This window comes from Triticum dicoccoides, chromosome 4A, assembly GCF_002162155.2.
Source record: "Triticum dicoccoides isolate Atlit2015 ecotype Zavitan chromosome 4A, WEW_v2.0, whole genome shotgun sequence".
Taxonomy (NCBI): domain Eukaryota; kingdom Viridiplantae; phylum Streptophyta; class Magnoliopsida; order Poales; family Poaceae; genus Triticum; species Triticum dicoccoides.
The window spans coordinates 28,499,222-28,643,400 of record NC_041386.1 but is presented as its reverse complement, the minus strand read 5'-3'; positions in this window follow the sequence as shown (position 1 = coordinate 28,643,400).

Sequence of the window (144,179 nt, the reverse complement as noted above, 5' to 3'; positions counted from 1 at the left end):
ACCGAAAGGTCGAACATGAGTCATATAGTAGATATGATCAACATGAAGATGTTCATCATTGATGACTACCCCATCTCACGCGATGATCGGACATGGGTTAGTCGATTTGGATCATGTATCACTTAGACAACTTGAGGGATGTGGATTTAAGTGTGATTTCATTAGTATTTGATTAATTGAACTTAATTTATCATGAACATAATCTTGATAGTATTTGCATATCTATGTTGTAGATCAATGGCCCGTGTTACCGTTCCCTTGTATTTTTAATGTGTTCCTAGAGGAAACTAAGTTGAAAGATGATGGTAGCAATAATGCGGACTGGGTCCGTGATCTGAGGATTATCCTTATTGTTGCACAAAAGAATTATGTTCTTGATGAACCGCTAGGTGACAGACCTATTGCAGGAGCTGATGCAGATGTTATGAACGATTGGCAAGCTCGATATGATGACTACTTGATAGTTTAGTGCGCCATGTTTTACAGCTTAGAAATGGGACTTCAAAGACGTTTTTGAATGCCATGGAACATATGAGATGTTCCAAGAGCTAAAATTGGTATCTCAGACTTATGCCCGTGTTGAGAGGCATGAGACCTCTGACAAGTACTTTGCCTACAAGATGGAGGAGAATAGCTCAGCCAGTGAGCATATGCTCAGAATGTCTGGGTACTACAATCGCTTGAATCAAGTGCGAGTTAATATTCCAGATAAGATAGTGATTGACAGAGTTCTCTAGTCACTATCACCAAGCTACTAGGGCTTCGTGATGAACTATAATATGCAAGGAATGACTAAAATGATTTTTGAGCTCTTTGCGATGCTGAAATCGGCGGAGGAAGAAATCAAGAAAGAGCATCCAGTGTTGATGGTTAATAAGACCACTAGTTTTAAGAGAAAGGGCAAGGGGAAGACATGTAACTTCAATAAGAATGGCAAGCAAGTTGCCGCTCCTGTGAACAAACCCAAAGATAGACCCAAGCCTCAAACTGAGTGCTCCAACTGCAAAGAAAATGGTCACTGGAACCGAAACTACCCCAAATACTTGGTGGATAAGAAGGATGGCAAAGTGAACAAAGGTATATTTGATATACATGTTATTGATGTGTACCTTACTATTGTTCGTAGTAGCCCCTGGGTATTTGATACCAATTCAGTCGCTAAGATTAGTAACTCGAAACAGGAGTTGCAGAATAAACATAGACTAGTTAAGGGTGAGGTGACGATGTGTGTTGGAAGTGTTTCCAAGATTGATATGATCACCATCGCACACTCCCTCTACCTTCAGGATTAGTGTTGAGCCTGAATAAATGTTATTTGGTGTTTGTATTGAGCATGAACAAGATTAGATCGTGTGTATTGCAATACGATTATTCATTTAAGTCAGAGAATAATTGTTGTCCTGTTTACATGAATAAAACCTTCTATGGTCATACACCCAATGTGAATGGTTTATTGAATCTTGATCGTGGTGATACATATATTCATAATATTGATGCCAAAATATGCAAAGTTGATAATGATATTGCAACATACTTGTGGCACTACCATTTAGGTCATATTGGTGTAAAGCGCATGAAGAAACTCCATGTAGATGGACTCTTGGAATCACTTTATTATGAATAATTTGATACTTGCGAAACATGCCTCATGGGAAAGATGACTAAAACCCCATTCTTTGGAACAATGGAGCAAGCTAATGACTTATTAGAAATAATACATACCGATGTATGCGGTCCGATGAGTGTTGATGCATGTGGCGGGTATTGTTATTTTCTAACCTTTACACATGATTTGAGTAGGTATGGGTATATCTACTTAATGAAATACAAATATGAAACATTTGAAAAGTTCAAAGAATTTCAGAGTGAAGTAGAGAATCATCATAACAAGAAAATAAAGTTTCTACGATCTAATCGTGGAGGTGAATATTTTTGTTACGAGTTTGGCCTTCATTTAAAACAATGTGAAATTGTTTCACAACTCATGCCACATGGAACACCAAAGCGTAATGGTGTGCCCGAACGTCGTAACCGTGCTTTTTAAATATGGTGCGTTTTGTGATGTCTCTTACTGATTTACCACTATCGTTTTGGGGTTATGCATTAGAGACAGCCGCATTCACGTTAAATAGGGCACCATCTAAATCCGTTGAGATGACACCATATGAACTATGGTTTGGCAAGAAACCTAAGCTGTCGTTTCTTAAAGTTTGGGGATGCGACACTTATGTCAAAAGGCTTCAACCTAATAAGCTCGAACCCAAATCGGAGAAGTGCGTCTTCATAGGATACCCTTAGGGAACTATTGGGTACACCTTCTACCACATATCCGAAGACAAGATCTTTGTTGCCAAGAATGGTTCCTTTCTAGAGGAGTTTCTCTCGAAAGAAGTGAGTGGGAGAAAAGTAGAACTTGATGAGGTAATTGTACCTTCTCTCGAATCGGAAAGTAGCACATCAGAGAAAACCATTCCCCTGATGCCTACACCAACTGGAGAGGAAGCTAATAATGATGATCATGAAACTTCGGATCAAGTTACAACTGGACCTTATAGGTCGACCAGAGCACGTTCCACACCAGAGTGGTATGGTAATCCTATCCCGGAAGTTATGTTATTAGACCATGGTGAACCTACGCACTATGAAGAAGCTATGATGAGCCCAGAATCCGGTAAATGGCTTGAGGCCATGAAATCTGAGATAGGAACCATGTATGAGAACAAAGTATTGACTTTGGTGAACTTGCCTGATGATCGGCAAGCAATTGAGAATAAATGGATCTTCAAGAAGAAGACATACGCTGATGGTAATGTCACTATCTACAAAGCTCGACTTATCACAAAAGGTTTTCAACAAGTTCAAGGAGTTGACTACGATGAGACTTTCTCACCCGTAGTGATGCTTAAGTCTATCTGAATGATTTTAGCAATTGCCACATTTTATAATTATGAAATCTAGCAAATGGATGTCAAAACTGCATTCCTTAATGGATTTCTTAAAGAAGGGTTGTATATGATGCAACCAGAAGGTTTTGTCGATCCTAAAGGTGCTAACAAAGTGTGCAAGCTCCAGCGATCCATCTATGGACTGGTGCAAGCATCTTGAAGTTGGAATATACGCTTTTATGAGGTGATCAAAGCATATGGTTTTATACAGACTTACAGTAAAGCTTGTATTTACAAGAAAGTGAGTGGGAGCTCTGTAGCATTTCTAATATTATATGTAAATGACATATTGTTGATTAGAAATGATTTAGAATTTCTAGATAGCATAAAAGGATACTTGAATAAGATTTTTTCAATGAAAACCCTCGGTGATGCTACTTACATATTGGGCATCAAGATCTATAGGGATAGATCGAGACGCTTAATAGGACTTTCACAAAGCACATACCTTGGAAAAAGTTTTGAAGAAGTTAAAAATGGATCAATCAAAGACATGGTTCTTGCTGTTGGGCCTCCAAGCGCAGAGTTTTGTAGGACAGTAGCAATTATCCCTCAAGTGGATGACCTTGTTGGGGAACGTAGTATTTCAAAAAAAATCATGCGATCACGCAAGATCTATCTAGGAGATGCATAGCAACGAGACAGGAGAGTGTGTCCACATACCCTCATAGACTGAAAGTGGAAGCGTTTAGTAACGCGGTTGATGTAGTCAAATGTCTTCACGATCCAACTGATCCAAGTACCGAACATACGGCACCTCCGTGTTCAGCACACATTCAGCATGATGACGTCCCTCGAGCTCTTGACCCATTTGAGTATGAGGGTGAGTTCCGTCAGCACGACGGCGTGGCGATGGTGATGATGAAGTTATCGGCACAGGGCTTCGCCTAAGCACTACGACAATATGACTGAGGTGTTAAACTGTGGAGAGGGGCACCACACACGGCTAAGAGATTGTCTACTGTGCTTTGGGGTGCCCCCTACCCATGTATATAAAGGAGGGGGGGCGGAGGAGGCCGGCCAAGGGGGGGCGCGCGCCATAGGGGAGTCCAACTAGGATTCCCAGTCCTAGTTGGAGTCCCCTTCCTTTTCCAGGAGGGGGGAGGAGGGAAGGAGGAAGAGAGGGATAAGGAAAGAGGGGGGCGCCGCCCCCCTCCCTAGTCCATTTTGGACTTGCCATGGGGGGGGGCGCACGGCCACCCCTTGTGGCCCTTCTCTCCTTTCCACTAAAGCCCATTAAGGCCCAATACTTCCCCGGGGGGTTCCGGTAACCTCCCGGTACTCCAAAAAATACCCGAATCACTTAGGAACCATTCCAGTGTCTGAATATAACCTTCTAATATATCGATCTTTACCTCTCGACCATTTCGAGACTCCTCGTCATGTCCGTGATCTCATCCGGGACTCCGAACAAACTTCGGTCATCAAATCACATAACTCATAATACAAATCGTCATCGAACGTTAAGCGTGCGGACCCTACGGGTTCGAGAACTACGTAGACATGACCGAGACACATCTCCGGTCAATAACCAATAGCGGAACCTGGATGCTCATATTGGCTCCTACATATTCTACGAAGATCTTTTATCGGTCAAACTGCATAACAACATACATCATTCCCTTTGTCATCGGTATGTTACTTGCCCGAGATTCGATCGTCGGTATCATCATACCTAGTTCAATCTCGTTACCAACAAGTCTCTTTACTCGTTCCGTAATGCATCATCACGTAACTAACTCATTAGTCACATTGCTTCCAAGGCTTATAGTGATGTGCATTACAGAGAGGGCCCAGAGATACCTCTTCGATACACGGAGTGACAAATCCTAATCTCGATCTATGCCAACTCAACAAACACCATCGGAGACACCTGTAGATCATCTTTATAATCACCCAGTTACGTTGTGATGTTTGATAGCACACAAGGTGTTCCTCCGGTATTCAGGAGTTGCATAATCTCATAGTCAGAGGAACATGTATAAGTCATGAAGATAGCAATAGCAATAAAACTAAACGATCATTATGCTAAGCTAACGGATGGCTCTTGTCCATCACATTATTCTCTAATGATGTGACCCCATTTATCAAATGACAACACATGTCTATGGTCAGGAAACTTAACCATCTTTGATTAACGAGCTAGTCTAGTAGAGGCATACTAGGGACACTCTGTTTGTCTATGTATTCACACATGTACCATGTTTCCGGTTAATACAATTCTAGCATAAATAATAAAAATTTATCATGATATAAGAAAATATAAATAACATCTTTATTATTACCTCTAGGGCATATTTCCTTCAATCTCCCACTTACACTAGAGTCAATAATCTAGATTACATAGTAATGATTCTAACACCCATGGAGTCTTGGTGATGACCATGTTTTGCTCATGAGAGAGGCCTAGTCAACGGGTCTGCAACATTCAAATCTGTATGTATCTTGCAAATCTCTATGTCTCCCTCCTTGATTTGATCGCGGATGGAATTGAAGCGTCTCTTGATGTGTTTGGTTCTCTTGTGAAATTTGGATTCCTTCGCCAAGGCAATTGCTCCGGTATTGTCACAAAAGATTTTCATTGGACCCGATGCACTAGGTATTACACCTAGATCGAATATGAACTCCTTCATCCAGATTTCTTCATTTGCTGCTTCCGAAGCAACTATGTACTCCGCTTCACACGTAGATCCCGCCATGACGCTCTGTTTGGAACTGCACCAACTGACAGCTCCACCATTCAATATAAATACATATCCGGTTTGTGACTTAGAGTCATCCGGATCAGTGTCAAAGCTTGCATCGACTTAACCATTTATGACGAGCTCTTTGTAATCTCCATAAATGAGAAACATATCCTTAGTCCTTTTCAGGTATTTCAGGATGTTCTTGACCGCTGTCCGGTGATCCACTCATGGATTACTTTGGTACCTCCCTGCTAAACTAATAGCAAGGCACACATCAGGTCTGGTACACAACATTGCATACATGATAGAACCTATAGCTGAGGCATAGGGAATGACTTTCATTTTCTCTCTATCTTCTGCAGTGGTTGGGCATTGAGCCTGACTCAATTTCACACCCTGTAACATAGGCAAGAACCCTTTCTTTGACTGATCCATTTTGAACTTCTTCAAAACTGTATCAAGGTCTGTGCTTTGTGAAAGTCCAATTAAGCGTCCTGATCTATCTCTATAGATCTTGATGCCCAATATATAAGCAACTTCACCGAGGTCTTTCATTGAAAAAATTCTTATTCAAGTATCCTTTTATGCTATCCAGAAATTCTGTATTATTTCCAATCAACAATATGTCATCCATATATAATATTAGAAATGCTACAGAGCTCCCACTCACTTTCTTGTAAATACAAACTTCTCCAAAAGTCTATATGAAACCATAGGCTTTGATCACACTATCAAAGCGTATATTCCAACTATGAGAGGCTTGCTCCAGTCCATAAATGGATCGTTGGAGCTTGCACAATTTTTTAGCACCTTTAGGATCGACAAAACCTTTAGGAACGGGGTCTAGATTGGTTTTCGGTGGCTACAGAGCCTTGTGGCGGCGGAACTTCTGATCTAGGGATACCCCGAGGGTTTTTGGAATATTTGGTGATTTATAGGGCAAAGAGGGGGTGTGGGAGGCCACCAAGGTGGGCACAACCCACCTGGGCGCGCCTGGGCCCCAGGCACGCCCTGGTGGGTTGTGCCCCCCTCGGGGCACCCCCCAGGTGCTACTCTGGTCCACGGGATGTCTTCTGGTCCATTAAAAATCCACAAAAAGTTTCACGGTGTTTGGACTCTGTTTGATATTGATTTCCTGCAATGTAAAAAACAAGCAATGGCATTGGGCACTGGGTCAATAGGTTAGTCCCAAAAAATGATATAAAGTTGTTATAAAATGATTGTAAAACATTCAAGAATGATAATAAAACAACATGAGTACTTCATAAATTATAGATATGTTGGAAACGTATCAGCATCCCCAAGCTTAATTCCTACTTGTCCTCGAGTAGGTAAATGATAAAAGAAATAATTTATGAAGTGTGAATGCTAGCAAAGTGCACAAGTTTGATCAATGACAATTTCAATCACTTTTTCTAGCATCATAACAACAATTCTTTCTTACTCATGTTAAAGTAGCAACCAATTCACATGTTAGGGCTCAAACAACAAATTATCTTGAAACTCAACAACCTATGTTCTCAGTCACCAAGCAATTGCAATTCAACTTATTCAACAGAGTCTAAGTAAGAGCTCCACATACTCAACCATCATATAGTCTTCTATGATTGCTAACACTCACCACATACACATGAGCAAAATGTTTCAACCGGACACATAGAAAGATAGGGGCTTATAATTTCGCCTCCCAACGTATTCACCTCAAGGGTGATGTCAACAATAATAACTCATGCTACCCATATCTAACTGGATATATGTGCCTAGATCTTTCCTCACCACATGATGCTTGCCAAAAGAGAAAATTAAAAAGGAATAGAGAGAAAAACTTTGACTCTTGCATGAAAGTAAATACATAAAAGTAAAAGATAGGCGCTTCGCAGAGGGAAGTAGAGGTTGCCATGCGCTTATTTGTTTGTATGCTCAACCCCTTAGTGCAAAAGAACGTCACGTTATATTGCCCCTTATGATAGCAACCTTTATTACGCAGTCTGTCACTTTTATTCTTTGCCATCACAAGTTCATACAACGCTCAATTTTCTCTTACACTAAATGATCTAACACTTTTAGAAGCAATTTTTATTGCCTTATTGCACCGATAACAACTTAATTGAAGGATCTTGCTCAACCCTTAGGTAGGTATGGTGGACTCTTGAAAAATAAGATTTGGGTTTAAGAGTTTTTGGATGCACAAGTAGTATCTCTACTTGGTGCGGAATTTTTGGCTAACAAGGATGGGGGGCAAGCACCACATGTTGAAGGGTCTATGACAATATAACTTCTATATGAATATGAACAAACATAAACCATTACGCTATCTTCCTTGTCCAACGTCAAATTTTTTGGCATATAATATTTTGATGGGGGCTTACAATCACTAAATATTTCCAAGATAGTGTATTTGCATGTGAAAGTTCTCTTATACTAATTATTCATGAATTGCTTGTATGACCAATATTGTGATTATCAAGCTTCAAAAGATTTCACTTCCTAAACCCAATGTGAAGCTACCACTAGGCATGATATAATTTCAACTTCATGATATTCAATTCATTCGACAATTTACTCATAGGATATAAGTGAAGAATAAGAGTAAATGACAAGCTACTCCAAAAAGATGTAAGTGTAGATCAAGCGAGTAGTTATGTAGATGTGTAGCTATTTGAGGACTCTCTCTTATTAAAAAACTTTCGGATCTCATTATTTTATTAAAAAAGCAAGCAAAAACAAAATAAAATGACATTCTAAGAATAGAACACATCATGTGAAGAAGCAAAAACTTAGGCTCAACCGATACTAACCGATAATTGTTGAATAAGAAAGGTGGGATGCCTACCGGGGCATCCCCAAACTTATATGCTTGAGACTTCTTGAAATATTATCTTGGGGTGCCTTGGGCATTCCCAAGATCAAGATTTTGTGTCTCCTTAATTATCACGGTTTCCCTAAATCTTAAAAACTTCATCCACACATAACTCAACAAGAACTCGTGAGATAAGTTAGTATAAACCAATGCAAAAACCTTATCATTCTCTACTGTAGCAAATCACTAAAATTATTAAACATTTCATACTAAATTCCTTTGCATATTTAATACTCATATCCTCAAATAGAATCATTAAACAAGAAAACATATGCAAACAATGCAAACATAATAGCAATCTGCCAAAACAGTACAGTCTGCAAAGAATGCAAGAGTATCAATACTTATTTAACTCCAGAAATATGAAAATTTCACACACTATAGAAAATTTACCAGAGCTTAATATGAAAAAAGTTTCAGCATTTTATCACATTCTTACTTTCCTAGGGAATTTTTGCAACAGCGATAAACTTTCTATTTTGAAACAGCAACATATAGACTTGCAAAATAATCATGGCAAAGGCTATCCTTAGCACTTTTATTAAAATAAAAGATGCAAAACATTATTATAAATAATATAAATCAAATCCTAAGAAAATAAAATCACGCTCCAAGCAAAACTCATATCATGTGACGAATAAAAATGTAGCTCCAAGTGAGGTTACCGATAATGTTGGAGACAAAAGAGGGGATGCCTTCCAGGGCATCCCCAAGCTTAGTTGCATGTATCCTCCTTGGATATTAACTTGGGGTTCCATGGGCATCCCCAATATTAGGGTCTTGTCACTCCTTATTCTCCTTATATCGACATCTCACCCAAAACTTGAAAACTTCAATCTCACAAAACTTAACGGAACTTCATGAGATAGGTTAGTATGATAAAGAGCAAACCATTTCACTTTGGTAATGTCAAAGAACAGATTCATAATTGTTTCCACACAATTCCTACCAGAGCAATATAAGCCGTGGAAACAATAAAACAAGCAAACTATGCATTGAAAACAGGATCTGTCAAAAACAGAACAGTCTGTAGTAATATGTACTCCGACCATACTTCTACTACTCCAAAAATTCTTTAATATTAGGACCAGCTGGGAAATTTGTCTTTTAATCTTCTTCAAAAAGAATCGGCATTTTATCGCTCTTATGTTAAAAATGAGAATTATTTTCCTAAGTGCAAAAGTTTCTGTTTTTCCGCAAGATCAAATCAACTATCACCGTAGACCATCCCAAAGGTGTTACTTGGCACTTTATTGAACCAAAAGCAATAAAACATGATTACTACAATATCCTAATTATGTTAACACACAAAAATAGTAGGTAAAAGTGTTGGGTTGTCTCCCAACAAGCGCTTTTCTTTAATTCCTTTTAAGCTAGGCATGATGAGTTCAATGATGCTCGCATAAAAGATAAGGATTGAAACATAAAAAAGCATCATGAATAGATTCATAAATATAACCATCACACAAACCATTATTTTCATGATCGAAAAGCATAGAAAATTTATTACTCTCCATATAAGCAATTTTATTTTCATTCACAATGGTGGGAGTATCATATGAAACTCGAATGCTATAAATTGTTTCCACATTAAAAGAGTAATGTTCAGAAAAAGGTTAATCATAACTATGACAAGTTTTATAAATATAATCATCACTACTTTTTATAACATAACTATCATCACAATAATAATCATAAGTAGCAACATTGTTCTCATCATAGATAGGTGGCATGCAATCATCATAGCAAATTTGATCATTCAAAGTAGGGGGACTAAAAATATCATCTTTATTAAGCATATCATCCCCAAGCTTGGGACAAACATTAATTGCAGCAAATAAATTATCAAACATGTCATTCTCATCAAACATAGCATCCCCAAGCTTGTAGCTTGGCATATCATAAGCATAATCATTCTCATCATTAATAGTATAAATAGCACCAACAGTATAACAATTTCTATCATCATAATTGTTGGTTCCAAAAAGATTTCCAAGATTATAAGAAGTATCATTATCTTCCCAATCGTAATCATCACAACAAGCAATAGGCATAACAAAATCATCATCAATAGTGCTTTCGGACATTGTGCCATAAGACACAGAAGTAGTATCATCATCAAGTGCATCATCTTCCACAATTATTTTTGATTCATTTTCATGAGGCACAACAATAATAGGAGCAACATTATTTGGGAGCGATACATTTTTACCTCTATTCTTTCTTCTTTTCCTTTTCTTCTTCACCACCTCACATATGGGTTTAATCAATTTTTTTGAGCTTCTTGTTGAAGAGATTGATTGGATAGGAAGCTCCTCCTCGTTACCTGATTCATCATAATAAACACTAGGAGGGTATCGGGAAATATTTTCCCTTTCATTAATACTCTCTTCATATTCTATTTGTTTTCTTGTCTTTAGATAGGTGGCAATATAAGGATTCTCAATGCAATTTACTGCACAAAACATATAAATTTCCTCTAGATCAAAATCAAGAAATATCTCGAGATTAAATTTTGGAATACCCTCAGTTATACGTTTCATTTCTTCATGCCCCAAAAGAAGACTAAGCTCTTTATGAAGCTCAAGGGTAATCAAGTTGTCACAATTTTTGGACACGATTTGATCATGAAACAATTTGCATTGGAGATTTAAATGACCACATTCATTGAAAAATTCACAAGGATGGCAAAAAAATTAAATCTTTCAGCACAATCATCTAGCCTCTCTTGCAACTTGTTTGTTTCTAAATATTTATGCTTCTTACAAAATCTATCTTCCCTTTTTGGTGTGCAATAGCATTCCCAATTCACTCCGCAAAAATGACATTCTTATAGGAGACATCATTAACATCATGGATATTCAAAGAATTCAAACTAGCAATGTTGCAATCATGCCCATCATTCAACATTTCTATGCCATAAATTTTGTTGAATTATTTTTCTAGCAATTGAGCACAACTATCGGAATCCTTATTCTCAAGATAGACATTATAAAGATAAAGAACAACCCGAGGTAAACCAATCTCCCTTTTTTGTCATTTTCTTTTATAAAACCAAATTAGTGATAAAAAAGAAACTAAAAGATTCAATTGAAAGATCTAAAGATATACCTTCAAGCACTCACCTCCCCGGCAACGGCGCCAGAAAAGAGCTTGATGTCTACTACGCAACTTTATTCTTGTAGACACGTGTTGGGCCTCCAAGAGCAGAGTTTTGTAGGACAGTAGCAATTTTACCTCAAGTGGATGACCTAAGGTTTATCAATCCGTGGGAGGTGTAGTATGCAGATAGTCTCTCTCAAACAACCATGCAACCAAATAATAAAAATTCACTTGTGTCCCCAACACACCAAATACAATGGTAATTTGTATAGGTGCACAAGTTCAGTGAAGAGATGGTGATACAAGTGTAATATGGATAGTAGATATTGATTTTTGTAATAGGAACAATAAAAAAAATCAAGGTAGCAATTGATAAAATGGAGCACGAACGGTATTGAAATGCTTGAAAATGAGGCCTAGGGTCCGTACTTCCGCTAGTGCAATCTCTCAACAATGCTAATATCATTGGTTCATATAACCATCCCTCAACATGCGATGAAGAATCACTCCAAAGCTCCTATCTAGTGGAGAACATAAGAATAAATTGTTTGTAGCTATTCTTTTCGATCGATCTATCCAAGAGTTCATACTAAAATAACACCAAGTTATTCTTTCCGATCGATCTATCAAGAGTTCATACTAAAATAACACCAAGTTATTCTTTCCAATCGATCTATCAAGAGTTTGTACTAAAATAACACCAAAGCAATTTCATATTCATAATACTCAATCCAACACAAAGAACCTCAAAGAGTTCCCCAAGATTTCTACCAGAGAAACAAGAACGAAAACATGCATCAACCCCTATGCACAGATTACCCCAATGTCACCTCGGGAATCCATGAGTTGAGTGCCAAAACATATATCAAGTGAATCAATATAATACCCCATTGTCACCACGAGTATTCATATGCAAGACATATATCAAGTGCTCTCAAATCCATAAAAGTATTCAATCTGATAACAACGAAATCTCAAAGGGAAAAACTCAATTCATCACAACAAGATAGAGAGGGGAAAACACCATATGATCCGACTATATTAACAAAGCCCGCAATACATCAAAATCGTGACATCTCAAGAACACGAGAGAGAGAGAGACATTAAACACATAGCTAATGGTACAAATCCTCAGCCCTGAGGGTAGACTACTCCCTCCTCATCGTGGTGGCCGTCGGGATGATGAAGATGGCCACCGGTGATGATTTCCCCCTCCGGCAGAGTGCCGGAACTGGGTCTAGATTGGTTTTCGGTGGCTACAGAGCCTTGCAGCAGCGGAACTTCTGATCTAGGGTTACCCCGAGGTTTTTTTGGAATATTTAGTGATTTATAGGGCAAAGAGGGGGTGCGGGAGGCCACCGAGGTGGGCACAACCCACCTGGGCGTGCCTGGGCCCCAGGCGCACCCTGGTGGGTTGTGCCCCCCTCGGGGCACCCCCGGGTGCTGCTCTAGCCCATTGGATGTCTTCTGGTCCATAAAAAATCCACAAAAAGTTTCGCGGTGTTTTGACTCCGTTTGATATTGATTTCCTGGGATGTAAAAAACAAGCAAAAAACAGCAACTGGCACTGGGCACTGGGTCAATAGGTTAGTCCCAAAAAATGATATAAAGTTATGATAAAATGATTGTAAAACATCCAAGAATGATAATAAAATAGCATGAGTACTTCATAAATTATAGATACGTTGGAGACGTATCACTTGCCTATGTTGCAACATGTGAAGTTGAGTAAGACTCAAAGCCTGACCACTCCAGAAGATAGAGAGAGAATGAAAGTCATTCCCTATGCCTCAGCCATAGGTTCTGTAAAGTATGCCATGTTGTGTACTAGACTTGTTGTGTGCCTTGGCATGAGTTTGGCAAGGGGGCACAATAGTGATCCAGGAGTGGACCACTAGACAACGGGCAAAATTATCCTTAGGTACCTAACGAGGACTAAGGAAATGTTTCTCGATTATGGAGGTGATAAAGAGTTCATCGTAAAGGTTTACGTCGATGCAAGCTCTAACACAACTCCGGATGACTCTGAGTCTCAATCTGGATACGTATTGAACGTGGGAGCAATTAGCTAGAGTAGCTCCATGCAGAGTATTGTAGACATAGATATTTGCAAAATACACACTGATCTGAATGTGGAAGACCCATTGCTAAAACCTCTCTCACATGCAAAACATGATCACACTCTAGTAAACTCTTTGGGTGTTAATCACATGGCGATGTGAACTAGATTATTGACTCTAGTAAACTCTTTGGATGTTAGTCACACGGCGATGTGAACTATGGGTGTTAATCACCTGACGATGTGAACTAGATTATTGACTCTAGTGCAAGTGGGAGACTAATGAAATTATGCCCTAGAGGCAATAATAAAATGGTTATTATTATATTTCCTTAATCATTCTAAAGGTTTGTTATTCATGCTAGAATTGTCTTTACTGGAAACTTAAATACATGTGTGGATACATAAACAAATACCGTGTCCCTAGTTAGCCTCTACTAGACTAGCTCGTTGATCAAAGATGGTTAAGGTTTCCTAACCATAGACATGAGTTGTCAATTGATAACGGGATCACATGATTAGGAGAGTGATGTGATGGACAAGACTCATCCGTTAGCTTAGCATATGATCGTTCAGTTTATTCTATTGCTTCCTTAATGTCAAATACATATTCCTTTGACTATGAGATCATGCAACTCCCGGATACCAGAGGAGTACCTTGTGTGCTATCAAATGTGACAACATAACTCGGTGATCATAAAGATTCTCTACATGTATCTCCAAAGGTGTCTGTTGAGTTGGCCTGGATCGAGATTAGGATTTGTCAATCCGTGTATCGAAGAGGTATCTCTGGGCCCTCTCAGTAATACACATCACAAGAAGCTTGCAAGTAGAGTGACTAAGGAGTTAATTATGAGATGATGTATTACAGAACGAGTAAAGAGACTTGCCGGTGACGAGATTCAACTAGGTATGGAGATACCGACGATCGAATCTCGGGCAAGTAACATACCGATAGACAAAGGGAATTACGTATGTTGTCATAAGGTTCGACCGATAAAGATCTTCGTAGAATATGTAGGAACCAATATCGGCATCCAGGTTCCGCTATTGGTTATTGACCGGAGAGGTGTCTCGGTCATGTCTACATAGTTCTCGAACCCATAGGGTCCGCACGCTTAACATTCATTGACAATATAGTGTTATATGAGTTATATGATTTGGTGACCGGATGTTGTTTGGAGTCCCGGATGAGATCACGGACATGACGAGGAGCTCCGGAGTGGCCCGGAGGTAAAGATTGATATATATGACGATGCTATTTGGACACCGGAAGAGTTTCGGGAGGTACCAGGTAGTCATCGGATCACCGGAAGGGGTTTCGGGAAGCCCCTGGAGGATATATGGGCTTAATGGGCCAATGGGAGGAACACACTAGCCCACAAGGGGCTGGTGCGCCCCTCTCCCTTGCTGCCGACCCTAGGGGGGGGGAAGGGGGAGGGTTGGCCCCTCTTGCCTTTCCCCTCTCATGAGAGAAAGGAAAGGGGGGCGCCACCTCCCCCTGCCTCGCCCCGCAGGCAAATAAGGAAGGGAGCGGCTTGGGGCAGGAGCCCAAGTGGGATTCGGCCCCAATTGGGGCGCCTCCTGGCTGCCTCCCCTCTCCCCCCATCTATATATATGTGAGAGGGGGCACCACACATAACTGACGACAATCTCTTAGCCGTGTGCGGCACCCCTTGATAACCCACAAGTATAGGGGATCACAACAGTTTTTGAGGGTAGAGTATTCAACCCAAATTTATTGATTCGACACAAGGGGAGCCAAATAATATTCTCGAATATTAGCAGCCGAGTTGTCAATTCAACCACACCAGAAAGACTTAATATCTGTAGCAAAATATTTAGTAGCAAAGTAGTATGGAAATAGCGGTAATGATGGCAAAAGTAACAGTAGCAGTTTTGTAGTAATCATAACAATGGCAAGGGAAAAGTAACTTAGCAAAGATCAATATGTAACAAGCTCATAGGCAATGGAACAATGATGGATAATTATGCCGGATGGCATTCATCATGCAACATTTACAACATAGGGTGACACAAAACTAGCTCCAATTCATCAATATAATGTAGGCATGTATTCCGAATATAGTCATACGTGCTTATGGAAAAGAACTTGCATGGCATATTTTGTCCTACCCTCCCGTGGCAGAGGGGTCCTATTGGAAACTAAGGGATATTGAGGCCTCCTTTTAATAGAGTACCGGACCAAAGCATTAGCACTCAGTGAATACATGAACTCCACAAACTACGGTCATCACCGGGAAGTGTCCCGACTATTGTCACTTCGGGGTTGCCGGATCATAACACGTAGTAGGTGACTATAACTTTCAAGATAGGATCAAGAACACAAATATATTCATAAAACATAATAGGTTCAGATCTGAAATCATGGCACTCGGGCCCTAGTGACAAGCATTAGGCATAGCAAAGTCATAGAAACATCAATCTTAGAACATAGTGGATACTAGGGATCAAACCCTAACAAAACTAACTCGGTTACATGGTAAATCTCATCCAACACATCACCGTCCAGCAAGCCTACGATGGGATTACTCACGCACGGCGGTGAGCATCATGAAATTGGTGATGGAGGATGGTTGATGATGACGATGGCGATGATTTCCCCTCTTCGGAGCCCAAAACGGACTCGAGATCTGGCCTCCCGAGGAAGAACAAGAGGTGGCGGCGGCTCTGTATCATAAAACGCGATGAATCCTTCTCTCTGATTTTTTATCCCTGAACATGAATATATGGAGTTGGAGTTGAGGTCGGTGGAGGTCTATGGGACCCACAAGGACAGAGGGCGCGCCCTCCATCCTTGTGGAGAGGGTGTGGGTCCCCTTCGTTTGATTCTTTTGCCAATATTTTTCATTTATTCCAAAAATGATCTCCGTGAAGTTTCAGGTCATTTCGAGAACTTTTATTTCTGCACAAAAATAACACCATGTCAATTCTATTGAAAACAACGTCAGTCCGGGTTAGTTCCATTCAAATCATGCAAATTAGAGTCCAAAACAAGGGCAAAAGAGTTTGGAAAAGTAGATACGATGGAGACGTACCAACTCCCCCAAGCTTAACCCATTGCTTGTCCTCAAGCAATTCAGTTGACAAACTGAAAGTGATAAAGAAAAGCTTTTACAAACTTTGTTTGAACTTGTTGTTGCAAATATGTAAAGCCAGCATTGAAGTTTGCAGCAAAGATTATGAGCTAACCATGTTCACAATAACATTTAGGTCTCACATTTACTCATATCAATGGCATAATCAACTAGCGAGCAATGATAATAAATCTCGGATGACAACACTTTTCCAAAACAATCATGATATCATATAAGAAGATGGTATCTCGCTAGCCCTTTCTGAGACCATAAAACATAAATGCAGAGCACCCCTGAAGATCAAGGACTGACTAGACATTGTAATTCATGGGAAAAGAGATCCAGTCACAGTCATACTCAATATAAATTAATAGCAATGCATACAAATGACAATGGTGCTCTCTAACCGGTGCTTTTTATAAGAGGATGATGACTCAACAATAAAAGTAAATAGATAGGCCCATCACAGAGGGAAGCAGGGATTTGCAGAGGTGCCAGAGCTCGAGTTTTTGAAATAGAGAGGAATAATATTTTGAGCGGCATGCTTTCATTGTCAACATAACAACCAAGAGATCTCGGTATCTTCCATACTAGATACATTATAGGCGGTTCCCAAGTAGAATGGTGAACTTTATACCCCCACCACCAACAAGCACACTCCATGACTGGCCCAAAACAACGGGTAGTGTCCAACTAACAACAGTCCCGGGGGAGTTTTGTTTGCAATTATATTTTGATTTGATTTGAGCATGGGATTAGGCATCCCGGTTACTGATGTCTACTACGCAACTTTATTCTTGTAGACATGTGTTGGGCCTCCAAGCGCAGAGTTTTGTAGGACAGTAGCAATTTCCCCTCAAGTGGATTACCTAAGGTTTATCAATCCATGGGAGGCGTAGGATGAAGATGGTCTCTCTCAAACAACCCTACAATCAAATACAACAAATCTCTTGTGTCCCCAACACACCCAATACAATGGCAAATTGTATAGGTGCACTAGTTCGGCGAAGAGATGGTGATAAAAGTGTAACATTGATGGTAGAAATATATTTTTATAATCTGAATAAATAAAAACAGCAAGGTAGAAAATAGTAAACGGGCACAAAAACGGTATTGCAATGCTTGAAAATGAGGCCTAGGGTCCGTACTTTCACTAGTGCAATCTCTCAACTGTGCTAATATAATTGGATCATACAACCACCCCTCAAAGTGCGATGAAGAATCACTCCAAAGTTCCTATCTAGAGGAGAACATAAGAAGAAATTATTTGTAGGGTAGGAAACCACCTCGAAGCTATTCTTTCCGATCGATCTATCCAAGAGTTCGTACTAAAACAACACCAAATAATTCCAGATTCATAATACTCAATCCGACACAAAGAACTTGAAAGAGTGCCCCAAGATTTCTATTGGAGAAACAAAGACAAGAACATGCATCAACCCTTATGCGTAGATTACCCTAATGTCACCACGAGAATCCGCAAGTTGAGTGCCAAAACACATATCAAGTAAATCAATATGATACCCCATTGTCACCACGAGTATTCATATGCAAGACATATATCAAGTGCTCTCAAATCCATAAAAGTATTCAATCCGATAACAACGAAATCTCAAAGGGAAAAACTCAATTCATCACAACATGATAGAGAGGGCAAAACACCATATGATCCGACTATATTAACAAAGCCCATGATACATCAAGATCATGCCATCTCAAGAACACAAGAGAGAGAGAGATTAAACACATAGCTACTGGTACAAACCCTCAGCCCCGAGGGCGGAATACTCCCTCCTCATCGTGGTGGCCGTCAGGATGATGAAGATGGCCACTGGAGATGATTCCCCCCTGCGACAGGGTGCCAGAACGGGGTCTAGATTTGGTTTTCGGTGGCTACAGAGCCTTGCGGCAGCGGAACTTCTGATCTAGGGTTATTTCTGATGGTTTCTCTATTTATAGGATTTTTTGGCGTCGGTTCACACGAAGATGGGCCTCGTGGTGAGCACAACCCACCGGGGTGAGCGTGGCCCACCAGGCGCGCCCTGGTGGTTTGTGCCCTCCTCATGGCTCTTCTGGCCCTTCACGAAGCTTCGGGGGTCTCTTTGTTCCAAAAAAACCGTCAAAATGTTTTAGCTCATTTGGCGAACTTTCATTTCTGCACAAAAAACAACACCACGGTAGTTCTGTTGAAAATAGCGTCAGTCCGGGTTAGTTGCGTGCAAATCATACCAAAACCATATAAAATTGTTGTAAACATGGTATGAATACTTCATAAATTATAGATACGTTGGAGACATATCAGCATCCCCAAGCTTAATTCCTACTCGTCCTCGAGTAGGTAAATGATAAAAGAAATAATTTATGAAGTGTGAATGCTAGCAAAGTGCATAAGTTTGATCAATGATAATTTCAATCACTTTTCCTAGCATCATAACAACAACTCTTTCTTATATAACTTCTCATGTTAAAGTAGCAACCAATTCACATGTTAAGGTTCAAACGATGAATTCTCTTGAAACTCAACAACCTATGTTCTCAGTCACCAAGCAATTGTAATTAAACTTTTCAACAGAGTTTAAGTAAGAGCTCCACATACTCAACCATCATATAGTCTTCTATGATTGCTAACACTCACCGCATACACATGAGCAAAACGTTTCAATCGGACACATAGAAAGATAGGGGCTTATAATTTCGCCTCCCAACGTATTCACCTCAAGGGTGATGTCAACAATAATAACTCATGGTACCCATATCCAACTGGATATATGTGCCTAGATCTTTCCTCACCACACGATGCTTGCCAAAAGAGAAAAATAAAAAGGAATAGAGAGAAGAACTTTGACTCTTTGCATAAAAGTAAATACATAAAAGTAAAAGATAGGCCCTTCGCAGAGGGAAGCAGAGGTTTCCATGCATTTATTTTTTTGTATTCTCAACCCCTAAGTGCAAAAGAACGTCATGTTGTATTGCCCCTTGTGATGGCAACCTTTATTATGTAGTTTGTCGCTTTTATTCTTCACCATCACAAGCTCGTACATCGCTTAATTTTCTCTTACACTAAATGATCTCGCACTTTTAGAAGCAATTTTTATTACCTTATTGCACCGATGACAATTTATTTGAAGGATCTTGCTCAATCCTTAGGTAGGTATGGTGGACTCTTGAAGATAATATTTGGGTTTAAGGGTTTTTGGATGACCAAGTAGTATCTCTACTTGGTGCGGAATTTTTGGCTAGCAAAGATGGGGGGCAAGCACCACATGTTGAAGGATCTATGACAATATAACTTCTATGTGAATATGAACAAACATAAACCATTACATTGTATTCCTTGTCTAACGTCAACAATTTTGGCATATAATATTTTGATGGGGTCTCACAATCACGACAGATTTCCATGATAGTGTATTTGCATGTGAAAGTTCTCTTCCTTATACTAATTATTCGTGAATTGCTTGTATGACCAATGCAATATTGTGATTGTCAAGCCTCAAAAGATTAACTTTCTAAACCCAATGTGAAGCTACCACTAGGCATGATATAATTTCAACTTCATGATATTCAATTCATTCAACGATTTACTCATAGGATATAAGTGAAGCACAAGAGTAAATGACGAGCTACTCCAAAAAAGATATAAGTGAAGATCAAGCGAGTAGTTAAGTAAATAGGCAGCTATTTGAGGACTCTCTCTTATTCAAAAACTTTCAGATCTAAGCATTTTATTAAAACAACAAGCAAAACAAAATAAAATGATATTCCAAGAATAGCACACATCATGTGAAGAGGCAAAAACTTAGGCTCAACCGATACTAACCGATAATTGTTGAAGAAGAAAGGTGGGATGCCTACCGGGGCATCCCCAAGCTTAGATGCTTGAGATTTCTTGAAATATTATCTTGGTATGCCTTATGCATCCCTAAGCTTGAGCTTTTGTGTCTCCTTAATTCTTCTCATATCACACGTTTCCTAAATCTCAAAAGCTTCATCCACACAAAACTCAACAAGGACTCGTGAGATAAGTTAGTATAAACCAATGCAAAACCCTTATCATTCTCTATTGTAGCAAATAACTAAAATTATTATTCAACTTTGCACACTAAATGCCGCTGCATATTTAATACTCCTATCCTCAAATAGAATCATTAAACAAGCAAACATAAGCAAACAGTGCAAACATAACAGCAATCTGCCAAAACAGTACAGTTTGTAAAGAATGCAATAGTATCAATAATTCTTAAATTCCAAAGATTATGAATATTTACCACACAGTAGAAAATTTATCAGATGTTATTTTGCAAAAAGTTTCAACATTTTATCATATTCTGACTTTTATAGGGAATTTTTGCAACAGTGATAAACTTTGTGTTTTAAAACAACAACATGTAGACTTGAAAAATAAGCATGGCAAAGGCTGTACTTGAGATTTTTATTGAAATAAAAGATGCAAAACATTATTCTAAATAACATCAAGCAAATACTAACAAAAAAATGACGCTCCAAGTAAAATTCATATCATGAATGAAAACATAGCTCCAAGTGAGGTTACTGATAATGTTGGAGATGAAAGAGGGGATGCCTTCCGGGGGATCCCCAAGCTTAGTTGGTTGGATCCTCCTTAGATATTAACTTGGGGTGCCTTGGGCATCCCCGAGCTTAGGGTCTTGTCACGCCTTATTATCCTCATATCGATATCTCACTCAAAACTTGAAAACTTCAAACACACAAAACTTAACGGAACTTCGCGAGATAGGTTAGTATAATAAAGACAAATCATTTACTTTGGTACTGTCAAAGACAAGATTCATAATTGTTCCCACACAATTACTACTGTACATTATCATTTCCACAATTTATATTGAGCAATATAAGCCATAGAAACTAGAAATCAAGCAAACTATGCATTGAAAACAGAATCTGTCAAAAACAGAACAGTCTGTAATGATTTGAACAACAACCATACTTCTGATACTCCAAAAATTCTGGAACATTAGTAAAACCTAGTAAATTTGTCTATTAATCTTATGCAAAAGGAATCAGCATTTTATCACGCTTCTGTTAAAACTGAGAATTGTTTTCCTGAGCGCAAATGTTTCTATTTTTCAGCAAGATCAAATCAACTGTCACCATAGACCATCCCAAAGGTCTTACTTGGCACTTTATTGAAACAAAAGCAAGAAAACATGATTAATACAATAGCTTAATCATGTGAACACACAAAAACAGTAGGGGTAAATGTTGGGTTGTCTCCCAACAAGCGCTTTTCTTTAATACCTGTTAGCTAGGCATGATGATGTCAATGATGCTCACATAAAAGATAAGAATTGAAACATAAAGAGAGCATCATGAATCACATGGCAATCACATTTAAGTCTAACCCACTTCCTATGCATAGGTATTTTGTGAGCAAAAAATTTATGGGAGCAAGAATCAACTAGCATAGGAAGGCAAAACAAGTGCAACTTCAAAACCTTCAACATAAAGAGAGGAAACTTGATATTATTGAGATGTGTAGAAGCATAAGTTCCTCCCTCATAGCAATTTTCAATAGCATCATGAATGAATTTAAGAATATAACTATCACATAAAGCATTCTTTTCATGATCTACAAGCATAGAAAATTTATTACTTTCCATATAAGAAAAATTATTCTCATGAATAGTAGTGGGAGCAAACTCAACAAAATAACTATCATGGGATTGAAAATAAGAATTATGATGACAAGTTTCATGCTTATAATTATTCTCTATAACATATATGTCATCACCATCATCATCATAGATAGCAACTTTGTTTTCACAATCAATTGAAACGTCTTCCAAAATAATGGATTCAACACTAAATAAAGCCATGACCGCTCCAAATCCACTTTCATCAATATAATATCATAAATAGGATGCATGTTATCATTATAACAAATTTGCACACCAAATCTTGGGGGACTAAAAATATCATCTTCATCAAACATAGCATCCCAAGCTTATGGCTTTGCGTATCATTAGCATCATGGATATTCAAAGAATTCATACTAACAACATTGCAATCATGCTCATCATTTATACCAAACATTCTATTGAATTCTTCTTCTCTCAACTGAGCACAATTTTCCTTTCCATCACTTTCAGGAAAAGATATTATAGAGATGAATAATATGAGACAACCTCAATTCCATTTTTTGTAGTTTTCTTTTTATAAACCAAACTAGTGATAAAACAAGAAACCAAAAGATTTAATTGCAAGATCTAAAGATATACCTTCAAGCACTCACCTCCCCGACATCGGCACCATAAAAGAGCTTGATGTCTACTACCCAACTTTATTCTTGTAGACACGTGTTGGGCCTCCAAGTGTAGAGTTTTGTAGGACATTAGTGTTAAGGCATGTCTCTCTCTAAGTAGTTTTGGTGATTGATGACAACGCTTTTGCGGACTAATCATGTGTGTTGAGTATTTGAGAGGTTCATCCTTTGGCATGAGATGATTCCTTCCCCTCGGAGTTTTAAGCAAAGACGGTGTAGCTCTTTCGTTTCAGTTTTGGTGGACCTGTCTCGTATGAGTCACCGTACTATCAAGAGGGGGTCTGCATTGGAAAGGCTAGGGTGGAATCAACACGTACACATCCCCTTCGCACCCACTGAGCCTTCCCGCTTCGATGGAGGATCCTTCGTTGCTTCCTGTGTGAGATATGGTCCCAGCGGTCGTACCGCAGACCCCAGCGGTAGTACCGCTCAAGAGCCGCAGGTGGTAGTACCGTTCCATAGCGATAGTACCGCCTGGGGCTCTCAGCCATAGTACCGCTGCTGTTATGATCTTCTACTTTCTCGACTCGAGGGTGTCACCTCTCGTGTCGGGTTTTGCGGCACTGGCAGCGGCAGTAGAGGCGGTAGTACCACTCGCAAGTGGTAGTACCGCCCCAACCACCGCTGCTAGTACCGCCCTGGGTCCAGATCTTGCTCCGCCTCTGGTCTCCCTCTGCCTACACGGTAGTACCGCTAACCCCAGCAGTAGTACCGCTTTGTGCGGGGCTGAATGGGGGGTAACGGTTGGTTTTGCCCCCCCCCTTTAAAAGGAGGTCTTCTTCTCCAAGTTGACTTACCTCTTTTCCCCCAAGCTCCATTGTTGCCCCAAAGCTCTTTTCCGCCCGATCTCTCTCTCTCTCTAGCCAATCAAACTCATTGATTCTTTAGGGATTGGTTGAGAAGGCCCGGATCTACACTTCCACCAAGAGAAATTTGATTCCCCCCACTAATGCTTGCGGATCTTTTACTCTTGGGTGTTTGAGCACCCTAGACGGTTGAGGTCACCTCGGAGACATATTCCATTATGGTGAAGCTCCGTGGTTTCGTTGGGATCCTCCAATTCGGTTGTGGAGAGAGCCCCAACCTTGTTTTTAAAGTTTCGGTCGCCGCCTTCAAGGGCACCAATAGTGGAATCACGACATCTCGCATTGTGTGAGGGCGTGAGGAGAATATGGTGGCCCTAGTGGCTTCTTGGGGAGCATTGTACCTCCACACCACTCCAACGGAGACGTACTTCCTCTAAAAGGGAAGGAACTTCGGTAACACATCCTCGTCTTCATCTGCTCCACTCTTGGTTATCCCTTACCTTCACTTGTGCAAGCTTATATTGTGTTGTATCCCTTGCTTGCTCGTGTGCTTGTTGTTGTTGTTGTTGCATCATATAGGTTGCTCACCTAGTTGCATATCTAGACAACCTACTTTGATGCAAAGTTTTATTTGTAAAGAAAAGCTAAAAATAGTTAGTTGCCTATTCACACCCCCTCTAGTCAACTATATCGATCCTTTCAATTGATATCAGAGCCTCGTATCTTGATTAAGGACTTTGCCATCCGAAGAGTATGGTTGACACCGTAGATGGTGAGGAGGAGCACCCGGTGTGATTCCGTCCTTGTCTATGGCCGATGGGGGAACCTCGGTCTCCCGTGAGGAGTTCAATGTGGCCTTGGAAACATTGAAAACCTCCATGACGGCCGAGGTCAAAGGCATGCTTAAGAACTTTCTTGATGGTCTTAAATTATCCACCGCACTGTTGGAAGTGGTCGATCCCACTAACAAGGTGACATATGCTAACTCTGACAAGGGGGAAGCTACTAGTGATGAAGCTCCTTTGTCTAGTGGTAAAAGTGGTAACATCATCTTTTCCCATGTTGAACCACCCCTTACTTATGGAGGACCAGTTCCCTCCACTCATTTGAATCATGTTGGTCCTCCTCCTAAGATTGTGAAAAATTAGGATTTTGACTCTTGGGTTTATCACTTCAAACGTAATTTAAATCATGTTAATACTAATCTTTGGAGAATCATTGAGCAAGGTTTCTATCCGCATGACCCAAGCAACTTCGCCCCTAGATAAGCCGCATATCATCAATTCAACGAGAATGCTCTCTTCGTCATCCAAGATGCAATTCCATCCGAAGATATTGCTCATATCTGACCGTTCACCGTGGCCAAGGAAGCATGGCACCATGTTGTTTCCCTTTACAAGGGAAGCGCAAGCATACAATGCTCCAACTATGAAGTGGTGTAAGATGAAGCCGATGAGTTTGCAATGAATGAAGATGAAGAACCTCGTGAGCTTTACCGGAGATTAACCACTCTCGCGGTCTCACTCCGAGATCATGGGAGCAAGGATACGGATGACAATTGGATCACTCGCAAGTTCCTCAAGGCCATGATGCCTTACCACAAGGCCATGTCCTCCGTCATCCATCAAAGGCCGGACTTCCACACTTTGTCCTCAAGTGAAGTGTTGGATGAGTTTGTGGCAATGAGGATCTTGGACAAGACCGCCGACAATGCGGTGTTGCGTTCTCAAAGAGCAAATAAGCCCAACCTTGCCTTGAAGGCCAAGGCTAGTGTGGAAGAAGAGGACAAATAGGAAGAAGAGGAGAGCAACCCCAAAGATACAAAATATGCTTATCATGAGCACATGGCTCTTGCTTCAAGGCAATTTTGGAGCAAGAAGAACACAAGGCCCAACTTCAAAAATAGCAACCCAAGTGGCGGGAAGGGCAAGCAACATGTGAGGACTTGCTATAATTGTGGCAATGTGAGCCACTTTGTTACTGAATGACCATATGAGAAGAGGGAAGACAATGGTGGCAAGCTCATCCTAAAAGACAAGGCCAAGTCCTTCCCCAACAAGAGCAACTTCACCAAGAAGACTCCTCCCAAGGGGTTGGTGGCACAAGAAGAGTACAATGAGGATGATGATGATGATGATGATGATGATGATGATGGTGAGTCGGTTGCCATGGCCTTTGTTGCCATTGCGACAACTCCACGTGTGTCCCTCTTCGACTCACACAATGAGAACATCACCACCAACTGCCTCATGGCTAAAGCCACCAACAAGGTAACCCCCAACATCAAAACTACCATCATTACTAATCCTTCTTCAACGGATTGCATTGATGAAAGTGAGGGGTCTAATGAGGAGGAAAATGAATTTGAGTCTTTTATGAGTAAGCTCAAGGGTAAATCCAAGAAGCACTTTGTTGCTCTCTTGGAACAACTTGGTGAAGCCAATGACATGATCAAGGCTCACGAAGAAACCATCTCTAAGATGGAGGGGCATTGTTGTGACTATGCCGATGAGATATTGGATCTCTCTAATGCGCTTGAGGAAGAGTGCGGTCATTGTTTGGCTCTTGAGGAGTCACACAATGATGGCCATTCTAAATTAAAGAAAGATCTTGATCATGCTCTTGTTGTATCTCATGTGCTAAATTCCGAGAAGGCCAAACTTGGGGTTGATCTTGCTATACTCAAGGAGGAGTTTGATATACTTGACAAGGCTCATAAGGCCTTCAAGAGTATTCATGCTAGCCTTAAAGAATCTCATGATCAACTCCAAGTGAAGCTAACCAAGGCGAAAGCCACTTTTCCTCATATGGTTTTAATTGATAATGAAAATGCTACTAACCCTTGTTGTGAGCATGTGCATCTTGTGGAGGAGAATGCAAAGTTGAGAAGAACCTCAACGACCTTTTGAGCAATCAAAAGGAAGTTGTGGCCAAGGAGGGAATTGGGTTTGCACCCAAGTCCAAGAACAAGAAGAATAATGACAAAGCCAAACGACCTCCTCCTCTCAAGCAAACTTTTGTGAAGGAGGGAGAGGGTGCTTCTAAGGAGAAGAAGAACAATGTGAAGGGTGGTGGTGTCAAGAAGGGCAATGCCACCCCTTCCAACAAAGTCAGCGACTTGTGTGTTATGCCGTGCTAGTGATGGGCATGTTTATGCTAAATTTGTTGGATCTCCTTATGAGTACATTGAATGGTCTATTTGGGTTCCTAAGACCCTTGTTACTAACATCAAAGGACCCATTACAAAATGGGTACCTAAAACCAAGCATTGATCTCTTGTAGGTGTTTGCTTCCGGTGGGGGGTCATGGTTGCTCGATAGTGGAGCCACAAATCATATGACCAGAAGCAAGGACTTGGTGGTGGACGTGCACAAGATTCCATCTATGCCCACCAATGTCGAGTGGGGTGATGCTTCGTCTTCTAAGGTATTGGGACTTGGCAAGGTTGTCATTTCTCATGATCTCATGATCAAGAAGGTCATGCTTGTTGAGTCCCTTGCATACAATCTACTTTCCGTTCGTCAACTTGCACTCATGGGCTTTGCCACTTTCTTTGATATTGATACCGTGGCCCTCTTGTGGAGCAAGACTCTTAAAGTAGTGTTTGTTGGGCATGTCGAGAATGGTCTCTATGTGATTAACTTTTCGGAGCGACCCACTAAGACCGCGACATGCCTAATGGCTAAAGTTGACGTGGGATGGCTTTGGCATCGCTGTTTAGCCCATGCCAATATGAGATATTTGCAAAGTCTTCTCCAGGGGGACCATGTCCGTGGACTAAAAAATGTTAGTTTTGCCAAAGATCGTGCTTGTAGTGCTTGTATCGAAGGAAAGCTACATGAGAAGGCTCACCCTCCTACGACTATCATTTACTCGAAGAGGCCTTTGGAGCTCCTTCACTTGGATCTCTTTCGGCCTCCATCCTTTGATAGTCTTGGGGGTAGAAAGTATTGCTTGGTGATTGTGGATGATTATTCAAGGTACACTTGGGTATACTTCTTCAAGAGGAAGAGTGAGACCCAACAAACCGTCATTGACTTTGCGAATGAAGCTCAACGCCAACACAATACAAAGATCTTGACAATAAGAAGTGACAACAACACCGAGTTCAAGAACTACACCTTGGATGAGTTTCTTAGTGATGAGGGGATCAAGCATCAATATTCCGCACTCTACACCCCTCAACAAAATGGTGTAGCGGAGAGGAAGAACCAACCGCTGATGGATGCGGCAAGGACCATGATGGTGGAGTTCAAGTCTCCATATAACTTTTGGGCCGAAGCCATCAACACCGCATGTCATGCATCCAATCGGCTCTTTCTCCGCAAAGGCTTGAACAAGACTCCATATGAGATACTCATCGGTAACAAGCCCAACCTCAAGTACTTCCGAGTGTTCGGGTGTAAGTGTTTCATTCTCAAGAAAGGTGGTCGTTTATCTAAATTCAAGGCTAAAGCTTATAAGGGCATATTTGTTGGTTATGCTACAAATTCTCATGATTATCGTGTCCTCAATAAGTCCACGGAACTTATTGAGGATACGTGTAACGTAGAGTTTGATGAGAATAACGGCTCCCAAGTGGAGAAAAGTGGTACTTGTGATGTAGGTGATGAAATTCCTCCCCAAGCCATAAGAAGAATGTGTATTGGTCATATCCTACCCATTGAGGAATCCCTTGTGGCCGAAGGAGAAGGACAATGTTCCACTCAAGTGGAACCATCACCAACCCAAGACCCACACGCTTCCGAAGAACAAAGTGAAGGCCCTCAACCAAACGAACAAGATCAAGGGTGAGATCAAACACAAGATGGTGGTGAACCACCAAGTGATTCCCAAGGTCAAGTCCTCACCACCGAGCAAGTTCAAGATCAAGAGCAAGCTCAAGATCAAGAACAAGCTCAAGACGACACTCAAGATGATCAAGTTACCGCTCCTCAACTGACTCATAAGGAGGAATTGGAGCATTGTGCCGCCAAGATTGCATCCAAGCTCACTACCAAGGGTCATCTCATGACTAATGTGCTTGGAAGCTTAAGAAAGGGGGTAAGCACTCGTAGACAATTAGCAAACTATTGTGAACATGACGCGTTTATTTCTTGTGTTGAACCCCAAAAGGTCTATGAGGCACTCGAGGATCCGGATTGGCTTAATGCCATGCATGAAGAACTCAACAACTTCGAGCACAGCAAGGTGTGGAGATTGGTGCCAAGGCCAACGGGGAACCACAATGTCATTGGAACCAAGTGGATATTCAAGAACAAGCAAGATGCTCATGGAATTATTGTTCGTAACAAGGCTCGGTTGGTAGCACAAGGCTACTCCCAAGTCGAGGGTATCGACTACGGTGAAACCTTTGCTCTCGTTGCTTGCCTTGAATCTATTAGTTTGTTGATTGCTTATGCCACTCATCATAACTTCAAGTCGCAACAAATGGATGTGAAGAGTGATTTTCTTAATGGTCCTATTAATGAGTTGGTGTATGTGAAACAACCCCTGGGGTTTGAGGATCCCTATTTCCCCGATCATGTGTACCAACTCAATAAGGCACTATATGGCCTTAAAGAAGCCCCACGAGCATGGTATGAGCACCTTACCAAGCTGTTGCAAGATCGTGGATTTGAAATTGGGAAAATCAACCCCACTCTTTTTACTAAGAAGGTCAAAGGGGAGTTGTTTGTATGCCAACTATATGTTGATGATATTATCTTTGGTTCCCCTAACCAAGCTTTGAATGAGGAATTTGCCGCTCTCATGACCTCGAAGTTCAAGATGTCCATGATGAGAGAGTTGAAGTTCTTCCTCGGGTTTGAAATCAAGCAAAGAAGAGAAGGAACCTTCATCAACCAAGCCAAATATACTCAAGACATGCTCAAAATATTCAAGCTAAGTGATGTCAAGCCGGCTTCCACTCCAATGCCCGTCAAATGCCAACTTGACATTGATCCCAATGGTAAAGCGGTGGATCAAAAGGTATATCGCTCCATGATTGGCTCTTTGCTTTACCTTTGTGCATCTAGACCGGATATCATCTTGAGTGTGGGAATTTGTGCACGGTGTCAAGCCGCACCTAAGGAAAGCCACTTTGTGGCGGTCAAGCGAATCTTTCAATATTTGGATCATACCCCAAACTTTGGTTTGTGGTACCCAAGAGGAGCTAACTACAATCTTGTGGGATTTTTGGACTCGGATTGGGCGGGAGAAAAAGTGGATAGGAAGTCCACTTCGAGAGGGTGCCAATTCCTTGGTTGCTCTTTGGTGAGTTGGTCTTCCAAGAAGCAAAGTTGTGTGTCTCTCTCGTCCACCGAAGCGGAGTATGTGGTGGCCGGTAGTTGTTGTGCTCAACTTCTATGGATGAGGCAAACTTTAAAGGATTACGGTGTCATTTGTGACAAAGTGCCTCTTTGGTGCGACAATGAAAGTGCCATCAAGATTTCTCTCAATCCGGTGCAACACTTCAAGACGAAGCATATTGAGATTCGGTATCATTTCATCCGGGATCACATTAGGCAAGGAGAGATCGAGCTCAACTATGTCAACACACATGATAACCTTGCAGATATCTTCACAAAGCCCTTGGATGAAGCAATATTTCGCAAGTTAAGGCATGAGCTAAATATCATTAATTCGAGCAATGTGGCTTGAACCTTTGCACATCCCACCATACTCATCGTGATGTCTTGTTTAGGTGTAGGCATGGACATAGGGGGAGTGTTGTTCTCTCAATGAACTCTCCCTCCCCCCCATTATGCATAAGTTGATCAAGTCTTTCGCATTAGCCATTTTTGATGGTACTTGTGCTTCAAAGATGAGTGTTGGTCATGGGCCCAAGGTTAAAATCTTCGTGTTGCCATACCTCTTAACTCAAACATAGGTGGCCTCGGCCACCGCCGTCTCTTGGAGAGGTGTGTGTTTCTTGTCCTCTCGCTGGTGTTTTTGTTGCCTTTGTGTTTTATCTCTCGTCCTTTTTCCTTTTTGAGCTAAGTTTTTTTAGTGTTTAGTCTCCGAGTCGTGGCTGAGTGGTACTACCGCTGGTTGAGCGCGGTACTACCACTGATGGACAGTAAGCGGTACTACCGCCCTCCCCAGCGGTACTACCACTGCGGGGCGGGACTAGGGGGTTATGTCGGTGCAGGGGGAGTTTTCTTCTTCCCCACACCGATTCGCACAACCCACTCGTCCTCCTCGTTTCTCCAGCGCCGACTCACCGCGGGAGAGCTTCGGTAGGCCACCGTCTTCGGGCCGTCCCTCTCCATTCCCTTCGGTGGAATCGATCCCCACCTCGTCCTCCTGCCATGGATGCCAATATTGACCCCGTTCCCGTTCTCTTTGTGCCTAGGTTTCAGATCTAGTCTTTAGGGGCAATAGGTGTAGGTGATGCATCTCTCGATTTTTGGCTAAATCAAGGCTTGAGTAGGTTGGAGAAGGCGTCTAGACTGTTTGGATTGATATTTGGTAGGGTAATTTTTGAATTTGGCATCCTGGTAGTGCCGAATTTGGCCACGACAGTAGGGAACCGCCATTCCCCCGCATGGAGCAGTACTACCGCTCCCCTGGAGCGGTACTACCGCTAGGGCGGTACTGCTGCTTACTGATCGCGGTACTACCGCCGGTGCCCACTTCCATCATACTCTTACCAAATTTCGATCCATGTTGTTTTGTTTGGTGGCTTATGCTCGTTCTTTCGTGTTATTTCTTATGTCTGTGTGTTCGGTTTCAGGTGATGGCCCTTCTGAGCATCATGTCCGTCGTGTCAACCCCGGGCGTTCAACTTCCAAGCGTTATCGCACCTCTGAGACAATGACTGCCTCCTCAAGTGTTCCTCCTCCTCCTCCTCAGCCAAAGAAGACTGTCGCAAACAAGCCCAAGCCTAGGGCCAAGTCTGTGACAGAGATGTCTGCTAAGGAGTTTTGGGAGAGGCGCCGACGGAACCCATATACGGAAGATCAAGAACCCTCTTTGGTCAACCGTCCCTTTTGGAACCGCTTTCAGTGGGCCATCTACTTTGATGTGATTAAAGCGAAGAAGAATCTCTATGTTGATGTTCACACCATCGACACGGACTATATGGAGAAGGATCCTGCCTACTTTGGCGAAGCCCTAGAGATGTGTTCTCGGCTGAACATTCTCAGGATCATGCAGTTCAACAAGGACTTTGATGTAGATTTGGTGCCTCAGTTTTATGCCACGGTCCATCTTGGTACAGATGAGGAAAGAACCCTAACTTGGATGACAAATGGCAAGCTGCTTTCTATCAAGTGGAAGGCTTTCATGGAGTTACATGGAGTTGAAGATCACGGACTTGAGAACCCAGTTGGCTTTCGCCCTCACTGCAATACTACTTCCACTCACAAGCAATCTCTCTGGCCATACTGTACTTTGAAGATTCACCCCGAGACTCAAAAGGAGACCTATGAGCTGCCTGCCTATCTGGATATACTTCATCACATCTTCAGAGAGACCCTCTTTCCTCGCATTGGGAACTTGGATATGGTTCACTCCTTTCTCGTGGACATGCTTCTTTTCTGCCAGCATGAGAAGGAAGAAAACACTGGAGAATCCTTGGATATCTCTCATGTCATGTGGTTTGAACTGGTCTCCGCTATCTCTGAGCGCAAGTGCCCAACTTATGGTCCGTTTATCATGTTGCTTATTGAGAAGGCCTGGGCACACATTTTTCCTAATGTGGTGCTGGAGACTGGCGAGTCAATCACTCATGAGATCAAGCGTCTGAGGAAGAAGGAGAACTGGGGCACCTCGGCTACGAGGTCTGGGATTCCATCTGGAGGTGCTGACATGGAGATAGAGACGGATGCTAATGATGATGATTACTATGAGCCCTCAGCAGTGGAGCCCTCATGGGCAAAGAAGATCAAGCGCAAGATGAAGAAACTCTTCTGCATGGAGTCTCATGGACAGTACATGGCTCATGTGTCTGAGAAGAAGGCCAGGAGCCGTCACAAGGAGCTCATGCGTCAGTTGGGTGCAACCGTTGCCAGCGGATCTGAGGGAAAGATCACCGATGAGGAGGAGTGGGTTTAGCAGCATTGCCCCGTGGACCGATTCAGACATCGAGCAGTTTCCTACTGATGACAGCGATGCAGATGATCCCACTGGGATGTGATGATGGAGCTCACTAGTTTGCTATCACCTGGAGCCGTAGCAGCGCTCTTTGCCATTTTGGTGTCTTGATGCCAAAGGGGGGAGAGTTTAGAGATATGTCGCTGTCGAGTTGTGAGCGTGTGTTTGTGTGGCTTGTCTGCCTTGATTTTCTTTCTCGCAAACTCCTTTCTCATCATTTGCTTTGGTTTGGTTTGTGTGTATGAGACCTGGTACCCTATCATATGGTGTGAGACATATGCTACCCTATCCTTTATTTTCTATGTTTGTCGAGTACTTTGGTAGTATGTGAGTTGCATGCTTATCCTGTTATATACCTTGCTCACACCTACTCTACTGCTTTCGAGCTATATTTGTACCATTACTTGTTGCTTATGCTGTCAGACTATAAAATATAGGGGGAGTGTTGATCCTAATGTGTGTGCCTTGCATTCCAAAGGCACCTCCAATTAGGTGCACACATTCAGGGGGAGCCCCATCTATATTTTGTAGTTCTGGGATTCGTTTACTTTCATATCTTACCTTTGTGCAAATCCCGGGTTGTCATCGATCCACCAAAAAGGGGCACATTGTCAAGGCATGCCTCTCTCTAAGTAGTTTTGGTGATTGATGACAACGCTCTTTGATGACGGTGTAGCTCTTTCGTTTCAGGTTTGGTGGACTTGTCTCGTAGGAGTCACGGTACTATCAAGAGGGGGTCCGCATTGAAAAGGCTAGGGTAGAATCAACACGTACACATCCCCTTTGCACCCATTGAGCCTTCCTTCTTCGATGGAGGATCCTTCATTTCTTCCAGCGTGAGATATGGTCCCAGTGGTAGTACCGCTCAAGAGCCACAGGCGGCAGTACCGCTCCACAGCGGTAGTACCGCCTTGGGCTCTCAGTCATAGTGCCACTGCTATTTTGATCTTCTACCGCCTCGACTCGAGGGTGTCGCCTCTCGTGTCGAGTTTTGCGGCACTGGCAGCGGCAGTAGAGGCGGTAGTATCGCTCGCAAGCGGTAGTACCGCCCTACCACTGCTGCTAGTACCGCCTTGGGTCCAAATCTTGCTCCGCCTCTGGTCTCCCTCTGCCCACACAGTAGTACCGCGTAGGGGAGCAGTAGTACCGCGGCCCACAGCGGTAGTACCGCTCTGTGCGGGGCAGAATGGGGGGTAACGGTTGGTTTTGCCCCCCCCCCTTTTAAAAGGAGGTCTTCTTCTCCAAGTTGACTTACCTCTTTTCCCCCAATCTCCATTGTTGCTCCAAAGCTCATTTTCGCTCGATCTCTCTCCCTAGACAATCAAACTTGTTGATTCTTTAGGGATTGGTTGAGAAGTCCCGGATCTACACTTCCACCAAGAGAAATTTGATTCCCCCCACTAATCCCTTGCGGATCTTGTTATTCTTGTGTGTTTGAGCACCCTAGACGGTTGAGGTCACCTCGGAGCCATATCCCATTGTGGTGATGCTCCGTGGTTTCGTTGGGAGCCTCCAATTTGGTTGTGGAGAGAGCCCCAACCTTGTTTGTAAAGGTTCGGTCGCCGCCTTCAAGGGCACCAATAGTGGAATCACGACATCTCGCATTGTGTGAGGGCGTGAGGAGAATACGGTGGCCTTAGTGGCTTCTTGGGGAGCATTGTGCCTCCACACCCCTCCAACGGAGACGTACTTCCTCTCAAAGGGAAGGAACTTCGGTAACACATCCTCGTCTTCACCGGCTCCACTTTTGGTTATCCCTTACCTTTACTTGTGCAAGCTTATATTGTGTTGTATCCCTTGCTTGCTCGTGTGCTTATTGTTGTTGCATCATATAGGTTGCTCACCTAGTTGCATATCTAGACAACCTACTTTGATGCAAAGTTTTAATTGGTAAAGAAATGCTAAAACTAGCAATTTTCCCTCAAGTGGATGACCTAAGGTTTATCAATCCGTGAGAGGCGTAGGATGAAGATGGTCTCTCTAAAAAACCATGCAATCGGATACACGAAATCTCTTGTGTCCCCAACACACCGAATACAATGGCAAATTGTATAGGTGCATTAGTTCGGCGAAGAGATGGTGATAAAAGTGTAATATTGATGGTAGAAATATATTTTTATAATCTGAATAAATAAAAACAACAAGGTAGCAAATAGTAAACGGGCACAAAAACGGTATTGCAATGCTTGAAAATGAGGCCTAGGGTCCGTACTTTCACTAGTGCAATCTCTCAACAACACTAATATAATTGGATCATATAACTAATGCGGCTTGAAGCTACGTCGGTATTTCCACAAAGAGGAAGGGATGATGCTATCGGGGATAAACCCCGCGGCATGACTCGGCCGGAAGTATGACCCGGCCGGACTTGGCGCTTCATCGTAACCCGCCGGAGGATTGGCGACTCACAGGTCTGGCGGTTCACTGGTATGACGACTCATGAGCCTGGTGACGATGGCGAGTCAGACGGATGACAAGGGCCCAAGGCCCAGTAGGCTGGCTCATGTTATTGTGGGCCGACTTAAGACGGAAGGCATGAGGAATATTTCCTTTATGAAGAAGCAAGACCCGGACTTGTAATCAACTAGTAAGAGAATAAACTAGTCCTAGTCCTACTAGGATTCCATATGTAACCCGCCCCTCTAACTTATATAAGGAGGGGCAGGGCTCCCCAAGAGGAGGGAGAAGAAACAATCTTTAGGGATAGACACAAAGAGCCGGCTTACCGGCGACTCCCTCATGATCATAATGAGACCTAGCCACAAACAACATGTAGGGTTATTACCGGATGATGTTTCCCGGGGCCCGAAGCTGTCTAAACCCTTGTCTTGTGTTGCGTCTCTCGGTTCCGCTCAACCCCTCTCAAGCTACCACATAGATGCATTGGCCTCGCGACTAAGTCCTCACACTAAGGACATCTGCCGTGACAATTCCACGACAGTTGCGCCCACCGTGGGGCTCGTGCACGGTGGTGTTGGGTTCTTGAAGGGATATCTCTTAGGGGTCGAGAAGCTCGCAGTTGATCAACTATGAGTTCATCAAGGGAGATTGAAAAAGTATTCAGTGGCGATGGATATTGAGTTCAAGGGAATTTAGGGCTTTTGCATTCTTCTGTGTATCGCGGAGGCAACACGACCCGTCTAAACCGAATTGAAGATCAAGATTTTTGGCTGCAATAGCGTGTCGCCGAGACTAACAAGAGTTGTGCTACAGCCACCGTACGCACGGATCATGCAAACCACCCTATATATCAAGCAAATCCTGAGGCAGGCGCCACTGGAACTATTGATGTCACACATCAAATCGGAGTTGTACGACAAACTGCAACACAACTTATCCAGTCTGGTTGCTTTTTGGGATGATTCACTAGCACTCCATAATGCTATTTGAAGACTACTCCACATGAAATCCCAGAGTGCCACTAATATTTGCACAAGGATCGGAAGTCTGATTGATCAGAAGTTCAACTGGCATTACCACATACACACACACGTGAAGCTAGCAAATCAGTGGGCAGGAGGCCCAACCGATCAGCAAACCAAGTCGCCGCCAACACAGCTGCTACTGCTATCTTTATGGCCTCAAGCCGCCACTTTCTGTCTCACCGGCCGTGCCACAGGCCGTCGCCGCGGCCTCCGTCTCGTGCACACGCGCGCGGTTTTTCTTTGCCGCGCAACGCACCACGTCGCTGCACCTCCATGAGTCATAACCCACAAGTATAGGGGATCGCAACAGTTTTCGAGGGTAGAGTATTCAACCCAAATTTGTTGATTCGACACAAGGGGAGCCAAAGAATATTCTCAAGTATTAGCAGCTGAGTTGTCAATTCAACCACACCTGGAAACTTAATATCTGCAGCAAAGTGTTTAGTAGCAAAGTAATATGATAGTAGTGATAATGGTAGCAAAAGGTAATAGTAGTAAAAGTAATGTTTTTGGTATTTTGTAGTGATGATAGCAATAGCAACGAAAAAGTAAATAAGTGAAGAACAATATATGGAAAGCTCGTAGGCAATGGATCGGTGATAGAGAATTATGCCGGATGCGGTTCATCATGTAACAGTCATAACCTAGGGTGACACAGAACTAGCTCCAGTTCGTCAATGTAATGTAGGCATGTATTCCGAATATAGTCATACGTGCTTATGGAAAAGAACTTGCATGGCATATTTTGTCCTACCCTCCCGTGGCAGCGGGGTCCTTACGGAAACTAAGGGATATTAAGGCCTCTTTTTAATAGAGAACCGAAACAAAGCATTAACACATAGTGAATACATGAACTCCTCAAACTACGGTCATCACTGGTAAGTATCCCGATTATTGTCACTTCGGGGTTAACGGATCATAACATATAATAGGTGACTATAGACTTGCCAGATAGGATCAAGAACACTCATATATTGATGAAAACATAATAGGTTCAGATCTGAAATCATGGCACTCGGGCCCTAGTGACAAGCATTAAGCATAACAAAGTCATAGCAACATCAATCTCAGAACATAGTGGACACTAGGGATCAAACCCTAACAAAACTAACTCGATTACATGATAGATCCCATCCAACCCATCACCGTCCAGCAAGCCTACGATGGAATTACTCACGCACAGCGGTGAGCATCATGAAATTGGTGATGGAGGATGGTTGATGATGACGATGGCGACGGATTCGCCTCTCCGGAGCCCCGAACGGACTCCAGATCAGCCCTCCAGAGATGTTTTAGGGCTTGGCGGCGGCTCTGTATCGTAAAACGCGATGATTTCTTCTCTCTGATTTTTTATCCCCGGAACTCAATATATGGTGGTGGAGTTGGAGTCGGAGAGGCAACCGGGGGCCCACGAGGTAGGGGGCGCGCCCCCACCCTCGTGGCAAGGTGGCGGGCCCCCTGGCCTTCATATTTGGCAGTTATTTTTCTTATTTTCTGAAAAGTGGCTCCGTGAAGTTTCAGGTCATTCCGAGAATGTTTGCTCCTGCACATAAATAACACCATGGTAATTCTGCTGAAAACAGCGTCAGTCCGGGTTAGTTCCATTCAAATCATGCAAGTTAGAGTCCAAAACAAGGGCAAAAGTGTTTGGAAAAGTAGATACTTTGGAGATGTATCAACTCCCCCAAGCTTAAACCTTCGCTTGTCCTCAAGCAATTCAGTTGACAAACTGAAAGTGATAAAGAAAAACTTTTACAAACTCTGTTTGCTCTTGTTGTTGTAAATATGTAAAGCCAGCATTCAAGTTTTCAGCAAAGATTATAACTAACCACATTCACAATAACGCATAGGTCTCAAGTTTACTCATATCAATAGCATAATCAACTAGCGAGAAATAATAATAAATCTCGGATGACAACACTTTCTCAAAACAATCATAATATGATATAACAAGATGGTATCTCGCTAGCCCTTTCTGAGACCGCAAAATATAAATGCAGAGCACCTTTAAAGACCAAGGACTGACTAGACATTGTAATTCATGGTAAAAGAGATCCAGTCAAGTCATACTCAATGTAAACTAACAGTAATGAATGCAAATAATAGCAGTGCTCTCCAACTGGTGCTTTTTAATAAGAGGATGATGACTCAGCATAAAAGTAAATAGATAGGCCCTTTGCAGAGGGAAGCAGGGATTTGTAGAGGTGCCAGAGATCGGTTTTGAAATAGAGGTGAATAATATTTTGAGCGGTATATTTTCATTGTCAACATAACAACCAAGAGATGGCGATATCTTCCATGCTACACACATTATAGGCGGTTCCCAAACAGAATGGTAAAGTTTATACTCCCCCTTCCACCAAGAAGCATCAATCCATGGCTTGCTCAAAACAACGAGTGCCTCCAACTAACAAGAGTCCCAGCGGGAGTTTTCTTTGCAATTATTTTGATTTAGTTTGCATAAAACATGGGACTGGGCATCCCGGTGACCAGCCATTATCTCATGAGTGAGGAGCGGAGTCCACTCCTCTTGAGAATAACCCGCCTAACATGGAAGATACAGATAGCCCTAATTGATACATGAGCTATTCGAGCATACAAAACAGGATATTTATTTGAAGGTTTAGAGTTTGGCACATACAAATTTACTTGGAACGGCAGGTAGATACCGTACATAGGTAGGTATAGTGGACTCATATGGAATAACTTTGGGGTTTAAGGAGTTTGGATGCACAAGCAGTATTCCCGCTTAGTACAAGTGAAGGCTAGAAAAAGACTGGGAAGCGACCAGCTAGAGAGCGACAACAGTCATGGACATGCATTAAAATTAATCAACACCGAATGCAAGCATGAGTAGGATATAATCCACCATGAACATAAATATCATGAAGGCTATGTTGATTTTGTTTCAACTACATGCGTGAACATGTGCCAAGTCAAGTCACTTAAATCATTCAGAGGAGGATACCACCCTATCATACCACATCACAACCATTTTAATAGCATGTTGGCACGCAAGGTAAACCATTATAACTCATAGCTAATCAAGCATGACATAAGAAACTATGATCTCTAGTTGTCATTGCAAACATGTTTATTCATAACAGGCTGAATCAGGAACGATGAACTAATCATATTTACAGAAACAAAAGAGGTCGAGTTCATACCAGCTTTTCTCATCTCAGCCAGTCCATCATATAACATCATAATTGCCTTTCACTTGCACGATCAAATGATGTGAATAATAATAATAGTGCACATGCATTAGACTAAGATGGAATTTGCAAGCATTCAATAAACAGAAGAAGACAAGGCAATATGGGCTCTTTGTTTAGATCAACAATAATGCATATAAGAGCCACTTCAACAATTTAATTATGGTCTTCTCCTATCGACCCCCAAAGAAAAGAAAAGAAATAAAACTATTTACACGGGAAAGCTCCCAACAAGCAAAAGAAGAACATGAAATATTTTTGGGTTTTCTTGTTAATTACTACACAAGCATGGAAATTAAACTGATTAAAAGCTACAACTATTTTTTTGGTTTTTCTTAAGGTTTATTAAACACACAAGAAGAAAGCATAAAAAGGAAAATAACCTAGCATGGATGATACAATGAAAAAGTATGAGCACCGACATCTAGAAATGAGTGTGTGAACTAAATGTAATGTTGGTGGGAAATACATACTCCCCCAATCTTAGGCTTTTGGCCTAAGTTGGTCTATGGCCATGGCTGGCCTGGTGGATATCCATAATAGTAGTTGGGGTCGTACTGAGATGAAGAAGAGGAAGGCTCCAATTACCACTGGCTGGCAATCATCTCCGGATCCCACTGGTAATTAGACTGTCGTGAAGGATCAACTTGTGGTTCCGGCTTTGGCTCCTCGGCTAGTGCAGGGTTCCGATAGGCGTGAATAGCCTTCAACGGAACAAGGTACATGCCTGAAGATAAATCAAACAAACAAGGAGCAGGCAGGGTAATAGTCTCAGGATGATGTTTATTAAAGAACAATTGATATCTAAGCTCTCCTTCCCTATTCTTAACAATAAAATCATGTGCCACCATACTTTTATAATCTAGATAAACACGGGGCAACACCTTTTCTTCCTTCTCAAAATGCCTAATAGGTATGTTAAAATGTGCAGCTAGGCGTGAAGCATAGATACCTCCAAAGATAGGGCCTTTGGTACGGTTCAGACTTAACCGTTTAGTAATAATGCCGCCCATACTAAAAGTGTTATCACTGTATAAACCGTGGAGCAGAATAATAATATCAGGAATACTAAGGTTTCCACAGTTTCCGCGACCAATTAAGCAACGACTAGCAAATAATGCAAACTAACGTAAAACAGGAAAATGTATGCTAGTGATTCGTGCATCGGAAACCTTCCTTGTTTCCCCTACAGTGATAGTATCAATAAACCCCTCCACATCATCGTGATGTGGTTCTTCTGTCTTGCCCTCAAAAGGGATTAAACAAATCCGACAGAAATCATAAAGTGACATCTCCTTATGCTCATCATATAAATGAAACTCCACCGTAGGTGGCGAGTTCCTAGAATGGAAATGAAAGTTTTGCACAAAGGTATTTGTGAGTAAGAGATACTGATCGCATTGGTCGTGGAGGAAAGCTGTGAGGCCTGCATTCCTTGCCATTTCATGAAAGTCTTTATAGATACCGGCTGCTCTCAAGAAATCATCAGAAGGCCATTCACACACCCGAACCTCCGTGGTGCGAGGCAGATTATACTTAGGCTTTGGTGCCTTTTCCTTCGAGCTTTGGCTCGATGAGCCCCTCAATAGTCTCCTCATCATTTTCTGAAAAATTCTGAAATTTTTAGTAACTTCAAAATAAAAGTAAACCAAACTCAATGATATTGATAACAACTACTCCTACAAGTGCCTAGGGCATATATCATGCATCAAAACTACTTTTGACCATATAAATTTGACATGCAAGCTCAAGAACAGGGTCACCTAAGCAGCAAAAATTTGCAATGAATAAAGCACTAGAACAAAAACTAATTGGACCGATGGAGGAGTCACATACCAAGGAACAATCTCCCCAAGCAGTTTTGTGAGAGGTGCTTTGAGCAAGGAGATCGAAAATGGCAGCAAAGAGAGCTAGAACTCGTGCTTGAGCTAGATATTCGTGTTTGTGGGAGGAAGATTAAGTAGGTGGGTGTAGGAATAAGTGGAGGAGGGCCACCGTGGGCCCACGAGGCAGGGGGCACGCCCTAGAGGGGTGAGCGCGCCCTCCACCCTCGTGGGCAGGTGGTTGACCCCCCTGGTGTGTTCTCAGTGCCAAATATTCTCAAATATTCTAGAAAAAATCATATTTAAATTTCAGGGCATTTGGAGAACTTTTATTTTTGGGGTATTTTTATATTGCACGGATAATCAGATAACAGACAGAAAAATATTTATTTTTATTTTATTTAATATGAGTAACAAAAAATAAAAGTGGGGTGCAGAAGGTTGTGCCTTCTAGTTTCATCCATCTCATGATCATCAAAAGGAATCCTCTAACAAGGTTCCAAGTCTTGTTAACGAACTCATTCCGAATAACATGGAACCGGAGAAATTCCGAATAACACTATCTTACCTCAACGGGGATATGCGCATCCCCAATAATAAGAATATCATATTTCTTCTTGACAGTAGGAAGAGGAAATTCAAAACCTCCAAATATAATCGATGGCATTTTCCCAATAGAGTTGATACTATGAACTTGAGGTTGTTTCCTCGGAAAGTGTACCGTATGCTCGTTACCATTAACATGAAAAGTGACATTGCCTTTAGTGCAATCAATAACAGCCCCTGCAGTATTCAAAAAGGGTCTTCCAAGAATAATAGACATACTATCGTCCTCGGGAATATCAAGAATAACAAAGTCCGTTAAAATAGTAACGTTTGCAACTACAACAGGCATATCCTCACAAATACCGACAGGTATAGCAGTTGATTTATCAGCCATTTGCAAAGATATTTCAGTGGGTGTCAACTTATTCAAGTCAAGTCTACGAAATAATGAGAGAGGCATAACACTAACACCGGCTCCAAGATCACATAAAGCAGTTTTAACATAGTTTCTTTTAATGGAGCATGGTATAGTGGGTACTCCTGGATCTCCAAGTTTCTTTGGTATTCCACCCTTAAAAGTATAATTAGCAAGCATGGTGGAAATTTCAGCTTCCGGTATCTTTCTTTTATTTGTAATAATATCTTTCATGTACTTAGCATAATGATTGGTTTTGAGCATATCAGTTAATCGCATACGCAAAAAGATAGGTCTAATCATTTCAGCAAAGCGCTCAAAATCCTCATCATCCTTTTTCTTGGATGATTTGGGAGGAAAAGGCATGGGTTTCTGAACCCATGGTTCTCTTTACCATGTTTCCTAGCAACAAAATCTTTCTTATCATAACGTTGATTCTTTGATTGTCGGTTATCAAGATCAACAGCAGGTTCAATTTCTATATCATTATCATTACTAGGTTGAGCATCTTCATGATATTATTATTAGCATTATCACTAGTTTTAGGTTCATTACCAGATTGAGTTTCAGCATCAGAAATAGAAATATCATTTGGATTCTCAGGTGGTTCAATAACAGGTTCACTAGAAGCATGCAAAGTCCTATCATTTTTCTTTTTCTTCCTTTTAGAAGGACTAGGTGCATCTATATTATTTCTCTGAGAATCTTGCTCAATTCTCTTAGGATGGCCTTCAGGATACAAAGGTTCCTGAGTCATTTTACTGGTTCTAGTAGCCACTCTAACATCATTATCATTATTCTTACTATTCAATTCATTGAGCAAATCACTTTTAGTTTTAAGTACTTGTTCTACTTGAGTGGTAACCATAGAAGCATGTTTAATAATAAGTTTAAGTTCACCTTTGACATTAGCCATATAATCACCCAAGTGTTCAAGCATATTTGAATTGTATTTCAATTGTCTACCAAAATAAGGATTAAAATCTTCTTACTTAGCCATAAATTTATCAAACTCATCTAAGTATGGGCTAGCAAACTTGGTAAATGGGATTTCAGCTTTATCATATCTATAGAGAGAATTTACCTTTACTACCTGTGTTGGGTTATCAAGATCATGAGTTTCTTCAATAGGTAAAGGATTAAGATCGTATGTTTCTTCAACAGGCGGTAAATTAAGACCATGTATTTCTTCAATAGGAGGTAAACTCTTAACATCTTCAGCTTCAATACCTTTTTCTTTCATAGATTTCTTTGCCTCTTGCATATCTTCAAGACTGAGAAATAGAATACCCCTCTTCTTCAGAGTTGGTTTAGGAATAGGCTCAGGAATTGGCTCCGGAGGTGTCCAATTATTTTCATTTGTCAACATATTATTCAATGTAATTTCAGCTTCATCCGGCGTTCTTTCCCTAAAAACAGAACCAGCACAACTATCCAGGTAATCTCTAGAAGCATCAGCTAGTCCATTATAAAAGATATCAAGTATTTCATTTTTATTAAGAGGATAATCAGGCAAAGCATTAAGTACTTGGAGAAGCCTCCCCCAAGCTTGTGGGAGACTCTCTTTTTCAATTTGCACAAAATCATATATATCTGACGGTGTCCTGGACTAGGGGGTACTCAACACGTCATCTCCCGATCTGTTAGATTGGGCCGAGGACCCCCATGGCCGTATACTCATGGGGCAGTTTGGACAGTTGCCGCATACAAGGAAGATTCCACAAGACTTGGTGATCAAGACAAGGACTCCTCCCCACCGACGTATTCGGTTAGGACTCTTGTTATCCTAGGCCTCTGGTGCATTATATAAACCGAGGCCAGGCTAGTCGATAGATATATAAAACAATCATACCATAGGCTAGCTTCTAGGGTTAAGCCTCTACGATCTCGTGGTAGATCGACTCTTGTAATACTCATATCATCAATATCAATCAAGCAGGACGTAGGGTATTACCTCCATCAAGAGGGCCCGAACCTGAGTAAAACATCGTGTCCCCTGCCTCCTGTTACCATCGATCCTAGATGCATAGTTCGGGACCCCCTACCCGAGATCCGCCGGTTTTGATACCGACATTGGTGCTTTCATTGAGAGTTCTGCTGTGTGATCGGCAAAAGGATCGATGACTCGTCTGCAGATTAATTGCGACGTCGACATCTTCGTCACCGGCTCGACTGGTCACCTTGGCTTGACCGAGGACTGTGCCCTGCCTCCGATCGTCATATTCGGACGAGGGCCTTCATCAACATCAACTCCGATCTCTATCAAGATCATGAAGGAATCATCCATGGAGCTCGGGGGCTCAACGTCAACATTGCCCTCGGGCAACCGTGCTGTTTTTCCGAACAACGAACTTGTATTCGCTGCCACCACTTCTTTGAGCATCACTTTGACGATCCCTTCGGTTGAATTGTGTGGAATTAAGTCTACAACAACCATACAAAATTTCATCGAGTTCCGATGGAGGAATCTCTGGCAATCTGTGATATACCGGAGCCCTGTCAAATCTGGACGGGAATCTGGACGAATTTAGGGCGTGGTCTCCAGAGCCCAGCTCGGAGGTCCTTTGGAAGATCCAACCATTCATCTACTGTGGAATTCCCATATCTACCACCCCTCCAAATTTCAGCTCGATCCGACGGCTCAAACTCCGGGAACATTCCGATGAGTGGACCAATTTTCGGATCTGTTTTCTGCGCGAATACGGATCCGACCCGAATTCATGTTTCTTTAAGAACGTGATATTGGACAACCTTTTTAGAGGAATTCTCTTCTAGGGTATTGTGCGTTGTTTTTAAACACGTGCCCGTAAATTGCTAAACCTCCCCTGAGGTCATCTTCATCATCATGCTGTTGTCAAACCAGTCCGGCAATATTGCTCCAAGGATGCCGACTTGCACTAGACACGTCGTCACTTTGTTGAGCCGAGCTCAACTTCTTCGGATCATCATATCGGCAAGCCGAACAAGAGTCCGGCATCGCGAAGGATAAATCATCACCAACATCGCCGCCCCACAGATTACACGGAGCGGGCACACCGGCATCGCCGCACGGTCACTTCATCAAGCCGGCATCGCCCACGTCACGACCGGCATCGCAGGGCCGCACTATTGCTTCTTCAAGCCGATGTCCATCATGCCGACCTACTTTGACTCATCGGCTGACATCGAGGCTTCGACATCTTGGCTGGACCGGGGGCTTCGCCATCTCTTCATCAACCTACTCCGGAGACTTCAGCGTCACTAGCCGACCAGCTTCGTCACGTTAGCTGGACCGAGGGCTTTGCCTCCGCAAGCCAACCTTTGCCAGCATCGCCATGCCGCTGCTTTATCGCCCATCAGGCAATGGGTGTGCCGATCGAGTCCCAATTTTGGGAGTCACCTTTCTTCGGATTGCTACAACAAATAAACCAGGTGCTATTAATCCTAGTAATTTTTGCTTGTTGGAGTTTATTTTTCCCAAGAAATTATTACTCTGGTTTGTTTCTATACACAGGTCTATCGAATGATGTCCGCATTAACGACGGCCGCGTGGTGGTTCAGTCAGTTTCCGTACATAGTCCGGCGAACGCCGCATCCGGAACTTGGACTGACCTATGAATTCAGGGTTTGCCACACCTTTACCGCATCACGCCGACGCCCTGCATCGACATTGACTTCAGCGCCAGGACATATTTCTTTTGTTACTCACTTCACATAAATTATTTGTTATGCAACATTTTTTATTATTATTATCATTACTATTATCTCTGGTTTGCACTATTTTTTGTGCACAGGAAAATGATCTGGATTGGGCAGTATCGTTAACTCGGCGTACTGACATACCACGTCACCTCGGCTGGACGGGGGGCTTCGTCAACACTTCATTATCCCATGCCGGGGACTTCGGCATCACTCTGCTGGCCTGCATTGACCGTGCTATGTCACCACTTTGGAGTGCCGAGCCCTTTGCTCCGCCACCTCGGGACTGGCTTGGGGGATGGAACCTTGTCCCCCATCAAGCTCGGACCGCGTCATCAATACCGAACACATTAACCAGCTAAGTTTTAAATTTTTAACTTGTGTTCGATTCGACCAAGCATTATACTTTTTTGGAAAAAAGTTGCTTGTAAAAAAATTCCTTGTCCAAACTTTGTTTGTGACACACAAATTCAAATACCCCGTTTATTTGGGGGCTCCCTTTATGAAGCTTTTCCTCTTGCATATGATTATACTTGTACGGCTTCGTTCCTTGTTCGTGTATTACGCCACAATATGAACCATATTGACTTAAGCGATTTGCAAGCTGGGTTGCCTGGCTCCTGTGCTTACCCCTACGTTCCCGATTGTTCGGCTAGGGAGTAAAGGGAGCACCTCTATGATTGTCACGACCGGGTCCTCCGAGCTCTGACCTCAGACTGGGTGAAGCCGAAAGCTAGCGCTCTTATTGTTTTCAATCATGGTCGGCACACAACGGAACTCATGAGTACAAAAAATCTATTGCACAAGTACCATAGTAATAATGAGCACCGAAGAAATGTATCGGTGGGGGTACTATTTTCTTCGAAGATGCTTCTTACACTTCGGCTGTAATATAGCATAAGTTCCCTGAGCATGCTTTGTCTGTTACAGCCTTATGGCCTGGTTGCCTGGTTATCGGAAACACTGTCGATATTCTCGACAGGTGGAGTACATAACACTTTTCGGTCCTTGACCGAAGAGGGAGAAGCCGACGGTCGGTTAAGACGCTTTTAAAGTTCGGGTGAACAAAGATATGATATTAGTACTTCGGTACATACAACCATTATACATAAAATTCTTTTACCCAAGTCACTTGGGGGCTCTTAAATTTATATGAGCCATTTTATAATAAGTGTTCTTCTTCTTAGTTGTTGCAAAGTTTTTATTACTATTATTATTCATCACTCCTTTTTTCGACACGAGCGTGTGGTCACTAGCCGGGGAGCCTAATTTCTCTCTCAAAGCCGCTAGAGTTTAGTTTGCTAAACTGGCCTAATGAGAAGTACTCCGCCTTCGAGATAGGAGGTTGAAGCCGTAGGCTGACCCGCTTGAAGTCTTGAGATAGGATGTGACATGTTAAAGCACGATAAAAGCACTTTTTTTTTCTAAGACCAATTTTCGGATTGGCACCGAACACTTGATCTTGTTCGGACGTCAAGTTTTTACTGGCGTTTTTTGGTTTTCCAAGCTTATGACACTTTTAAACTATTTGTATGTTTTCAGCACAAGTCTCGCAGTGCAACGCCGGACACCTTTAGAGATTCGGCAAAAACATTCTCGGATATTGCTATATATGCATCTGTTTTGAATTGTGTCTTCGGTCAATAGTTGGGTTGCCCGGCTCCTGCACTTGCTTCCTACGTTCCGCTTTGTTCGGCTAGGCGTGCAAAGGGAGAACCACTGCGACTGTGCTTCCAGCTCACATGGTTAAGAACCTCAGTGGAGAAAGCCGAAAACTGACTGTCACAATAAGCGTAAACTGGTCAGCGATCCGATGACTGTGTTAAATGACGGGCCATTCATAACAATGGTCGAAGTGTTTATGGCTTGACCTCGACTGTCGCCGAACACTACCGGGGGCTATTAACTGGCCTCCCAAACTAAATCCTCGATATTTTGCTCTTACATTAGAGCTGATGTTTCATGATCATGCTTAGCATGACAACCCAAAGAAAGGAACCGATAGTGGGACTGTTTTCCTTGGAAGACATTTCTTATATTAAACAGTAATATAACATATCTCTCTACGTACCTTTGTTTATAAAACCGTATGGCCAGATTGCCTTGTTTGTCTTGCCCTCATAAAGGCTTTATAAAGTAGGACAAACACTCCCCGACTACTAGCCGAGGAGGTGGAAGCCGATGGTCGGTCAACAAAGTTTTGTACAATGCGGATCCGTGCATTAATGACGTAAAGTACTTGGATACAGAGAGTCATTACACATAATTTGTGATTTTACTATGGATATCGATCCTTAATTCGGCTACCCGTGCCCGCATTAAGGCTCGGGGGCTACTGGGCTTCGGGCTTATTATTTACAAATATTAAAGAGGCACATCGATCCCCTGATCTGGTGTTGCCACCCGATCAGTGTCTCGGGGGCTACTGCATTGCCTGTTCCATGCAGAAAATTTTAAGTGCAATACAGTTTCCGATGAGATTTTGATCCGCAGGTTGGTCGGCCGCACCCAACCTGAGTCTCGAGGACTGAGCACGCCGCTTTTTGTGTCCCGAAGTATTCTGCCGAGCTAGGACTTGATCCTTAGGCCGATTTTACAAATCAACCTGAGTCTCAGCGGCTACTGGGATCAGCGGTCTTACATCATCCTTCAGGTGCATCTCGGGTTTTAGACCGATACACACCTTGAGGGCTACTGGCTATATATCTCGGCAGAGAAGAAATTGCACCAATAAAAATATTGACAAAAAATCGGCCCACAGTCGGGGTGGTGCACCACCTCGAAAGTAGTCCGGCATAAAGCTCGGGCGCTAGTGGCTAGCTCCATAGAGGGCATTTCCGGCATTAAGCTGGGCTAAACTCCTTCAACTTTTTTTGGACCAAGATGATCTATGACATCTTGGAGATCGTCCGGCGTTGGAGCTTGGACATAGTCCGGCGTTGGAGTCCGGATATACTTCGGCGTTGGAGCTCGGAAGCAGTCCGACATTGGTGCTCGGCTGCAAAAGATACCTCGAATGCAGTTTGGCGTTAGAGCTTCGACGCAAGAGGACACTGCCTCCCGGGAACAACTTCAAACCCAAGGTGTGGCATAAAAATAACAAGGCATTGATAAAGGCCGGAAACTTAAAGGGGCTCCTCGGATACCCGACGTATAAACTCGTCGAATGCATTTCGGCGATCTTGAAGATCGAAGATGAGAAGATTTGTTGAACCAATTTTCAAGACCGACAACCGAAGATGAAGAATAGTTCGGAAGAATCGAGGAGCGTCCCTAACTTGAAGACCGGTTCAGGGGGCTACTGATGGTGTCCTGGACTAGGGGGTACTCAACACTGATGTCTACTAGACAACCTTCTTCTTGTAGACGTTCTTGGGCCTCCAAGTGCAGAGGTTTGTAGGACAGTAGCAAATTTCCCTCAAGTGGATGACCTAAGGTTTATCCATCCGTAGGAGGCGTAGGATGAAGATGGTCTCTCTCAAGCAACCCTGCAACCAAATAACAAAGAGTCTCTTGTGTCCCCAACACACCCAATACAATGGTAAATTGTATAGGTGCACTAGTTCGGCGAAGAGATGGTGATACAAGTGGTATATGGATGATAGATAATAGTTTTTGTAATCTGAAAATATAAAAACAGAAAGGTAACTAATGATAAAAGTGAGCGTAAACGGTATTGCAATGCTAGGAAACAAGGCCTAGGGTTCATACTTTCACTAGTGTAAGTTCCGTCAACAATACTAACATAATTGGATCATAAAACTATCCCTCAACATGCAACAAAGAGTCACTCCAAAGTCACTAATAGCGGAGAACGAACGAAGAGATTATGATAGGGTACGAAACCACCTCAAAGTTATTCTTTCCAATCAATACGTTGGGCTATTCCTATAAGTGTCACAAACAGCCCTAGAGTTCGTACTAGAATAACACCTTAAGACACAAATCAATCAAAACCCTAATGTCACCTAGATACTCCAATGTCACCTCAAGTATCCATGGGTATGATTATACGATATGCATCACACAATCTCAGATTCATCTATGCAACCAACACAAAGGACCTCAAAGAGTGCCCCAAAGCTCCTACCGGAGAATCACGACGAAAACGTGTGCCAACCCCTATGCATAGGTTCATGGGCGGAACCCGCAAGTTGATCACCAAAAACATACATCAAGTGAGTCACGTGGTATCCCATTGTCACCACAGATACACACGACAAGACATACATCAAGTGTTCTCAAATCTTTAAAGACTCAATCCGATAAGATAACTTCAAAGGGGAAACTCAATTCATTACAAGAGAGTAGAGGGGGGGAAGAAACATCATAGGATTCAAATATAATAGCAAAGCTCGCGATACATCAAGATCGTATCACCTCAAGAACACGAGAGAGAGAGATCAAACACATAGCTACTGGTACATACCCTCAGCCCCGAGGGAGAAGTACTCCCTCCTCATCATGGAGAGAACCAGGATGATGAAGATGGCCACGGGAGAAGGATTGCCCCCTCCGATAGGGTGCCGGAACAGGTCTAGATTGGTTTTTGTTGGCTACGAAGGCTTCTGGAGGCGGAACTCCTGATCTATTGTCCGTTCTGGAAGTTTTAGGGTATATGGAGTTATATAGGCAGAAGAAGCACGTCAGGGGAGCCACGAGGGCCCCACGAGGCAAGGGGGCGCGCCCTAGGGGGTGGGCGCGCCCCTACCCTCGTGAGCTCGTCCTTCCTTCCTTGACGTGGGGTCCAAGTCCATCGGGTGGCTTTCGTTCCAAAAATAACTTCTCTAGTTGATTTCGTTCCGTTTCGACTCCGTGTGATATTCCTTTTCTTCAAAACACCGAAATAGGCATAAAACATCAAATCTGGGCTGGGCCTCCGATTAATAGGTTAGTCCCGAAAGTAATATAAAAGTGGATAATAAAGCCCAATAATGCCCAAAACAGTAGATAATATAGCATGGGGCAATCAAAAATTATTGATACGTTGGAGAAGTATCAAACACGTCATCTCCCGATCTGTTAGATTGGGCCGAGGACCCCCATGGCCGTATACTCATGGGCCAGTTTGGACAGTTGCCGCATACAAGGAAGATTCCACAAGACTTGGTGATCAAGACAAGGACTCCTCCCCACCGGCGTATTCGGCTAGGACTCTTGTTATCCTAGGCCTCTGGTGCATTATATAAACCGAGGCCAGGCTAGTCGATAGATATATACAACAATCATACCATAGGCTAGCTTCTAGGGTTAAGCCTCTACGATCTCGTGCTAGATCAACTCTTGTAATACTCATATCATCAACATAAATCAAGCAGGACATAGGGTATTACCTCCATCAAGAGGGCCTGAACCTGGGTAAAACATCATGTCCCCTGCCTCCTGTTACCATCGATCCTAGATGCATAGTTCGGGACCCCCTACCCGAGATCCGCCGGTTTTGACACCGACAATATCCCTTAAAGCAGCTTGTTTCTTATGAGTAGGGAAATATTTAGCAGAGAAGTAATAAATCATATCCTGGGGACTACGCACACAACCAGGATCAAGAGAATTAAACCATATCTTAGCATCACCCTTTAATGAGAACGGAAATATTTTAAGGATATAAAAGTAACGAGTTCTCTCATCTTTAGTGAATAGGGTGGCTATATCATTCAATTTAGTAAGATGTGCCACAACAGTTTCAGATTCATAACCATGAAAAGGATCAGATTCAACCAAAGTAATTATATCAGGATCAACAGAGAATTCATAATCCTTATCAGTAACAAAGATAGGTGAAGTAGCAAAAGCATGGTCAGGTTTCATTCTAGCATTTAAAGATTGCTTACTCCATTTAGCCAATAATCTTTTGAGTTCAGTTCTATTTTGGCATGCTAAAATAGCTAAAGAAGCTTCTTGATCAAAGACATAACCCTTAGGAATAACAAGTGATTCTTCAGCATCACTTTCATCAGTATCATCAGATTCAATATTTTCAGTTTCTCTAGCTCTAGCAAGTTGTTCATCAAGAAAATCACTAAGAGGCATAGTAGTATCATGCATAGAGGTAGTTTCATCATAAGTATCATGCATAGCAGAAGTGGCATCATCAATAACATGCGACATATCAGAACGAATAACAGAAGCAGGTGTAGGTGTTGCAAACTTACTCATAACAGAAGGTGAATCAAGTGTAGAGCTAGATGGCAGTTCCTTACCTCCCCTCGTAGTTGAGGGATAGATCTTGGTTTTTGGATCTCTCAAGTTCTTCATAATGATAAGCAAATATATATATCCTACGTGACTCAAAGAATAGAGCTATGCTCCCCGGCAACGGCGCCAGAAAATAGTCTTGATAACCCACAAGTATAGGGGATCGCAACAGTTTTCGAGGGTAGAGTATTCAACCCAAATTTGTTGATTCGACACAAGGGGAGGCAAAGAATATTCTCAAGTATTAGCAGCTGAGTTGTCAATTCAACCACACCTGGAAACTTAATATCTGCAGCAAAGTGTTTAGTAGCAAAGTAATATGATAGTAGTGATAATGGTAGCAAAAGGTAATAGTAGTAAAAGTAGTGTTTTTGGTATTTTGTAGTGATGATAGCAATAGCAACGGAAAAGTAAATAAGCGAAGAACAATATATGGAAAGCTCATAGGCAATGGATCGGTGATAGAGAATTATGTCGGATGCGGTTCATCATGTAACAGTCATAACCTAGGGTGACACAGAACTAGCTCCAGTTCGTCAATGTAATGTAGGCATGTATTCCGAATATAGTCATACATGCTTATGGAAAAGAACTTGCATGGCATATTTTGTCCTACCCTCCCGTGGCAGCGGGGTCCTTACGGAAACTAAGGGATATTAAGGCCTCCTTTTAATAGAGAACCGGAACAAAGCATTAACACATAGTGAATACATGAACTCCTCAAACTACGATCATCACCGGTAAGTATCCTGATTATTGTCACTTCGGGGTTAACGGATCATAACACATAATAGGTGACTATAGACTTGCAAGATAGGATCAAGAACACTCATATATTGATGAAAACATAATAGGTTCAGATCTGAAATCATGGCACTCGGGCCCTAGTGACAAGCATTAAGCATAGCAAAGTCATAGCAACATCAATCTCAGAACATAGTGGACACTAGGGATCAAACCCTAACAAAACTAACTCGATTACATGATAGATCCCATCCAACCCATCACCGTCTAGCAAGCCTACAATGGAATTACTCATGCACGGCGGTGAGCATCACGAAATTGGTGATGGAGGATGGTTGATGATGACGATGACGACGGATTCCCCTCTCCGGAGCCCCGAACGGACTCCAGATCAGCCCACCAGAGAGGTTTTAGGGCTTGGCGGCAGCTCCTTATCGTAAAACGTGATGATTTCTTCTCTCTGATTTTTTTCTCCCCGAAACTCAATATATGGAGGTGGAGTTGGATTCGGAGAGGCAACAGGGGCCCACGAGGTAGGGGGGCACGCCCCCACCCTCGTGGCAAGGTGGTGGGCCCCCTGGCCTTCATATTTGGCGGGTATTTTTCTTATTTTCTGAAAAGTGGCTCCGTGAAGTTTCAGGTCATTCTGAGAACGTTCGCTCCTACACATAAATAACACCATGGTAATTCTGCTGAAAACATCATCAGTCCAGGTTAGTTCCATTCAAATCATGCAAGTTAGAGTCCAAAACAAGGGCAAAATTGTTTGGAAAAGTAGATACGTTGGAGACGTATCAGTGAGCCGGCCCTAGCTGCCTTGAGTCGACCGGCTACTGTCACGACCTGACTGAGCTGCCCTCGAAACATATTAACTTTTCAGCAAATACCATCAGATCTCCCACTCGCGGAGACGGTTTCCACCGTAGTCTCTTTTGCTGATTGGACATACTACAAATCCCAAGCTATCACATCAAGTCAACGTGGTGCTAGATGTTGAACCATTGCCAAAATTGCCACGGCGCCGCCGCCGTCTGTGCGGCCGGCCTCAGCAGCTGTTGCACGCCCCAATCGGCCTTGAAGCCGAGTCAAAACCGCTGAGGCTCACCTCCGAGTCGGAGGAAGTCAAGTATTACATCTGGGCAAAATAAAGCTTCATGATTATGTTCACTGGAGGAGAGAACAAAGGAAATAAAAACGTGGCAGCAGGAGCTGTCGGCATCCGTCAAAGGATGAGGCATTTAAAGGAAAAGACCAAGACTATGTCCAACATTATTCGGCATCAGTGTCCGCTTTATCCGATGAAAAATACCAGATGCTATTTATCCTATTTATTTTCAAAAGTGCATATTATTTCATCCGAGCAAAACTACTTTGCCCTGCTGTGTTTTACATGCAGGAGAATTATTTATTACAAAGTGGCATTATACCATGGAGATGGAGGCGTGCCAACATCAATCGGCACAAGTGGTCGTCCTTACTCAATGGACTCCCGCACCGGCTTATAATGCTGTGGCCGACTCACCCGTTCGCACCGCTTTACAACGCCATGGACGACTCGCTCATTTGCCCTCGTGGCGGTTCACGCATCCGCACCGGCTTACAACATCGCGGCCGACTCTCCCGCCTGCACAGGCTTACAACACTGCGGTCGACTCATCTATCTGTGCCGCCTCTAATGCTGCGGTCGTTTTACTGTCTGCCCTGCGGTCTGGCCTGTTTAACGTGCCGGGTTGACTAATGGACACCGCTGGGGATCATAAATACATCAGGTGATATCTGTCCAGACTATTTGAAATAGCACGCATCAACTTTTTCCCTTTGAGAACAGTTACTCCAGGTTATGATATTATTTATGCAGGACATTTGGTCACTGCAAGAGCGGTAACGACTCGCCCGCGTCCATACTGCCTCTAATGTTGCGGTCGTTTTTTCCGTTTGCCTTCGCGGTTTGGTGTATATCAACATAATGCGGCTAACTTGCCCGTTCACACGGTTCACCATGTCGCTTCATCATGGTGGTCAACTGATCATCAACTCTGCGGCGGATAAATTCTGGCCTGTTATGTCAGGTGAGATCCATCCAGTATATTTTTTATTGCTTTCTTTAAAAGAGCAATTACTCTGGCTTGCAAGTTCTCCAGTGCAGGACATGTTATATCACTGAGATGTTGAATGACTCAGATCGGTTTATACCACGGTAAAATATGAAGAATCTCAAGACAACTCCTTGAGTCATCTTAAGACTCGGGGGCTACAATGACATGACTCGGCAAATTGGCCGATGTTAGTGAATTCAAGAACTCCGGGTCATTTGGAGGGAAGGTAACCCGGTTCCGGAGGCTACCGTTATATTGGTGAAAAATTTAAAGGCCGTCAGAAAATTTCCAGCTTAAAAAGAAGGATTCTGGTTTAAAATACGGTTCAAAAGACATATCTCTCCCAGAAAGCACTGAAGCTCTTAATATTTTGGTTTAGAATCCGGCTCAAGAGACATCTTTCTCCCGCAAAGCTTTGAAGCTCTCAAATCCAGTTCAAACATCCCGCAAAGCTTTGATGCTCTCTTACAAAGCTTTGAAGCTCTCAATATCCGGTTTAAGAATTTCCGGTTTCAAAAAGAATTAATCTCTCGCAAGTTCGAGTTCTCAAACAAATTAAGGGTTGCCAAAAGAGAACTTGCTGCCATGATGCGCGGTTCAAACATGGGTATCCTGCCTTACAGCTTATCTTATTATGGTCACTTGGGGGATTCCTGTTCAAACATAGGTCGTATTTGAACCAAAGAGAACATAGCTATCGGTACCCTTTTGATCGGCACATTGCCAAACTCACTAGGGGGCTTCTTGATCGTATTGGAATCATAGCTCAACCCCTTTTGGGTTCGACGTGGATCGTATTCGAATCAACGTCATAAAACAACTCTCAAGGTCATTTGGGGGCTTCCTATTCAAACATAGGTCGTATTCGAACCAAAGAGAACATAGCTGTCGGTACCCTCTTGATCGGAAACGCCAAAGCCACTAAGGGCTACATGACCATATTCGAATCCTAGCTTAACCCCTTTGGAACGGTTTACTAATCGTATTCGAATCAGAAGCCTTGATTTTCTTTTTGTGTGGATTAAGTTTTTTTGAACACAACCTTTTGGGTTTTGAGACTTTTTGCTCATATCTAAAGCATATATATGTGGTTTCTATTAACCCGCCCTGGCTTTCGACGAACAAGTCGCCAGCATATGACAATATTAATACTTGGAAGGTTTGACTTCTAAGTTTTGGGTTATCACCCTTACTGCACGGGTGAAAACCGGCAGTACAAATTCAATATCATAGTGGTTATATGTGAGATATTATGACCCGCCCTGCAGTAAACCGCCAAGGGATCTTGTGATCTACTTGTGTGCAGGATAAGACTACATTTGGGTGGTTACCCGCCTTGGCTTTTGACGTTAAAGTTGCCAGGGCATATGTTGTTTAAACTCTATGCAGGATTTACAGATCTATGACTTACATAAGTGATTAAGTTCAATCCCATCACCAAAGATTGAAATTGGTGTCTCAAAAGGGTTATCAATTCTTGGTTTTCTCAAAGGCTATAAGCCGCCAGGTTATAAAAATTGCGGCTTACAATGGAGGCGCATTAAATCGCCATTGGCCAAGAGCCGCCGGGTATTTAAACTCCAGATTTACTTATCAACAGATGAGGTATTCAAAGTCGCTTTGGCGCAATGGCTATTGTTTTATCAATGGATATGATTTATTCTACAATGGAAGGAATAGTCCCGAGTTGCTACAGGATTACGACCCGCTACATTATTTAAATTGAGATTACATCAAATATGCAAGTCCCATGTCACTGCCAGCATGCACCGTGGCACTTGGGGGCTAATGCAAAGAAATTTTTACTGGCCTTATTGAAAACCCGACTCATCACATTGTAATGAGCCAGCCCTTGGGGGCTACCAATTGCTCCTGTCAACAATTCAAGGTACACAAGTTCAAATCCATTATATTGAAAGGTCCACTACTCAGTTGGAAGAGTGCAAAGCTCTTAACCTTATGGACGTGGGTTCGAGCCCCATGGATAGGATTACAACATATGGTATTCTTTTCAAGGAAATATATATAAAGTCCTAGATCAATATTATCTTACTGAGCCACCCCTTGGGGGCTACACATTGCTGCTCAAGTTTACATGATCATATTTACAAAGTCCCTGCTCACTATTGCATAATGACCCGACCGTTGGGGGCTACACTGGTTGAAGTTTTTGTGAGCATAAAACAATTACAAGTCCCAGATTGATGCAAGCACGACAACCCGGCACTTGGGGGCTACAGGTAACACGGATATAAGGAGAAATACTTTCGAATTCTCAGTTTTGAGAAAATCAGATTGACCCAGCATCCTCAATCATTATGATCCGGTGTCTGCAACAATCATAGCTTGGCGTCATCAATAATTATGACCCGACATCAGCAACAATTATGACCCGGTGCTATCAATATTTACAAACCGTATATTTTGGCAATGATAAACTGGCAAGTTCTACAAGCCGGCTAAAAGTCAGATGAGTATTTCAAGGCCAATATTTTTTAAGCCGACGCTTTGGAAACTGATTCAAGTGGATTGTTTCTTACAATATTTCTCTACAAGAGACCAATGTCAGCAAATTGACTCTGAAGCTGGCCTATTGACCCGGATTTCTCAAAAGAAGTATCTAGATTTTTTACATTGACAAAGTCGAAACATATCTGCTAAGGGAGATTTTCTATGAGATCATGGACATGTAGATATCAACAAGGAAATGACAAGGACTTAACAATGATCAGGTGCCGGCTTACAAGAATATTTAACTAGGAGCAAAACCTGTCAAATTTGTTCTTGTGTTTATTTTGCAGAATCATTTTAACATGGATAAATCAAAATTAAGCTGGGGGCTAATGTCGGGGATATACCCCGCGGCATGACCCGACCGGACTTGGCGCTTCATCATAACCCGCTGGAGGATTGGCGACTGAAAGGTCTGGAGGTTCACTGGTGTGACGACTCATGAGCCTGGCGACTTAATGATGGCCTCGACGGCGAGTCAGACGGATGACAAGGGCCCAAGGCCTAGTAGGCCGGCTCATGTTATTGTGGGCCGGCTTAAGACGGAAGGCATGAGGAATATTTCCTTTATGAAGAAGCAAGACCCGGACTTGTAATCAACCAGTAAGAGAATAAACTAGTCCTAGTCCTACTAGGACTCCATATGTAACCCGCCCCTCTAACTTATATAAGGAGGGGCAGGGCTCCCCAAGAGGAGGGAGAAGAAACAATCTTTAGGGCTAGACACAAAGAGCCGGCTTACCAACGGCCAAGGTAGTCAGAGTCGGGATTCAGAGTCGGATCGGTTTTCCTCAGACAGAGTCGAGTCGTAAGATCGAGTCGTGGAATCGAGGATTCTACTAGATTTACTCAAATAAGATATTTTGTATGCACACAAGAAATTTATATGGGTTCTATAGAGTTTTGACACTAAATATGGAGCGAAGAACATACACATCAATGCTAGTTGTATTCCACTTCTTTTTATGGCTAACCTACCATGTAGCTCGCATGTATGGAACATATATGAGAGGGAAATATATAGAACATCTAAACCTTCAATGCATGAAATTTACTAATGTTCTTTTTAGAGTGCGTGAATAGTCAATCACTTGTTAAACCTTGAAGGGTCTTGCTCTCCTTCTCCGATCAATCTTGAAGCGTCCTCCTTTTCACGCCAATTCCATATGCCGATAAGCCTGATCCTCAATTTCGATCTAGGGTTTCTGAGAGCTGGATCAAAGGTGTCTGCGGCCGAGCGTTTGGACTTGGGAGGGGAATAAAGGTCCATGAGATATATGAAAAGGGGTTTGGATGATGGCATATTATTTTTCTACAACTAAACAAATTGCTTAAATAAGTTAGTAGAATCGGATGTAGTCCATAGCATAGTCAGGATTGTACAGTTTTGTACAGGATTCTATGATTTGAATCGCGACTCAATATGGATTCTACCTGATCCAGATTCATAGTGGGATTTGGATCGACATGCTTCCGTAGGGTCGTGAAGTCATAGGATTCTAGCAGTCGAATCGGGATTCTGACTACCTTACCGGCGACTCCCTCATGATCATAATGAGACCTAGCCACAAACAACATGTAGGGTTATTACCGGATGATGTTTCCTGGGGCCCGAAGCTGTCTAAACCCTTGTCTCGTGTTGCGTCTCTCGATTCCGCTCAACCCCTCTCAAGCTACCACATAGATGCATTGGCCTCGCGACTAAGTCCTCACACTAAGGACATCTGCCGTGACAATTCCATGACAGATGCAGCACAGCGACAGTAGGTATTTGCCTTAGTGATGAAACCAAGGTTATCGAACCAGTAGGAGAACCAAGCAACAATATGTAAACGTCACATACACACAAATAACAAATACTCGCAACCCGATGTATTAAAGGGGTTGTCAATCCCTTTCGGGTAACGGCGCCAGAAATTGGCAAACGAACGTGAGTAAATTCTAGTAGATTGATAGATCGAATGCCAAATAAAATAAATAAGAATAAATTGCAGCAAGGTATTTTCTTTTTTTGGTTTAATATATCTGAAAATAAAAGCAAAGGCAAATAGATCACAAAGGCAAATAATATGAGAAAGAGACCTGGGGGCCGTAGGTTTCACTAGTGGATTCTCTCAAGAAAAATAGCAAACGGTGGGTAAACAAATTACTGTTGGGCAATTGATAGAACTTCAAATAATCATGACGCTATCCAGGCAATGATCATTATATAGGCATCACATCCAAGATTAGTAGACTGACTCCTGCGTGCATCTACTACTATTACTCCACACATCGACTGCTATCTAGCATGCATCTAGTGTATTAAGTTCATGGAGAAATGGAGTAATGCAATAAGAACGATGACATGATGTAGAAAAGATCTATTTATGTAGAAACAGACCCAATCATTTTATCCTTAGTAGCAACGATAGATACGTGTCGGTTCCCCTTATGTCACTGGGATCAAGCACCATAAGATCGAACCCACTACAAAGCACCTCTTCCCATTGCAAGATAAATAGATCAAGTTGGCCAAAAAACCCAAATATCAAAGAATAAATACGAGGCTATAAGCAATCATGCATATAAAATATCAAAGAAACTCAAATAACTTTCATGGATAAAAAGATAGATCTGATCATAAACTCAAAGTTCATCCGACCCCAACAAACACACAGCAAAAAGAGTTACATCATATGGATCTCCAAGAGACCATTGTATTGAGAATCAAACGAGAGAGAGGAGGCCATCTAGCTACTAACTACAGACCCGAAGATCTACAAAAAACTACTCGCGCATCATCGGAGAGGAACCAATGGAAGTGGTGAACCCTTCCGTGATGGTGTCTAGATTGGATCTGGTGGTTCTGGACTCTGCGCAACTGGAATTGATTTTTCATCGTCTCCCCTAGGGTTTCTAGAATATTGGGGTGTTTATAGAGTAAAGAGGTGGTTCATGGGGCACCCGAGGTGGGCACAACCCACCAGGGCGCACCTGGGCCGCCCTGGTGGGTTGTGCACCCCTCAGAGCAGCCCCCAGGAGCTTCTTCGGCCCATTGATGGTCTTATGGTCCAAAAAAATCCACAAAAAGTTTTGCTGCATTTGGACTCCATTTGGTATTGATTTCATGCGATGTAAAAAACATGCAGAAAACAACAACTGGCACTTGGCACTATGTCAATAGGTTAGTACAAAAAAATGATATAAAATCACTATAAAATGATTATAAAACATCCATGATTGATAATATAACCGCATGGAACAAGAAAAAATTATAGATACGTTGGAGACGTATCAATAACCTCCCCTCAAAGTGCGATGAAGAATCACTCCAAAGTTCCTATCTAGCAGAGAACATAAGAAGAAATTATTCGCAGGGTAGGAAACCACCTCGAAGCTATTCTTTCCGATCGATCTATCCAAGAGTTTGTACTAAAATAACACCAAATAATTTCAGATTCATAATACTCAATCCAACACAATGAACTTCAAAGAGTGCCCCAAGATTTCTATCGGAGAAACAAAGACAAGAACGTACATCAACCCCTATCCATAGATTACCCCAATGTCACCGCGGGAATCCGCAAGTTGAGTGCCAAAACACATATCAAGTGAATCAATATGATACCCCATTGTCACCACGATATTCATATGCAAGACATATATCAAGTGCTCTCAAATCCATAAAAGTATTCAATCCGATAACAATGAAATCTCAAAGGGAAAAACTCAATTCATCACAAAAAGATAGAGAGGGGAAAACACCATATGATCTGACTATATTAACAAAGCCCGTGATACATCAAGATCATGACATCCCAAGAACACGAGAGAGAGAGAGAGATTAAACACATAGCTACTGGTACAAACCCTCAGCCCCGAGGGTGGACTACTCCCTCCTCATCGTGGTGGCCGCCAGGATGGTGAAGATGGCCATCGAAGATGATTCCCCCCTCCGACAGGGTGCCAGAACAGGTCTAGATTGGTTTTCGGTGGCTACAGAGCCTTGCGGCGGCGGAACTTCTAATCTAGGGTTATTTCTGATGGTTTCTCTATTTATAGGATTTTTTGGCATCGGTTTCACGCGAAGATGGGGTCGTCGCATCCTTAGTGGCGCGCTACATCGGCGCCCGGATGTAGTGGAAAATGAGCAAGGGTCTTCGCATTTGACTCGACGAGTGCGAAGGGTAAGGAAGCTAGCTGAGCCTAGGAGGATTCGCTTAGGTAGCTGGAACGTAGGGTCTCTGACAGGGAAGCTTCGGGAGCTAGTTGATGCAGCAGTGAGGAGAGGTGTTGATATCCTTTGCGTCCAAGAAACCAAATGGAGAGGACAGAAGGCGAAGGAGGTGGAGGATACCGGCTTCAAGCTGTGGTACACGGGGACGGCTGCAAACAGAAATGGGTAGGCATCTTGATCAACAAGAGCCTCAAGTATGGAGTGGTAGACGTCAGGAGACGTGGGGACCGGATTATCCTGGTCAAGCTGGTAGCTGAGGACTTGGTTCTCAATGTTATCAGTGCATATGCCTCGCAAGTAGGCCACAATGAGAACACCAAGAGGGAGTTCTGGGAAGGCTTGGAAGACATGGTTAGGAGTGTACCGATTGGTGAGAAGCTCTTCATAGGAGGAGACCTCAATGGCCACGTGGGTACATCTAACACAGGTTTTGAAGGGGCACATGGGGGCTTTGGCTATGGCATCAGGAATCAAGAAGGAGAAGATGTCTTAAGCTTTGCTCTAGCCTACAACATGATTGTAGCTAACACCCTCTTTAGAAAGAGAGAATCACATCTGGTGACTTTTAGTAGTGGCCAACACTCTAGCCAGATTGATTTCATCCTCTCGAGAAGAGAAGATAGGCGTGCATGCCTAGACTGTAAGGTGATACCTGGGGAGAGTGTTGTACCCCAGCATAAGCTGGTGGTTGCTGACTTCCGCTTTCGGATTCGTGTCCAGCGGGATAAGCGTGCCAAGGTCGCTAGAACGAAGTGGTGGAAGCTCAAGGGGGAGGTAGCTCAGGTGTTCAAGGAGAGGGTATTTAAGGAGGGCCCTTCGGAGGAGTTTGGAGTGTCCAGGGGAAGGAGAAGCGAAGATAAGGATACCTGGTGGTGGAATGATGATGTCCAGAAGGCGCTTAAAGAGAAGAAAGATTGCTTCAGACGCCTATACCTGGATAGGAGTGCAGACAACATAGAGAAGTACAAGATGGCGAAGAAGGCCGCAAAGCGAGCTGTTGGTGAAGCAAGGGGTCGGGCATATGAGGACCTCTACCAACGGTTAGGCACGAAGGAAGGTGAAAGGGACATCTATAAGATGGCTAAGATCCGGGAGAGGAAGACGAGGGATATTGGCCAAGTCAAATGCATCAAGGACGGAGCAGGCCAACCCTTGGTGAAGGACGAAGAGATTAAGCATAGATGGCGGGAGTACTTCGACAAGCTGTTCAATGGGGAGAATGAGAGTTCTACCATTGAACTGAATGACTCCTTTGATGAGACCAACATGCATTTTGTGCGGCGCATCCAGGAGTCTGAGGTGAAGGAGGCTTTAAAAAGGATGAAAGGAGGCAAGGCGATGGGCCCTGATTGTATCCCCATTGAGGTGTGGAAAGGTCTCGGGGACATAGCGATAGTATGGCTAACCAAGCTTTTCAACCTCATTTTTCGGGCAAACAAGATGCCAGAAGAATGGAGACGGAGTATATTAGTACCAATCTTCAAGAACATGGGAGATGTTCAGAGTTGTACTAATTACCATGGAATTAAGCTGATGAGCCATACAATGAAGCTATGGGAGAGAGTCATTGAGCACCGCTTAAGAAGAATGACAAGCGTGACCAAAAATCAGTTTGGTTTCATGCCTGGGAGGTCGACCATGGAAGCCATTTTCTTGGTACGACAACTTATGGAGAGATATAGGGAGCATAAGAAGGACTTGCATATGGTGTTCATTGACTTGGAGAAGGCCTATGATAAGATACCGCGGAATGTCATGTGGTGGGCCTTGGAGAAACACAAAGTCCCAGCAAAGTACATTACCCTCATCAAGGACATGTACAATAATGTTGTGACAAGTGTTCGAACAAGTGATGTCGACACTGATGACTTCCCGATTAAGATAGGACTGCATCAGGGGTCAGCTTTGAGCCCTTATCTTTTTGCATTGGTGATGGATGAGGTCACAAGGGGTATACAAGGAGATATCGCATGGTGTATGCTCTTTGCGGATGATGTGGTGCTAGTTGACGATAGTCGGACGGGGGTAAATAGGAAGTTAGAGTTATGGAGACAAACCTTGGAATCGAAAGGGTTTAGGCTTAGTAGAACTAAAACCGAGTACATGATGTGCGGTTTCAGTACTACTAGCTGTGAGGAGGAGGAGGTTAGCCTTGATGGCCAGGTGGTACCTCGGAAGGACACCTTTCGGTATTTGGGGTCAATGTTGCAGGAGGATGGGGGTATTGATGAAGATGTGAACCATTGAATCAAAGCCGGATGGATGAAGTGGCGCCAAGCTTCTGGCATTCTCTGTGACAAGGGAGTGCCACAAAAGCTAAAAGGCAAGTTCTACAGGACGGCGGTTCGACCCGCAATGTTGTATGGCGCGGAGTGTTGGCCGACTAAAAGGCGACATGTTCAACAGTTAGGTGTGGCGGAGATGCGTATGTTGAGATGGATGTGTGGCCACACGAGGAAGGATCGAGTCCGGAATGATGATATACGAGATAGAGTTGGGGTAGCACCAATTGAGGAGAAGCTTGTCCAACATCGTTTGAGATGGTTTGGGCATATTCAGCGCAGGCCTCCAGAAGCTCCAGTGCATAGCGGACGACTAAAGCGTGCGGAGAATATCAAGAGAGGGCGGGGTCGACCGATTTTGACATGGGAGGAGTCCGTTAAGAGAGACCTGAAGGATTGGAGTATCGACAAAGAGCTAGCTATGGACAGGGGTGCGTGGAAGCTTGCTATCCATGTGCCAGAGCCATGAGTTGGTTGCGATATCTTATGGGTTTCACCTCTAGCCTACCCCAACTTGCTTGGGACTAAAGGCTTTGTTGTTGTTGTTGTTGTTTCACGCGAAGATGGGCCTCGAGGTGAGCACAACCACTACTACAGGATGCTGCTAACGCGACACTACGATTAGAGACCCTTTGAGAAACTGTGTGCGATGCAATAATCACAAATGGTGGTGTATGAAAACTGTTAAAATTGTATAAAATGTTTGCGATGACGGATGCATCAAACACGGTTCAGATTTTAGTTGCGTGTGCGATGAAGGGCATATGGTTCAGTTCAATTAACTGTTTGTGATGAGGAGGAACAAAAGAAACGGGCAGCCAGATGAAGGCGTGTGCGATACACAACATACGGTTCACTCGAAGAACTGTTTGTGATGAGGAGGAACAAAAGAAACGGGCAGCCAGATGAAGGTGTGTGCAATATACAGCATACGTTCACTCGGATGAACTGTTAGTGATTAGGCAACACAAAAGAAACGGTCAGCCAAATCAAGGTGTGTGCGATATACGCATGCGGTTCACTCGGCCATTGTCATCAGTGTGTGACCTCTGTGGCAACCGTTTGCTCCCCAGGCGCCTCTTCGTGTATCGTGGCAACCGTCCACCAACTCTTCACCTTTCCCTCTTGATTAGGAACTGCTGCCGCACGCTAGCTCTTCCTCCCTTCTCCATTTGACTTCACCCTTCCTTCTGCCATTGTTCGATCGTCTTCTCCATGGAGGGAACAGGCCGGAAACGACCCCGTTATTCTTGCCCCGATCTGAATGATGACGCGGTGGAGGAACTCATTGATCGGTGCGACGTCATCACCTCAGCTAGCATGGCAGGTTCATTCAATACCATTCTCGACTCAACTAATAACATCATTACAAGGAACCCAAGGGTCCAGGAGCGGTTTGATCTCCCCTATCTTCTACGCCGTGACCCTGCTGACTGGCACAGGGACGAGGGAAGCCTCGCCTTGTGTAATTTGATGCCGCTTGATAATGATACGTATGATGTTAAGATGCCATCCCTTGAGGGAAAGGCTTTGGCAGGCGCAAATGGAGATTGGGTTGTTTATATTGGGTACAACTGCGAGTGGGAACTTGTGAATCTGTAGACTCGTCACCGGGTTCCACTTCCAAAAATCTTAGACGACTACCCAGAGGTTGAGTACACCGGTATTCTACGTGAGTTCAAATGCGATCATGTTGACTGTCGTCTACGAAAGATAGGAATTTGTCGAGTTCCCAGCCGCTCTTGGGATTACATGAACTATGAAGTTGTTGCTATCTTCGACAAGCTTGTTGTCGTCCTTACTTCCATGCCTTGATGGATATTGCTCAAAAATCAATTTCTGTACACGGATGAGTACTGTGAGGCAATTCAATACAAGGGTCTTGTGTTTGCTACCACCACTCATGGCACTGTTTTTGCCTGGAATCCTGATGCTTTCGTTACGTTTGTCTTCCACCGTAATTATAATTGTTTCATCCACATGCATGTGGGTTAGCTAGTTTCCCTTTACTAATTAACCTTCTTGTGTTTCCAAGGTCATGTGAACATTCCACCACCTATACTTGAAAATTTTTACGAGCATGAGGACGAGCAGGACCCATATACTCAGTGGCGCCTGGCAACTTATTCCGATAGATCACCTCTTCTTGTCTGCATATAGGGCACTGCTGATGTTACTAAGGAAGCAGGTGTTGTCTCGTATGGTCACACTCTCCGGACCTATTCCAACATCCGTTGTAGGGTATTGGGGATGTATACTAGTGTACTAGCGCCAACACCTTCTCCCTGGTTCAGTATTGAAAGTCTTGGAGGAAACTCGCTCTTCCTTGGACAAAACTATCCAATGATGGTGGAAGGCAATCCAGCTGCTGTTGACACAACATTACAACCATTTATGAGAAGCAACTGTATCTATACATCTGACATTACTATGCTTCCCTACCGTCCCAATATGGGTCCTGACATAGGCCGCTTCAGCCTCGATGATTAGTCTTGCGTTGGCCTCGAGATTGACAGTAGCTGGCCCTTCCCAAAGAATAACTTCTGGTTCAAAGCAAGCGTTTCCAACGTTGACAAGTGCTTGAGCTGAAGTTCATTTCATCGCTTTGTTATTTGTTGTGTGAGAATTTTTTTTACTAGAATGTTTTGTTGGAAATGATCTATAATCCAACGTGTATCCTCGTTGTCGTTGTGGGTTGATGACTTGTTGTATGTAATCAATGGTACATTTGCATATGCGTCCATCAACTCATGCCTACTAGTGGTGTCCATATGAACAGTGCTAGTGATTTTAGTTGCAAAAATTAGATAGTGCTAGTGATTTTTAACTGCATATTTTGACAAATCGCATTGTTACAACGTTGAAAAATGGCAATGTTACTAGATAAACAAATGCCAATCTTTCCAGTTTGACAAATGGCAACTGATACGTCTCCAACGTATCTATAATTTTTAATTGTTCCATGCTATATTATATTCTATTTTGGACATTATTGGGCTTTATTATACACTTTTATATTATTTTTGGGACTAACCTATTAACCGAAGGCCCAGCCCAGAATTGCTGTTTTTTTGCCTATTTTAGGGTTTCGCAGAAAAAGAATATCAAACGGACTCCAAACGGAATGAAACCTTCGGGAACGTGATTTTCGGAACGAACATGATCAAGAGGACTTGGACCCTACGTCAAGCAACCAACAGGGAAGCCACGAGGTAGGGGGCGCGCCTACCCCCCCAGGCGCCCTCCACCCTTGTGGGCCCCCTGTTGCTCCACCGACGTACTCCTTCCTCCTATATATATCCATGTACCCCCAAACGATCAAACACGGAGCTAAAACCCTAATTCCATTGCCGTAACTTTCTATATCCACGAGATCCCATCTTGGGGCCTGTTCCGGAGCTCCTCCGGAGGGGGCATCAATCACAGAGGGCTTCTACATCAACACCATAGCCCTTCCGATGAAGTCTGAGTAGTTTACCTCAGACCTTCGGGTCCATAGTTATTAGCTAGATGGCTTCTTCTCTCTTTTTGGATCTCAATACAAAGTTCTCCCCCTCTCTTGTGGAGATCTATTCGATGTAATCTTCTTTTGCGGTGTGTTTGTTGAGACTGATGAATCGTGGGTTTATGATCAAGTTTATCTATGAACAATATTTGAATCTTCTCTGAATTCTTTTATGTATGATTGGTTATCTTTGCAAGTCTCTTCGAATTATCAGTTTGGTTTGGCCTACTATATTGATCTTTCTTGCAATGGGAGAAGTGCTTAGCTTTGGGTTCAATCTTGCGGTGTCCTTTCCCAGTGACAGTAGGGGCAGCAAGGCACGTATTGTATTGTTGGCATCGAGGATAACAAGATGGTTTTTTGTATCATATTGCATGAATTTATCCCTCTACACCATGTCATCTTGCTTAAAGCGTTACTCTGTTCTCTTGAACTTAATACTCTAGATGCATGCTGGATAGCGGTCGATGTGTGGAGTAATAGTAGTAGATGCAGGCAGGAGTCGGTATACTTGTCTCGGACGTGATGCCTATATACATGATCATACCTAGATATTCTCATAACTATGCTCAATTCTGTCAATTGCTCAACAATAATTTGTTCACCCACCGTAAAATACGTATGCTCTTGAGAGAAGCCACTAGTGAAACCTATGGCCCCCGGGTCTATCTTCCATCATATTAATCTTCCAACACTTAGTTATTTTCATTGCCTTTTATTTTACTTTGCATCTTTATCATAAAAATACCAAAAATATTATCTTATCATATCTATCAGATCTCACTCTCGTAAGTGACCGTGTAGGGATTGACAACCCCTTATCGCATTGGTTACGAGGATTTATTTGTTTTGTGTAGGTGCGAGGGACTCGCGCGTGCCTCCTACTGGATTGATACCTTGGTTCTCAAAAACTGAGGGAAATACTTACGCTACTCTCCTGCATCACCCTTTCCTCTTCAAGGGAAAACCAACGCAAGTGCTCAAGAGGTAGCAACAACATACCCAAAATGACAGATATGCAAATCTTACCCAATTGTTTGTACGTTCTTGCACACGGGTCATGCAAAACAACTGTTTGCGTTGAAGGGATGCATAAATCATGCTCGGCACATTTTCCCTTGGCTTCCTAGGGAAGTTGTCGGTTTTCATATGGGTGTTCTAACTAAAACGTTTGCAATGAGTGTTTTATATTTAAATACCATTGACATTTTTTCAAAAGAAAATCATTTGATAAGTCTATACATTAAGAGAGAAAAATGCAAGTTCGTTCAAACCATATCTTTCATTCAGTCACACTGCGAATTTATATTCATATGATCGAGAATTTGAGATACAATATCAAACCCCAAAAAAACTATTTCCGGTGGCGGCGGAGGCGGCGTGTCGCGCCGTCGTTGTCGTCCTCCTGGACGCCGTTCTTGAAGTCTTCAAGGCAGCACAAAATGTTCTTCACTTGTAAATCAAACATCATGTCGTCTCGCGATCGACGGGCGGGGCGTGGGAGGACGACAACTGGCACAACTAAGAGGTAGCGGTCGACGGCAGCGTCCCATGCCGCTGAGGGGGGCGCGCACGGGCATGGGCATGAGCGCGGCGGGTGCAGCCAAACGCACGGGGGCCGGTGCCATAGTGGGTGGAGGGGCGCGTACGGGCACACGCATGGGCGCTGGCATGTACACGAGCTCGTGTGGGTCCGGGGAGACCTCGCTGATGCCCACGGCTTCTAGCTCTACGGTAGTGCTCGGCGACCAGTCCATCAATGCTACGGGGATGGTCGCTGGCGCGGGCGCGGGGATGTGAGCTGGGATGAGAGCGGGGGCAGCAACCACCGCGGCCAGCTCGTTCTGGGCCATGTAAATGAGGCCCCATTCCTCCTTATTTTCTATCTCCTCCGGCTCGGAGTCGACTTCACCAAACTTGAAGACTAGTGGTAGATGATCATTCTGCACCATGGCATTGGTGGAGGTCTGCGGGAGGGAGGGGAATGGGAGGCGAACAGTAAGGCCGGCCGTATTAAACAGCAGCTCAGGCGTCATTAATGGAGAGGATGGCGGGCGGCATGGAAGTCAAAGGGCCCCCTTTCCAAGTGTGCCTGCGCAGCGTACAACTCGCACGCTTCCCGGTGAGCCTGCGCATTGGAGGACAGCTTGCACGCCTCTCGGTCAGCTGATACGTCTCCAACGTATCTATAATTTTTGATTGTTCCATGCTATTATATTATCTGTTTTGGATGTTTATGGGATTAATTATACACTTTTATATTACTTTTGGACTAACGTACTAACCCAAGGCCCAGTGCAAATTGCTGTTTTTTTTGCCTATTTTAGTGTTTCGCAGAAACGGAATATCAAACGGAATCGAAACGTAATAAAACCTTCGGGAGAGTTATTTTTGGAACAAACGTGATCCGGGGGACTTGGAGTGGACGTCAAGAAACAAATGATGCGGCCACAAGGCAGGGGGAGCGCCTACCCCCCTGGGCGCGTGCTCCATCCTCGTGGGCCCCTCGTGGCTCCACCGACCTACTTCTTCTTCCTATATATGTTCATATACCCTGAAAACATCCAGGAGCACCACGAAACCCTATTTCCACCGCGGCAACCTTTTGTACCCAATAGATCCCATCTTGGGGCCTTTTCCAAAGCTCCGCCAGAGGGCGAATCGATCATGGAGGGCCTCTACATCAACTCCATGGCCTCTCCGATGATGTGTGAGTAGTTTACTTCAGACCTTCGGGTCCATAGTTATTAGCTAGATGGCTTCTTCTCTCTCTCTTTGGATCTCAATACAATGTTCTCCTCGATCTTCCTAGAGATCTATTTGATGTAACCCTTTTTGCGGTGTGTTTGTCGAGATCCGATGAATTGTGGGTTTATGATCAAGTTTATCTATGAACAATATTTGATTCTTCTTTGAAATCTTTTATGTATGATTAAGTTATCTTTGCAAGTCTCTTCAAATTATCAGTTTGGTTTGGCCTACTAGATTGATCTTTCTTGCAATGGGAGAAGTGCTTAGCTTTGGGTTGAATCTTGCGGTGTCCTTTCCCAGTGACAGCAGGGGCAGCAAGGCACATATTGTATTGTTGCCATCGAGGATAAAAAGATGGGGTTTATATCATATTGCTTGAGTTTATCCCTCTACATCATGTCATCTTGCCTAATGCGTTACTCTGTTATTATGAACTTAATACTCTAGATGCATGCTGGATAGCGGTCGATGTGGGGAGTAATAGTAGTAGATGCATAATCGTTTCGGTCTACTTGTCTTTTTCGACGTGATGCCTATATACATGATCATGCCTAGATATTCTCATAATTATGCACTTTTCAATCAATTGCTCGACAGTAATTTGTTCACCCACCGTAATACTTATGCTATCTTGAGAGAAGCCACTAGTGAAACCTATGGCCCCCGGGTCTATTCTCCATTATATTAATCTCCCGTCAACAAGCTATTTTTGGCACCGTTTATTTTGCAATCTTTACTTTCAATCTATATCATAAAAATACCAAAAATATTTATCTTATTATTATTATCTCTATCAGATCTCACTCTCGTAAGTGACCATGAAGGGATTGACAACCCCTTTATCACGTTGGTTGCGAGGTTCTTATTTGTTTGTGTAGGTACGAGGGACTTGCATGTAGTCTCCTATTGGATTGATACCTTGGTTCTCAAAAACTGAGGGAAATACTTATGCTACTTTGCTGCATCACCCTTTCCTCTTCAAGGGAAAACCAATGCAGTGCTCAAGAGGTAGCATCAGCCTGCGCACTGGACTGCGCTCGCACGCCTCCCGTTCAGTCACGGTCAAGCAACTGTCCGCACGGCACCTCCTACAGCCATTAAACCAAGACACATGGCGTCACGTGAATGGTTAACGGAGCACACACGGTTTGTGTTATATAAACATTTGAGATATTAAAGTGGCAGCTATTTTTATGCCTTTGTTGGGTGTGATTATTCGAGTGCGCCTTCTCCCAAAATGGACGCGAAAAATGCCACAGAATGTCGGGTGCCATTCTATAATAGCATGCCAAGTTTCATGAATTTCAGACGAGTTTTGGATTTACTAGAATTTAAAAACCAGGCATCTCAATGTTTTGCCGGCAATCAACGGTGTCCTGGTGTTTGAAATTCATTCACATTTCTTGCATGGGACGTAAGCATGCACCCAAGGACACATATTTGATTTTCTAACCAATTTATATGCACTGGAGCATGTTCATGTAGTTCAAATTTGAATTATACACATAAATGCATTGAAACTCAGTTAATGCATAAAAATGTCTAAACGAACCCCAAAAAATCCCAAAAATTGACACAACACTCCTGTTGTTCTATGTTGACATGACAATTTTTTTGAAATCAATAATAGGCAATGGATATTGTTTCGTCCCCAAAGGTGGGACGTTCCCTACCGAAAACATCATGCTTGTTGTGAGAAGCTTTGGTTTGTGAGAAGCATATACCCGAACCTGCCCCAAATGGGAATTTTTTTTAACACGGCATGTTGATGCCGCTCCATGATAGGATGCCAAGTTTCATGAATTTCAGACAAGTTTTGGATTTACTAGAATTTAAAAACCAAGCATCTCAATGTTTTGCCGGCAATCAATAGTGCCCTGGTGTTTGAATTTCATTCCCATCTCTTGCATGGGACTTAGAAATTCACCCAAGGACACATATTAGATTTTTCAACCAACCTTAGTGCATTGGAGCATGTGCGTGTTGTTCAAATTTGAATTATGCACATAAAATGCCTAGAAAACCCAATTAATGCCTAAAAATGTCCAAACGAACCCCGAAAAATCACAAAAATTGACACAACACTCCTGTTGTTCTATGTTGACACAAGAGAATTTTTGAAAGCAATAAGAGGCAATGGATATCGTTTCGTCCCCAAAGGTGGGATGTTCCCTATCAAAACCATCATGCTTGTTGTGAGAAGCTCTGGTTTGTGAGAAGCTTATACCCAAACCTACCCCAAATGGGACAATTTTTTTACCATGGCATGTTGATGACGCTCCATGATAGCATGCCAAGTTTCATGAATTTCAGACGAGTTTTGGATTTACTAGAATTTAAAAACCAGGCATCTCAACGTTTTGCCCGCAATCAACAATGCCCTGTTGTTTAAATTTCATTCCCATCTCTTGCACGGGACCTAGAAATTCACCCAAGGACACACATGTGATTTTTCAACCAACTTTAGTGCATTGGAGCATGTGCTTGTAGTTCAAATTAGAATTATGCACATAAAATGCCTACAAGCCCAGTTAATGTATAAAAATGGCCAAACGAACACCGAAAAATTCCAAGATTAAACACAACACTCCTGTTGTTGTATGTTGACACTAGAAATTTTTTGAAAGCAATAAGAGGCAACATATATCGTCCTGTCCCCAAAGGTGGTACGTTCCCTATCGAAACCATCATGCTTGTTGTGAGAAGCTCTGGTTTGTGAGAAGCTTATACCCAAACCTGCCCCAAATGGGACAATTTTTTTACCATGGCATGTTGATGCCGCTCCATGATAGCATGCCAAGTTTCATGAATTTCAGATGAGTTTTGGATTTACTAGAATTTAAAAACCAGGCATCTCAACATTTTGCCGGCAATCAATAGTGCTATGGTGTTTGAATTTCATTCCCATCTCTTGCCTGGGACCTAGAAATTCACCCAAGGAAACACATGTGATGTTTCAACCAACTTTGGTGCATTTGAGCCTGTGCTTGTAGTTCAAATTTGAATTATGTACATAAAATGCCTAGAAAACCCAGTTAATATATAAAAGGCCAAATGAACCACGTAAAATTCCAAGAATAAATACAACACTCCTGTTGTTCTATGTTGATACTAGAATTTTTTTTGAAAGCAATAAGAGGCAAGGGATATCGTCCCGTCCCCAAAGGTGGTACGTTCCCTATCGAAACCATCATGCTTGTTGTGAGAAGCTCTGGTTTGTGAGAAACTTGTACCCAAACCTGCCCCAAATGGGACAAAATTTTCACCACGACATGTTGATGCCGCCCCATGATAGCATGCCAAGTTTCATGAATTTTAGAAGAGTTTTGGGTTTACTGGAATTTAAAAACTAGGTATCTTAACGTTTTACCGACAATCAACAGTGCCCTGGTGTTTGAATTTCATTCCCATCTCTTGCATGGGACCTAGAAATTCACCCAAGGACACGAATGTGATTTTTCAACCAACTTTGGTGCATTGGAGCATGTGCTTGTAGTTCAAATTTGAATTATGCACATAAAATGCCTAGAAAACCCAGTTAATGTATAAAAAAGGCCAAACGAACCCCGAAAAATTCCAAGATCAAACACAACACTCCTGTTGTTCTATGTTGACACTAGAAATTTTTTGAAAGCAATAAGTGGCACTTTTCCCAATTCAAGACAAGATTAGTTTCTTCACATCTCTGCAAAACTCGATCAAGATTGCTCAGGCAATCATCAAAAGAGGAACCATAGACGAAGAAGTCATCCATGAAAACCTCACAAATCTTTTCACAAAAGTCAGAGAATATAGCCATCATGCATCTTTGAAAGGTAGCAGGTGCATTACATAAACCAAAATGCATGTGTCTATAAGAAAAAAGTACCAAAAGGGCATGTAAAAGTATTCTTTGATTGATCTCTAGCCGACACAGTTATTTGAGAGAAACCAGAATAACCATCTAGAAAGCAATAGTGTGTATGTTTGCATAATCTTTCTAGCATTTGATCAATAAAAGGTAAGGGTAATGATCTTTCTTAGAAGCTTTATTTAATTTGCGGAAATCAATTACCATCCTATAACCTGTAATAATTCTTTGTGGAATCAATTCATCTTTATCATTAGGAACAACAGTAATATCTCCCTTCTTAGGGACACAATGGACAGGACTTACCCACTCACTATCAGCAACGGGATAGATTATACCTGCCTCCAGAAGCTTTAGTATTTCTTTTCTTACCACTTCTTTCATTTTAGGATTCAGACGTCGTTGAGGATCACGAGCTTGTTTACCATCTGCTTCCAAATTTATTTTATGTTGACATAGAGTGGGACTAATGCCCTTAAGATCATCAAGAGTATATCCAATAGCAGCACGATGCTTCTTCAGAGTTTTCAATAATCTTTCTTCTTCATGCTCTGAAAGGTTAGCACTAATAATAACATGATATATCTTCTTTTCATCAAGATAAACATATTTAAGATTATCAGGCAAAGGTTTAAGCTCAAACACGGGATCACCCTTGGGTGGAGGAGGATCCCCTAAGATTTCAACAGGCAAGTTGTGATGCATAATAGGTTCATGTTTAAAGAATACTTCATCTATTTCCCTTCTTTCATTCATGAACATATCAATTTCATGGTCTAGCAAATAGTGTTCTAAAGGATCACTAGGAGGTACGGCAATAGAAGCAAGACCAATAATTTCATCTTTACTAGGTAATTCTTCCTCACGATGTTGTTTACTAAATTTAGAGAAATTAAACTCATGAACCATATCATCCAAGCCAACAGTAACAACATTCTTTGTGCAATCTATGGTAGCATTGACAGTATTTAAGAAGGGTCTACCAAATATAATGGGACAAAAGCTATCTTGTGGAGAAGTAAGAAAAAGAAAATCAGCAGGATATTTAGTTTTCCCACACAAGACTTCAACATCTCTAACAATTCCAATTGGTGAAATAGTATCTCTATTGGCAAGTTTAATTGTGACATCAATACCTTCTAACTCAGCAGGTGCAATTTCATTCTTAATTTCTTCATATAAAGTATGCAGTATAACACTAGCACTAGCACCCATATCACATAAGCCATGATAACAATGATCTCCCATTTTAACAGAAATAACAGGCACGCCTACCACAGGTCTATGTTTATCTTTATCACAAGGTTTAGCAATTCTAGCAGTTTCACCTTCGAACTGAATAACATGCCCATCAATATTATCAGACAAGAGATCTTTAACAATAGCAATATTAGGTTCTACTTTAACTTGCTCAGGAGGTGTATAAGTTCTAATATTGCTTTTACGAACAACAGTTGAAGCTTTAGCATGATCCTTTATTCTAACAGGGAAAGGTGGTTTCTCAATATAAGAAGTAGGAACAATAGGATCATTAAAATGACAGTCTTTTCTTCAAATTTAATGGGTGCAGCTACTTTTACTTCTATGGGAGGATGATATTTAAACCACTTCTCCTTAGGGAGATCAACATAAGTAGCAAAAGATTCACAGAAAGAAGCTACTATCTCAGAGTCAAGTCCATATTTAGTGCTAAACTTATGGAAAATATCGGTATCCATAAAACATTTGACACAATCAAACTTAGGTGTCATACCTGACTCCTTACCTTCGTCGAGGTCCCAATCTTCAGAGTTCATTTAATTCTATCCAATAAATTCCATCGAAATTCAGTAGTCTTCATCATAAAAGAGCCAGCACAAGAAGTATCGAGCATGGCGCGATTGTTATCAGAAAGCCGAGCATATAAATTTTTAATAATCATTTCTCTTGAGAGCTCATGATTGGGGCATGAATATAACATTGATTTAAGCCTCCCCCAAGCTTGAGCGATGCTTTCTCCTTCGCGAGGCCAGAAATTATATATATAATTGCGATCACGATGAAGAAGATGCATAGGGTAATACTTTTGATGAAATTCCAGCTTCAATCTTTTATAGTCCCATGATCTCATATCATCACATAGCCTATACCATATCAATGCGTCTCCCTTAAAAGATAAAGGGAAGACCTTCTTCTTAGCAACATCATCAGGTATACCTGCAAGCTTAAATAATCCACAAACTTCATCCACATATATTAAGTGCTCATTAGGATGCTTTGTTCCATCTCCTGTAAAAGGGTTATCTAGCAGTTTTTCCATCATACCCGAAGGAAATTCAAAAGGAGTTTCATTTTCAATAGGTTCAGTAGGTTGAGGAGCAACTCTTTGCTCTACTGGACAGGGTGAAGAAACCCAGAACAAGCCCCTCAGAGAATTACTTTCCATAGTAACAAGTGACAGTAAATTTCAGTACACTATATAAATTTTTCCTTACCAAATTCCACCTACCAAAGGTGCTACACTCCCCGGCAACGGCGCCAGAAAAGAGTCTTGATGACCAACAAGTATAGGGGATCTATCGTAGTCCTTTCGATAAGTAAGAGTGTCGAACCCAATGAGGAGCAGAAGGAAATGATAAGCGGTTTTCTGCAAGGTATTCTCTGCAAGTACTGAAATAAGTGGTAACATATAGATTTGTGACGGGATAAATTGTAACAAGCAACAAGTAACAAAAGTAAATAAAGTGCAGCAAGGTGGCCCAATCCTTTTGTAGCAAAGGACAAGCCGGGACAAACTCTTATAATAGGAAAAGCGCTCGCAAGGACACATGGGAATATCGTCAAGCTAGTTTTCATCACGTTCATATGATTCGCGTTCGATACTTTGATAATTTGATATGTGGGTGGACCGGTGCTTGGGTGATGTTCTTACTTGAACAAGCATCCCACTTATGATTAACCTCTATTGCAAGCATCCGCAACTACAACAAAAGTATTAAGGTACACCTAACCATAGCATGAAACATATGGATCCAAATTAGCCCCTTACGAAGCAACGCATAAACTAGGGTTTAAGCTTCTGTCACTCTAGCAACCCATCATCTACTTATTACTTCCCAATGCCTTCCTCTAGGCCAAAATAATGGTGAAGTGTTATGTAATCGACGTTCACATAACACCACTAGAGGCTAGACAACATACATCTTATCAAAATATCAAACGAATACCAAATTCACATGACTACTCATAGCAAGACTTCTCCCTTGTCCTCAGGAACGAACGTAATTACTCACAAAGCATATTCATGTTCATAATCAGAGGGGTAATAATATGCATATAGGATCTGAACATATGATCTTCCACCAATTAAACCAACTAGCATCAACTACAAGGAGTAATCAACACTACTAGCAACCTACTAGCACCAATCCCGGACTTTGAGACAAGAATTGGATACAAGAGATGAACTAGGGTTTGGAGATGAGATGGTGCTGGTGAAGATGTTGATGGAGATTGCCCTCTCCCAATGAGAGGAGCGTTGGTGATGACAATGGTGATGATTTCCCCCTCCCGGAGGGAAGTTTCCCCGGCAGAACAGCTCTGCCGGAGCTCTATATTGAATCCGCCAAGGTTCCGCCTCGTGGCGGCAGAGTCTCGTCCCGAAAAGTTCCTTCTTATTTTTTTCTCATCGAAAGACCTCATATAGGAGAAGATGGACACCGGAGAGCCACCAGGGGGCCCACGAGGTAGGGGGCGCGCCCCCACCCTCGTGAGAAGGGTGTGGGCCCCCTGGCCTTCATCTTTGGCGAGGATTTTTATTTATTTATTTTAAGATGTTCCGTGGAGTTTCAGGACTTTTGGAGTTGCGCAGAATAGGTCTCTAATATTTGCTCCTTTTCCAGCCCAGAATTCCAGCTGTCGGCATTCTCCCTCTCTATGTAAACCTTGTAAAATAAGAGAGAATAGCCATAAGTATTGTGACATAAAGTGAAATAACAGTCCATAATGCGATAAATATCGATATAAAAGCATGATGCAAAATGGACGTATCAGTGCCTTAAGTACTTGTTCTACTTTAGTTGTCACCATGGAAGCATGTTTACTAATAAGCTTATGATCATTAACAATTCTACTCATATAATTGAAGGAAATATGCCCTAGAGGCAATAATAAAGTTGTTATTTATATTTCCTTATATCATGATAAATGTTTATTATTCATGCTAGAATTGTATTAACCGGAAACTTAGTACATGTGTGAATACATAGACAAACAAAGTGTCCCTAGTATGCCTCTACTTGGCTAGCTTGTTAATCAAAGATGGTTAAGTTTCCTAGCCATAGACATGTGTTGTCATTTGATGAATGGGATCACATCATTAGAGAATGCTGTGATGGACAAGACCCATCCGTTAGCTTAGCACTATGATCGTTTAGTTTATTGCTATTGCTTTCTTCATAACTTATACATGTTCCTATGACTATGAGATTATGCAACTCCCAAATACTGGAGGAACACTTAGTGTGCTATCAAACGTCACAACGTAACTGGGTGATTACAAAGATGCTCTACAGGTATCTCCGATGGTGTTCGTTGAGTTGGCATAGATCGAGATTATAATTTGTCACTCCGATTACCGGAGAGATATCTCTGGGCCCTCTCGGTAATGCACATCACTCTAAGCCTTGCAAGCAATGTGATTAATGAGTTAGTTATGGGATGATGCATTACGGAACGAGTAAAGAGACTTGCCGGTAACAAGATTGAACTAGGTATTGAGATACCGACGATCGAATCTCGGGCAAGTAACATACCGATGACAAAGGGAACAACGTATGTTGTTATGTGGTTTGACCGGTAAAGATCTTCGTAGAATATGTAGGAACCAATATGAGCATCCAGGTTCCGCTATTGGTTATTGACCGGAGATGTGTCTCGGTCATGTCTACATAGTTCTCGAACCCGTAGGGTCTGCACGCTTAACGTTCGATGACGATTTGTATTGTGAGCTATGTGATTTGATGCACCGAAGGTTGTTCGGAGTCCCGGATGAGATCACAGACATGACGAGGAGTCTTGAAATGGACGAGACGTAAAGATCGATATATTGGAAGGCTATATTCAGACATCGGAAAGGTTCCGAGTGATTCGGGTATTTTTCGGAGTACCGGAGAGTTACGGAATTCACCGAGGGAAGTATTGGGCCTTAATCGACCATACGGGAAAGGGGAGAAGGTCCTCAAGTGGTGGCCGCACACACCCCCCCCATGGTAAGTCTTACTTGGACTAGAGAGGGGGCGGCGCCCCTCTCTTTCCTTCTCCCTCTCCTACTCCTTCCCTCTCTCCCGCTTGGAAAAGGAAGGGGACTCCAACTAGGATTGGGAATCCTAGTTGGACTCCCCCTATAGGCGCGCCCCTCCTAGGCCGACCTCCTCCTCCTCCACTCCTCTATATACGGGGCAGGAGGGCACCCCATAGACACACAAGTTGATAGTTGTCTTAGCCGTGTGCGGTGCCCCCCTCCACAGATTTCCACCTCAGTCATATCGTTGTAGTGCTTAGACGAAGTTGTGCGTCAGTAACTTCATCATCACCGTCATCACGCCGTCGTACTGATGAAACTCTCCCTCAGCCTCAACTGGGTCAAGAGTACGCGGGACGTCACCGAGCTGAACGTGTGCAGATCGCGGAAGTGTCGTGCGTTTGGTACTTGATCTGTTGGATTGCGAAGATGTTTGACTACATCAACCGCGTTACTTAACTCTTCTACTTTCGGTCTACGAGGGTACATAGACATAATCTCCCCTCTCGTTGCTATGCATCTCCTAGATATATCTTGCGTGATCGTAGGAAAATTTTGAAATACTGCGTTCCCCAACAGTGACATCCGAGCCAGGTCTATGCGTAGATGTTATATGCACGAGTAGAACACAAAGAGTTGTGGGCGATAATAGTCATACTACTTACTAGCATGTCATACTTTGATTCGGCGGTATTGTTGGATGAAGCGGCCTGGACCGACATTACATGACCGCGTTCATGAGACTGGTTCTACCGACGTACTTCGCACATAGGTGGCTAGTGGGTGTCTATTTCTCCAACTTTAGTTGAATCGAGTGTGACTACGCCCGGTCCTTGTTGAAGGTTAAAACAGAAAACTTGATGAAAAATCATTGTGGTTTTGATGCGTAGGTAAGAACGGTTATTGCTAAGCCCGTAGCAGCCACGTAAAACTTGCAACTACAAAGTAGAGGATTTCTAACTTTTTTTTGCAGGGTTGGGATGTGATATGGTCAAAACGTGATGAGATATAAATTGTTGTATGAGATGATCATGTTTGGTTAAAGTCATCGGCAACTGGCAAGAGCCTTATGGTTGTCTCTTTATTGCATAAGATGCAAGCGCCATATAATTGCTTTACTCTATCGCTATGCAATAGCAATAGTTGCAAAAGCAATACTTGGCGAGACGACCATGTGATGACACATTGATAAAGATCAAGATGATGGAGATTATGGTGTCATGCCGGTGACGATAGAGATCATGATGGTACTTTGTAGATGGAGATCAAAGGCGCGAGATGATGATGGCCATATCATGTCACATATTTTGATTGCATGTGATGTTTATCTTTTATGCATCTTATTTTTCTTAGTACAATGGTAGCATTATGAGATGATCCCTTACTAAAAATTGCAAGGTATAAGTGTTCTCCCTGAGTATGCTCCGTTGTGACAGTTCTTCATGCTGAGACACCACGTGATGATCGGGTGTGATAAGATCTACGTTCACATACAATGGGTGCAAGCCAGTTTTGCACATGCAGAATACTCGGGTTAAACTTGACGAGCCTAGCATATGCAGATATGGCCTCAGAACACTGAGGCCGAAAGGTCGAGCGTGAATCATATAGTAGATATGATCAACATAGTGATGTTCACCATTGAAAACTTCTTCATATCACGTGATGATCAGACATGGTTTAGTTGATATGGATCACCTGATCACTTAGATGATTAGAGGGATGTCTATCTAAGTGGGAGTTCTTAAATAATATGATTAATTGAACTTTAATTTATCATGAACTTAGTCCTGATAGTATTTGCATAACTATGTTGTAGATCAATAGCTCACGATGTAGCTCCCCGTTTTTTTGATATGTTCCTAGAGAAAAACCATGTTGAAAGACGATAGTAGCAATGATGCGGACTAGGTCCATGATCTGAGGATTATCCTCATTGCTGCACGGAAGAATTATGTCCTTGATGCACCGCTAGGTGATAGACCTATTGCAGGAGCAGATGCACATGTTATGAACGTTTAACAAAGCTCGGTATGATGACTACTTAACAGTTTAGTGCACCATGCTTTACTGCTTAGAACCGGGACTTCAAAAACGTTTTGAATGCCACAGAGCATATAAGATGTTCTAAGAGTTGAAATTGGTATTTCATACTCATGCCCGTGTTAAGAGGTATGACACCTCTGACGGTACTTTGCCTACAAGATGGAGAAGAAGCACAGCCAGTGAGCATGTGCTCAGATTGTCTGGGTACCACAATTGCTTGAATCAAGTGGGAGTTAATCTTCCAGATAAGATAGTAATTGACAAAGTTCTGTAGTCAATGTCACAAAGTTACTAGAACTTAGTGATGAACTATAATATGCAAGGGATGACGAAAGTAATTCTCAAGCTCTTCGCGATGCTGAAATTGGCGAAGGTAGAAATCAAGAAATAGCATCAAGTGTTGATGGTTAACAAGACCACTAGTTTCAAGTAAAATGGCAAGGGAAAGAAAGGGAACTTCAAGAAGAATGGAAAACAAGTTGCCGCTCCCATGAAGAAGCCCAAAGCTAGACCCAATCCTGAAACTGAGTGCTTCTACTGCAAAGGAAATGGTCACTAGAAGCGGAACTGCCCCAAATACTTGGCGGATAAGAAGGATGGCAAAGTGAACAAAAGTATACATGATATGCTTGTTATTGATGTGTACTTTACTGGTGTTCATAGTAGCCCCTGGGTATTTGATACTGGTTCAGTTGCTATGATTAGTAACTCAAAACAGGAGTTACAAAATGAACAAAGACTAGTTTAGGGCAAGGTGACGATGTGTGTTAGAAATGATTCCAAGGTTGATAAGATCACCATCGCACACTCCCTTTACCTTCGGGATTAGTGTTGAACCTAAAATAAATGGTATTTGGTGTTTGCATTGAGCATAATATGATTGGATCATGTTTATTGCAATATGGTTATTCATTTAAAGAATAATTATTATTCTGTTTACATGAATAAAACCTTCTCTAGTCATACACCCAAGGTGAATGGTTTATTGAATATCGATCGTAGTGATACACATATTCATAATATTGATGGCAAAAGATGCTAAGTTGATAATGATAGTGCAACATATTTGTGGCACTGCCGTTTAGGTCATATTGGTGTAAAGCGCATGAAGAAACTCCATGCTGATGGGCTTTTGGAATTACTTGATGCTTGCGAACCATGCCTCATGGGCAAGATGACTAAGACTCCATTCTCCGGAACAATGGAACGAGCAACTGACTTATTGGAAATAATACATATTGATGTATGCGGTCCAATGAGTGTTGAGGCTCGCGGTGGGTATCATTATTTTCTGACCTTCACAGATGATTTGAGTAGATATGGGTATATCTACTTGATGAAACATAAGTCTGAAACATTTGAAAAGTTCAAAGAATTTCAGAGTGAAGAGGAAAATCATCGTAACAAGAAAATAAAGTTTCTATGATCTGATCCCGGAGACGAACATTTGAAGTTACGAGTTTGGTCTTCATTTGAAACAATGTGGAATAGTTTCACAACTCACGCCACCTGGAACACCATAGCGTAATGGTGTGTCCGAATGTCATAACCGTACTTTATTAGATATGGTGCAATCTATTATGTCTCTTACCGAATTACCACTATCGTTTTGGAGTTATGCATTAGAGACAGTTGCATTCACGTTAATAGGGCATCGTCTAAAAATTCGTTGAGACGACACCGTATGAACTGTGGTTTAGCAAGAAACCTAAGTTGTCGTTTCTTAAAGTTTGGGGTTGCAATGCTTATGTGAACAAAAATTCAACCTGATAATCTCAAACCCAAATCGGAGAAGTGCATCTTCATAGGATACCCAAAAGAAACTGTTGGGTACACCTTCTATCACAGATCCGAAGGCAAGATCTTTGTTGCTAAGAGTGGATCCTTTCTAGAGAAGGAGTTTCTCTTGAAAGACGTGAGTGGGAGGAAAGTAGAACTTGATGAGGTAATTGTACCTGCTCCCTTATTGGGAAGTAGTTCATCACAGAAATCAGTTCCAGTGATTCCTACACCAATTAGTGAGGAAGCTAACGATGATGATCATGAAACTTCTGATCATGTTACTACCGGACCTCGTAAGTCAAGCAGAGTAAGATCCGCACCAGAGTGGTATGGTAATCCTAATCTGGAAGTCATGTTACTTGACCAGGACGAACCTACGAAGTATGAGAAAGTGATGATGAGCCCAGATTCCGCGAAATGGCTTGAGGCCATGAAATTTGAGATGGGGTCCATGTATGAGAACAAAGTATAGACTTTGGTTGACTTACCCAATGATTAGAAAGCCATAAAGAATAAAATGGATCTTCAAGAGGAAGACGGACGCTCATAGTAGTGTTACTATCTACAAAGCTCGAAATTGTTGAAAAGGGTTTTTGACAAGTTCAAGGTGTTGACTAAAATGAGATTTTCTCACTCATATTGATGCTTAAGTCTGTCTGAATCATGTTAGCAATTGCCACATTTTATGAAATCAGGCAAATGGATGTCAAAACTGCATTCCTTAATGGATTTCTTAAAGAAGAGTTGTATATGAGGCAACAAGAAGGTTTTGTCGATCCTAAAGGTGCTAACAAAGTATGCAAGCTCCAGCGATCCATCTATGGACTGGTGCAAGCATCTCGGAGTTGGAATATACGCTTTGATGAGTTGACCAAAGCATATAGTTTTATACAGACTTGCGGTGAAGCCTGTATTTACAAGAAAGTGAGTGGGAGCACTACAGCCTTTCTGATAAGTATATGTGAATGACATATTGTTGATCGGAAATGATGTAGAATTTCCTGGAAAGCATAAAAGAGTGTTTGAAAGGAGTTTTTCAAACAAAGACCTCAGTGAAGATGCTTACATATTGGGCATCAAGATCTATAGAGATAGATCAAGATGCTTGATAAGATTTTTCAATGAGTACATACCTTGACAAGATTTTGAAGTAGTTCAAAATGGAACAGTCAACGAAGGAGTTCTTGCCTGTGTTGTAAGGTGTAAAGTTGAGTAAGACTCAAAACACGACCACGATAGAAAATAGAAAGAGAATGAAAAGTCATTCCCTATGCCTCAGTCATAGCTTCTATAAAGTATGCGGTGTACCAAACCTATTGTATACCTTAGCATGATTTTGGCAAGGGAGTACAATAGTGATCTAGGAGTAGATCACTGGACAGCGGTCAAAATTATCCTTAGAGGACTAATGTCGGCGTCCTGGGAACGGGGGTCCCCAGACTTGCCTGCCTGCGGCCCGCTGCGTGGCTGAGCCAGCAGGCCATACGGCCCATCTTCACCAACAAGGCACCCAAGACCCTCGCGAGGGGCCGAGCCTCACGAGGCAGACGACATGAGACCTCCTCTTGAGCATCCTAGTCAGGCAGGCTCACAAGGAGTGGAGATATCAAGGCGAGGCGAACCTCATGAGGCTCTCATGACGTGAGCCATGACGATCGACACCAGGCGGGCGCCAGCGCGCACAGCATTGTTGTTTCATATTTGATGCAAAGGAAGCTAACGCAGGCGAGGAGTACCGAGGCATCAGGCAAAGCTTTCCATTTTGGTGCAACAAGACCAAGACCAGAAGGATGGCAAGACAGAGGTCATCGTGGAGCCCAAGACGGCGTCTCCACCAGAGCCTTTCGCAGGCGCAGACCACCTTTTGTCAGGATGGCTTGTACTAGCTGTCCCCCTTCAAATTAGCCCGTCGTTGTTGGCTTCCTTCCCTCTCAATATTTGGGAAGAGGACCAGGGCCTCTATAAGTAGGGCAAGCAAACACCCTAGAAAGGGGAGAGGCGAGGACGAGAGAACGGCATCTTAGATCGCTCTCTCACCCGCACAAGTTAGCCACACACAAGAACACCTCAACCTCAGGAGGCTATTCTTCCCCTTATATTGTTCATCATCAGCCCAAGAGGCAATCCACCACCGCCACACTGGAGTAGGGTGTTACACCACAAAGGTGGCCCGAACCAGTATAAATCCTGTGTCTTTCTGTGTTGCGAGTTCGTCCGCGAGATCTTAGCGAGCTAGGGCGTAGATCGGTAGGAGGGAAAGACTTCACGCGCACCCTAGTGTTCGAACCTTAAGGGTTTGATGGAACCCTACATCTGACATTTGGCGCGCCAGGTAGGGGTGTGCCGGAGCTTCTTCTCTGACAATCGACTTGCAGACGCACCGCGGCCGTGATGTCCGACGACCCAAGAGCTGACCTCGACCGCTGGGCAGCCTGGCCAGCCCAGTCGTCGCCTCCCACCTACGAAGACCTCAACCCTGCGCTCCAGGTGGCCCGAGCGCCACCCAATCCTGCGGGGCACAGGAGACGCGGCGCGATGTAGGCTACCCTCACTCCACGGCAAGTACGAGCCGCTGCCAGAGCAGTAAGCCACGCCGCGGCAACAGCACCGCAGTCACGACGGGGGCAAGCAAACACACGGGCGGCACTTATCATGGCAAGGGAGCTGCTGCGGTGTTGGCTGATGGAAAGCGGCCAGGACACGCTGCTGGAGCGCGTCACCGAGCTGCTGGACGCGGTAGCCTCGGGAGCCCCACCCTTCTGCCATCAGCTTCCTCCTCAGGCCGCTACGGGGATCTTCGGCGGGCCACACCGCCATCACGCACCGTCGAGTATGCCAGGGGGCTTCGTCAAAGCCGGCATGGCCGGTGGCGCCGGGGGCTCTACCGCCCCCGCACCGCCCGCAACAAGCATAGGCGCAAGCATCGCCTTCCATGGCCTGAGAGGGATGCCACGCTATCACCCCTAGGACGCCACGATGGGTCAAGCGACATGGAGTCTGGGGCACCACGGCGAGGTATTCAGGGTAACAGCCCCGGAAGCCTACGTGCCCCGCATGACGGACCAGGAGTACACACCGGAGGACGGCCCGGGCTCGTTCGTTGGAGAAGGTTGGGAAGAAGGAGCTCTAGGAGCCGAAGCCTTCCAGGAGCTGCTGGGGAACCACCACGGCCACGTGTGCGACGACCACTACAGGGTACCCCTAATTCCTCAGGAGCAAGCTTACGCTAACCATGAGTCGCGGGAGGAGCAGGTCACCACGACGGCAGGCGGCCCCAACTCGACAGCCCCCCTGGCAGCGGGAGGTCGCGTTGGGGGCTGCAGGAGAGGGGTCTGGAGCCAGGCTCCTCCCCAAGGCACGCGAAACCAGAGGACACCCGGAGGTAGGCCCTCTGCTGGGGTGGCTTCGACAACCCTTCCCCCGGCAGAGGACCCGTGGTCGCCGAGGGAATCGCTGGCGTCCCCTTTCCCTCTTTTGTGTCGTCCTGGTGACCGGTCGACTCAAAGGAGGTCGAGGGTGGTGCAAGGCGGGGCCCTCGTCTGGCGATATGAAGCAAGGCCGGTACCTGTGAAGAAGGCCCAATGCCTGTGAAGCTCGCCGCCCGTGACACTCTCACGTAATAATGAGTTGGGGCTGTACACACCCCGGAGTCTCAGGAGCGCCGGCCTCAGGCCCTTGGTTCCCTCCCACGCCTAGTGGCAGCACTTAGCTCCGCGCTGGTGAGAGGACTTGAAGACCCGAAGACTAGACTAGGTGCCGGACGTGGCCTTTTGCTTTGGATCTCTCTTTCTGTGGCTTTGCTTTCTTGATTTGAACTTGAGTTGAAGCTGAATTTTTATCGATGCGCGCGGGGGGTGACTTTTCTCGTTCGAGCCGTTTCTTGCCTTCTGGATCTCCGCATGCCTCTCGGCCTCATCCAACCTGGGCCTGAGGGCGGCGGCCCTGCCCGCGCCCTCCAGACCGGCGAGCTTCAGCTTCAAGTCGTGCCTGCCCTCCAGATCTGCGCAAACCTCGGCCACCCGGCGATTCATCTCCTCCTCGACTCCGGCTTCGCGGGCCCCGACGGCATCTTCTGCTTGAGCGACTTGACGCTCCCTCATCTCCAGTCGCTCGAGCTCGAGGCTGCGCTCCACAGCTTCCAGGGCCAGCGTCTCCTCGCGCTGCCGAACCTCCTCTTCCTCCGCGGGTGTACCCCTCAGCGATGCAAGAGCGGCCCCACGCGACTCCACCTGCTGCTCAAGGGACGCACTCCAGGCCTGAAGCCCCCATGCGCACTCCTCCGCAGCCTCGCGGCGGTGATTGGCCTCGCGAGCTTCTTCCAAAGCTCGCGAGCGGGCCTCATTGGCAATCTTGAGGGATGCCTCGGCCTTCGCGTTCTCGAGGTGGCACTGATAGCGACCAAGGTTGATGGCCACTCGCAGCTTGCGCCGCTCCTCCACCAACCGAAGACCTTCAGCCTCAAGGTGCAAGTCGACACCAGCAAGCTCTTCACCGAGGCGACTCATCGCGACCATCGCCTCCTGGAAGAGCTCATGATGGACTACACTGCGTCCACGCTCGAGCTCGAACGCTCGACCCGCCTCGTCCTCCACCTCGGGGGCTGCGGGTGGAGCATCAGGTGGCGCGCCACCTCCCGGTTGGGGGCTGGGGGCTGGCGTCGTGCCTGATGTCAGCCCATCCTCGCGAGGAGCCCAAGCTGATCGAGGCTCGCTATTTAAAGAGGAACCGAAGACCGAGGTCAGCCATCGACTGCTCATGAGCAGAGGAGGAATCTTGGGCACGCCCGCCAAGCTCCACGCCAGACCGCGGGCGAGGGGCGGCCAAACCACGGACTCAGCACGTCCCAAAGGCGGGGATGCTCCTCCGAACGACCCTGCTCCAGGGGCGGCAAGCTGGCCAGGAACGCTCAATGCCGATGGAGGAGTTGATGAAGGAGGACGCCGTCTCTCGGAAGACGCAACAGCTTCAGCAGAAGGAGCCCTGGAGGATAGGCGTTAGGATAAGAAGACCACACACAAAAAGCCACGGCGATAGGATACTTACATGTTAATAGCGATGTACTTCCGTCGCTTCAATGGCCCGAAGATGTTGCTGCCGCTGGGGGATCCCTTCCTCTCGCGGAGCTCCTCGAAGTCCACACAAAGGCGACCGAAGCACTGGACGTGACGGCCGGAGCGCGATGGAGCCGAAGAAGAACCAAGAGGGATGGCCTCAGGGGAGCCCTACTGTGGCGAACAGCCCAGCTCCTCCCCATTGCGACCTCCCGAGGCTCCTGGAGCCTCAGCCTCGGGAGCCGCATGCCGCATCTACTCGGCAACCGACGCCTCAGGAGGGGGGTCGCAGGCCCCCGAGGACGATGCCCCCGGATCACCACCAGGCATGTGCTCCTCAGCACCTAAGCCGCCGGCCCTCGTCGTGGCTCGCTCCCCCACACCGTCACCTGGGGCGAGCCCGGCACCGGCAGCGAAGAAGGGGACCACGATGACGGGGTTCTCGTGGGGGCCCACCAAGACGATTGGGCGTGGCCCCCACTCATCAAAGGAAGGCATGTTCGCGGCAAATGTGACTTTTTTCTCGCAGCGGTACAACATGCAGCTATTCCTGGGCATCTCATTCGGCAGAGGGACACCTACTAGGACTGTGAGCACTGTTTGCCGTGCAGCGAGAGGAAGCCCCTCCTCCTGAAACCTATGTTGTCCTGTCTGCTGAGCAAGTCCCACATCGGGCAAGAGTGGCGCTGAAGTGGAGCAACTCGACGCCTGACGAACTCCCTCACCACCATGGGTGCAGTCACGCCAAGGTCCTTCAACCACCTCAGCCTGGCCCACACAGGGGCAAGGCAAGGGCTCGTGAGCTTCTGATGACCCCAGCCGGAGTTTGGAATAGCAGGCCCCACCGGAGCTTGGAGCAGAGGGTTGAGCACGCCGGCGTCAACAAACACCCATCGCGTACGGAATTCGCTCGTGGACGAAGGGAGCTCGAAGTCGATCCCCGAGCCTGTCGTCGCAACCACGGCTTGGAAGCCCACGCACCCTGAGCTCTGCCGGGGACCGGTGAGATGCAACGAGAAGAAGTGGTGGAGGAGTACCACGGAGGGGGCGATGCCCACCATGGCCTCGCACACGAAGGCGAAGACGGTGAGAAGGGTCACAGCCTGAGGATCGAGATGGAGCATGAGGATCTGATAGTGCTCGAGCACCGCATTGAAGAAGGCGGAGAAGGGAGGAATCAGGCCAGCCCAGAGGTCATCAATGAAGATCGGAACCTCGGTAACCGCCCGAGCCATGCTGGTGCGAGACGCGGGCCAAGCCGGCGTCTCTCCCCACTCATTGAAACTGGAGGCAAGCATGGGGCGCACCTTGTCCATGGCCTCGTCGTTGAGCACCCGAGGCCGGCCAAGTGCCGGCTCGAAGGATGGAGGTGCAGTTGGCAAGGATAGAGGTTTCTTCCCCTTTTCAGCTTGTTTCAGCGCCATGGCGATGAAGCGGCCGAAGCACAGGTCGGATTGAGAAGGCGGAGCAGGGTGTCGAGGAAGCAGGGAGATTGGAAGAGCCAGGCGTGGCGAAGGAAGAATAGTTGTGTAGGAGGCGGGGCCACATAGCTCGGCGAATTCAAGGGCAGCGTGGGGAAGCGGAGACGCCCACGTCCAATCAACCACCACGTGCCAATCGAGGCCGTAGACTTTTGGGGCCCGCGGCACTCCGTACTTGGCCCTTGGCTTCGCCGCGAATCCAAGCCCGAGCGCACCTTGGGCCCGGGGGCTACTTCGGTGTCCTGGGAACGGGGGTCCCCAGACTTGCCTGCTTGCGGCCCGCTGCGTGGCTGAGCCAGCAGGCCATACGGCTCATCTTCACCATCAAGGCACCCAAGACCCTCGCAAGGGGCCGAGCCTCGCAAGGCGGACGACATGGGACCTCCTCTGGAGTAGCCTAGTCAGGCAGGCTCACGAGGAGCGGAGATATCAAGGCGAGGCGAACCTCACGAGGCTCTCGTGACGTGAGCCATGACGATCGACACCAGGCGGGCACCAGCGCGCGCAGCGTCCTTGCTTCCTCTTTGATGCAAAGGAAGCTAGCGCAGGCGAGGAGTACCGAGGCATCAGGCAAAGGTTGCCATTTTGGTGCAACAAGACCAAGACCAGAAGGACGGCAAGACGGAGGTCATCGTGGAGCCCAAGACGGCGTCACCACTAGAGCCTTTCGCAGGCGCAGACCACCTTTTGTCAGGATGGCTTGTACTAGCTGTCCCCCTTCAAATTAGCTCGCCGTTGTTGGCTTCCTTCCCGCTCAATATTTGGGAAGAGGACCAGGGCCTCTATAAGTAGGGCTAGCCACCACCATAGAAAGGGGAGAGGCGAGGACGAGAGGACGGCATCTTAGATCGCTCTCTCACCCGCACAAGTTAGCCACACACAAGAACACCTCAATCTCAGGAGGTTGTTCTTCCCCTTGTATTTTTCATCATCAGCCCAAGAGGCAATCCACCACCGCCACACTGGAGTAGGGTGTTACACCACAATGGTGGCCCGAACCAGTATAAATCATGTGTCTTTCTATGTTGCGAGTTCGTCGAGTTCGTCCGCGAGATCTTAGCGAGCTAGGGCGTAGATCGGTAGGAGGGAAAGACTTCGTGCGCACCCCGGTGTTTGAACCTTAAGGGTTTGCCAGAACCCCACATCCAACAACTAAGGAAATATTTCTCAGTTATGAGGTGATAAAAGAGTGCGTCATAAAGAGTTATGTCGATGCAAGCTTTTGACACCGATCTAGATGACTCTGAGTCTTGATCTAGATACATATTGAAAGTGGGAGCAATTAGCTAGAGTATCTCCGCGCAGAGTATTGTAGACATAGAAATTTGCAAAATACATACGGATCTAAATGTTGCAGACTCGTAGACTAAACTTCTCTCACAAGAAAAAAAATGATCACTCTTTGGGTGTTAATCACATAGCGATGTGAATCAGATTATTGACTCCAATAAACCCTTTGGGTATTAGTCACATGAAGATGTGAACTAATCACACAAAGGTGTGAACTATTGGTGTGAAATCACATGACGATGTGAACTAAATTATTGACTCTAGTGCAAGTGGGAGACTGAAGGAAATATGCCCTAGAAGCAATAAAAAAGTTGTTATTTATATTTCCTTATATCATGATAAATGTTTATTATTCATGCTAGAATTGTATTAACAGGAAACTTAGTACATGTGTGAATACATAGACAAACAAAGTGTCCCTAGTATGCCTCTACTTGACTAGCTCGTTAATCAAAGATGGTTAAGTTTCCTGGCCATAGACATGTGTTGTCATTTGATGAACGGGATCACATCATTAGAGAATGATGTGATGGAAAAGACCCATCCGTTAGCTTAGCACTATGATCGTTTAGATTATTGCTATTGCTTTCTTCATAACTTATACATGTTCCTATGACTATGAGATTATGCAACTCCAGAATACCGGAGGAACACTTAGTGTGCTATCAAACATCACAACGTAACTGGGTGATTATAAAGATGCTCTAAAGGTGTCTCTGATGGTGTTTGTTGAGTTTGCATAGATCGAGATTAGAATTTGTCACTCCGATTGTCGGAGAGGTATCTCTGGGCCCTCTCGGTAATGCACATCACTATAAGCCTTTCAAGCAATGTGACTAATGAGTTAGTTAAGGGATGATGCATTACGGAAAGAGTAAAGAGACTTGCCGGTAACGAGATTGAACTAGGTATTGAGATACCGACGATTGAATCTCGGGCAAGTAACATACCGATGACATAGGGAACAACATATGTTGTTATGCGGTTTGACTGATAAAGATATTCGTAGAATATGTAGGAACCAATATGAGCATCCAGGTTCTGCTATTGGTTATTGAACAAAGATGTGTCTCGGTCATGTCTACATAGTTCTCGAACCCGTAGGGTCCCCACGCTTAACGTTCGATGATGATTTGTATTATGAGTTATGTGATTTGATGTACCAAAGGTTGTTCGAAGTCCCAGATGAGATCACGGACATGAGGAGGAGTCTCGAAATGGTCGAGACGTAAAGATCGATATTGGAAGGCTATATTCGTACATCGGAAAGGTTCCAAGTGATTCGGGTATTTTTCGGAGTACCAGAGAGTTACGAGAATTCGCCGGGGGAAGTATTGGGCCTTAATGGGCCATACGGGAAAGGAGAGAAGGGCCTCAAGGGGTGCCCCCCCATGGCAAGTCCGAATTGGACTAGGGAGGGGGCGGCGCCCCCCTCTCTTTCCTTCTCCCTCTCCTACTCCTTCCCTCTCTCCCCTCTTGGAAAAGGAAGGGAACTCCAACTAGGATTGGGAATCCTAGTTGGACTCCCCCTATTGGCGCGCCCCTCCTAGAATGACCTCCTACTCCTCCACTCCTTTATATAGGAGGGAGGGGGCACCCCATAGACACACAAGTTGGCAGTTGTCTTAGCCATGTGCGGTGCCCCCCTCCACAGATTTCCACCTCGGTCATATCGTTGTAGTGCTTAGGCGAAGCCCTGCGTCGGTAACTTCATCATCACCATCATCACGCCGTCGTGCTAACGAAACTCTCCCTCGGCCTCAACTGGATCAAGAGTACGAGGGACGTCACTGAGCTGAACGTGTGCAGATCGCGGAGGTGCCGTGCGTTCGGTACTTGATCGGTCGGATCGCGAAATCATTCGACTACATCAACTGTGTTACTTAATGCTTCCACTTTCGGTCTATGAGGGTACGTAGACATACTCTCCCTTCTCGTTGCTATGCATCTCCTAGATAGATCTTGCCTGATTATAGGAAATTTTTGAAATACTGCGTTCCCCAACAATAATCACCCAAGTGATCAAGCATGCAAGCATTACGTTTCAATTGTCTACTAAAATAAGCATTGAAGTTTTCTTGTTTGACAATAAAATTATCAAGCTCATCCAAGCATTGACTAGAGACTTATTATGAGGAATATCACCTTCATCAAATATATAGAGAGAGTTGACCTCTACTACTTGTGTCGGGTTATCAAGACCATGTATTTCTTCAATAGGCGGTAAATTCTTAACATCTTCAGCTTTAAAACCTTTTTCTTTCATAGATTTCTTCGCCTCTTGAATATCTTCAGGACTGAGAAATAGAATACCCCTTTTCTTCGGAGTTGGCTTAGGAGTTGGTTCAGGAAGTGTCCAATCATTATCATTACTCAATATATTATTCAATAGCAATTCGGCTTGCTTAACAGTTATTTCCCTGAAAACATGATACATCTCCAACGTATCTATAATTTTTTATTGTTCCATGCTATTATATTATCTGTTTTGGATGTTTAATGGTCTTTAATATGCTCTTTTATATTATTTCTGGGACTAACCTATTAACCGGAGGCCCAGTGCCAATTTCTGTTTTTTTGCCTATTTTAGAGTTTCGCAGAAAAGGAATACCAAACGGAGTCCAAACGGAATGAAACCTTCGCGATGATCTTTCTTGGACCGAAAGCAATCCAGAAGACTTGGAGTCAAAGTTTGGAACTCCACGAGGCAGGAGGGCGCGCCCCCACCCTTGTGGGCCCCTCGTAGCTCCACCGACGTACTTCTTTCGCCTATATATACTCTTATACCCTAGATCGATTGTAGAGAGCCACAAAACCACATTTCCACCGCCGCAACCTTCTGTACCCGTGAGATCCCATCTTGGGGCCTCTTCCCACGATCTGCCGGAGGGGAATCGATCACGGAGGGCTTCTACATCAACACCATTGCCTCTCCGATGAAGCGTGAGTAGTTTACCACAGACCTTTGGGTCCATAGTTATTAGCTAGATGGCTTCTTCTCTCTCTTTGATTCTCAATACAAAGTTCTCCTTGATGTTCTTGGAGATATATTCGATGTAATACTCTTTTGTGGTGTGTTTGCCGAGATCCGATGAATTGTGGGTTTATGAACAAGATTATCTATGAATATTATTTGGTTCTTCTCTGAATTCTTATATGCATGATTTGATATCTTTGCAAGTCTCTTCGAATTATTGGTTTAGTTTGGCCTACTAGATTGATCTTTCTTGCAATGGGAGAAGTGCTTAGCTTTGGGTTCAATCTTGCGGTGTCCTTTCCCAGTGACAGTAGGGGCAGCAAGGCATGTATTGTATTGTTTCCATCGAGGATAAAAATATGGGGTTTATATCATATTGTTTGAGTTTATCCCTCTACACCATGTCATCTTGCTTAATGAGTTACTCTGTTCTTACGAACGTAATACTCTAGGTGCATGCTGGATAGCGGTCGATGTGCGGAGTAATAGTAGTAGATGAAGAATCATTCGATCTACTTGACATGGACGTGATGCCTATATTCATGATCATTGCCTTAGATATCTTCATAACTATGCACTTTTCTATCAATTGCTCGACAGTAATTTGTTCACCCATCGTAATACATGCTATCTTGAGAGAAGCCACTAGTGAAACCTATGGCCTCCGGGTCTCTTTCTTATTATATTGCATCTCTTTTATTTACATCGCATCTCGTTTACTATTTCGCAATCTTTACTTTCCAATCTATACAACAAAAATACCAAAAATATTTACTTTACTATCTTTATTAGATCTCACTTTTGCGAGTGACCGTAGGGATTAACAACCCCTTTATCGTGTTGGTTGCAAGGTTCTTGATTGTTTGTGTAGGTACTAGGTGACTTGTGCATTGTCTCCTACTGGATTGATACCTTGGTTCTCAAAACTGAGGGAAATACTTACGCTACTTTACTGCATCACCCTTTCCTCTTCAAGGGAAAACCAACGCATGCTCAAGAGGTAGCAAGAAGGATTTCTGGCGTCGTTGCCGGGGAGATCTACGCCAAGTCAAGACATACCAAGTACCCATCATAAACTCTTCTCCCTCGCATTACATTACTTGCCATTCGCCTCTCGTTTTCCTCTCCCCCACTTCTAAAACAATTTTCAAAAACCTTTGCCTTTTCTTCGCCCCTCTTTCGTTCGTCTCTTTTCGCTTGCTTCTTGTGTGTCCGTGTGTTAGATCGTTTGTTTCACATTCATGGCTAGCCCTTTCTCTCTTCCTTTGTCTCCTGATTTTGAAGTTCTTCACTTCAAACAAAGACAAGGAGAAAACTTAAAAGATGCTTGGTACAGGATGATAGAATCCTATCGTAATTGCACAATAGAGGGAGATTTCAAGATTTTACTTCGTAATTTTTATGTTGGGCTAACCATGTCCCATAGACAACTCTTGGATTTTGCCACTAAAGGGAATTTGATTGAAGTTGATCCCAGTATTGTGTATGAGATTTTAGAGGGAATAGTAGGAGTACTACCCCCCACAAAAGGGACTACATCATACTCAAGAAGGAACCCAAGTTTTTGAGAAACTATGCGAAGTAACTAAAATTTTGCAAAAATCTCTTGAACCTCTTAAAAATGTTAGCGGGAACCTTCACCGCATGAATATGTTGCTCACTCTTTGCAATAAGCGGTTGGATGCTCTAGATCTAAAAATCTCCGAGTATGAAGGGAAACGTAAGGAACCTCCTGGATTCGAGTATAACTCCATTGAAAAGATAAAAGTCAAAGATGATAATACCTAGATCTCTTCTTGTTTTTATGCCTAGCTAGGGGCGTGAAACGATAGCGCTTGTTGGGAGGCAACCCAGTTTTATTTTTTCTTTGCTTTTTGTTCCTGTTTAGTAATAAATAATTCATCTAGCTTCTGTTATGATTATGTTTTTTATGTCTTAATTAGTGTTTTTCCAAGTAAAGCCTTTAGGATCTTCTTGGGTGATTGTTGTTTGATCTTGCTGATAAAAACAGAAAGTATGCGCTCACGAAAATAACTATCATTTTTTACAAAGAGCGATAAAATACCAATTCCAACTATAGTAGATCAATATACTTTTTATCTTGGTCGTCCTAAAGTTTTAGAATTTTTGGAGTTACAGAAGTATTCGAAACCTCCAGATTGCTATAGACCGTTCTGTTTTTGACAGATTCTGTTTTTCGCGTGGTGTTTGCTTATTTTGATGAATCTATGAGTAGTATCGGGGGGTATGAACCATAGAGAAGTTGGAATACAGTAGGTTTAACACCAATATAAATAAACAATGAGTTCATTATAGTACCTTAAAGTGGTGGTTTATTTTCTTATACTAAGGGAGCTCATGAGATTTTCTGTTGAAGTTTTGTGTTGTGAAGTTTTCAAGTTTTTGGGTAAAGATTTGATGGATTTTGGAATAAGGAGTGGCAAGAGCCTAAGATTGGGGATGCCCAAGGCACCCCAAGATAAAATTCAAAGACAACCAAAAGCCTAAGCTTGGGGATGCCCGGAAGGCATCCCCTCTTTCGTCTTCGTCTATCGGTAACTTTACTTGAGGCTATATTTTTATTCACCACATGATATCTGTTTTGCTTGGAGCGTCTTGTATGATTTGAGTCTTTGATTTTTAGTTTACCACAATCATCCTTTTTTTACACACCTTTTGGGAGAGACATGCATGCATCGAAATTTATTAGAATACTCTATGTGGTTCACTTATATCTTTTGAGCTAGATAATTTTGCTCTAGTGCTCCACTTATATCTTTTTAGAGCACGGTGGTGGTTTTATTTTACAGAAATTATTGATCTCTCATGCTTCACTTGTATTATTTTTAGAGTCTTTTAGAACAACATGGTAATTTTCTTTGGCTATAAAACTAGTCCTAATATGATGGGCATACAAGATGGGTATAATAAAAACTTTCATATAAAGTGCATTGAATACTATGAGAAGTTTGATGCTTGATGATTGTTTTGAGACATGAGGATGGTGATATTAGAGTCATGCTAGTTGATTAATTGTGATTTGAGAAATACTTGTGTTGAGGTTTGCAAGTCCCGTAGCATGCACGTATGGTAACCGCTGTGTAACAAATTTGAAGCATGAGGTATTTCTTTGATTGTCTTCCTTATGAGTGGCAGTCGAGGATGAGCGATGGTCTTTTCCTACCAATCTATCCCCCTAGGAGCATGCGCTTAGTTCTTGGTTTTGATGACTTGTAGATTATTGCAATAAGTATGTGAGTTCTTTATGACTAATGTTGAGTCCATGGATTATACGCACTCTCACCCTTCCACCATTGCTAGCCTCTCTAGTACAACGCAACTTTCGCCGGTACCATAAACCCACCATATACCTTCCTCAAAACAGCCACCATACCTACCTATCATGGCATTTCCATAGCCATTCCGAGATATATTGCCATGCAACTTACCACCACTCTGTTTGTTATGACACGCTTCATCATTGTCATATTGCTTTGCATGATCATGTAGTTGACATCGTATTTGTGGCAAAGTTGAAGGAAATATGCCCTAGAGGCAATAATAAAGTTATTATTTATTTCCTTATATCATGATAAATGTTTATTATTCATGCTATAATTGTATTAACTGGAAACATGATACATGTGTGAATACATAGACAAACAGAGTGTCACTAGTATGCCTCAACTTGACTAGCTCATTGATCAAAGATGGTTATGTTTCCTAGCCATAGACATGAGTTGTCATTTGAATTACGGGATCACATCACTAGGAGAATGATGTGATTGACTTGACCCATTCTGTTAGCTTAGCACTTGATCGTCTAGTATGTTGCTATTGCTTTCTTCATGACTTATACATGTTCCTATGACTATGAGATTATGCAACTCCCGTTTACCGGAGGAACACTTTGTGTGCTACCAAACGTCACAACATAACTGGGTGATTATAAAGGTGCTCTACAGGTGTCTCTGAAGGTACTTGTTGAGTTGGCCTATTTCGAGATTAAGATTTGTCACTTCGATTGTCGGAGAGGTATCTCTGGGCCCACTCGGTAATGCACATCACTATAAGCCTTGCAAGCATTGTAAATAATGAGTTAGTTGCGGGATGATTTATTACGGAACGAGTAAAGAGACTTGCCGGTAATGAGAGTAAACTAGGTATTGAGATACCGACGATCGAATCTCGGGCAAGTAACATACCGATGACAAAGGGAACAACGTATGTTGTTATGCGGTTTGACCGATAAATATCTTCGTAGAATATGTAGGAGCCAATATTAGCATCCAGGTTCCGATATTGGTTATTGACCGGAGACATGTCTCGGTCATGTCTACATAGTTCTCGAACCCGTAGGGTCCGCACGCTTAAAGTTCGGTGATGATCGGTATTATGAGTTTTTATGTTTTTATGTACTGAAGGTAGTTCGGAGTCCCGGATATGATCACGGACATAACGAGGAGTCTCGAAATGGTCGAGACGTAAAGACCGATATATTGGATGAGTATATTCAAACACCGGAAGTGTTCCGAGTGGTTTCGGATAAAAACCGGAGTACCGGGGGGTTACCGGAACCCCCCGAGGAGTTAATTGGGCCTCATGGGCCTTAGTGGGAGAAGAGGAGGGGCGGCCAGGGCAGCCGCGTGCCCCCTCCCCCTCTAGTCTGAATTGGACAATGAGGGGGCGGCGCCCCCCCTTTTTCCTTCTCCTCCTTTCTCCTTTCCTTCCCTCTCCTACTCCAACAAGGAAAAGAAGGAGTCCTACTCCCGGTGGGAGTAGGACTCCCTCCCTGGGGCACCCTCGTCCTGGCCGGCCACCTCTCCCCTTTCTCCTTTATATACGGGGGTAGGGGGCACCCCTAGAAACACAAGTTGATCAGTTGATCTATTCCAGCTGTGTGCGGTGCCCCCCGCCACCATATTCCACCTCGGTTATATTGTAGCGGTGCTTAGGCGAAGCCCTGTGTCGGTAGCATCATCACCATCACCAAGCCTTTGTGCTGACGAAACTCTCCTATGAAGTTTTGCTGGATCGGAGCTCACGGGACGTCATCGAGTTGAACGTGTGCAGAACTCAGAGGTGTCGTGCGTTCGGTACTTGGATCGGTCGGATCGTGAAGACGTACGACTACATCAACCACATTGTGCTAACGCTTACGCATTCGGTCTACGAGGGTACGTGGACATACTCTTCCCTCTCGTTGCTATGCATCACCATGATCCTATGTGTTCGTAGGAATTTTTTGAAATTACCACGTTCCCCAATAGTGGCATCAGAGCTAGGTTATTGCGTAGATGTTATATGCACGAGTAGAACACAAATGAGTTGTGGGCGATGCAAGTCATACTGCTTACCAGCATGTCATACTTTGGTTCGGCAGTATTGTTGAATAAAGCGGCCCGGACCGACATTACGTGTAAGCTTACGCGAGACTGATTCTACCGACGTGCTTTGCACACAGGTGGTTGGCGGGTGTCAGTTTCTCCAACTTTAGTTGAATCGAGTGTGGCTACGCCCGGTCCTTGAGAAGGTGAAAACAGCACTAACTTGACGAACTATCATTGTGGTTTTGATGCGTAGGTAAGAACGGTTCTTGCTTAGCCCATAGCAGCCACGTAAAACTTGCAACAACAAAGTAGAGGACGTCTAACTTGTTTTTGTAGGGCATGTTCGGATGTGATATGGTCAAGACATGATGCTATATTTATTGTATGAGATGATCATGTTTTGTAACGGAGTTATCGGCAACTGGCAGGAGCCATATGGTTGTCTCTTTATTGTATGCAATGCAATCACCCTGTAATTGCTTTACTTTATCACTAAGCGGTAGCGGTAGTCATAGAAACAATAGTTGGTGAGACGACAACGATGCTACGCTGGAGATCAAGGTGTCGCGCCGGTGACGATGATGATCCTGACGGTGCTTCGGAGATGGAGATCACAAGCACAAGATGATGATGGCCATATCATATCACTTATATTGAGTGCATGTGATGTTTATCCTTTATGCATCTTATTTTGCTTTGATTGACGGTAGCATTATAAGATGATCTCTCACTAAATTTCAAGATAAAAGTGTTCTCCCTGAGTATGCACCATTGCCAAAGTTCGTTGTGCCGAGACACCACGTGATGATCGGGTGTGATAAGCTCTACATCCATCTACAACGGGTGCAAGCCAGTTTTGCACACGCAGAATACTCGGGTTAAACTTGGCGAGCCTAGCATATGCAGATATGGCCTCGGAACACTGAGACCGAAAGGTCGAGCGTGAATCATATAGAAGATATGATCAACATAGTGATGTTCACCATTGAAAACTACTCCATTTCACGTGATGATCGGTTATGGTTTAGTTGATTTGGATCACGTGATCACTTAGATGATTATAGGGATGTCTATCTAAGTGGGAGTTCTTAAGTAATATGATTAATTGAACTTTAATTTATCATGAACTTAGTCCTGGTAGTATTAGCATATCTATGTTGTAGATCAATAGCTCGCATTTAGCTCCCCTGTTTTATTTTTGATATGTTCCTAGAGAAAACAAAGTTGAAAGATGTTAGTAGCAATGATGCAGATTGGATCCGTGATCTGAGGATTATCCTCATTGCTGCACGGAAGAATTATGTCCTTGTTGCACCGCTAGGTGACAGACCTATTGCAGGAGCAGATGCAGACGTTATGAACGCTTGGCTAGCTCAATATGATGACTACTTGATAGTTTAGTGCACCATGCTTAATGGCTTAGAATCGGGACTTCAAAGACGTTTTGAACATCATGGACCATATGAGATGTTCCATGAGTTGAAGTTATATTTCAAGCAAATACCCGAGTTGAGAAATATGAAGTCTCCAACAAGATCTATAGCTAAAAGATGGAGGAGAATAGCTCAAGCAGTGAGCATGTGCTTAGATTGTCTGGGTACTACAATTGCTTGAATCAAGTGGGAGTTAATCTTCCAGATAAAATAGTGATTGACAGAATTCTCTAGTCACCATCACCAAGTTAGTAGAACTTCATGATGAACTATAGTATGCAAGGGATGACGAAAACGATTCCCGAGCTTTTTATGATGATGAAATCGATGAAGGTAGAAATCAAGAAAGAGCATCAAGTGTTGATGATTAACAAGACCACTAGTTTCAAGTAAAGGGCAAAGGGAAAGAAAGGGAACTTCATGTACAATGGCAATCAAGTTGTCACTTCCGTGAAGAAGCCCAAAGCTAGACTAAAGCCTGAAATTGCGTGCTTCTATTGTAAAGGAAATGGTCACAGGAAGCGGAAGTGGCCTGAATATTTGGTGGATAAGAAGGATGGCAAAGTGAACAAGGGTATATTTGATATACAGGTTATTGATGTGTACCTTACTAGTGTTTATAGTAGCCCTGGGTATTTGATACTTGTTCGGTTGCTGAAAATTAGTAACTCGAAACAGGAGTTACAGAATAAACAGAGACTAGTTGAGGGTGAAGTGACGATGTGTGTTGGAAGTGGTTCCAAGATTGATATGGTCATCATCACACACTCCCTATACTTTAGGGATTAGTGTTAAACCTAAATAAATGTTATTTAGCATTTGCGTTGAGCATGAATATGATTTGATCATGTTTATTGCAATACGGTTATTATTTTAAATTCAGAGAATAATTGTTGTTCTGTTTACATGAATAAAACCTTCGATGGTCATACACCCAATGAAAATAGTTTGTTGGATCTCGATCGTAGTGATACACATATTCATAATATTGAAACCAAAAAGATGCAAAGTTAATAATGATAGTGCAACTTATTTGTGGCACTACCGTTTAGGTCATATTGGTGTAAAGCGCATGAAGAAACTCCATGTTGATGGGCTTTTGGAATCACTTGATTATGAATCACTTGATGCTTGCGAACCATGCCTCATGGGAAAGATGACTAAGACTCCGTTCTCCTGAACAATGGAGCAACAGACTTGTTGGAAATAAGACATACTGATGTATGCAGTCTAATGAATGTTAAGGCTCGCGGCAAGTATCGTTATTTTCTGACCTTCACAGATGATTTGAGTAGATATGGGTATATCTACTTGATGAAACATAAGTCTGAAACATTTGAAAAGTTCAAAGAATTTTAGAGTGAAGTGGAGAATCATCATAACAAGAAAATAAAAGTTTCTACGATATCATCGCAGAGGTAAAATATTTGAGTTACGAGTATGGCCTTCAGTCAAAACAATGTGAAATAGTTTCACTACTCACGCAACCTGGAACACCACAGTGTAATGGTGTGTCCGAACGTCATAATGTACTTTATTAGATATGGTGCGATCTATGATGTCTCTTACTGATTTACCACTATTGTTTCGGGATTATGCATTAGAGAGAGTTGCATTCACGTTAAATAGGGCACCATCTAAATCTGTTGAGATGACACCATATGAACTATGGTTTGGCAAGAAACCAAAGTTTTCGTTTCTTAAAGTTTGGGGTTGCGATGCTTATGTGAAAAAGTTTCATCCTGATAAACTCAAACCCAAATCAGAGAAATGTGTCTTCATAGGATACCCAAAGGAGACAGTTGGGTGCACCTTCTATCACAGATCCGAAGGCAAGACATTCATTGCTAAGAATGGATCCTTTCTAGAGAAGGAGTTTCTCTCGAAAGAAGTGAGTGGGAAGGAAAGTAGAACTTGAGGAGGTAACTGTACCTGCTCCCTTATTGGAAAGTAGTTCATCACAGAAATTTGTTCCTGTGACTCCTACACCAATTAGTGAGGAAGCTAATGATGATAATCATGTAACTTCAGATCAAGTTACTACCAAACCTCGTTGGTAAACCAGAGTGAGATCCGCACTAGAGTGGTAAGATAATCATGTTCTGGAGGTCATGTTACTTGACCATGACGAACCTACGAACTATGAGGAAGCGATGATGAGCCCAGATTTCACAAATTGGCTTGAGGCCATGAAATGTGAGATGGGATCCATGTATGAAAACAAAGTGTGGACTTTTGTTGACTTGCTCGATGATCGGCAAGCCATAGAAAATAAATGGATCTTTCAAGAGGAAGACAGACGCTGATAGTAGTGTTACTATCTACAAAGCTAGACTTGTTGAAAAAGGTTTTGACAAAGTTCAAGGAGTTGACTACGATGAGACCTTCTCACTCGTAGTGATGCTTAAGTCTATCCAAATCATGTTAGCAAATTGCCACATTTTATGAAATCTAGCAAATGGATGTAAAGACTGCATTCCTGAATGGATTTCTGGAAGAAAAGTTGTATATGATGCAACTTGAAGGTTTTATCGATCCAAAGGATGCTAACAAAGTGTGCAAGCTCCAGCGATCCATCTATGGACTGGTGCAAGCATCTCGGAGTTGGAATATATGCTTTGATGAGTTGATCAAAGCATATAGTTTTATACAAACTTGCGGTGAAGCCTGTATTTACAAGAAAGTGAGTGGGAGCACTACAACATTTCTGATAAATATATGTGAATGACATATTGTTGATCGAAAATGATGTAGAATTTTCTGGAAAGCATAAAGGAGTATTTGAAAGGAGTTTTTTCAAAGAAAGACCTCGGTGAAGCTGCTTACATATTGAGCATCAAGATCTATAGAGATAGATCAAGACACTTGATAAGTTTTTTCAATGAGTACATACCTTGACAAGATTTTGAAGTAGTTCAAAATAGAACAGTCAAAGAAAGAGTTCTTGCCTGTGTTACAAGGTGTGAAATTGAGTAAGACTCAAAACCCGACCACGGCAGAAGATAGAAAGAGAATGAAAGTCATTCCCTATGCCTCAGCCATAGGTTCTATAAAGTATGCCATGATGTGTACCAGATCTATTGTATACCCTACACTGTTTTTGGCAAGGGAGTACACTAGTGATCTAGGAGTAAATCACTGGACAGCGGTCAAAATTACTCTTAGTGGAATAAGGATATGTTTCTCAATTATGAAGGTGATAAAAGGTTCGTCATAAAGGGTTACGTCAATGCAAGTTTTGACACTGATCCAGATGATTCTAAGTCTCAATCTGGATACATATTGAAAGTGGGAGCAATTAGCTAGAGTAGCTCCGTGCAGAGCATTGTTGACATAGAAATTTGCAAAATACATACGGATCTGAATGTGGCAGACCCGATGACTAAACTTCTCTCACAAGCAAAACATGATCACACCTTAGTACTCTTTGGGTGTTAATCACATAGCAATGTGAACTAGATTATTGAATCTAGTAAACCCTTTGGGTGTTGGTCACATGACGATGTGAACTATGGGTGTTAGAATCATTACTGTGTAATCTAGATTATTGACTCTAGTGCAAGTGGGAGACTGAAGGAAATATGCCCTAGAGGCAATAATAAAGTTATTATTTATTTCCTTATATCATGATAAATGTTTATTATTCATGCTAGAATTGTATTAACCAGAAACATGATACATGTGTGAATACATAGACAAACAGAGTGTCACTAGTATGCATCTACTTGACTAGCTCATTGATCAAAGATGGTTATGTTTCCTAGCCATAGACATGAGTTGTCATTTGATTAACGGGATCACGTCACTAGGAGAATGATGTGATTGACTTGACCCATTCCGTTAGCTTAGAACTTGATCGTCTAGTATGTTGCTATTACTTTCTTCAAGACTTATACATGTTCCTATGACTATGAGATTATGCAACTCCCATTTACCGGAGGAACACTTTGTGTGCTACCAAACGTCACAAGTAACTGGGTGATTATAAAGGTGCTCTACAGGTGTCTCCGAAGGTACTTGTTGAGTTGGCGTATTTCGAGATTAGGATTTGTCACTCTGATTGTCGGAGAGGTATCTCTGGGCCCACTCGGTGATGCACATCACTATAAGCCTTGCAAGCATTGTAACTAATGAGTTAGTTGTGGGATGATGTATTACCGAATGAGTAAAGAGACTTGCCGGTAACAAGATTAAACTAGGTATTGAGATACCGACGATCGAATCTCGGGCAAGTAACATAACGATGACAATGGGAACAACGTATGTTGTTATGCGGTTTGACCGATAAAGATCTTCTAGAATATGTAGGAGCCAATATGAGCATCCAGGTTCTGCTATTGGTTATTGACTGGAGACATGTTTCGGTCATGTCTACATAGTTCTCGAACCCATCACTACAAAAAAAGACACATCCGTGACATTTTGGGCCGAACGAATTTTTTTTCTGTCATACATATGACACTTCTATGACGATAATTGTGACAAAACCCGGTATCATCATAGATGTGGTGGACTCCTACTTCTATGACAAAAAATCATGACAGAAAATGGGCTTTTCGTCCTGGGCGGGCCGGAGACGCAGCTGCATGACATTCTTTGGGCCGTCCATGACGGAAAAAACCATGGTAGAAGCGAGGGCGAGGAAAATTTTGGGGAGTTCCCGGTTACGGTGGGAGGTCGGGGCCGAGCGATGCGCGTTTCTCTCATACACGTGCGCGCGTGTGTGCGAGGTGTTGGCTCTAACTGAACCCGAGCGAGGCATTGGGCTCTAACTGAACCTGAGCGATTGCACTGCAGGCTACGCGTTACTGAACCCGAGCGACCGATCGATGGCTGTTAACTGAACCCGATCGAGCGATTCCTTCGCCACTGCTGCTAATTGAAGCCGATCGATGGGATGAATAGTGAGCGTTGCGGGGGGTTTGGATGAACAGTGAGCGGTGGCGTTGCCTCTGGATGAACTGGACCCCGTGATGTGGTGGAGGGCTGGATAAATAGTAGACGGTGGAGGGGTGCCCATGGAGGGGTGGATGAACAGGACCCCGTGGTGTGGAGGGCTGGATGAACAGTAGACGATGGAGGGGTGGTTGAACAGGACCCCGTGGTGTGGAGGGCTGGATGAACAGTAGACGGTGGAGGGGTGCTCGTGGAGGGGTGTGTTGGGGACCGTTGTAATTTCAAAATTTTCCTACGCACACGCAAGATCATGGTGATGCATAGCAACGAGAGGGGAGAGTGTTGTCTACGTACCCTCGTAGACCGGAAGCGGAAGCGTTAGCACAACGCGGTTGATATAGTTGTACGTCTTCACGGCCCGACCGATCAAGCATCGAAACTACGGCACCTCCGAGTTCTAGCACACGTTCAGCTCGATGACGATCCTCGGACTCCGATCCAGCAAAGTGTCGGGGAAGAGTTCCGTCAGCACGAAGGCGTGGTGACGATCTTGATGTTCTACCGTCGCAGGGCTTCGCCTAAGCACCGCTACAATATTATCGAGGATTATGGTGGAGGGGGGCACCGCACACGGCTAAGAGAACGATCACGAAGATCAACTTGTGTGTCTAGAGGTGCCCCCCTGCCACCGTATATAAAGGAGCTAGGGGGAGAGGCCGGCCGGCCCTTAGGCGCGCCAAGGAGGGGGGAGTCCTCCTCCTAGTAGGAGTAGGACTCCCCTTTCCTAGTCCAACTAGGAAGAGAGAAGGGGGAAGGAAAGAGAGGGAGAGGGAAAGAGGGGCCGCGCCCCCCTCCCCTAGTCCAATTCGGGCTCCCCATGGGAGGGGGCGCGCCACCTCCTGGGCTGCTGCCCTCTCTCCCCTCAGGCCCATTAAGGCCCAATACTTCCCCGGGGGGTTCCGGTAACCCTTCCGGCACTCCGGTTTTCTCCGAAATCACCTGAAACACTTCCGGTGTCCGAATATAGCCGTCCAATATATCGATCTTTATGTCTCGACCATTTCGAGACTCCTCGTCATGTCCGTGATCATATCCAGGACTCCGAATAACCTTCAGTACATCAAAATATATAAACTCATAATGAAATTGTCATCGTAACGTTAAGCGTGAGGACCCTACGGGTTCAAGAACAATGTAGACATGACCGAGACATGTCTCCGGTCAATAACCAATAGCGGAACCTGGATGCTCATATTGGCTCCTACATATTCTACGAAGATCTTTTATCGGTCAGACCGCATAACAACATACGTTGTTCCCTTTGTCATCGGTATGTTACTTGCCCGAGATTCGATCGTCGGTATCTCAATACCTAGTTCAATCTTGTTATCGTAAAGTCTCTTTAATCGTTCCGTAATACATCATCTCGCAACTAACTCATTAGTTGCATTGCTTGCAAGGCTTAAGTGATGTGCATTACCGAGAGGGCCTAGAGATAACTCTCCGACAATCGGAGTGACAAATCCTAATCTCGAAATACGCCAACCCAACATGTACCTTTGGAGACACCTGTAGAGCACCTTTATAATCACCCAGTTACGTTGTGACATTTGGTAGCACACAAAGTGTTCCTCCGGCAAACGGGAGTTGCATAATCTCATAGTCACAGGAACATGTATAAGTCATGAAGAAAGCAATAGCAACATACTAAACGATCGGGTGCTAAGCTAATGGAATGGGTCATGTCAATCACATCATTCTCCTAATGATGTGATCCCGTTAATCAAATGACAACACATGTCTATGGTTAGGAAACATAACCATCTTTGATTAACGAGCTAGTCAAGTAGATGCATACTAGTGACATTTAGTTTGTCTATGTATTCACACAAGTATTATGTTTCCGGTTAATACAATTCTAGCATGAATAATAAACATTTATCATGATATAAGGAAATAAATAATAACTTTATTATTGCCTCTAGGGCATATTTCCTTCAGTCTCCCACTTGCACTAGAGTCAATAATCTAGTTCACATCGCCATGTGATTTAATACCAATAGTTCACATCACCATGTGATTAACACCCATAGTTCACATCGACATGTGACCAACACCCAAAGGCTTTACTAGAGTCAATAATCTAGTTCACATTGTTATGTGATGAACACCCAAAGAGTACTAAGGTGTGATCATGTTTTGCTTGTGAGAGAAGTTTAGTCAACGGGCCTGTCAAATTCAGATCCGTAAGTATTTTGCAAATTTCTATGTCAACAATGCTCTGCATGGAGCTACTCTAGCTAATTGCTCCCACTTTCAATATGTATCCAGATTGAGACTTTGAGTCATCTGGATCAGTGTCAAAACTTGCATCGACGTAACCCTTTACGACGAACCTTTTTGTCACCTCCATAATCGAGAAACATATCCTTATTCTACTAAGGATAATTTGACCGCTGTCCAATGATCTACTCCTAGATCACTATTGTATTCCCTTGCCAAAAACAGTGTAGGGTATACAATAGATCTGGTACACAGCATGGCATATTTTATAGAACCTATGGCCAAGGCATAGGGAATGACTTTCATTCTCTCTCTATATTTTGTCGTGGTCAGGTTTTGAGTCTTACTCAACTTCACACCTTGTAACACAGGCAAGAACTCTTTCTTTGACTGTTCCATTTTGAACTACTTCAAAATCTTGTCAAGGTATGTACTCATTGAAAAACTTATCAAGCATCTTGATCTATCTCTCTAGATCATGATGCTCAATATGTAAGCAGCTTCACCGAGGTCATTCTTTGAAAAACTCCTTTCAAACACTCCTTTATGCTTTGCAAAATAATTCTACATTATCTCCGATCAACAATATGTCATTCACATATACTTATCAGAAATGTTGTAGTGCTCCCACTCACTTTCTTGTAAATACAGGCTTCACTGGAAGTCTGTATAAAACTATATGCTTTGATCAAATTATTATAGTGTATATTCCAACTCCGAGATGCTTGCACCAGTCCATAGATGGATCGCTGGAGCTTGCATATTTTGTTAGCACCTTTAGGATTGACAAAACTTTCTTGTTGCATTATATACAAGTCTTCTTTAATAAATCCATTAAGGAATGCAGTTTTGTTTCCACTTGCCAGATTTCATAAAATGCGGTAATTGCTAACATGATTCGGATAGACTTAACCATAGATACGAGTAATAAACTCTCATCGTAGTCAACACCTTGAACTTGTCGAAAACCTTTTTGCGACAATTCTAGCTTTTGTAGATAGTGACACTACTATCACCGTCCGTCTTCCTTTTGAAGATCCATTTAATATCAATGGCTCGCCGATCAATGGGCAAGTCAATCAAAGTCCATACTTTGTTCTCATACATGGATCTCATCTCAGATTTCATGGCCTTAAGCCATTTCGCGGAATCTGGGCTCATCATCGCTTCCTCATAGTTCGTAGGCTCATCATGGTCAAGTAACATGACCTCCAGAACAGGATTACCGTACCACTCTGATGCGGATCTCACTCTAGTTTACCTACGAGGTTCGGTAGTAACTTGATCTGAAGTTACATGATCATCATCATTAGCTTCCTCACTAATTGGTGTAGGAGTCACAGAAACAGATTTCTGTGATGAACTACTTTCCAATAAGGGAGCAGGTACAGTTACCTCATCAAGTTCTACTTTCCTCCCACTCACTTCTTTCGAGAGAAACTCCTTCTCTAGAAAGGATCCATTCTCAGCAACAAATATCTTGCCTTCGGATCTGTGATAGAAGGTGTACCCAACAGTTACTTTTGGGTATCCTATGAAGATGCACTTCTCCGATTTGGGTTTGAGCTTATCAGGTTGTAACTTTTTCACATAAGCATTGCAACCTCAAACTTTAAGAAACGACAGCTTAGGTTTCTTGCCAAACCATAGTTCATACAGTGTCATCTCAACGGATCTATATGGTGCCCTATTTAACGTGAATGTAGCTGTCTCTAATGCATAACCCCAAAAAGATAGTAGTAAATTGGTAAGAGACATCGTAGATCGCACCATATCTAATAAAGTACGGTTACGATGTTCGGACACACCATTACACTGTGGTGTTCCAGGTGGCATGAGTAGTGAAACTATTTCACATTGTTTTAACTGAAGGCCAAACTCGTAACTCAAATATTTTACTTCTGTGATCATATCGTAGAAACTTTTATTTTTGTTACGATGATTCTCTACTTCACTCGGAAATTCTTTGAACTTTCCAAATGTTTCAGACTTGTGTTTTGTCAAGTAGATATACTCATATCTTCTCAAATCATGTATGAAGATCAGAAAATAATGATACCTATCGCGAGCCTCAATATTCATCGGACCACATACATCAGTATGTATGATTTCCAACAAATCTTTTACTCGCTCCATTGTTCCGGAGAACGGAGTCTTAGTCATCTTGCCCATGAGGCATGGTTCGCAAGCATCAACTGATTCATAATCAAGTGATTCCAAAAGCCCATCAACATGGATTTTCTTCATGCGCTTGACACCAATATGACCTAAACGGCATTGCCACAAATAAGTTGCACTATCATTATTAACTTTGCATCTTTTGGATTCAATATTATGAAAATGTGTATCACCATGATCGAGATACAACAAACCATTTTCATTGGGTGTATGACCATAGAAGGTTTTATTCATGTAAACAGAACAACAATTATTCTCTAACTTACATGAATAACCGTATTGCAATAAACATGATCCAATCATATTCATGCTCAACTTAAACACTAAATAACATTTATTTTAGGTTTAACACTAATCCCGAAAGTATAGAGAGTGTGCGATGATGATCATGTCAATGTAGACATGACCGAGACACGTCTCCGGTCAATAACCAATAGCAGAACCTGGATGCTCATATTGGCTCCTACATATTCTATGAAGATCTTTTATCGGTCAGACCGCATAACAACATATGTTGTTCCCTTTGTCATCGGTATGTTACTTGCCCGAGATTCGATCGTCGGTATCTCAATACCTAGTTCAATCTCGTTATCGGCAAGTCTCTTTACTCGTTCCGTAATACATCATCTCGCAACTAACTCATTAGTTGCATTGCTTGCAAGGCTTAAGTGATGTGCATTACCGAGAGGGCCCAGAGATACCTCTCTGACAATTGGAGTGACAAATCCTAATCTCGAAATACGCCAACCCAACATGTACCTTTGGAGACACCTGTAGAGGACCTTTATAATCGCCCAGTTACGTTGTGATGTTTGGTAGCACACAAAGTGTTCCTCCGGCAAACGGGAGTTGCATAATCTCATAGTCACAGGAACATGTATAAGTCATGAAGAAAGCAATAGCAACATACTAAACGATCGGGTGCTAAGCTAATTGAATGGGTCATGTCAATCACATCATTCTCCTAATGATGTGATCCTGTTAATCAAATGACAACACATGTCTATGGTTAGGAAACATAACCATCTTTGATTAACGAGCTAGTCAAGTAGAGGCATACTAGTGATGTTTAGTTTGTCTATGTATTCACACAAGTATTATGTTTCAGGTTAATACAATTCTAGCATGAATAATAAACACTTATCATGATATAAGGAAATAAATAATAAATTTATTATTGCCTCTAGGGCATATTTCCTTCAGGGTGTTTGAACAGGACCCCGTGGTGTGGAGGGTTGGATGAACAGTAGACGGTGGAGGGGTGGTTGAACAGTAGCCGATGGAGTAGCGCGCGGTGGAGGCTGGATGAACAGGAGCCCGTGGATGAACAGTCGCAGGTGGAGGCTGGAGGAGGTCGACGGTGGATGAACAGTAGCTCGTGGAGGCTGGAGGGGGTCGACGGTGGAGATGAACAGTATCCTGTGGAGTCCCGTTTTGCGGTACGCCACACCCCTCCCGATGAACAGGACCCCCGTTTCGACCGTAGCGCTCCAACACAAGTCCGTTTCGTCCGTTTTGCGGTACGCCACACCCCCCGATCAACAGGACCCCCGTTTCGACCATAGGAGGTCTGTTTCCTCCGTTTTGCGGTTCGCCAGACCCCTCCCGATGAACAGGATCCCGTTTCGAACGTGGCCGATCGAACACAAGGCCGTTTCCTCCATTCTGCAGTACGCTAGGCCTCGTTTCCATCGCATGTTCCGTCCAAGCCCTCCCGATGAACAGGACGCATTCCGTTGCCTCCCCATGAACACGACGCATTCCGTTGACTCCCCATGAACATGACGACGACGTTGTTTCTCCGTTCCGACCCAGCCATGTACACGAGCCCTAGCCGTACGTATGCGCGAGTAGGCGTTCGAGACCCCGCCCGTACGTACACATACATGGCTGTATTTTCTTTCTTGCACCATGGCCGCTGTACGTACGTGTAAATGCTACGTGCGCGCCTCTACTACAACACGTGCGCGCCTCTACTACGACACGTGCGCGCCTCTACATCGACTAGTATGTACGTACACGTTCGCGACCAGAATGACAACGCTACGTACGCTTCGACCAGGTGGGTCCCAGCAGTCAGGGGGAAATGTTTTTTTTGCGAAATACGGTGGCCCGTCCAGTGGGTCCCGCTGTCAGGTGGAGGAATAATTATTTTGCACGTAATAAGGAGGCACTTCCTTGCTGCGGGCATGGACCCAGCTGTCAGCCTCTCCATGTACAGTCCACGTCTGATGGAAGCCGTTCCTTGACCATGTTGACCATGCCTCGCCGAGAGCACCAAGGCGGTGGACGACGGTGAGGCCTAGGAAGGGGACGACGCGGAGCCGGGGAAGACGCGGCAGAGGATGCCCACGCGTAGAGGAGTACGAGGGTTCACTAGTTCGCTGCGGTGTGAGGTTGCCGTCGCCGCAGAATAACAGGGGGTGTGGGTAAGTAGAGGGATGGCCTGGCCAGCGGTGGGAGTAGTAGGGGGCGGTGAGGCCTCCGCCGCATCGCAGCCGGTCACGGGAGGCAGGAGCACGAGGCACGACTGGCATTGGTTTGGGCGGCTGGAGCAAGAAGACTAGAGGTTGAAGAAGCACTACGGCCGTTGGATGGACATCGTACGGTCACTGGAGCTAGAATCATGCATATTGACTAAGTTGACAAAGCCCTCCGTCCCCGTCAACTTAGTAGGCCCACAAGTTAGCCTGCCACTATACTGGGTCCCAGCTAACAGGGGGAGTATTCATTTTTTTTGTGCGTAATAAGGAGGCACTTCCTTGCCTACGAAGATATAGCTGGTGGGTCCGAGCTGTCAGCGGCGGTAACATTTTTTTCGTGAAATACAGAGGCCCTTTCGGTGGGTCCCTGATGTCAGGTGGAGGAATCATTATTTTGCGCGTAATAAGGAGGCATTTCCTTGCGTGCGACCGTGGACCCAGCTGTCGGCCTCTCCACGTAAAGTCCACTTCAGATGCATGTCGGTTGTTGACCACATTGACCAGGCCACGCTGAGAGCACCAGGGCGGTGGACGACGGCAAGGCCTACGAAGGGAACAACACGGAGGCAGGGAAGACTCGACAGTTGTTTCCCACGCGGAGGGGAGTATGACTATACGAGGGTTTACTGGTTCGTCTGTCGTCGCCGGAGAATAACAGCAGGTGTGGGTGAGTAGAGGGATGGCTAGGCCAACGATGGGAGTGCGGTGGGGCGGTGAGGTCTGCGCGGTAGCAGAGCCGGCCGCGGGGAGGAGGGAGCAGGCAGTCCCACCGGCTCCTGTTTGAGCAGCTGGAGCAGGAAGAGCAGAGATTGAAGAAGCACGATGGTCGTTGGATGGCCATCCAACAGTCACTGCTTGTGTGTCAACCTTTTTTTAGGAAAGCCTCAAATCTGTGGAAAACAGCATACAACCCATTTGCTAATTCTTAAGGTTTTTTTTGGAGCCCATATTCTTTTTGTTAGCATTACAGCCCATATTGTGGCCATGGTTAAAAAAATTATATGAAATTTTGCATATTTTGGTGCGATCCGAACTGTTTTTAATCCCGAAATTTCGACTCGCATTCAAACTGATTTTAAAAATAAATGTATATCAATATAAAATCCAACAAATTCTCCACGCATAAAAATTAATGTAATTTAAAATCTCGAAATGAAAAAAAGATATTTGAAACTAATTGCCGGTTTGATGTGTTTTAAAAACATACAGGCCATTTCTCATTACTGATGGGCCATTTTCTCGGCCAGCCGAATGAAAGCTCTCCTCGTCTTGAAAGATTTGCAGCCCAACAGGCCTGACAAAGAGACTTACTTGGCAAATCACAAAAAAACTGGGCTATGGCCATGGACCCAGCTGTCAATCCATTTGTTTTTTTAGTTCATTTGGTGGGCTGGGTAAAACAATGATGTAGCATCTATGCAACCCATTTAAATCCCATTTGCATTTTTCTCGAAAGCCGCGGACTTGCTGGGCTGGGTGAAAATATCATGTTGGGCTAGACGGAGAAATGTTATAAAAACATAAACACATGATTGCACGTCAGTAAAATCTTTGCAAGCTTATGTATGCAATCACTAGGAGTTAACTTGCCAAGTTATATATAAACAATTATTATTATTATTTTGTAAGAACTTTCAACTTACGAAATAAAATATAATTTTAATTTGATGAGTTAATAGTACGTGGGGTATTATTATTTTTTAGGCTAGACATGGGACAGTTGAGTTGGTTCTAGGGTAAAGTACTGGGAGAAAACTCAGTTTACATCAAAAAAGAAAGTGGGAGAAAATTCAGAGACCTGCTGGGTCCACCTGAGGAGGGGAATATGTTGGGAGGAAGGAGATTCAAAGCACGGCGGCCGAGTGAACTAGTTTTTTTTACGGACAAGTGAACTAGTTTACATACATAAGCAAATTGCAGACAAAACAGATAATTACGACACATAGGCTAATGCATGAAACACTCACATGATAAAGGTGCTTATAAACAGATAAAGTACAACATCTAGACCTTCCTGGCACGCTTGATCATGACGCTATGGCTGTCCGTGTACTCGTCGGTTACGGGAAGCAAACACGCCCTCATGTCCAAGATCTGCATGTACATGTCATAGCATGCGTATGCGCCCTTGGCCGCGTAGGTTATGTAGGCTAGATTCAGAGGTACCTCCCATGTGTTCAGGTCGTCTTCTTTCATGTTGGCATATCAGGGGTCGATGATGGTCTCAGCGAGGTCAACCACGGAGTCCTTCTCTTGCCCATTGCTGATGATCTTGTATTGCTTCTGGATGTTGACAAGCTTGTTGCACCAGATGGCTGAATCGTCGCGTTCTTCCTTCTCTCCACCGTAGCAAAGGTGCAGTCGACGCTGCCGATGAAACAGGCGAATGCTCTAGAACCTTGTGCAGCCATAGGACTGAGGCGAGGCAGAGCTTCACCGAGTCCGTGTCGTTGGTGTACATCACATTCAACTTGGTGCAGCCATAGGACTGAATGGCGAACTCAAAGGGGAACTCCTTGCTGAAGTCCATATTCAGCAGGCTCACCCCTCGGATCGCCATTGGAGTCTCTTCGAGTGAACGAGTGTGTAGGCGGCGGCAGCAGTTCATTTTTCAGCTCTTGGGGAACTGGATTCAACAGTAAGCTGAGTGTGTGCAGGCGACAACAGTTACTACCCCTCCCTCGTCTGCTGCACGCCCGGCAGAAGATGCACCCTCGACCACACGTCGGTTCACGAGCGGGTTTGTATTGGTACTGTAATAACAGGAGTTAGTGGTCACTTTACTTAAATTTAATTAGCTTTAATAGAAATTTGTACTTAAAACAAGCAATGCATTCGCTCGTTCTATCAATGCCAGAGGATCAACATGCACAACAATTAGAATTATTACTCTCAGGACGCACGCGATCATCACATTTGTCGCACTTTCACAAAGATAATACTACCGAGTTTGAACTGTTTGTTATGGTTGTTGTCCTCTGCATCATCATGTCGTGTTTCCCAGCTTGCAAGATTCAGAACCAACAAATAAGATCCAAATAATAAGTACAACAAAGATGCCTACACATCTCATTGATTCCCAGCTTGCAAGATTCAGAACCAACAAATAAGATCCAAATAATAAGTACAACAAAGATGCCTACACATCTCACTGATTCCCAGCTTGCAAGATTCAGAACTAACCCATTAGAGCCTTTTGATAAAGTGAATATCAGGATTAAATCCATCTTGGCTAGCCATGTCATACAATCGAAGAACTTGGTGAATGCTCTTGACTGTCACAACATTTGTAGTTGAGTATTCCTGTTTGCACAACATGTTTGCACAGCACAAACAAGGAGATGGGAGAGCATGCTTTCGCTTTAATAGCGGCCTCCTTGAACTCAACCTCCAGCTCTGCTTGGATGAGGTCTGCCTGGAGTTCCATGATTCAATTCATGCGACTTTTTCTGCAGTTCACCTGAAATGAAGCAAAGATTGCATCATTCAGCTAGCAAGAAGTACTTGCTCTTGTGAGCTGGCAGGTTCTTCTTTAGTAGTTGCACTAAAATTGAGGAACATTAAGGTTGGCTGTCCGGCTCATGTAAGGTGCAACTATAATTTTCTTATCCTTTTGTGCAGTTCCACTAAAATAAAGTGCCATTGTGGTGACAGTGACGGCTCCATCTTGCAAAGGCTAATAAAATGTTGCACGAGATTACCAGCAGAACTTGACGGAGATTTTGGAAACTCCAATCACCATTTTGTGCAGTTCCACCAAAATTGAGAGATGTTGCCCACGTGACATTTTAGTTGAACTGCACAAGACACTCATTCCAAAAAAAGTGTTTTCTGCAGTTCACCAAAAGATCACAATAGCAACAAGGTGAAATGGATATCCCTGTCTGCACAAAAAGATAGAAAGTAAACAGTTGCTGGTCAATAAGAATATACGAAACATATACAAAATGAAAAGAAGCATCTTAATTATGTTCATGGCAATCACGCAAGGACAATAGAAATTTTAAAACGTCAGCGATGCTTCATGCTACCAGAAGCATTATGATCAATAATGAGATTCCTCAAATATGGGGTTACTTTAATGGTGGCATTGCTTGTTTACCAGACATAGTAAATCAACAGCAGCTAAAGAGTTGGTTTAAGGGCATGGGACCGTGGGGACACCAGGACACTCAGCAGCGTAAAGGAGCAACTTACTTATCATACTAGGGAAAACAGCAGGACTGCCATTGTACTATGTGAGGGCAGCAAATCTAATCCTGGAGACCTTTTACTATGTGAGGGCAGCAAATCTAATCCTGGAGACCTTTTACTATGTGAGGGCAACAAATCTAATCTTGAGACCTTTTACTATGTGAGGGCAGCAAATCTAATCCTGGAGACCTTTTACTATGTGATGGCAGCAAATCTAATCCTGGACATACTCTGTTGACTTGTCCACCAGCCGCCACTTTCTATCCTTTTTTCAACCAATAATAGATTTGTTCCTTATCCAGTGTGTACTGCGTTTTCCCATTATTTCCCTTTTCAACCAAGAGACCGGTTGGGTATCCGGTCTCTACTACTTTCACCATATTATTTCCTCTTTGAATCAAGTACTAGATTCATGCTACAACTTTCCCCCCTTTCTTCGTTGTTTGAACAAAGCCCTAGATTCGAATGCATGAAGTAGCTTTACCTCTAATAATACTAAAAATTTAGGTGGGTTTGGAAGAGCTGATGGGAGTAGAAAAAGATGCACATGCAGACACATGGGGAGCTGGGGCAGTAGAGCAAGGCCGCTTTCAAGGCAGACACATGGGGAGCTGGGAGCCGGGATGTCGGCAGTGGCAGGTCGGATCTGCGGACAATACGGCAGGAAGGAAGAAGGGTCGGAGGACCTCCCGAGCCGGCCATGTGTCGGAGAGAACGGCACGGGCAGAGGATCGAGCCCCTCCGGCAGCTGTGGGTTTCCTCCCTCGGCGGCGATGACCGCGGGAATGATGCACCTTTTAGTCCTCTACACACACCGGCCGAACGGATTCGACCGGATCTATGACCAGCGGTGAGTAGAGAGAAAATGTCGCTACCGCTGTCTTGTTTATATCTGGAGGGGATGAGAGAATGAAGAGAGCAACCCTAGTAAAGCAAGCGCTCAGGCCCCTGCGTCCATATATAGTGGAGTGATTATCTTTTTTCTCTCCACAACAAGCGTTTCAATTTGTGTACGTGATTAAAGAAAAGAAACTCTCTATTTAAGGTGATTACTGTACGACTCCTACTTACTAGTAGTAGTACTACAGTATTGTTCACTTGTGCTCCCCGCCCCTCCATTCATTGAACAACCCCACGGGTGAATAAACATACATTAAGTACTGTATTTATATAGAACGAACAAGCTCAAACTGTTTTCGCGTAGTTAAAAGTTGAGAGCGGGGCTTTTCGCGGGCAGTACGCGCAGAAGTTTTCGGGTAGGGCCAGAAGACTATTTTAATTTTTTTTAAACTTCGAGACGGCCACATAGCATGGAGCCAACCCCAACAATTTTAAGCTTACAGGCACGGTACACGCTATCCTAGACTACTATACACATGAAACTGCCACACGAGCGTTCGGGCTGCGCTTGGCTCTTCGCCTCTTCGGGAAGTCGAACAATGATGGCATACTACTGCACTGGAGGAGTACTACAGTACGCTTCTGGCCATCTAACACCGATTGAACTGCTGCATGTCCACTGTGTGCGGGAGGGAGAGCGTGTAGCGAAAGCTTCTCCTAGTCTTGCCAGCCACCATGCTCATGGGCGAGGGAGGGACGCTCCTGCCTTTGCGTGTATGACAGGTGGGCCCTACAGGTGTGTGGCCAACCTGTCATACAGCCAAAGGCATGTGTAGTTAAGTCCGCGAGGGAGAGGATAATCAAACTTCTCGTTGATGTACGAGTTGACGCGACACATCAAAGCACTGCACTCGATATATTTCAATAATTTGCGTGTGTGACTCCCAGATGCAGAGGCCGGGGGTCATCATCCTCCTTTTCCGAGAAAAAATAGACGCGTGTGTGAGAGGACGAGTGCGTGCGTGCACCTCTTCTCTTCCTGTATAACGCACTACTAAACTCAGAGTACAAGTTTTTGTGGGTGGCACGATGGTGCGTGCGAGAAGTCCCGGGAGATAGGTTTAATGCATTAATTGTAATGCATGCATGCATAAAGTACATGCATTGGTCAATTTTCTCTTAATACTTGCATGCAATGATTTAATGCACCTTGGAATCTGAACATGTGTTGGGGACAACCAAATTGAGCCTTATAAAATGGAAAAACTAAAATTTTGAGATAAGCCCTATAAAACCGGAAAGGAGGGAGTAGAAAAAGAAGTACTCCATCCGGGAATAGTGCCACACTTCGAAACTAGAACCATCAATAAATTTTGAGCTTGCATCTCGTCACATTCCAAATTATGCCACGCTATATTGAATTGCAAACCTGTTCACACCGATCACAACCTAAACGGTTTCCCACTTAGGAACGTATTAGTACTCGGTTATAAATACTAGTATGCCAAGATGACTACACATTCCTCCTCAACTCCTCATCCACAAAAACAAACAAGTCATTCAGCATCCTTCCCTTGCGTCTGCCATGGCCAGCGTGAGTTCTGGGTCGAGAGATTGGCACCAGGGAGAGGCGAGCATGGAAGCGGAAGCACGAGAGATGTCCCGCCTCGCTGCGAGAGCAGCCGACATGTCCTGCCGCGCAGAAGTAGCAGCACAGAGGTCCCGCCATGCCGCTGAAGCAGCACGGAGGTCCCGCCGCGCCGTTGATGCAGCAGACTGGTCCGACCGCGCCGCGGAAGCAGCAGAGATGTCCCTCCGCGCCACGAATGCAGTAGAGATGTCCCGCCACGCTGCGGTGGCCTGGGAAAATTTCTCGCGGGCACGCGACGACTGTTACAGGCACATGCATGCGATCATCCATAGCCAGATGGATCAGATCTCCGGCTAGGCAAGGTTGCAGCACGACATGATAGCCTCGTTTGAACAGGCTACCGGCGTCATCCGGTAACTAAGGGAGGGTAATGAGAGGCTTCGGGCCGAGCGCGACCTGTTGAGGGAGAAGATCGTCCGAAGTGCAGACCTGCAGGAGGAGACTAGTGCCTTGTTGAAGAAACTTGTGGACGAGAATGGCATGCTCCGCAACGAGCGCCAAAGGCTGCTGGAGGAATCCGTGGATGTTCTCAAGCAGCATCTTGAGGACACGAAAGAGCTCATTGCCGCTCACCGCGGAGACTAGTTTCCTGGTTTCTTTTGATGTAATAATCGGTTTAGGATGTGGATTGTGTCGTCGGTTGTGAAATGTTGGGTTCTAGCACGGATGTTTGGCCTTTGTTGGCCTCTTGGGATGTTGTGATTTCAATCTGGTAGCTTTTAGTCCTTCGTGTCAGGCTAGAGTTGTGCTGAACTTCTTGTGAATTGTGGTGGTTTTCAGTAATGAAAATCGGAAGGGGCAAGCCCTTCTTTGATCACAAAAAAAATTAATCGTCCTTATATATTCATCAGTCTTGCTATAAGTCGCAGTAGATGCTATATAGGTCCGTCGGATCTTACATCAAGATCTGTGCTTTCAGATTTTCTTTTTTCTCTCTTAAATCTCAGTCGAGTGAGACATAGCCACGCCATTAAATAGAGGCTCGGTCGCCATTAATGGAGACCTTGGGAGAGAGGTGGACGGCAGATGGAGGTCAAAGGGCTCTCCTCCCGATAAGCACGCGCAGGGGTCTGATCGCATGCCTCTCGTACTCAAATAGCTACCCTGCATGTCGCCTCCTAGCTAATAAAAAAGGGGACGTGTGGCGGCACGTAAATGGTACTAGTAAGTACAACGCCCACGGTTTCAATAATACTTGTGTTTCCGATTGTAACATGACAGCACTTCTTCCAAAATGACTTTGTTGATTGTTAATGTGTGCGCCTTCGCAAATCGGACTGCAAATTTACCATAGCATGTTGGTGCCATGTCATGGCACCAAGCCAAGTTTCATTATTTTCATGCGTGTTTTGGATTTACAGGAATTAAAAAACTAAGTTTCTCAATGTTTCCAACCCAGCCACGACGCCCAGAATTTTGAATTTCATTCCCATTTCTTGCATGGGACCTAGAAATTTACCCGAGGACACACATGTGATTTTTCAACCAACTTTGGTGCACTGGAACATGTGCTTGTATTTCAAATTTGAATTATGCACACAAAGGTGACACGTTCCCTCCCAGAACCACGAGCCTTCTTGAGAGAAGCTCTGATTTGCAAGAAGCTTATACCAAAATTTGTTCCTATTCGGCCAAAAAAATTTACCACGGCATGGTACTACCATGACATGACACCATGCCAAGTTTCATGATTTTAAAACCAAGTTTCTCAATGTTATCAGCCGAGCCACGATGCCCAGATGTTTGAATTTTATTCTCATTTTTTGCATGGGACCTACTCCCTCCTTCCATCTATATAGGGCCTAATGTGTTTTTCAAGACAGCGTTTGACTATTGACAAGATTAATAGCACATGAGATGTATACTATGCAAATTATATTATTGGAAGCTCCTTTGACATACAAAATTGAAGGTATGCTTTGTGTAAGTTGCATGTCATATATTATTGCTCTAACGTTTGGTCAAAGTTAGCCTTGAAAAATGCATTAGGACCTATATGCATGAGAGGAGTCAACTTCGAGAGAACGTGTTTGTTCGAGAGACACCGAGGAAGACTACTATATATCGATGGTGCATGTAGGCGGGAATTAAACTAAGGGATGGTATTATTGGTTTCGGGGATATAGGGTAAGAGTGAGAGGCGGGGTGGTAGCTAGAAGGAGATTGTTAAGTGTGAGTGTGTGTTTTACCCATCCAGGCGGAAGTTATGTGCACAAAAGAGGAGAACGATTCGATGTGGCATTAGGATCGAGGGTAATTAACTACGTATGGAGACATAGAGACCTTGAATGTGCATGTGTGAGAGCTATACATGTATACGTGGGATGTGTGTGTGTGTGCGCGCACACATGATCGAGATAAAAGAAAGAAGACATAAGTCATAAGATCAACGACATGGGAGAGACGGATCGGTATGACAATATGCATGCATGTGAGAATGCATGGAAGAAGTCCCAACAATTGAGCATGTGTTTTTGTCTTTAAGAGATAGTGGCGTGGGCTGGAGCATGCATCTATGGCGAGCAGAGGGAGTGAGGCGCAACGATTGTGCAAAAGAGACCAACCTATAAATGCATATGTATGGAGAGACATATATAGTGTGGGTGATAGGAAGCAAGACTCCGTGCGAGAAAGAAATGTTGACGGAGAAACTACAGATAGATACAGAGATGGAGATGCTAGCTAGAGGGACATCCGCTAGTTTGGGTGTTGGAGATGACCGTCGGGTGGTTCAAAGGGTGAACTTATATATGTGTGTGAGAGGGCACTTGACTGCATGTAGAGAGAAACATATGTAGTGTGCATGATAGAAATCAAGAGTGAGGGCGAGAAAGAAGGTTGATGGAGAAACAGATAAATATAAAGATAAAGATGCTAGCTAGTGTGCGTTAGAGATAGGAGTCAAGTGGATCAGAAGGCTGGGTTATGTGTGTGGGTGTGAGAGCGATAGAGAGAGGGTGTGTGTGAGTCACATACAAACAGATATCAGAGAGAAATGAGATCCAGAGAGACGGAGTTTTGTGTCTGCGTGAGAGAAAGATATTTCACAATGAGAGTGATAGCTAGAGAGACATACGAGGGAACGCAATATATCTCTAGGGAGAAAGGGTGTGTGTGAGCGACATACAAGAGAACAATGGAGAAATATGAGACCCTGGGAGACAGAGTTTGTGTTTGTGTGTGAGAAAGAGATATTGAAAAGGAAGAGTCGTAGGTTCTCATATCTAAGGAGCGAAAGACATCTCTGTATGAGGGGTGTGCGAGTGGCACACATGGGAATAGTAGAGAGAAATGAGACCCCGGGAGACAAAGTTTTGTGTTTGTGTGAGAGAAAGAGATTCCACATGGAGAATCATAGTTAGAGACACATAGCAGGGAGCGAGATATACTTAGAGAGAGATAGAGTGATGAAGGTCGAGGGAGAGAGTACCGTCAGTGTGTTACGAAGATAAAAGATCATTGTCGACATACAGGTAGCACGAGAGATACCTGAGAGACGATGAACACGTATAGGTCCATAGAGATAGTCCTATATACGCATGAGTGATAGCTATATGAGACGAATATCTAGATTAAAGGGGATTCAAATATTTAAACTAGAGATCACGACATCGATAATATCATAATGCAAATTGGTGTATCAAACATGCATATTCATTTGAATTTGGGCACACGTGTAATGTTATATAGTTTATCAATATTGGTGATCCATAGATTCTTCAATTACAAACAATGCATGGTTTATATGCAATTAATGTCTAAACGGGATTACACTATATGTTGCGTGTGTGAAACACATTATACATGTTTGAGAAGTAAAAAAACCCGCATGAAACACACATTAATTGGAGACAGTTAGCGAGGAATGCATACATTGGATTTCAACATAAAGTGGTTTCAAATATTTGAAAATCCAAATTGATGGATACAACCTTATGAATCTGAGATGATGCCATTTGTAAACCATATTTATGTATAAATGGTGTTGTGCTTTTGAAAGTATATGTAAAAAAATGATGTATATAGAATGTAATTCCAATTGAAAATGGATCCCGCCCGAAAAAATAGAATACAAACGGGATTCGAATTGAGTTGGCATGGTAAACATGCACTCTGCAAAATTTGAACGAAGCGGGGAAATTCGCAGTAACCGCCCGAAATCAAAATCTGCGAGATGGAAATCACTACTGCCTATCCCTGCCACGCAAAGCCTATATGCTGGATTTCTATAGGTTTCGATAGGGGTAGGTTTGTAATTTCACCCAAACGTGACGTAACCGCCTCTCACCCGGATTCATACACGGTGGGCGCCAAAACACAGTATGTCCTCGGCCGAAATCGACTCCCTCCCCGATTCATATTCATACACGGTGGGCGCCAAAAACAAACTCTCATCGGCAAATATTCGGTGTATGCGAGATTACTGTCCTATCCCCAATTGACTAGTGTTGCTGTGATGTAGTAGAAATTTGAAACGGGGGCTAAGTTTGTAAATTTCCTCGCATTTGAGACAAGTGCACCCTGAATACATGGTTCCCCCTTCCTCTCTACCTCCCTTTTCCCCATTCGTACTCCGTGGGCGCCAAAACACCCTCTCCACCCCACCCTCCTCCGTCCGCCGCCGTCCGCCACCCCATCGACCGCCGTCCTCCTCCACCATGCCGGAGCTGATACCCTGATGCCACCGTCCATTACAAGAGAATCGACCTCTCTCATCCACGGCTTCGGACCGGGATCCTTGCATCCCGTCCTCTCGCTTCATCCCCGCCGTCGTCCACCTTGTCGGCGCCGCTCCAACGACCGTCTCGTCCACCGCGCCCCACCGCCACCATCTACCCTCCTAGATCTGTTTCCACGCTGCCGACAGCCATCGCTACCACAGCACCGTCAAATTCTCAGCAGATGCGTACACGGCGCCGCACCAGAGGCGGTACTCTTTCGTATCTGCTCAACTTATTTATCGCAGCAAGAAAATAGATCGCCACTGCTTTACTCTGATTTCTTGTCTTGGTTGCGAAGTTGCCTTTGTCCGGTTTGCACCTTCAGATCCGCCGTGGCACGCTCAACACCATACTCGCAATGCTTATGGTTTTCCCCTTTTATATTCCACACTAGTTAAATCACAGTAGACTAAATTTCAAAATTGGGTCAGTCGATTTTTCAGAGATCGCCGGAGTTCGCCGGTGCGATCGAAGGGGATCAGGTGGTTGTGGGGCCTCGCCGAATGAAGAAAACTCGATGCGGGTGGGGGTTGGGGTGGGGGTGGCGGAGGAACACAGGCAGTGGGGGGGTCGATGGTCCGTCTGGTGGCCCGTGCGGTGTTCTGTATGGGAAGAATCAGAGACGAGGAAGAAGAAGGGTTAGGAGACGTAGGATCTTCATCCAACCGCCTGAAATGGCCGAGAGACAGTTAGGAGTTGCATTCTTAATGCGCTCTGGTTCATCATGTGTGGGCACTGCGCAACCAACATTTTATTATCCAAAATCTGCTTGCTCTTCTTTACCATGTTCCTCTTCCGTTCTTCTTTAATATGTACTCTCTCCATTCCTAAATACAAGTCTTTGTATAGATTCCACCATGGACTACATATGGAGCAAATGAGTGAATCTACACTCTAAAATGTACCTGGATACATCTGTATGTGATCCATAGTGGAAATCTCTACCAAGACTTATATTTTGGAATGGAGTATGATAGTAGTACAGTATGTTCCTTGTACTGAAGATGAGCAGGGACATTTGCAGTGTAGAGGTCTATACGGTCGGTTGTGATGGACACTTTGAGCCTCTTTGATTCGTAGGATCTTGTAAACATACGAATAGGATTTGTAGTGGCCTGCCCACTTGAATCCTATAAGAATAGCAAGGAAATGCGGGGAGCTGTGTCGCCTTTGAGAGTTACATTGATATTAACAGTACCGCACCTTCACTTGAAGAGAGTTGGTATCTGAAGCCTTTCTAGCCGTACCGGCAATACTAGCACATATATTCCAGCAAGTTCCACTTTGCTGATTTTACTCTGATGCTTAAGGTTTTCCCATTATATCTACACTATGATCTGTGTAGCTGCTTTGTGTCGCACTAGCAGCAGTCCACTCTTGAAGCTAAACACTGCAATGACTTACAAAATTGGCACCAAGGCAATGAGTGCCATTCTGGATGCAATGAAACTCATACGCTCCCCACCTGTTGATTCTTGTTCAGAATATGATCCTAATGACTATTCTAACCTCGAGGAGTCAAAGGCAGATGGCCTATCCTGTTCACCCATCAAGGTGACTGTTCTAATTTGGCAATGTTTTGTTGATTGCACGTATCTTGCATATGTTGTCTTGCATTTCTTCTACTTTGCTGCACCGCCATCTGCTTAGTTTACTCATCATATATGTCGAGATGCCATGCCCATCCATTATCAATACATATTCCATCTGTCATCATACCATGTTTTTCCACTCAAATGTTGTTCTTGTGCATCAGACATCAAAAAGTAAGAGGGTGATTGCCGAACCTGAAGGAGCACCAGCAAAGTCCTTGAAAAATGTGGTGGTGCCGGAGAAATCAGACAGCACCCCACTTATATTGGCTATACAACCAGTGACACAAAACGTAGGACCAACTCCAGCAGACTCTACCCATACTTCACTGGCCACACCACTAGCCCCACCACACAGGACCTGCACTCCAACAAAAGGTATACCGACTTCATTTGCCATAGCACTAGCTGTACCATAGAAAAATCCCACTCCAGCAAAAAGTATAGCAAGTCCACTGGCCGAAGACCTATCCCAACTGCAGAGACGGCCAATTCCTGCAGATTGGAACCCCATTCCATTTATTCCCAGTTTAAAAGATAATGCTTTCAATGTTGTTAGGGACTACGTGCATATATTCCCATCATGGGAAGATTATTGTGAAGACAAACACCATTTTCACATCTTCCTGTCCAACTTACGTGTAAGTGCTATTATTCATGGTTATTATTTTCCTGTTTTCTACTGATTGAACACATGAATGATTTACATTACATTGTTGCAACTAGGCGAGGGTCAATCTGGATAGTCATGACGAGCAAAGCTTGCTTGTGCTTTTCAAGGAAGCATTGTAGCAGTATCGGTGTTACCTGAGGAAATCACACTTTGATGGCAAGTCTATAAACGAATTTCTGGTGAAGTCTCATGTGCTAAATTTAGAAGACATGGAATGGAAAAACCTTTTTATGCACTGGTCTCGTTCCCAGGATGAGGTACTGTCTATGAAATCACATGACAATTTGAACTTCTACTTTTCCGCATGTGCCTTACGGATCTTTTTTGCAGGAAATCTGCTCGAAGAAGAATTCCGGTTTGACAAGAACGACAGGATATCGCAAATATGCTGCCCGCTGCTTTGCTCTTGTTAGTACCTGTTGTCCTGTATCACTGTACTTGCATACATACCTGGTTCATTATGTGACAGCAGTATGCATGATAGCTTGCTTATCAATTGTTCGCTCCAAATTATCTGATCTGTATGAATAGTTACATTAGTGTAGAATATATCCAATGCCAATGTTTTTTTAGCTCTGCATTGTTCTTGTAAGTACATGTTGTCCTTTATTAGTGTACTTATAATGACAGGTAGTTGTTCATGTACCATCACTATGCAGCTTATTTTCCTTTGCCCTCCATTTTCTACACATCAGATCTATATTTACTCTTACCATAAGGTTGGTACTGAAGAAGTTTAGCTGTGCATTGCTCTTGGCTGTACCTTTTGCCTATATCGCTGCACTTACATTTATAGCTACTTGGTTATGTAGCATCACTCTTCATCTTATCTTAAATATTCTCCATTTTTTCGTATATTATCACATATATATTTACTCTTAACAAAATGTAGAATAAAGGCAATGCTTTTGAAGAAGATTTTGTGGTAAACTTCTTGAATTGCCCCCCCCCCCATCAGCATGGACAAGGCCTTTATAGAGCCTATCTTCACCAATAAAGTGAGTTTGTCCATCTCAAGCCTTCAAACTTTGTTGTATATATTTGGTTAGGCATGACTGCAACAGTTGTTTATTTTTGGTGTTTGCATCAAATTGCTTGTTTAAAGTCTATTGTGTAGTTCATAAACAAAAGTTTGTCCTTTCTCAATTTAAGTTTTCAGTTGTACAACCAACTTCCTTCTTCATACCATGTAAATTAAACTATACAGAGCAAGTGATCTTCTTTTGCACTGCATGTATGCTTCTGTTCTTCACCCGTAATCCAGTGGTGTGGTGAACCTACCCACTACAGCACAATGTCATATTCTGCAATGTCTTAACTATGAACAATGTCATATCATTCTACTATTTTTTTGACTGAAATATCATTCTACTATTATTTAAATTGTCTCTTTATTTGCCAATCTGAAATGGGATAAATTGGCAGCACACTAACCATTGATACTTATGAGTTCTTGATCTATAATCCAGTGGTGTCGTGAAGCTGCCAACTCCTTCACAGTGTCATTTCCTGCCATGTCTTGACCTGAACAATACCATATTGTGTTAATGCAAATTTAAACCGTGTCACTTTATTCGTCAGTAAGAAATGTGATGAATTGTCAGCACTGATACTTTTATGTGCAAAACCTGTCATCTGTCTGCTTGTTTATCTTTCAGAGTGAGGAAGATATAAGTGTTGAACAAGCGCAGTCTCATCATCTTGCTCAGCTGCTTGCGCTGCAGCTCCCGAGCAGGGCTAACCTTTCTTGAAATCTATTGAAGTGCTGTCGGTTTTGTATATTATTTTGTCGGCATGTTTATTTGCACTGGTGGTGATCTTTGATGCCCAGTGTATGTAATCTGCTGTCTGCTTGTGCTTTATTATCATAGTGGCGAACTTTGATGCCCAGTGGATGTAATATGCCGTAATTTCTTTATTGTATAGTATAGGTTTTTTCTTATTCACGATGCTGCAGTTATTTTACTGTATATATATCCTGTCTTAGTAGTAAACCGGCCAAACCATAAAATTACGGTACATAATCGGGCTGTCATGCAATCACGATGTAGGTTGGTCTTGAAACGTGCTGATCAGCTCACGGGCCGGCAGCAGCCCGAAATGAACCCCGGCCCATGATTGTGCGAATCAAATTACGGGCTTTTAACAGGCCGAAAAATTGTCTCGGTCCTTGTTTGGCCCAATCAGATATCGGCTGCGAGCAGGCCGGATGCAAACCGGGCCGTAGTTAGGCCCAACTATATGACAGGCTTTTAACAGGCTGAAATTAATATAGGGTTGAAATGTTAAACGGGCCCTTAACAGGCCAAAACTAATATCAGGCCAAATTACTAAGTGGGCCTTTAGCAAGTGGGCCCAAAAGCATAGTGTCCAGTTGACGGGCCGAATCTGATATGGGCCATAATTAGGCCCAAAACCTCTTAAAGGGTCGGACCTGATCTGGGTCGTAATTTGGCCCAGAACGTGGTAGGCTTTTAACGGGCCGGATCTCATATGGGCCACTATTAGGCCCGGAGCGTGGCAGGCCATTAATAGACCAGATCAAATATGGGCGGGCATTTGGCCCAAAACATGGCAGTCAGTTAACGGGCCGGCCTACTAGGGTCCTCAAAATCTTGTGGGCCTACAGCTGGGCCGGCCCATTAATGTCGGTGAAATTTCATGGGCCTTTAGCTGGGCCGGCCCATTATGATCCGCAAGAATTTTGTGGGCCTTTACCTGGGCCAGCCTATTATGGCACACGAAAATCTTATGGGCCTTTACCTGGGCCGGCCCATTATGGCCCATGAAATATTGTGGGCCTTTAGCTGGGCCAGCCCATTATGGTCCACAAAATCTCGTGGGCCTTTAGCTGGGCCAGCCCATTATGGTCCGCAAAATCTTGTGGGCCTTTAGTTGGGCCGGCCCATTTAAACTTGTTGGGCCATGCCACGTGTCGACGTATCATAGGCGCCTTCTGTCCAGTGAGTGGATGACATCTGTCCCGACGATGAGCCGACACATGTTTCCTCTAGCCAATGATGATTTTACACGTGGAAAATCCCCATTGGTCGGGGCTATTAACAGGTTATCGGATCCAAAACCCGACCCGATAGCTTAACGACATTCCGTTATGGTGGATGCCACGTGTTGGTCACCCTTGACGAAAGCACTTCTGTGATGCGCGATTTGTCATCATGGAAGTGGACACTTCCGTGATGATAATTTTGGTAATGTCATGAAACACTTCTATGACAGCACAGGTATGACTATCTTGATTCTGTCATAAATTTGTCATGGATGTACATGCATGACAAAAAAAGCAACCTACTGTGACAAACACGTATCATCACGGAAGTGTATTTTTTTGTAGTGCATAGCGTCCGCACGCTTAAAGTTCGGTGACGATAGGTATTATGAGTTTTTGTGTTTTGATGTACTGAAGGTAGTTCGGAGTCCCGGATATGATCATGGACAAAATGAGGAGTCTCGAAATGGTCGAGACATAAAGATCGATATATTGGATGAGTATATTCGGACACCGGAAGTGTTCCGAGTGGTTTCGGATAAAAACCGGAGTACCGGGGGGAGTTAATTGGGCCTCATGGGCCTTAGTGGGAGAAGAGGAGGGGCGGCCAAGGCAGCCGCGCGCCCCCTCCCCCTCTAGTCCAAATTGGACAGGGAGGGGGCGGCGCCCCCCTTTTTCCTTCTCCTCCTTTCTCCTTTCCTTCCCTCTCCTACTCCAACAAGGAAAAGAAGGAGTCCTACTCCCGGTGGGAGTAGGACTCCCTCCCTGGCGCGCCCTCCTTCTGGCCGGCCGCCTCTCCCCTTGCTCCTTTATATACGGGGGCAGGGGGAACCCCTAGAAACACAAGTTGGTCAGTTGATCTATTCCAGCCGTGTGCGGTGCCCCCCTCCACCATATTCCACCTCGGTTATATCATAGCGGTGCTTAGGCGAAGCCCTGTGTTGGTAGCATCATCATCGCCGTCACCACGCCGTCGTGCTAACGAAACTCTCCTGTGAAGCTTTGCTGGATCGGAGCTCGCGGGACGTCATCGAGTTGAATGTGTGCAGAAATCGGAGGTGTCGTGTGTTCGGTACTTGGATCGGTCAGATCGTGAAGATATACGACTACATCAACCGTGTTGTGCTAACGCTTCCGCATTCGGTCTATGAGTGTACGTGGACATACTCTTCCCTCTCGTTGCTATGCATCACCGTGATCCTGTGTGTTTGTAGGAAATTTTTTGAAATTACCACGTTCCCCAACAAAAGCCATCATTCATAATTCTTTCATACATGTCACTCATGAGTCATTGCACATCCCGGTACACCGCCGGAGGCATTTACATAGAGTCGTATTTTGTTCTAAGTATCGAGTTGTAATTCTTGACTTGTGAGTAAATAAAAGTGTCATGATCATCATTATTAGAGCATTGTCCCAAGTGAGGAAAGGATGATGGAGACTATGATTCCCCCACAAGTCGGAATGAGACTCCGGACTAAAAAAAAGAGGCCATAAAAAAGAGAAAAAGGCCCAAATAAAAAAATGAGAGAAAAAGAGAGAAGGGGCAATGTTACTATCCTTTTACCACACTTGTGCTTCAAAGTAGCACCATGATCTTCATGATAGAGAGTCTCATATGTTGTCACTTTCATATACTAGTGGGAATTTTACATTATAGAACTTGGATTGTATATTTCAATGATGGGCTTCCTCAAAATTCCCTAGGTCTTCATGAGCAAGCAAGTTGGATGCACACCCACTTAGTTTCTTTTGTTGAGCTTTCATACACTTATAGCTCTAGTGCATCCGTTGCATGGCAATCCCTACTCACTCACATTGATATCTATTGATGGGCATCTCCATAGCCCATTGATACGCCTAGTTGATGTGAGACTATCTTCTCCTTTTTTGTCTTCTCCACAACCACCATTCTACTCCACCTATAGTGCTATATCCATGGCTCACACTCATGTATTGCGTGAATATTGAAAAAGTTTGAGAAGATCAAAAGTATGAAACAATTGCTTGGCTTGTCATCGGGGTTGTGCATGATTTAAATATTTTGTGTGGTGAAGATGGAGCATAGCCAGACTATATGATTTTGCAGGGATAACTTTCTTTGGCCATGTTATTTTGAGAAGACATAATTGCTTTCGTAGTTTGCTTGAAGTATTATTATTTTTATGTCAATATTAAACTTTTGTCTTGAATCTTTCGGATCTGAACATTCATGCCACAATAAAGAAAATTACATTGATAATTATGTTAGGTAGCATTCCACATCAAAAATTCAGTTTTTATCATTTACCTAATCGAGGACGAGCGGGAATTAAGCTTGGGGTTGCTTGATACGTCTCCAACGTATCTATAATTTTTTATTGTTCCATGCTATTCTATTATCTATTTTGGATGTTTAATGGGCTTTAATATGCCCTTTTATATTATTTTTGGGACTAACCTATTAACCGGAGGCCCAATGCCAGTTTCTGTTTTTTGCCTATTTTAGAGTTTCGTGGAAAAGGAATACCAAACGGAGTCCAAACGGAATGAAACCTTCGCGATAATCTTTCTTGGACCAAAAGCAATCCAAAAGACTTGGAGTCGAAGTCTGGAACTCCACGAGGCGACCACGAGGCAGGAGGCGCGCGCCCAAGGGGGTAGGCATCCCCCCACCCTCGTGGGCCCCTCATAGCTCCACCAACGTACTTCTTTCGCCTATTGCTACCTCTTGAGCACTGCGTTGGTTTTTCCCCGAAGAGGAAGGGATGATGCAGCAGAGTAGCGTAAGTATTTCCCTCAGTTTTGAGAACCAAGGTATCAATCCAGTAGGAGGCTACGCCCGAGTCCCTCGTACCTGCACAAAACAAATAAATCCTCGCAACCAACGCGATAAGGGGTTGTCAATCCCTACACGGCCACTTACGAGAGTGAGATCTGATAGATATGATAAGATAATATTTTTGGTATTTTTATGATAAAGATGCAAAGTAAAATAAAAGCAAAGTAAAATAAAAGCAAAGTAAAAAAGCAAAGTAAATAACTAAGTATTGGAAGATTAATATGATGAAGATAGACCCGGGGGCCATAGGTTTCACTAGTGGCTTCTCTCAAGAGCATAAGTATTCTACGGTGGGTGAACAAATTACTGTTGAGCAATTGACAGAATTGAGCATAGTTATGAGAATATCTAGGCATGATCATGTATATAGGCATCACGTCCGAGACAAGTAGACCGACTCCTGCCTGCATCTACTACTATTACTCCACTCATCGACCGCTATCCAGCATGCATCTAGAGTATTAAGTTAATGAAAACAGAGTAACGCCTCAAGCAAGATGACATGATGTAGAGGGATAAACTCATGCAATATGATGAAAACCCCATCTTGTTATCCTCGATGGCAACAATACAATACGTGCCTTGCTGCCCCTACTATCACTGGGAAAGGACACCGCAAGACTGAACCCAAAGCTAAGCACTTCTCCCATTGCAAGAAAGATCAATCTAGTAGGCCAAACCAAACTGATAATTCGAAGGGACTTGCAAAGATAACCAATCATACATAAAAGAATTCAGAGAAGATTCAAATATTGTTCATAGATAGACTTGATCATAAACCCACAATTCATCGGTCTCAACAAACACACCGCAAAAAGAAGACTACATCGAATAGATCTCCACAAGAGAGGGGGAGAACATTGTATTGAGATCCAAAAAGAGAGAAGAAGCCATCTAGCTAATAACTATGGACCCGTAGGTCTGAGGTGAACTACTCACACTTCATCGGAGGGGCTATGTGATGATGTAGAAGCCCTCCGTGATGGATACCCCCTTCGGCGGAGCTCCAGAACAGGCCCCAAGATGGGATCTCGTGGATACAGAAAGTTGCGGCGGTGGAATTAGGGTTTTGGCTCCGTATCTCATCGTTTGGGGGTACGTAGGTATATATAGGAGGAAGGAGTACGTCGGTGGAACAATAGGGGGCCCACGAGGGTGGAGGGCGTGCCTGGGGGGTAGGCGCGCCCCCCTACCTCGTGGCCTCCTCTTTTGTGTCTTGACGTAGGGTCCAAATCTTCTGGATCATGTTCGGTGAGAAAATCACGTTCCCGAAGGTTTTATTCCGTTTGGACTCCGTTTGATATTCCTTTTCTTCAAAACCCTAAAATAGGCAAAAAAACAGCAATTCTGGGCTGAGCCTCCAGTTAATAGGTTAGCCCCAAAAATAATATAAAAGTGGATAATAAAGCCCAATAATGTCCAAAACAGTAGATAATATAGCATGGAGCAATCAAAAATTATAGATACGTTGGAGACGTATCAAGCGTCCCCAAGCTTAATTCCTGCTCGTCCTCGAGTAGGTAAATGATAAAAACAGAATTTTTGATGTGGAGTGCTACTTGGCATAATTTTAATGTAATTCTTCTTAATTGGGGTATGAATATTCAGATCCGAAAGATTCGAGATAAAAGTTCATATTGACATAAAAATAATAATACTTCAAGCATACTAACTAAGCAATTATGTCATCTCAAAATAACATGGCCAAAGAAAGTTCATCCCTACAAAATCATATAGTTTAGTCATGCTCCATTTTCATCACACAAGAATGCTCTCATCATGCACAACCCCAATGACAAGCCAAGCAATTGTTTCATACTTTTAGTAATCTCAAACCTATAAACTTTCATGCAATACATGAGTGCGAGCCATGGATATAGCACTATGGGTGGAATAGAATATGATGACGGGGGTTATGTGGAGAAGACAAAAAGGACAAAGTCTCACATCAACGAGGCTAATCAATGGGCTATGGAGATGCCCATCGATTCATGTTAATGCAAGGAGTAGGGATTGCAATGCAATGGAAGCACTAGAGCTATAAGTGTATGAAAGCTCAACAAAAGAAACTAAGTGGGTGTGCATCGAACTTGCTTGCTCACGAAGACCTAGGGCACTTGAGGAGGCCCATTGTTGGAATATACAACCCAAGTTTTATAATGAAAAATTCCCACTAGTATATGAAAGTGACAAAACAAAAGACTCTCTATCATGAGGATTATGGTGCTACTTTGAAGCACAAGTGTGGAAAAAGGATAGTAGCATTGTCCCTTCTTTATATATATATATATATATATTATTTGCTTGGCCCCTCTTTTTTATTTGGCCTTTCTTTTTTTTATTTTTTTATTTGGGACAATGCTCTATGAATGATGATCATCACACTTCTATTTATTTACAACTCAATGATTACAACTCAATACTTAGAACAAGATATAACTCTATATGAATGCCTCCGGCGGTGTACCGGGATATGCAATGAACCAAGAGTGACATGTATGAAAGAATTATGAACGGTGGCTTTGCCACAAATAGTATGTCAACTACATGATCATGCTAAGCAATATGACAATGATGAATGTGTCATGATGAACGGAATGGTGGAAAGTTGCATGGCAATATATCTCGGAATGGCTATGGAAATGCCATAATAGGTAGGTATGGTGGCTGTTTTGAGGAAGATATAAGGAGGTTTATGTGTGAAAGAGCGTATCATATCACGGGGTTTGGATGCACCGGCGAAGTTTGCACCAACTCTCAGTGTGAGAAAGGGCAACGCACAGTACCGAAGAGGCTAGCAATGATGGAAGGGCGAGAGTGCATATAATCCATGGACTCAACATTAGTCATAAAGAACTCACATACTTATTGCAAAAATCTACAAGTCATCAAAAACCAAAGCACTGCGCGCATGCTCGTAGGGGGATAGATTGTTAGGAAAAGACCATCGCTCGTCCCCGACCGCCACTCATAAGGAAGACAACCAAATAACACCTCATGTTTCAAATTTGTTACACAACATTTACCATACGTGCATGCTACGGGACTTGCAAACTTCAACACAAGCATTTCTCAAATTCACAACTACTCAACTAGCACGACTTTGATATTATTACCTCCATATCTTAAAACAATCATCAAGCATCAAACTTCTCTTAGTATTCAAAACACTCATAAGAAAAAATTTATTCATCTTGAACACCTAGCATATTAGGATTATTTAAGCAAATTACCATGCTATTTAAGACTCTCAAAATAATCTAAGTGAAGCATGAGAGATCAATAGTTTCTATAAAACAAATCCACCACCGTGCTCTAAAAGATATAAGTGAAGTACTAGAGCAAAACTATATAACTCAAATGATATAAGTGAAGCACATAGAGTATTATAACAAATTCCAAATCATGTATGGCTCTCTCAAAAGGTGTGTACAGAAAGGATGATTGTGGTAAACTAACAAATAAAGACTCAAATAATACAAGACGCTCCAAGCAAAACACATATCATGTGGTGAATAAAAATATAGTTCCAAGTAAAGTTACCGATAAAAGTAGACGAAAAGAGGGGATGCCTTCCGGGGCATCCCCAAGCTTTGGCTTTTAGGTGTCCTTAGATTATCTTGGGGGTTCCATGGGAATCCCCAAGCTTAGTCTCTTGCCACTCCTTGTTCCATAATCCATCACATCTTTACCCAAAACTTGAGAACTTCACAACACAAAACTTAAAGTAGAAAATCTCGTGAGCTCCGTTAGCGAAAGAAAACAAAAGACCACTTCAAGGTACTGTAATGAACTCATTATTTATTTATATTGGTGTTAAACCTACTGTATTCCAACTTCTCTATGGTTTATAAACTATTTTACTAGCCATAGATTCATCAAAATAAGCAAACAACACACGAAAAACAGAATCTGTCAAAAACAGAACAGTCAGTACTAATCTGTAGCTAGCGCAAGATCTGGAAACCCAAAAATTCTAAAATAAATTGCTGGACTTGAGGAATTTATCTATTAATCATCTGCAAAAATAATTAACTAAATATCACTTTCCAAATAAAAATGGCATCAGTTCTCGTGAGCGCTAAAGTTTCTGTTTTTTACAGCAAGATATCAAGACTTTCCCCAAGTCTTCCCAACGGTTCTACTTGGTACAAACACTAATTAAACACAAAAAACACAACCTAAACAGAGGATAGATAAATTATTTATTACTAAACAGGAGCAAAAATCAAGGAATAAAAATAAAATTGGGTTGCCTCCCAACAAGCGCTATCGTTTAACGCCCCTAGCTAGGCATAAAAAGCAAGGATAGATCTAGGTATTGCCATATTTGGTAGGCAATCCATAAGTGGCTCTCATAATAGATTCATCCGGTAATTTAATTTTATTTCTAGGAAAGTGTTCCATGTCTTTCCTTAACGGAAATTGGAATCTAATTTTTCCTTCCTTCATATCAATAATTGCACCGATCGTTCTAAGGAAAGGTCTACCAAGAATAATAGGACATGAAGGATTGCAATCTATGTCAAGAACAATAAAATCTATGGGCACATAATTCCTATTTGCAAAAATAATAACATCATTAATTCTTCCAATAGGTTCCTTAATAGTGGAATTCGCAAGGTGCAAGTTTAGAGAGCAATCATCAAAATCACAGAAACCTAACAAATCACACAAAGTCTTTGGAATCATGGAAACACTAGCACCCAAATCACAAAAAGCATAGAACTCGTGATCTTTAATTTTAATTTTAATAGTTGGTTCCCACTCATCATAAAGTTTTCTAGGGATAGAAACTTCCAATTCAAGTTTTTCTTCATAAGATTGCATCAAGGCATCAATGATATGTTTAGTGAACGCTTTATTTTGACTATAAGCGTGAGGAGAATTTAGCATGGATTGCAACAAGGAAATACAATCAATCAAAGAGCATTTTCATAATTAAATTCCTTGAAATCCAAAATAGTGGGTTTAGCAACATCTAGGGTTTTAATTTCTTCGATCCCACTTTCATCAATTTTAGCATCAAGATCTAAAAACTCCGAATTCTTGGAACGCCTTCTAGGTAAAGGTGGATCATATTCAGTCCCATCATTATTAAGATTAATATTTAAAAACAAAGATTTAATAGGGGAGACATCAATAACTTTTAGATCTTCATCTTTATTTTCATAGGAACTAGAAGAACATGCTCTTATAAAGGCATCTTTCTTAGCACGCATCCTAGTGGTTCTTTCTTTGCACTCATCAATGGAAATTCTCATGGATTTGAGAGACTCATTGATATCATGCTTAGGTGGAATAGATCTAAGTTTCAAAGAATCAACATCAAGAGAAATTCTATCAACGTTCCTAGCCAACTCATCAATCTTAAGCAATTTTTCTTCAATCAAAGCATTGAAATTCTTTTGCAAAGTAATAAATTCTTTAATATTAGATTCAAAATCATAGGGCATCTTATTATAATTTCCATAAGAATTTTTGTAGGAATTACCATAATTATTAGAGGGATTACTAGGATAAGGCCTAGGATTAAAATTTCCTCTATGCGCATTGTTACCAAAATTGTTCCTACCAACAAAATTCACATCCATAGATTCATTATTATTCTCAATCAAAGTAGACAAGGGCATATCATTAGGATCAAAAGAAACACTTTTACTAGCAAATAATTTCATAAGTTCATCCATCTTTCCACTCAAAACATTAATTTCTTCTATCGCATGCACCTTTTTATTAGTAGATCTTTCAGTATGCCATTGAGAATAATTAACCATAATATTATATAGGAGTTTAGTAGCTTCTCCTAAAGTGATTTCCATAAAAGTGCCTCCCACGACCGAATCTAAAAGATTTCTAGAAGCAAAATTCAACCCGGCATAAAAATTTTGTATATCATCCACAAATTCAAACCATGAGTAGGGCAATTACGTATCATTAATTTCATCCTCTCCCAAGCTTGTGCAACATGTTCCTGATCAAGTTGCTTAAAATTCATAATATCGTTTCTAAGGGAGATGATCTTAGCAGGAGGAAAATACTTAGAGATAAAAGCATCTTTGCACTTATTCCATGAATCAATACTATTTTTAGGCAAAGATGAGAACCAAGCTTTAGCACGATCTCTAAGCGAAAAAGGAAATAGCTTCAATTTAACAATATCATTAGCCACATCTTTCTTATTTTGCATATCACACAAATCAATGAAGCTATTTAGATGGGTAGTGGCACCTTCACTAGGAAGGCTGGAAAACGGATCTTTCATGACAAGATTCAGCAAGGCAGTATTAATTTCACAAGATTCAGCATCGGTAAGAGGAGCAACCGGAGTGCTAATAAAATCAATGTTATTGGTATTGGTAAAGTCACACAATTTAGTGTTATCTTGAGCCATCGCAACAAGCAAGCAAACTAACACACAAGCAAACAAAAAGCAAGCGGGCAAAAAGAGTCAAATAGAGAAAGAGGGGGAGGATAGAGAGAGAGGGCGAATAAAACGGCAAGGGTGAAGTGGGGGAGAGGAAAACGAGAGGCAAATGGCAAATAATGTAATGCGGGAGATAGGGATTGTGATGGGTACTTGGTATATTGACTTTTGCGTAGACTCCCCGGCAACGGCGCCAGAAATCCTTCTTGCTACCTCTTGAGCACTGCGTTGGTTTTTCCCCGAAGAGGAAGGGATGATGCAGCAGAGTAGCGTAAGTATTTCCCTCGGTTTTGAGAACCAAGGTATCAATCCAGTAGGAGGCTACGCGTGAATCCCTCGTACCTGCACAAAACAAATAAATCCTCGCAACCAACGCGATAAGGGGTTGTCAATCCCTACACGGCCACTTACGAGAGTGAGATCTGATAGATATGATAAGATAATATTTTTGGTATTTTTATGATAAATATGCAAAGTAAAATAAAAGCAAAGTAAATAACTAAGTACTGGAAGATTGATATGATGAAGATAGACCCGGGGGCCATAGGTTTCACTAGTGGCTTCTCTCAAGAGCATAAGTATTCTACGGTGGGTGAACAAATTACTGTTGAGCAATTGACAGAATTGAGCATAGTTATGAGAATATCTAGGCATGATCATGTATATAGGCATCACGTCCGAGACAAGTAGACCGACTCCTGCCTGCATCTACTACTATTACTCCAATCATCGACCGCTATCCAACATGCATCTAGAGTATTAAGTTAATGAAAACAGAGTAATGCCTTAAGCAAGATGACATGATGTAGAGGGATAAACTCATGCAATATGGTGAAAACCCCATCTTGTTATCCTCGATGGCAACAATACAATACATGCCTTGCTGCCCCTACTGTCACTTGGAAAGGACATCGCAAGATTGAACCCAAAGCTAAGCACTTCTCCCATTGCAAGAAAGATCAATCTAGTAGGCCAAACCAAACTGATAATTCGAAGAGACTTGCAAAGATAACCAATCATACATAAAAGAATTCAGAGAAGATTCAAATATTGTTCATAGATAGACTTGATCATAAACCCACAATTCATCGATCTCAACAAACACACCGCAAAAAGAAGATTACATCGAATAGATCTCCACAAGAGAGGGGGAGAACATTGTATTGAGATCCAAAAAGAGAGAAGAAGCCATCTAGCTAATAACTATGGACCCGTAGGTCTGAGGTGAACTACTCACACTTCATCGGAGGGGCTATGTGATGATGTAGAAGCCCTCCGTGATGGATACCCCCTTCGGCGGAGCTCCAGAACAGGCCCCAAGATGGGATCTCGTGGATACAGAAAGTTGCGGCGGTGGAATTAGGGTTTTGGCTCCGTATCTCATCGTTTGGGGGTACGTAGGTATATATAGGAGGAAGGAGTACGTCGGTGGAACAATAGGGGGCCCACGAGGGTGGAGGGCGTGCCTGGGGGGTAGGCGCGCCCCCCTACCTCGTGGCCTCCTCTTTTGTGTACGTAGGGTCCAAATCTTCTGGATCATGTTCGGTGAGAAAATCACGTTCCCAAAGGTTTTATTCCGTTTGGACTCCGTTTGATATTCCTTTTCTTCAAAACCCTAAAATAGGCAAAAAAACAGCAATTCTGGGCTGAGCCTCCAGTTAATAGGTTAGCCCCAAAAATAATATAAAAGTGGATAATAAAGCCCAATAATGTCCAAAACAGTAGATAATATAGCATGGAGCAATCAAAAATTATAGACACATTGGAGACATATCACCTATATATACTCTTATACCCTAGATCGATCCCAAAGAGCCACAAAACCACTTTTCCACTGCTGCAACCTTCTGTACCCGTGAGATCCCATCTTTGTGACACCCCGATAGTTAAGCTACAATAAAACCCTGTTAATGATGTCAGGTCATCATAATTAAAATTTTGCTAAACCCAACTTGCTTCAAACTGAGTTCAAATACAAATTCAAATAACAAGTCAAATAATAGTTTCAAAAAAATATAAAAAATCATTGGGTTGCAAATATCCACAACCTAATTGTCATGTATGATCCAACATTATTTGAGCACCTACAATGCCATTAACCTATTTAAATTTGGACAAGTAGCATTTAATTTACCCGTTACAATTTAAAGAAATGGTGAAACTTTTCCAAATAAATTGAGACCTTGTATGCTGTTCAAAATCCTACCTAGTAATTATGTGCAAAATTGCACTTATAACTAAATTCATTTACTATAAAAATAATGCAAAACAGGAAAGAAATACAAAACAGTCTATACAAAAAACGAGGCAATGACCACTATGCAGTATTGGCCCAGTGCTACAGTAGCACTACGCAGCCCACCACCGGCCTCTCCTACTTCACCTATAGGAGGAAGGACGAGGCAGGGGCGCCATGGCTCTGTGCTCGTGCGCACACGCCGTCCATGCCCAGATTGCCTCGTGTCGATCATCTGAGCGCTCCTGGAGGTGTATAAGTGTTACCCCGACCTCGTTGACGAACCCTAGCCCCGATATTCCCCTCTCCCACTCGCGCTTCTCCTGTGAACCTCGTGTTCGAGGTGTCGTTGATGCGTCGTCGCCGTCCCAGCAGCCATTGGCCTCCCCGGCGACCGGGAGGTTGTCCAGGGACTTCCTTGTCGTCGACTCCGTCATCCCCGTGTGTCCGTTCAACCGGAGCCGCACCATACGCATGGATCGAGCCATCTTCCCCGCCACGGCCGCCGCCGTTCGTCGTCAGATTTGCCGCCTCCCGAGCTCCCCCGACCTCCCAACGTCATCCACGAGCACCGGGGTGATCCCCTCGGCAGATTCCCTCGCTTATCCTTTCAACTTGTATATAGTTTACCACCGCTCCCGTGGTCGTCAGTTGTCACCATAGCCGAAGCTCTGCTCCCCGCACGCTCACTGCCTGTGGTCGCGCTCCCGCCGCGTCCTAGCTGCCCTGGGTCACTCCTTGGCCACGCCATGCCCCTGTTCCTCGCACGTCGCCCGTGCCTTGCCTTCCGATGGGTCGCGCTCATAGCGCCGCGTCTGCTGCCCGCTGGTACCGGCGCTGATGTTGCTGCTTGCTTTGGCCGCTACTGCCTCCGACCGCCGCTCCCCGCGCCAGCCTCCGGCCGCCCGCATCCGCCTCCGCTCAACGCTCCTCGCGCCCACAACCGCTGTTGCCCGCTGCTGCTTCGTGCTGCTCCGTCGCCGCTGTACTGCTGGTACTGCCGGCAGGCCGCACGCGCCTGCTGACGAGCCCCGGTAGCCTGTCCCCGCCTGCTGCTTACTGCGGCATACTGTTGCTGCTTACTGCATGATACGTCTTCGTCGTATCTATAATTTTTGATTGTTCCATGCCAATATTATTCAACTTTCATATACTTTTGGCAACTTTTTATTCTATTTTTGGGACTAACATATTGATCCAGTGCCCGGTGCCAGTTCATGTTTGTTGCATGTTTTTTTTCGCAGAATATACATATCAAACGGAGTCCAAACGGAATAAAAACTGACAGAGATTTTTTTGGAATATATATGATTTTTGGGAAGAAGAATCCACTCGAGACGATGCTCGAGGCCACCCCGTAAGGTGGTTGGTGCCCTTCTTTCACCGCAAGAAAGCTAATTTCCGGATAGAGATCGTGTTAAAATTTTAGCCCAATCGGAGTTACGGATCTCCGGGAATATAGGAAACGGTGAAAGGGAAGAATCTGTGAACGCAGAAACAGAGAGACAGATCCAATCTCGGAGGGGCTCTCCCATGCCATGGAGGCCATGGACCAGAGGGGAAAGCCTTCTCCCATCTAGGGAGGAGGTCAAGGAAGAAGAAGGAGGAGGGGGCTCTCTCCCCCTCGCTTCCGGTGGCACCGGATTGCCACCGGGGGCCATCATCATCACCGCGATCTTCACCAACAACTTCACCGCCATCATCACCAACTCTTCCCCCCTCTATGTAGCGGTGTAACCTCTCTCTTACCCGCTGTAATCTCTACTTAAACATGGTGCTCAACGCTATATATTATTTCCCAATGATGTATGGCTATCCTATGATGTTTGAGTAGATATGTTTTGTCCTAATGGCTATTTGATGATTGTGATTGGTTTGAGTTGTATGCTTTATTATTGGTGCTGTCCTATGGTGCTCTCCGTGTCGCGCAAGCATGAGGGATTCCCGCTGTAGGGTTTGCAATATGTTTATGATTTGCTTATGGTGGGTGGCGTGAGTGACAGAAGCACAGACCCGAGTAAGTAGGTTGTTTGCGTATGGGATAAAGGGGACTTGATGCTTTAATGCTGTGGTTGGGTTTTACCTTAATAAATCTTTAGTAGTTGCAGATGCTTGCTAGAGTTCCAATCATAAGTGCATATGATCCAAGTAGAGAAAGTATGTTAGCTTATGCCTCTCCCTCAAATAAAATTGCAATAATGATTACCGGTCTAGTTATCGATTGCCTAGGGACAAATAACCTTCTTGTTGACAAAAGCTCTTTACTAAAACTAATTTAGTTGTGTCTTCATCTAAACAGCCCCTACTTTATATTTACTTGATCTTTATTATCTTTCATACCTATCCAACAACACCTACAAAGTACTTCTAGTTTCATACTTGTTTCCGGTAAAGCGAATGTCAAGTGTGCGTAGAGTTGTATCGGTGGTCGATAGAACTTGAGGGAATATTTGTTCTACCTTTAGCTCCTCGTTGGGTTCGACACTCTTACTTATCGAAAGAGGCTACAATTGATCCCCTATACTTGTGGGTTATCAAGACCTTTTTCTGGCGCCGTTGCCGGGGAGCAATAGCGTGGGGTGAATATTCTCGTGTGCGCTTGTTTGCTTTATCACTAAGTAATTTTTATTTGCTATTCTTAGTTGTTATTTATCTTTAGTTATGGATATGGAACACGAAATACCAAAAAAATTAGGTGTACTTTCTGCTCATGGAGATGGGGAACCTCCTAAAACCCTCGATGCTGGTTATGTGAAAGATATTATGTACTACTTTAATAATCCTGAGAAAACCCCATTCAATTATGTAATGGGAGTAACGTTGGATCAACGTGAATACTTTAGGGATTATCGCTTGACACAAAAAGGGAAACTATTATGGGATCAAATTTATATATTGAAGTGGTATGCTAGACAACTATGCTCGGAATATGATTATACTTGTTGCTCTAGGATGAATTCTCCACACCTCCCCTTTTCATGCAAATTTAATGATAATGAAACCTTGGCTTCTTATGCTAGAGGTATATATGATTACTATGATGTGGAACAAATAGAAGATTTTGTTGCTTTTATGGGTGCTTATGAAATTGAATCTATGTTTAAAAGAGTTTGATGATATTGATGATGCTTGTTATAGATCTAAAAATTTAGCTATCCTCAAATATTGCTATGAGAATTATGAATACAATTATGAAATTAATGCACTTATTAAGGAAGTCTCCGTTGTCCAAGAAGAGACTAATATTTTGCAGGAATCTATGGAAGAAGAAGTTGATGAAACTGTGAGCTCATTGGATGAAAAAGATGAGGA